Here is a 105,179-nt window from a genome sequence, read left to right on the forward strand (position 1 = left end):
GTGAAACCCAAATCAATGTCATTTCATGAGGAACAGCTCAATAAGTTTCCATTAAGTTACTCAGCATTCCATTCTAATTAATTGAAAGTGTGTTGAATGAATATCTCAGGGGATAATTTTTTTGGCTGACATGTTCTTATTTGGGGATTCTGGGATCAGCATGGTGTTTTTGTTTTTGAACCGAGCCTGATGCCTCCCACATCCCTCAGCAGAAATAAGATGCTTTTTATTTTTATTATTACTAAAGTGACAGATTAATCCAAACAGGAAGATGAAGATATTAGACATCGTTTAAATGGGAAACAGATTTAAAGAGTAATTCAGTTGGAGAGTTTCAGACAGTTTCAGATGTGTTTTGTTACTGTTTGCATATATTGGATCTGACATGCGCTTGCTGGTTTTGCAGATCTGGGAAAAATGAGCCTATTTCTATGTTGGCTTGCTGGGGATGTTGGCAACCTTTTTGGGCTACGGTCTTTTATTTATAGATGTTCTTTTAGGTCAAAGTCAGGAAGTTAGGAGTAGGTTATCGTGTGCCAAGAAGGCATGCCTGCTCCTAATAATTCTGATCATGGTTGCATTCCCTCATTCTTCTCTCCTCTTGTGCAAGCATTCCACACTTCCGTTTCAGTTTCCAAGCTAATTACCAGTACACCTAATGCTGCAGCTGCATTGCCTTTTTCTTTTAACTATTTAGCATGGAATAGCCACCTTCAGCAATGCCAGCAACTCATGCCTGTTTAGAAAATACTCTTACCTTTAACAGTCCTGGTTGGTGGGAAGGCACTTTTGGTTGGCAACCACATGCTTACAGAGTGCTGATGATTCAGGAATTCCTTGCCTCTGCTGTCATTTCTCAGTATTTATGGATAAGTGCAACTTCTCCACTCCATTGCCTTGAAAGCCAGCAGTTCCACCTAGTCAACCATCTCACCAGTGGCTGCTGATTTGCCAACACATTGGGGACGCGGGTGGCGCTGTGGTCTAAACCACAGAGCCTAGGGCTTGCCAATCAGAAGGTTGGCGGTTCGAATCCCCACAACGGGGTGAGCTCCTGTTGTTCGGTACCTACTCCTGCCAACCTAGCAGTTTGAAAGCACATCAAAGTGCAAGTAGATAAATAGGTACCACTCCGGGGGGAAGGTAAACGGCGTTTCCGTGTGCTGCTTTGGTTCGCCAGAAGCGGCTTAGTCATGCTGGCCACATGACCCGGAAGCTGTACGCCTGCTCCCTCGGCCAATAAAGCGAGATGAGCACCGCAACCCCAGAGTCGTCCGCGACTGGACCTAATGGTCAGGGGTCCCTTTACCTTTACCTAAATATGGAGCAGTACAACTTGAACTAGGAACTGTGAGAAATCCCTTAGTAACATAAAAGTGTTTGAATTTACATAACCCAGACCTATGAAAATACTGCAGCTCTACAGAAACATTTGCAATGTTGAGAAAGAAAGGGAGAATATTTTCAATTTGTTCCTGAAATCTCATTGGGAAATACTTCCAGGGAGGTGATGGATTTATTTTGTGTCGAGGTCATGTCTTGGCATTTCTTCCTCACCTTGAAGCTAGTAGGAGGTTTGGGGAGTAATCCCTATTGACAAAGAAACTTACTTCACAAGCTGTGACCCTGAAGTGAGACTACTTGTGGGTACTAAACTTGACATGCTAACACATTGGATTTACTGCTGGAACTAATGTGGAATGCACTCTAATGTTACAGGATCTGTGCTTGACCATTGGTAGTGTGTAAATAAAGGCAGCCTCTGTGTCCTCTCCTCTCCTGAGCTTTGAAGAAACACTGAAGATGGTGCTGAAGCAAAGGACACACAGGTCCCATTATCCAAACCCTCATTATACAAAAAAAATCACTTATCCAAACACAAGAAATTAGCACCCTATACATGCTGCAGTTTCAGATAGCCGCACAGTCTGACCTGCATTTAGTACTGTAAACAATTAAGCAGCCTTAAACAAGCCTTACTTTTTTGTGTTTTGCTGGTCCACAGCAGCTGTTTCACTAGAAACCATGATGGGATGGAGGAAGGGTGAGAGATCAGATGAATAAGAGAACATTATTCCCTCCTTCCTTGACTTTTGCAAGGTTTCAGGGGATTTTCATGGGCTTTTCTGGGTTTCTCCATCATTTTGAGGTCAAAATTCCGTGGTTGGGAATGTATTAGAAATCTTCCCATAGGAATCAACAGAAATCTTCAACTTGTTATGTGAACACTTGCCTAACAAACAATTTCCTGATGCCTTACTCCAAATACCTTACTCTCTGAAGCACCAAAGTAGCTCAGAGGTGCAACCCCTTGCACTTGGGCACCACCAGGCCAGTTGGCCAGAACTGGGTATTGTGACTCATTGAGTCAGTCCCTGTCAAGCAAAACAAGTGGTCAGTGGGGTTTTGTCTGACCCTTTAAAATAACATGTAGTTCCTCAGTTTTAGCAACCTGTCTCTTGAGTAAACACAAAGTTGGTTGGCTGGTTTCACCTTCCCCAGTCTGCACTCCCTGCAGTATTAATATCATTAGTTATGGAAAGGTTTTATTGTTATGATTTTAAATATTTGTTGAAAGCCACCTTAAGGACTCCAGTGTCTAGTCCAGTTCCCTACTTAACACAGGAAACCCACTACAACAGCATCCCTGGATATTCAGGCTCTGATTTAAAACTTTTGAAAAGGACAACTATATACAGGGCTCTGTACTGCTTGGAGGAATGTTTGCATAAAATGTCATAAAATAGTGGAAATTTGGGGTGGGTGTGTATATATAAAATATGAAACGTTCCACAATGGCTGCCCTCTTTTCATATGGTTGGCTGCAACCTGAAGATTCAGTGGATACTTTCCCCCATATTGCCCAAACTACTCTTTTTCCACTTAGGAATATTATTATTATTATTATTAATTGAATTTATATACCACCTTATACCCAGAGGTCTCAGGGCAGTTCACAGAACAAAATCAAAATATAAAGCCATAGGAAGCTGCCTTATAGTGAGTCCATCCAACTTACCACACTGACAGTGGCTGCCTCTTTTGCATGCAAAGCAGTTGCTCTACCACTGAGCAAATCTATCCTTCCCTTATTTGCTGGAGCAAGCATGGCTGCCATTTTGAACAGCAACAGGCAGGAGCCAAGGTTGGATGAAGGGAGTGGGGGAGAAACAGAACAGAAGTACCTTTTCCTTATTGATGTTCTAGAGCTGTGGAAGTATCTACCTGAACAGTAATAGCTAGAGCTGTACCTGAAGTCTCAAGTCTAGCCCTCCTCCGAGTCTAGCCAGTGTGGTGTAGTGGTTAAGAGCAGTAGTCTTGTAATCTGGGGAACCGGGTTCGCGTCTCCGCTCCTCCACATGCAGCTGCTGGGTGACCTTGGGCCAGTCACACTTCTTTGAAGTCTCTCAGCCCCACTCACCTCACAGAGTGTTTGTTGTGGGGGAGGAAGGGAAAGGAGAATGTTAGCCGCTTTGAGAATCCTTCGGGTAGTGATAAAGCGGGATATCAAATCCAAACTCCTCCTCCTCTTCTTCTTCCCCTTCTCAAAACACTAAAGAGTGGAGATGATGGGGACAGCAGCAAAGAGGTCCCACATCAGTACCTGAAGTACCACTTCAGCTGACATTGGTTGCTACAGTATCCTTTCTCCTATTTTTTTTAAAAAAATAAATTATATTCAAGGGGCAGCCAACCAGGCAAGTACATGGTCACCACTGCCCATTTTATTACTTTTACATAAAAATACACTATCCTTTTCTACAATAATTATTTTTTACTTTTAAAAACCCTAACAGGGCACTTTTATCCTTTTATTTCTGTAGCAGTAATAATAAATTATAAAACTATAATTTAAGTAAGTCAAACTGCACATGCTCATAATATTTCTGTTGTTGTTTTTTTAGCAGGATTGGCAAACTGTTGTCTGTTCATTTGCTCTAACATGTCGAGAATGTGGCAAGAGCTGTAAAGCACGGAATAGCAGTGGCAGGGGACACATGGTCTTCTTAAAGGGAGTACCATTAAGTGTAGTAAACAGGCACCTCTAGGTGCTGCAGCAGAAAGGTTCCAATGGCCGAGTGTCAGTGCCAACACATCTATAGGAAGTGTTTGTGTATGTGTATGTGTCTTTTTCGATTAGTAACACAGATATGCAAGGAGGAGGTAGAAGTTTTAAAATGCCCAACAAAAGCATAACATGGGAAGTTGCCTGAGGTCTCCATCTGCTTTTGTGCAATTGTGGCAGATAGAAAAATGGCTTGGCTATCTTGGAATACGGCTTTTCCTGTGGGGAACGTGAAGTGATAAGCAAAGGTTGTCAATTGAAATGTTTACATCTGTATGCAATTACTATAATGGAAGCTGCTAAAGAAAAATTGGGGTTTGGCTTTTACAGCCCAACTCCAATGTTTGGGGCTCCTTTGAGAGCAAGGAGTGGGATATAAATTTAACATAAAAAAATAAATTAACAGAGATGCTGCTGTGATGGACCAGGTTAAAAAGAGCTTAGTTTGCCCAGGCTTTCATCTCCCTTACAAACAAACCTGGAGCGTTTCTGCCTAGGCAGTTTCAGGGTGGGGTGGGAGTGCTCAGCTGACAAAATCAGCTCTTCCAGCTGAATGCTAATGTTTAAATAAATGGACACACAGATGTGTTAATAATTCATGCTGTTCTGCTTCTTGAATTTGCTGAAGGAGGTGAATGCACAGGGGGCGACGAAACCATGAGGGCTTTAGGACCCATGAGAGTCTCCCCTAGCAGGAGGTGGAATTCTTCTATAAGCCAGCAAGAGTCCAAGCATTAACATCAGAGCTCTTGCAGAGCCTTAGAGAGAAGGACTGGCACACAGGGAAGAGGGTCAGTGCTGGCAGAGAGTCATAGGGGACCCAGCAAAGTCATGGATTTCCTCCTGCAGCTGGTTCTCTGCCTTCAGCTAGTCCCCTGGACCACCACTCTAGGTAAGGCACTTGGTTGTTGGTGTATTTCCATCCCTTCCTGGCGCAGAGTGTCTGCCTTGGTGACTTGGACTTCTTTTTCTTCATCTTTTTGAAAGTTGATGGGTGGGAGTGTGGGTGTGGGGGGGAGAGTTAAATGGAAAAAGGAAATATATAGGAAACTCACCAAGTGGCTGTCACATTAGACTCTTTTATCCAGCTCTGATCATTGCCAAATAGATTTGAATCATATACATTTTGTAAATAAAAAAGGCAGACTGTCTTGCAGTGGGGTAATGCTGAGTTATGACAACTGAAAGTGGGTTTTCCTAGCACGTAGTGCTTGAGAAATACTGTATGGTATCTTATGCTGATGCTGAAAATGCTTGCCTCATGCTTTGGCTGAGGCTGTTTTAGAAGAGAAGCAAAAGATTGCCTCGTGCAAATCCCATGTTTTTGCTTGGGGATGCTTTTCAGGGTGAGGGATGCATAAAAGGGGGGACTTTGGGAAGGTGTACTGGAGAGGAAAGCGTACTTTCTGTGCAGGTAGTGTGGGTTGGCCGAGTGGGGGAGAGAAAATAGGTTTATTAGAGATCTTAGAAGGAAGGGGTGTGACAGCCTCCTAAGGAGTACTATGCAAGCTGAGTTTGGAATAGAGGCTCAGTAGTTTAGGTTTGTTTATCACTATCTGCTGTAATCCGGATCCCAGGGAGCAAAATGAAATAAGGGTGACTTGGGAACTCCAGAGGAAGGGCAGGAAAGTTGGAAGAATGGAAATAAAATTAAAATTGCTATCTGCTTGAAGGATGGCTTCTAGGAGGTGGGGTGGGGAATGCAATCTGTTGTATTTTTATTCCACTTTCTGACCAAAAAGGCTCCCCAAACTGTGTGTGACATTTTTTAAAAAGCCCATTTTAAAATCTACAGTAAAATGCAATTTAAGCAGGACACTGATAGGGTACACTTACTTGAACACTGCATGCAGCACATTGTATAGGAGTCCCATGCCATGACTGGATAACTAGCTGAGAACAGATTGCCAAAATACTTGGAAGCTTCAGCACTATTGTAGAAGATCGTGCTGTGGTTTAGTCGTGTCCGACTCTTCGTGACCCCATGGACCAGAGCACGCCAGGCACTCCTGTCTTCCACTGCCTCCCGCAGTGGAAGATCATAGACCTCCTCAAATCCTTACTCAGCCATGAAAGCTCATTGAGGGACCTTGGGCTAGTCACTGTCTCTTAGCCTAACCCACCTCCCATGGTTGTCGTGAGGGTAAACTGTGGAGGCTGGAAACCATGTAGGCAGCCTTGAGCTCCTTACAGGAAAGGTGGGGTATAAATCAAGTAAATAAATAACTTTGGCTACTTAAGAATAGCTGCTTCAGTGCCAAATAAGAAGGAAAAAAGTAGCAACTGTACAAAGCCGAGAACAAAACTAGTGCCATCTTCAAATTGGAAGTATTTATTCTTACCCTCCTTGTTTCTCCATTCCTGCTTAAGATGTTTGTTATTATGCACATTTGACGTTCTGACATTGTTTGCCACATCCGTCTGTCAGAAACAAAGGGAAAATAAACTATTTATTAGTTTGGCAGCCAGGAGTCCCTGACTTTTCTGTACAGTCCTGGCTGAGATCTATTTGTTCTTCTGAGTCATACCCCGTTTCAAGCGAGCCCCTGTTCATTTCAGCAGGGAGTTCCATTGAAAAACATTTGTCATGAGGTAGTAACTTAAAGAGATTTTGCATGTTGCTGGTTCTGAAGGGGTTTGTGAGGAGCTCGCCCATAAAAGCAGGACACAGCAGCTTCCTAATCAGTTTGTGGTTGCCTGGCATACGATGAAAACCCACCAAACACCACGCAGGAGGGACGCTGAATTTTAAATTTCTGCAATTTCCCCAAACTGCCTGTTGGCTTTTTAGTCTCTAAACTTATTGGTGGTCCAAACAGGGAAACCAGAGAGAAGTATGCATAACTATTAAATGTTATCTTCTGGCTGACCAAGAGTGCCAGATTAGACACATAAAAAGCATGGCACATACTACTTGTGCAAAATTTAACCTTCTGAGGACCACAGATTATATTGTTTGAATTTTAAAAAGCAGGTTTCTAGCCCATATGGTGTAGAAGCTAGGCTTGGAACTCAGGGGTCAAGGAATGTGTTCTGAAACGGTCAAAGAGAATTGGGGAGTCGGTAGAATCCCAGTGGTCAGGGAACAGTTCTCTAGTGTTTGGCTCACTTCCCCATTAGCAGAATTAGCAAAATATGAACAAGTTTAAAAGATACGCATAATTAATAAATATTTTCAAGTTGCTTTGTTTCAACCCTCCAATGTTGTGAAGATGAACTCATTTGTAACAGCCCTATTCTCATGCTATGAATAACTTCTGATGCCCCCCACCCATACACATGGGGGGGGGGGTCTCTTCCACCACCTGTATGCATTTGTGTATTCTGCAGTATTTAAATTTGGAGAAGATGATTATTCTTGAAGTTTACAATCTCCAAGAAAAATATACCGTATATACTTGAGTATAAGCTGACTTTTTCAGGACATTTTTTATGCTGAAAAAGCCCCCTTGGCATATACTTGAGTGAGGGTCCTTTCAGGCTGCTCCTTCGTCCTCCACCGCCTTTGCCACTGTCGGCGGCGGTGGAGGAGGAACGAGCAGACCGCAAGCAGCCCTTTCCGGCTGCTTGTTCTTCCTCTGCCGCTGCCGCCACCAGCCTCTGGTGTGGTGAACCAGCTTATACTCGAGTCAATAAGTTTTCCCAGTTTTTTTGTGGTAAAATTACCGGTAGGTGCCTTGGCTTATATTCGGGTCGGCTTATACTTGAGTATATACGGTAATCAACTTCCTCAGCAGTTGCGTTGTGTGTGAAATAACTGGCTGTGAGCTGCATTTTAGTGTTCCTGCACAAGCATTTGTATCATGAAAAATGCATCCTCCCACCTATTCAACTTCCAGAAACCCTGCAGAGAGAGATGAAACACGCTAGTGAGTCACAAAAATAACCTAAAAAGCAAAAAAGAACAAAGGATTCTGTAGCACCTTAAAAAAGCAAAGGCAAGCATGTTGGTCCAGTGTGTGTGTGTTCATTCTAAAATCCACAGTTGGGCAATGCCTTTATTAGGACCAACCAGAATGTTACAAAACAGTGAGCAAGCTTTTGAGTTCTCCAGAGCTCTTCCTCAAGTTGCAGGCTACAGTAAGCAGGTTATTCTGAAGAACTCAAAAATTTGTTTACTCTTGTGTGACATTTTGTTCGGTCCTAATAAAGGTATTGACAAAACTTGGGTTTTCATAGAATCATAGAACTGTAGAGTTGGAAAGTACCAATAAACAACAGGCTGACAATAATCCCCCCAAACAACTCCCCCTGCCCAGAAAATAACAAAATGGGATAGTGATTCTGCAGGGGTTTGGGGGTCAGAAAATGGGAATTGCCCCAATAAATATTGTCCTTTTGGAGCACTGTATGTGGTTTGCAGAATTTACTTACGGTAGGTTGCAGAATTTGGTGGAAGCTCAGCATGGCAAATTTGGGTTCTCTGCCTTTTTGTGGAACTGTGAGGCAAACCCTGAACTCCTGGTTCCTCATATAAGGCATGATTGATGATTGAACTGTTTTAGTGACGCTGAAATCACACTGAATTTAGTGACTGCTTTGTACTTGTTGTTGCTACAGACCTGTACTGAGTGAGTGGTGGGATTTAGGTCCATTTGTGAGGTAAATTAAACTCTTCCCATCAAAAACATCCCATTGAAATGGGAATAAACTTGAAGGGAACACGGTGTGTGTGGGGGGAGGGAAGCTAGGAATAACAATCCACAAATCACATGCTACAACTTCTATGAGAAAACTATGTGTACCATTTCTAAAGCAGAAAGTACTAGGCTGCTAAATACTAGAAAGGGGAAGGGCAGAAATAAAGCAGTGTTGCTGTCGGTAAATGAAACCTTACTGTTTTTCATTGGCAGCGTTCTGTCCTTTGAAATCAGCAAAACAAACCCTAGTAACATAAATTCCAATGGTGATTTGCTGCTGGGTCATTGTGTCCTCTTTGTAGGAGGAGTGAACTGTTTCTGATCCTCTGCACGGTGATAATGTTCATATTAGGAGAACCCACAGAAACCCGTTTGTAATTGACAGCAGTTTAGTAATTGAAGACAAGAGGATGGATTGTTACAGTTCAAGCATTCTCTTGGGAGACTATGTTTGCAACAAGAGCCATCCTGTTCAGCCTCTTGCTTTCAGACTTTCTTACTATGCGCAGTAAAAGCTATGGGACTCAAAAGGAATGAAAAATACTAAGAAGCAAAATATTAATGGCTGCTCTAACATAAGTGATTCCTTCCTGATGATTGCTGAATATATGGGAGTGTTATGCGGTTTGCAAAAGTCTGGGCATTTCTATATGCGTGTACAGTTACCAGAAGCTGCTGCGTTGTTGTTGTTTTTTGTGGTGTGTGTATGTGGGAGACACAGTTGGCCCACAAGGCCTTCTCTATGGAGAAGAATCTGTGAGCAAAGCTTAGGTGAGAATGCAGAAAATATGTTTAAAGCGCATGTGAACACTAAACATCAGAATCTAGGTTCCAATTCCTGGTGAATTTTTTCAAGTCTGCGTTGGAACAATGAGGTAGAATTTCTAGAGTTGGTCTTCAACCTCATGCATAATTCCTTGCCCAGATCTGACAGGCAGATTATGGAAAATATGCAAATATGTGTACAGTTACGGTACATACCTTTTTCAGGTTACATAATTTAACTTTCAATGCATCTGATTTTGGGTTACCTTGGCACAGAGATTTATTTGTGTGCATGAACATGAAAAATATTCAAAATCCTAGATATAAGTGTAGCTATTTTATATATCTTACTGGAACCAGTGTAGTAACCACTGTTGAAACCAAACATTTCCCTAAAATGATAACTTTTGTTTTATAACCCAGCACTGGATCTTTTCTTTTAAGTAGTCAGAAAAGTAATGATGAAAACTTGCATAACCATTTCATTATTGGACATTTAAAGGACCAAAAACTCGAGGTGGGGATGAGGCATGATTCATAGAAGATAGGATAGATTCTGCCTATATATGAGGAATTTCAATCTTAATGGGTCAGACAACCCATATTTGCATAGATAGATGAAGTAATGTGAACCAAATGGTCGCAGAGACCCATTATCATGGTGGGTGTCAGCTGTATCTGTGAATGCTTGTTCTTGCATGTCATTTGTCCACATGAGCTTGTGTTCTAGGGTGTCTGTGTGCACATGGCAATGCATTGTATGAATGAGGCGCCAAATATCTAGGAAAAGGGAATGAGTGGAGTAAAACAGATTCTGATCTGATGGAAATCTATATTGGGTTGGCATCCATCTGTCTCAAGACAATGGAGGACTTTGACTTTGGGGATGAATCAAATTGTTGGAAGGTTACAACACCTGCTGTGGCTGTAGAGACCGATATGGGAGAGACCTTCCTGATGTGGAAGGTGTTGTGGTGTCACACCTGGTGGTTGTAAGTTGCCCACGACTCACTTCCAGAAAGCAACATGCTCAACATGCAAGCCTGGCTGGTAGACCTTCATCTTGGTACTGGACATTAGAATCATGGGGGACATGTTGTATCCTTCTGGGTAGTTTCTCCACCCATTGGGGCCCACCCTGCACTTGGTTCTCACCTGCGGCTCCTAGAAGCTGTTAGCAATGTGACAGGGGCCAAACCCTGGATAACTGCTTCGACTAGTTGGTTAAACCAGGTGAGGGTAGCTGATGGGTCTTAAATCCTCAGTAAGATAGGGGCTTGCCTATTCCCTGCATGTGAAGACAGGTTCCCATGGTTTGAGTGGACAAGACCAATAGTGGGTCCAATGGTAATCAACCTGGGAAGGTAGCCCATCTAGGATAAGAAAAACTCTCATCACAAACCTCTAAATTAGTTTGGAGGTGGTATTTAACACCAGTCAGATTGAATCAAATAAACAAGGAATATCCGGTGTTATGTTGGAGAGGATGCCAGGAAACCAGAAATTATGTTCGCATGTGGTGGGGGTATAAATATGTACAATTTTTCTGGCAAAGGGTCTTTAAGGAGATAACAGAAATCACTAGGTTAAGGCTGACCGAAAGTCCAGAGGTATCAATTTACAATGGGGTGGAAGGTTTGCAGACTATGAAAGACTTGCTCACAAATTTATTGACAGCTGCGTAAATTATGATAGCTAGGAAGTGGAAAGGGCAAGCAGAATATAAAATGGAAGAATGGTATAAAGAGGTGTGGGATATAGCTATTAATGATAAATTAACATGTGCCATTAAGATAGGATGGGGAATACGTAGGAGAAATGATTTTGAAGAGATATGAAAGGTGTTTGAAGAATTTGTACTGTTAAAATGGAAAGGGGTCAAACCATTGCAAGAGGCGTTAAAATTTTGGATAGTTGGATAGTTGGATAGTTACAATGGAATGGTCTTGGTGGTGGGGTGCACATTTTTATTCTTATTTATTCATGATTATTACGTTGTCAAAATAAAAAAAAGAAAAAGAAACCCTCCACTACCTTGCGGCTATGCTTATTTGTGAGAAAAGCTTTGGGAAATCTATGTATGCAACCTTTTTATCGGTCACATTTCAAGGCCCTTGGGTGTCTTTATGGCAAGATCCATCTGTGAAATGCTTTTAACTTAAACAGAAAAAAAGAATCCAAATTATCCACATTTCCATACAGTGTATTTATTTGATTGGACCATATGCATAGCTGGAACTTTTGTGTTTCCACCCATCTCTTCAGTCCGATCTTGTTTTCTCCTACGGAGTTGAAATGGCAATAATGTTCAACTGTGCTTATCCCCTTCCAGTTGTGTTTGCATTTACAAAGTTCACTGTAGATTATAGCACTGAATTTCCTATCGGTTAACATGACATAAACTTGGTTCAGAGGAATGAAGAGGTCTTGGTGACAAGTGTGACCAAACTGGTGAGGAGCAGCCAAGTGCGTGAGAGCCTTAATGAAAGCTGGGTGATCAGTGTGTTTGTGTGTTTAATGGGACAGTTGGATAGCAGAGTCCCAGGGAACTTATCCAGTCTTTGTTAAGTACCTCTGATATAAAAATACAAGTGGCACTTTTGCAATATGGTAGCAATTTTCCACATAACCTATGCAGGTAGAGCACACTGAGCAGAGAGGGAACACTAGTGCAATACCTTGCTAATGGGTTCTGTTGAAGTCGTTCTGATGCGTCGAGTTTTCAGGAGCATTTAGTCCTTTAGAAAAAACAAGCCAGACTTCCAAGCTTTTGCACAGTCTCAATCACTACCACCATGCAATGCACCTGCTATGCCCAGAGAAGCTTGCTTGATTCCATCCTTGTTCTGCAATGGCAGTGGCTTTAGTGATGAATCTGATAGTGAAAAGGTTTGGCTTAATAGTGCTGGCAACAAGGGGAGAGAGGCATTGTGATTTGGGAGGATGTCATGAGAGACCACCTCTTCTTATGTGAACAATCCTTGATAAAAGGTCTGTTAACAACACAATATCTATATTGAATGGAGAAAAATGGCAGCATCATCTCTTTAGGGAAGAAGGATCTGGGGCACACAGAGGCACATCACTGTTGTGTGTCTTGCACCCAGTGAGTGGCAGGTACTGCCAGCTCAATTATGTCATTACAACACCAGGATAGATTCCCTACCTACACTGCCATAACTAGAGTCCCAACAGCACAAGGGGAGCTAGCCATGATTTCAGCCCTGCTCAAGTTATAAGTCAGAGATAGGATTTCACACTTAATACAGGTGGTTCTTGTTAGTTTAATAAACACTGGTATAAACCGATTTAACATATTTCTTTGTCTGAAAAAAGAGAGAGGGACTGGAACCTGCTGATATCATCAGCATTTCTTCAGACTTTACACCAAATTTATTATTATTGTTTGCAAGATAATGCGTTTTGAACATCATCTAACTATGGAATATAAATCAGCATGAAACACACGTGTGCAGAATGTTCTAGATTGTGACACCAAAAGCCAAAATTAAAACAATGCAAACTCCCCCAAACCCAAAGACTAGCCACAGAAGGAAGATGAGGAACAACTTTTCTGACTTTTCCATAACGTTAGACACCTATTGATTCAAGAAGAGTTCCAAAGACAAGAGCTATACCTTTGTAAGAGTATTTATAAAACTTCAGCTAAAAAGAAATATATGTTTGGTGGAATAAAATGAAATTATTAAAATGTGATAAAGTCACCAAACACCGAATCAAATTAATTCTCTAAAAATGTTTGGCGAAAGAAAGCAAAAATTCAGTTGCTGCCCTGTTTCATTTCAATAGCAGCAGTGTTCCAAAACACTAGTGCTACTACGCTAAAAACCTTGGTTCATGTAGAAACTAAACAAATACAACTTTAGGCTTCTCCAGGGAAGTGTACTGATATCGCTGCTGCCTAAGGAGCAAAGTAACCTGGTCCTAAGGCCATTTTAGGGCTTTATACAATAGTATCTTGAACTGGCAGCCAATGCAGAGCTTTCAGCAGCGGCGTAATATGCGGATGTGGAGCTGCTCCAGCCAAAAGCTGGGCTGCAGCATTCAGCACTACCTGCAAATTTGAATTTCCCATGTGGCACATATGGCAATGAGCCAGTCTTATATCTACCCTGCTTGTTTGTATATGCAACTTGATTTTGAGCATAGCGATTCCTTTGTGAGAATTCCCCTTTTTGTCCTTTAAGTATATGAAAAGGCATGCTTGTGACCTGTTAATGCTGTGTTTACATTTTAATATTGCATTAATGGAATGCACTCCAGAAAACATGCAAGCAATCTAACTGAAACATTTATGCATGTTTGCCATGAAACTCATCTCTCTTGACTCATTTGCTTAGGGTGTTTATATACCACTTTTCATCAGCAGGTGTCCTCACAGTAGTTTCCAGAACAATAAATAAAATATGATCATTAAAAAATAATAATCAAAGCATCAACAGCAAAACAGCAAAACTTGAAATGATACAATTACAAAGCAGACTCAAGGCTCAGAAAAGTCTTAAGCAAAGGCTAGAGAAGCAACAGAACATTATGGCCATTTGTGTCCCCAAGGTTCCACCGCTGGAGCACCACCACCAATAAGACCCTGCCCCAGATGCCTACAGAGCAAGCTCTGGCAAAACTGGATACTGAGCAGAGAATTTCATGGTTTACAGTGCACAGTGACACATCTTGGGAAGTAACAGAATTACCTCTAGTGCTGCATTATTTGCTGAAAACAGCAAATCCCTTTCAGTGTATCAGTCACCTATCAGCGCCATGGTACCTCGGGTTACATACGCTTCTGGTTACATACGCTTCAGGTTACAGACTCCGCTAACCCACAAATAGTGCTTCAGGTTAAGAACTTTGCTTCAGGAGGAGAACAGAAATCGTGCTCCGGCAGCGCAGCAGCAGCAGGAGGCCCCATTAGCTAAAGTGGTGTTTCAGGTTAAGAACAGTTTCAGGTTAAGTACAGACCTCCGGAACGAATTAAGTACTTAACCCGAGGTACGACTGTACAGCAATCCATTAAACTTTTACAAACATCCAGCACATTTCATTTGATGCAGATAATTTTGCCTGCCTAATTTTCAAACAGAGAGCATTCTCTCTCAGTACTCTCAAAAAAGTGTCTTGGCGAAGGCCAGTAGTGAGCATCCACAGAAAACAATGCCACTGAACCTCCTCCAAGGCTATGTGTGTTGGGAATAAAGGCTAATGATTTGGTGCTGTGGCACTGCTAGAGGAACACCTGTATCTTGCCCTTATTTCCCTCATGTATCTGTGGAATGTGTGGATTATCTGGAATACCGAAATACCGCTACACATGACCAAATAGCTCCCACATGTTTTTACAGCCATACTGCAGTATAATTCCGCATGTCTGATGCCTCCCCTCTTCACTGCTATATTCTTGTGCCAAGTGTCAAAAGAGGTGATGATAAAAATAAACAAAAAGTGCCCTTCTTTATTTGGCTTTGTTCAGCTGCCTGGAACAAAAGAACACCAGATTCTTAATGATTTTCTAGGTTTACGCAGGGTCTCTCTTTAATAAAGAAACAAAAGCATTATAGTCTGGAAATGACTTCAAGGCAGAGCACTATTCTAGCATGGGCTGCTAGTCAGCAAGAAAAGGGAGAGGTTAAAATTATCTCCCTGGCAGTTTGTTAAATTCCCAGCTGCAAATCTGTGCATTCCAGCTTTTTAGCTGTCTTTCAGTGCTGCGTTAAATTATTTTTCTGAGCTGGTAAAGGTAAAGGGACCGCTGACCATTAGGTCCAGTCATGGGGTTGCGGCGCTCATCTCGCTTTATTGGCCGAGGGAGCTGGCGTACAGCTTCCCGGTCATGTGGCCAGCATGACTAAGCCGCTTCTGGCGAACCAGAGCAGTGCACAGAAACGCCGTTTACCTTCCCGTCTGAGCGGTACCTATTTATCTACTTGCACTCTGACGCGCTTTCGAACTACTAGGTTGGCAGGAGCAGGGACTGAGCAACGGGAGCTCACCCCGTCGCAGGGATTTGAACCACCGACCTTCTGAATAGCAAGTCCTAGGTTCTGTGGTTTAACTCACAGTGCCACCCACTGGTTGTTGTTTAGTCGTTCAGTCGTGTCTGACTCTTCGTGACCCCATGGACCAGAGCACGCCAGGCGCTCCTGTCTTCCACTGCCACCCGCAGTATGGTCAGATTCATGTTTGTAGCTTCGAGAACACTGTCTAACCATCTCGTCCTCTGTCGTCCCCTTCTCCTTGTGCCCTCCATCTTTCCCAACATCAGGGTCTTTTCCAGTGAGTCTTCTCTTCTCATGAGGTGGCCAAAGTATTGGAGCCTCAGCTTCACGATCTGTCCTTCCAGTGAGCACTCAGGGCTGATTTCCTTAAGAATGGATGCGTTTGATCTTCTTGCAGTCCATGGGACTCTCAAGAGTCTCTTCCAGCACCATAATTCAAAAGCGTCAATTCTTTGGCGATCAGCCTTCTTTATGGTCCAGCTCTCACTTCCATACATCACTACTGGGAAAACCATAGCTTTTACTATACGGACCTTTGTTGGCAAGGTGATGTCTCTACTTTTTAAAATGCTGTCTAGGTTTTCCATTGCTTTCCTCCCAAGAAGCAGGCGTCTCTTAATTTCGTGGCTGCTGTCACCATCTGCAGTGATCATGGAGCCCAAGAAAGTAAAAACTCTCACTGCCTCCGTTTCCTTCCCTTCTATTTGCCAGGAGGTGATGGGACCAGTGGCCATGATCTTCGTTTTTTTGATGTTGAGCTTCAGACCACCCGCTGGTAGGCACAGCTATAAAGTGTTCCTTGGGAGTCTTGGACAGTAGATATTGTTACATGGCTACCCCAATCTCCACCAAGCGGCTGCCCGAGATTCCAGAGGGTTCCAGGCACTCACCCAGGGTTGTGTTTCCACTGGGAAATAAAGGCACAGCTTTTCTTAAAGACTAGTGTCTTTAAGAAATATGGTTTATGGTACACATATGATGTAGACACCTGGGTCTACATAAATTCATTGCCCTTTCATGACACTTCAAATCAGGGTGATTTGATTTCAGACGGCAGGTGAGGGATAGGGGGAAGCGGGGCACATTGATGCATGGGGCACATTGATACACCAACAATATTTCAATATCGAGAAATGTTATTTGTGTCTTGACATCACTAAAATGTGTCTATACATGTGAGTACAACAGTTGCGACCGCGCCGCCCGCCAGTTAGCCATTGGCGTTTGACGAGAGTAGATGTGTTTATAGCACGGCCAACTAAAAAATTATGTGAAATGCAAAAGTGTTCCAACACTGTTTTACATCGTTTAGTTAAGGTTTGGAAATACCAAAGGTAAGTTATTCCACTCAGTAATCAGGATTACACATGATTTTTAAACAAGTTTAGTGGTTTTATTAATAATTGTTAGTTTTTTTGAAAATGTCCGTTGGGGCACTTTGATACACTAAGACACATTGATACATATAAAAGGTATTGGGTACAATAGTGCCCCAATATACAAGTTTGCATGAAATCTCTAAACTCATTAAATTTGAGAAGAAAAAAATTGTTGTTTACTACGTGGCCAAAGTCATTTCTAAATATAATATGACCGATTATCAAGTGTCATATCTCAGGAAAAAACCAGGATCTTGTATGTTTGTCTTCCCCATTGTAGAAGATAAGGCAAGCGTTGATTTCAAGGATGTTGTTTTGCCGTTGCCAAAACCAAATTTCCCAGAGGGCACATCTCAAACATCATCTCTTTATACTCTTTCTATTGACTTAAGTGGATATAATGTGCAATAGAAGCTACACGTTAAGTAATTATCTTATTTTTTTATAAGCATTTTGTTTAAATTACTGTTTTTTGACCACCTAATGTGAGTTCTTATACTTTTTAAGTTTTTCCAATGTTTTTTTAAATGGATAGGTGTTTGAGGAAAGATTAATATAAGTTTTGATGTTTTGTTAAGAAAACCTGCCATAAAGTCTATGATATGTGTGAAACACTGTTAGTTTTGATACGTAATTTAGATTTTAAGTAACAAATTGTAAGGCTGATTATGATCTCTCACAATAAAAAATGTTTTTTCATTAAATTTTTGCAAATAATTACCATTCTCATACAATTTACGCTTTGTCTCAAAGAAGTGCCCTGTCCAATGTATCACAGTGCCCCGTAGGTGGGGCAGAATGATACAAAACCCATTATTTTTTTACTGAAATCATTATATTCTCATTATCTTCTAACTTTAATGGTTCTTTTGATTGCTATTATAATATTGATTAGTTATGCCACGCATCAAACCAAAAATTTTATTGACTCATTTTTGTTACATAGAATATGAGATTGAATTTTTCTGTATCAATCTGCCCCTAGATCTGTTACACGTTTTAATGGTTCCCCACGTAGGAAATTCCCTGTGGGCAGAAAGCTAATAAACCATCAAGGATGAGAAGAGCTTTCCCTGATAATACTTAGTTTTCTGTGGAAATGTTGCTATTGGTGACCAGAATTTGATCTGTAACCTAAAGTAATTATTTCTTATGTGTTATGGTCAGCGCCAAGGGCAACTAATCTCAGCCAACAGCAGAGTGGAACAACCGGCAGTGAGTGGGATCTCTTTTTTGGCTGGTGTAGCTAGACTTGGAACTTCCCACACTGATTCCTTCTGAAGATACAAGGACATTCTGAAGTAAAAATAGTTTCCAGAGTCCCTGTTGAGATTTCAAGTCTTTTCTTGCATGCACTAATCCACTAATTATAAACCTTTCAGAACATTTATGGTTGACAAAGTTAAAATCCAGGTGTTGGGTAAACAGACAAAAGTCAACCACAATCAAAAGGTACAGAGGAACTGCAGAAGTCTTACAAGAGATGTTAAAACGAGAATATCATTGCTGCTTTGTCTCCCGAGGGCTTTTTCAGACAGTCTTTCTAAGAAAACAATACGTATTTGGCCATTCTTCTTGCTCGGTTGTGACAAGGCTTTGTAAGGCACGGTAAGGTCTCAGGCAGCTGATTTGGGGGGTCAGAAAAGGGCAGCACATTGGTAGTAGTAGTACAGTGGTACCACGGGTTACATACGCTTCAGGTTACAGACTCCGCTAACCCAGAAATAGTGCTTCAGGTTAAGAACCTTGCTTCAGGATAAGAACAGAAATTGTGCTCCGGCGGCACAGCAGCAGCAGAAGGCCCCATTAGCTAAAGTGGTGCTTCAGGTTAAGAACAGTTTCAGGTTAAGAATGGACCTCCGGAATGAATTAAGTACTTAACCTGAGGTACCACTGTAGTAGTTATTTATTAAATTTGTATACCACCCTTTATCCAAAGATCTCAAAGCAGTTCACAGCATAAAAATGCAAGATAAAAACACAATATACATAACAAAAGCAAGAACAAACCAAACCATCTCCCTTGTTCTCTTAGAATAGCAATTGCACTCACCAGAAAGGTGACGGAACTCACCTGAGAGGTGCTGGAACTGGGTTCCTGTGCGTTCCCCCTGAAAAAACCCCTATGTGGAATGTAAATTAGCCAAAGGCCTAGTTGTAGATGAATATTTTCACCTGTCACCTTAATGATGTATAATGGAGTTGCCAGGTGAGCCTTGCTGGGATGAGCATTCCACAAGTGGGGAGCCACTGCCAAAAAGGCCCATTCTCATGTTGCTCTCCTCCAGACGTCTTGTGGTGGAGGCACACTAGGAAGAGCGTCAGATGATGGTTACAGGGTCCTAGTCGGTTCATATGCAGAGAGGAGGTCCTTGATTTATTATTTTTACTGCCAGGGAGGAAGAGAGATCCTTGTGGGATTTCCTACCTCAGGTCCCAAATAACTTGGCAAGATATATGCATCTTGACTTGCATGGGAGTGGGGGGATCTGCAAAATGTCCAGATATGTCCTCAGTGTCACTACCACTGCAGAGACATTGCACCCTGCCCCCATTTCCTATTTTGCTATAGGAAAAACACAAATGCAAAATGCCAGTATGTCATTTGTGTGTTGGGGTGGGGTGCAGAATGCAGTTATGTATCATCATGATGTCTGTGTAACTCGTTCTGAATAAAAAAACCCACAACACCCTGTTCTTCATTTTGGAGATTTGGTATGGGGGGAAAACCATCAATGGGACGTGTGCTTTCCTGGCTGAGCCACTGCAGCAGCGAAGTGTTGTGCTGCTTTTGGTTTTTCTCTTCCTGTCTCTGACTGAGCCTCCAGGTTTTTTCTTGCAAGGGGCTAAATCTGCTAATTATAGCCCTTTCGGATTATTTATGGTTGAAAAGTTAAAAACCCAGGTGTTGGGTAAATAGCCAACAGCCATACACGCTCAAAAGGCACAGGGAGGCTATGAAAGTGACAGACTCGCTAGATATACTGGAGATGGGGCAAGTGGGGGGCATGAAAATGAATCGTCTATCTCCCTAGAGTATCTAGTGACACATCTGTAGGATTAAGGAAAAATTCACCCCCTCCTCAGGCATTTTTAAGATGTTGTGCAGCTACATGCCCCTTGTCACCCATACTCTGTTTTGATTAAAGAGCATATCGGTTTGCAAGAACTGAATAGCAACTTCAGGTAGGGAATCCGTCACTGCTTCTCCTTTTCAGTTAAGTAGTTGTGCCACTTGATATCAGCTCAAGTTTATTTCCCCCCAGCTTGTCAATTACGCTGTGCCGGTCAACTGTAGTGGCAGGTTTAGGCAGCAGGGGCAAGATGCTACCTGCTACCCTGTGTGTGATGATGTGAATAGTAAATTCTGTGCCCTCCATTATTTTAGGGTTTGGTGAAACGTCTTAGGCTAAATGACCCCTTCCAGAAGTCTAATGAATGAGCATCACCGCCCTCATAGACATGCTTTATAGTCTTTCATGAACTGATATATTCCAGTATCTATCTGAGAAAATATAAGGTAAATTATCTTTAAATTATCCTGCTTTGTGTGACTTAACCTTGAATAGGTTAAGGAACAGGCCTTGAAAAAACTTGCTGAGAAGTTCCTCCTCTTTTGTCTCTCTCTAAGCAGCTAAAAACTAACCGGTAAATGAGTACATAACAAGCAGAAATTTATCAGGTGAGCCACCCTAAACACCACCCAAAATACATGTTGAGATTAATTTAAGCCTGCAATCCAATATATATTGCCTGAGAATGACACAGTGGGACTTGCATCTGAGTAAACAGGGAACACAGCGGGCCTTGTGTCTGAGTAAACATGTATTGGGTTGGGCAGTGATTGGGAACTTTCGCCAGATTTATTTTTACTGAAGTCACAAGAGCAGTGATTGGGGGCTAGGAAAGAAGAGAAAAAGCAAACAATAAGCAAATAAGGCGATTCATTACTGGGGACCGTGTGATATAAGCCAGAATTTGTTCTAGTTTGAGGGGGAAGGGAACTGCCAGAGACAGTTACCCTGCTTTGTGTATCTTAAGCTTGAATAGGTTAAGGAATAGGCCTTGGAAAAAGCTGCTGAGAAGTTCCTCCTCTTCTGTTTCTCGCTCAGCAGAAGTTTGTTTGATTTGATTCAAGCAAGAGATGCTACCAAAAATACTAAACAGATACATGTTTATTATAGAAGGAGACTCGCACTGTATCCACTATTCTGCTCTCTCTGTCTCACACACAAGGTTACAAAATAAATACTAAACAAAAAGGACAACACTCCTTAAAGCAGTAAAAACTCCCTGGTTACTAGAACATGCTAAAAGTTTTGAGGAGGTGTGGCCTTCAAGGAAACAACTCTGAGCATGTTGAAACACATATCCATGATTCAGATAGATATACCCTGAAGGAAACCTAATAATGTTGTTCTATGATGGTATGTGTAGCATAGCTGTCAACTTACAGATTTGAAAATAAGGGACCAGCAACCTTGAAAATAAGGACCAGCAGCCAAAATAAGGGACCTGCAGCCTCACCTGTTCCAGGCACTCCAGTCTTCCTGTCCTCCTGCAGTCTGGTCAAACTCATGCTGGTAGCTTCGAGAACACTGTCCAACCAACTTTGTAACCAGAGGTTCAACTGAATAGAATCTGAATCACATGCACCACAAGGCCTATGCAGCCTCAACTTAAGATGGCTCCCCGGCCTGGCTTTGCACTGCAAAGTTTGCAGCAGCACGCGCAACAAAATGGCGTCCAGCATTCAAAAACCCCCTCAGCTTGCATTAACTAGCCACACACAAGGCATGCAAGCTCCACCCCCCCAGTCGTTCTTAGACTTCTTATTGGGTGAGCAACACAGCCAAGCAACACAGTTGGAGCCTCCTTCCTCCCTGGCCGGCAGGGAGGGAGGGAGAGGAGCTGCTTCCTTTGAAATTTAAGGGACATCATTTAAGGGACATTTAAGGGACATCTATCAATAAGGGTCAGCAGTGGGACATGGCGCTGGAATAAGGGACTGTCCCTTCAAATAAGGGACACTTGACAGCTATGATGCGTAGGCAAAAGTTGCTGTAAATCTGGAACATGGCAGTTGTAAGCTTTGTTTGGGCTGAAATCACAGAAATGTTTGGGGAAATCTGGACATATGGCAACCCAAATCAGAAGTATAGATTTTGGCGAAGTTTCTTTAAAATAGCTCAAAATCTTTTTTCAAAATTTTTTGATTTTGCAACAACTTTGACAACAACAACAACTCACTTTTTGAAATATGGCAACCCAAGTGTAGGCTGTGACTGTATGCTATTTCCAGTGTCCTGATAAGTGGGATTGCCGAGATCACCTACCTTACACCCACTGGTCTCCCCATCAGATGCCCCCTCTTCCATATTAGTGTTATGAAGCAGACATTGGGTGGGAGCCCCCATTTTAGCTTCTGAAACGTGTGTTTCCAAATTTTCAGGATGTTTCTAAGGAAAGAGTTTTATTCAGGAGTTTCCCCCCCCTCTCCACTCCCAGCCCCCAGATTTAATATAATGACCCTGATATGCAGTAGTAGAATAAATAAATAAACTCCAACCCAATTGATGACATTAGCCAAAAATACACATGTGCTTCACAGGCCAAATCTGGATTTGAGGCTACTGGTTGGTCATCCTTGCTCTGACAGATGCATCTTCTTTCTGAAAAACCAGAGGCTGGGGACTGAATTTTCTTTTTCTGTTTGTTTCTGACATTGTTTTGTCACCCACTTCTCTGCCTGCCTATCACTGACCAATGATAATACACACAGAAAAGTCAGCAGTTGTGTCTGCAAAAGGACTCCAGTTATGAGGGGCTGTTTCCATTAGTGGGATGTGTTGGTACCATCTTGCTTAATCAATTCAGCCATGGTCAGAAATGAAGAGGGAGATTTCCCCAAGAGTCTTTGTTTCTTGTAGACACTCCTTCTGTGTTCCTCGCTCTTTGATGCCGTGGTGCTGATTTCATGCTGAGGTCAAGGGAGTTTGATGTGACACTCTGACGCTCGTCTAGCTTCATTTAACTAAGGCAGCCTGAAGCATCAGAAGGGTAAAAAAAGAAACTTGCAACAGAAAAGCCTATATATAGACAGAGATTTTCCAATGGATCAGGTTTGCACTGGTACTATCCTGTTTTCTGCTAAATTTTATCAGCATGCTATATCTCTGATCTATAGAATTAATGACTTGCTTATAGAAATCAGGAACATTTGCACTTCAGCCAGTGGTAACAATTCCACTAGAGGAGAGATGGAAGCTCATTCCTACTGATTGAAGAAGAAAAACGAACCTTAGCTGTCCAACTTTTGAATTTGGAAGTACAATTTGTCAGCCTCGTTCATTTTTTTAAAAAAATGATATCACCATCACCCATAAGTGTGCTAAGTTTTTTTATGTACAATAGTATATTTTAAAGACTGGGTCGTTTTCAGCTACCGTGTCCCATTAGTGCAAGGGATTTTGTTTGTGCTACAGGAGTTTCCCCTCCCCTTCCACTGCCTACACCCTCTCCAAATCTGCTCTAGAGGGTTCAGGAAACTCCTATAAAAGATTTAGGAGATGCATGGAGGGAGGGAACAGTTCCCTTGCGTGACGATTATCCGCTGGTGGCACCAGCATTGTGGAATGCCTCACTTGCTGAAATACCAGAGGCCCCATCTGCATTGGCTTTCTGACATCTCCTGAAGACACATGTTTTTAGGCAATGATTCTCCTGAAGTGAACCTATTTTTAACTGTTTTAATTGCTGTGCTCTTCAATTACTTGTCTTACGGTTTTTAATTAAGGATATTTTTAATGCTCAGTGGATTTGTTATTGCATATTTTAATTATGCATTTATTTTATAGTCATAAACCACTTACTTGGCAACCATTTTGGCACATAAGCAGCTAATTATTATAATTAATAACAGTAATAATAATTGCTTACAGAGAAATCCTTGTGTTGATGGAACAAGAGACTTAGCACTATGTTGATTCCACCCTATAATTGAAAAATTATTATTATTATTATTATTATTATTATTAATTTATTACATGCCCTTCATGCTCAGGCCCCAGAGCAGATTACAACAATTTCAAATGCAACATTAAAAGCAGTTTAAAACTTTTTTTCCTGACAAGGGACTGCATTCCCTGTTGGGGTTCACATGCCAGCAATGAGGAGAGCTCTGGAGTCAATTAGAGAAACAAAATACCTAATGAAGAATGAACAACACCCCACATCAGTTTTCAGTGGTTGCCTCAGATTAGAATTCCCAGTCCCGTGGGAAGTCCACTGGGGACTCAGCTACACTGGCAAAGAAAAAACGCCTTTTTTTCGCTGTTTCTGCAGTCTAACACTGTGACACCAGATGGCGCTGTGGAGTTCCGTTTTTGCTTACCCAGTTTCTCATACAAAGTTTGCAACGCGATTAACTGAAACGCTTCTTTGATGTGTCTAGATCCAGCCTGGGTTTGATGGGATACATCTCAAATAAGTACACAGAGGATTTGTTCAAGTACCTGAGCTCCAAAACAGCCACTTTTCTGAAAACTACAAATGAAAGAAAACCAGTTGATTGTCATGTGCTTTGGAAACACTTTGCAAGCTCTGTGCTTGGTACATTTAGGAAATGCTGAACTGGTAAAGGAAGCAAGCTGGTTGTTGGTAGCTTAGGAAGCTCTCTGTGTTTGGTGCTTGGGAACCCTGCCTGAACCCATTAGCTGTGCTAGAGCTGTAAGTGTAGGAAACATGATGACCCTATGGCACCTGATCTGAGTATTATTTATTCTGGTCTCCTGTGTCTGGTTGAAGAGGTTTCTCTGCCCCTTGCAGCACTTTACACTGGAAGCTGGGAAGTGTCTCTGTCTTCAACCCTTTCCCCTCTTTGGCGCTGGGGAAAATATACTCGGTTCAATTAACTTCTCTCCCTGCCAGGAGAAACCTCTTTCATTAATATGTACCTTGGCTCTTAAGAAATATTCCTACAGTGACCTGAAATCAATAAGAGGTTGCTCTTTTAAAGAGTACAGCTGGCAAGTTAAACAACTGCACAGCCCCTTTTTACTGACGAGCTTCTTTTTGGCATTCCCTCCAAGTGGAATTCCCACTTTGGCCTTATGGCTGCTTTTCAAGAGACGGCCACACCATCTTTTTAAAGTACATGGCTTCCTCCTGAAAAACCCTGGAAACTTTGATTTTGTTAAAAGTGCTGGGAATTGTAGCTCTGAAGGTATAAACGGCAGTTCTGAAGACAGTATGACCAAAATAAAATTAAAAATTAGAGTGTTGCAGAGGGAACAAGTTAGATTTCTCTAGAGCAGAACTTTCATATCTTCCTCATATAACATGAGGTAAGCATGTGTGGTTCGTAACTGTGGTTTTTTTTTAGTAATTTAGGCAAAATGTTTCCATTCTCCCCACTGTTTAACTACTGTATAAACACTGGTAGTTTAAAATATTGGCTAGCTTTCTGTTGCTTCTGCTGCTTCAAGTATTTGCTTTTGGTCTTATTTTATTTGTTTTGTGTTGTAATACATATTACAAGGGGTGGCATATGAAAGTCTTCATTAGACTTCTTATGCATCTCCTCGGCAAGGCAGTGAGGTGTGTGAGTTCCATTTTAGTCAGCCTTAACTGCTGGATGTGAAGGGGAGAATAGGAAGCTGTTTTAGACTGAGTGACCGTTAGTCCACCTGGCTCAGTATTCTCTGCACTGACGAGTTGCTGGGCCAAGACATCAGTGCATCCAAGAAACCACCAACTTTTGTCTCCTCCTTTCCTTGAGCTCTTTCCATTTCAGCTTGTCATCAGAAGGACTTGTAACTAGGAACGGGTAGGGTACCCTAGTTTGCTTATTTCATTTCCCCTCCCTTTTTTTTTTTTGGTGTCGTGTCCTGTTGGTTGTGGGGAAATGGGTGGCGCTGTGGCTTAAAGCCTCAGCACCTAGGGCTTGCCGATCGAAAGGTCGGCGGTTCGAATCCCCGCGGCGGGGTGCGCTCCCGCTGTTCGGTCCCAGCGCCTGCCAACCTAGCAGTTCGAAAGCACCCCCGGGTGCAAGTAGATAAATAGGGACCGCTTACTAGCGGGAAGGTAAACGGCGTTCCGTGTGCGGCTCTGGCTCGCCAGAGCAGCGATGTCACGCTGGCCACGTGACCCGGAAGTGTCTTCGGACAGCGCTGGCCCCCGGCCTCTTGAGTGAGATGGGCGCACAACCCTAGAGTCTGTCAAGACTGGCCCATACAGGCAGGGGTACCTTTACCTTTACCTTTACCTGTTGGTTGTAAGCCTTGGGGCAGCAACTGTTTTGTTATTATTGACCTGTAAGCCGCTATGAGACCCTTTTGTGGTTAAAAAAAATGATATTTAAAGAAATGTCTGAACCATCCTTCATACAACCAAAACAATTCATTCACCAGAATGCCTACTATTCCATTAATCAGGACCTTTAAATTAAAATTGGTAAACACTCATGAGTTCGCTATGTCAGGGAACATTTTTTTTGCCTTTGTAGCAAGAGACGAAATAATGAACTCGGTCACTACAGCAGTACTAGACCTGGAACGGGACTTTTTATTGTGAATGAATGAAATTGCTCCTTTTCCAGTAATGGCATTGGTCCGCCCTTTTACCATCCTAAACAATTGGCTTATAACCTGGATAGATTGTAGGCAGTGCTAGTACCCAGCTCCATATAATAGCTGAAAATGTTCAAATTACTTAGTAATCTTAGGTTCATTCTCCAAGGAGCAAACTAACCTTTTGGAACATCCGCCCCCCCCCCCCCCGCTTAATATGCTGCAGCAGTGATCACATCACATTGACTACAATTGAGTACTAGTTTGGTGTAGTGGTTAAGAGCAGTAGACTCGTAATCTGGTGAACCGGGTTCGATTCCCCGCTCCTCCACATGCAGCTGCTGGGTGACCTTGGGCTAGTCACACTACTCTGAAGTATCTCAGCCTCGCCCACCTCACAGAGTGTTTGTTGTGAGGAAGGGATAGGAGATTGTTAGCCGCTTTGAGACTCCTTAGGGTAGTGATGAAGCAGAATATCAAATCCAAACTCTTCTTCTGCACTCACATGCAACACTAAGCCTAAGCATTTGTTTTAACCACAGTTTAAACACACAGTTCAAACAATCCCATTTAGCTCCCCCCTTAGTCAAGCAGATAAACAACAGAGCAGCTCGTTTAGCATTGTGTCTGAAGCATTATTTGTTTCCTTGGGAGGTTGTGGCGTCTCCTTCCTTGGAGGTTTATAAGCAGAGGTTGGAAGGGCATCTGTCATGCATGCTTTAGCTGAGATTCCTGCATTGCAGGGGGTTGGACTAGATGACCCTCACGGTCCCTTCCAGCTCTACAGTTCTATGATTCTATGATTCTCTCCATGATCAGGAATTCAATAAGAACAGGGAAAACAGGTAGAGAAAAATGGGACTCCACATTGCCATCTGGTGGCACAATGTTATCTCTTCTCTTTGGTGATCACTCGTAGCTGAGTAAGATTATCTTCCACAAACATGGTTTTAACAATGAGTCTGTAAGTGACTGTGGAGGCCAGTTCTGGATCCACACGTCCTTCCAGTGGGGACATTGGTTTCCAGGCGGGAGTTGATCACGGTGAGGATTTGCCAAGCGTGCCTTCCTCTTAGCACGTTTCTCCCTTGCATCCTGAGTTTGAGTGTCTTCAAAGCCCATGACACCTTTGGTAAAGACTGTTCTCCAACTGGAGCGCCTGCAGGCCAGTGTTTCCCAGTTGTCAGTGTTTATACTACATTTTTTTAGATTTGCCTTGAGACAGTCTTTAAACCTCTTTTGTTGACCACCAGCAATACGCTTTCCATTTTTAAGTTCGGACTAGAGTAGTTGCTTTGGAAGACGATCATCAGGCATCTGCACAACATGACCAGTCCAATGAAGTTGATGTTGAAGAATCATTGCTTCAACACTGGTGATCTTTGCTTCTTCTGGTATGCTGATATTAGTTCGCCTGTCTTCCCAAATGATGTGTACAATTGTGCACAATGTTATATCGCACATGCAACACATATAAGTCACTTTTTTTTTTACCAGTCTAGCTGAGTCCTAAGTGACATGTGCATATTATGTTTAAAACAAACCACAAAGCTTTGTTTAGCACATGACTGGTGAACCTGTGACCCTCTAGATTTTGTTGGACTCCAGTGTTGGACTCCTGTGTACACACTTGCTTGAGAATGAATCCTGCTGTAGGGTTTATTTCTGAATAAACATGCACAGGATTGCACCGTCTTACGTCTCTTTTCTTCTGATTAGCATGCAGAGCACTGGATTTTTGGGAATGAGGCATGCGGCAGGATTTACACATGTGTGTAATTTGTGCAAAATACTATGCTGTATGAAGTTCCAAATCTCAGGTGTTTCAGACAGTATGAGAAAGAAGCCAAATTGCAAAGTTCTTACTATGTAACAAGATTTCTGCCGATGCTAAGCAAACAGATAAGCAAATCAGCGCCGACTTTGAAATGAATGCAAAAGCACAGTGAAAAGTCATGTTTGAACCCTCAACAGATTCCTCTTCTTAGTCTCAGATTGGTGCATGTTTGTTTGAATGAATTGTGAAAGGCCAGCTTTTGTGGAGCAGCTTGTCAGGCAACGGTAGAACAGTGCATTATAAACAACAGTTTGTACATCCTGATATTCCAAATGAGTTAATGAGAGATAATAGCCTGGAACGCAGATGACTAACGGCATATTACAGCAATTCTATCTTACACTTCAAACGTACCCTCCATGGGAAGACATTTTTGTGCATAATAAACTGCCTTGTCACATGAAAGCAAGATAGGTAAAAAAGGACAGAATATTGCAACCAAGATCCCAACTGCAGGAGAGAAAATTAGTTTTCAAAGTGAGTGAAGGAGCATATGGTGGTATCTAGAGAATGGTCTTTGGGCATCAGAGGTGATTCAGTGTGGATTACAGTGCCAATTCCCATGCATCTCTAATCGTGACAACAAAGCACCATGGTGACTGTTCCATCGGCACCAGCATTGCCAGATGGAATGATCCCTCCTCTCCTCCCCTTGCACACAATTCGGGGGGGGGGGTCCTACTGATCCCCTAGAGCCAATTTGTGGGGGCACTAGAGGTCATGGGGGATGAGGAGGGGAAGTCCCATTGCGAAAGCGGAAGCCCTCACATAGGGCATGTACTTGCGAGACTCTTTTGGTGAATCCCACCCATAGTCCACACTGTACCCCTATGCCAACACTATATATCATTGTGCTAGCATGGGTAGCTTTAAAAGAGGATTGGACAGATTAATGGAGGATAAGATTATCAATGGGTTCTAGCCAAGAGGACATATTGTATATCTTTCAGTTATCAGAGGCAGTATGAATGTCCCTCAAAGGAGCTTAGGTCTGGGTGATTTCTATGCACTCATGTCTTGCTTGCTTGCAGGCTTCTCATAAGCATCTGGTTGGTCACTATGAGAACAGAGATCTGGACCAGGTAGGCATTGGGTTTGATTCAGCAGGGCTCTTCTCAGTAGTGGATTGTGGTGTTGGGCAGGGCAGCAGTGCCCTCTTACCTTTGGTTGCCTACATCACTGCTGCATAGCTGCATAGCACAATGGAGAGAAGGCAGGTGGGAAAGCAGCACAGTTGGCTCAGCAGATGCATTTGCACTGCAATGAACTTGCTCCCGCCTCCATCCCAATATACAGCAGCAATGTAGTCAACTGGAGGTCATTATATAACCTGTGAGGCTGATTTTGCAAGCTTCTGAAATAGACTTTGGGCCATGTAAAGAGGCTGTACCAATGTCAAGGAAGCTCAGATCATCACAGGGGCAAACATAGCTCTTTTGAATTACTACGGTGATCTAATAAACAGAATATCTCATTAAGGACCTTTATCTCTCAGTTTGTCTGCTCAGATAGCATCATATATTTTGGATGTGGTTTGGTTTCACCTTCCACTGTATTTAGTATTTGACTGGAAGTTCAGGAACGTAACAATAGCCGGTTGAGACAATGGACTGGTGGTTCATATGACAAGGTAATTAATTTTTCATAATGCTGACCTGGGTCAGAAATAAAGGTTCAAAACACAGTGCGTTTAATACTGCACGAAGGGCCAAACTAGATGTTATAAGATACAAGGAATGACAGCAGTTCTGCTGTGTCCTTAGCCACTATGCCAACTTGTTGCTATTATGCCATGAAATAACCTCCTTCCTTGAAACAAAGCTGCTTTCCATTTACTGGGGAAGGGTGGCTGAAAATGAGCTTCAGTTTTCATTTCAAAAGCGCTTTTTAAATTGTCCCAAATGATTCACTTTGAACGCCAGAGCCACTGCTGAGGAAATGAGGCGCTCATTAGGCATGTGTGCCAGCTCTCTCCCAGCTAGTGGAGCAATGAGAAAATAGGAACCATCCCTTCTGTCCTTCCTTCCTTCCTTCTTCCTCAGTAACTGGATTACTAGAATGGTTTCTTTGAGGCAGATGAACTAGGCTTTCTTTCTGACACCATTAATGACATTCCCCTTAGATGCTACAGAAATTGAAATGGTCTAATGAGGTTAAAAGATCAGGATGTCCTCGGGACAGTTGCTGAGCCCTCTCCACTCAGCTCAGGGGGCGCAGAAAAGGGAGGGGGGCTCTGCATGACCCCTTTCTATCTGGAAATGCCACAAGGGATTTGACAGAAGCCACGGTGTTGTGCAGTAGCTCTGCTTGGTGTCAGCTTGCATGCTAAAGTTTGGACTTGATACGGCTTTGTCTCAATCCTCAGTTTCGCTCAGGAGCTGGAAGAAAGTAAAGAGCCCTCCTGCGTGAGGCTTGTGGCATCTTAAGAACTTCTCACTACAATTGTTCTTGGATGGTCTTGCTGGAGTAGAGCAGCCCAGCACCAGGCAAAGATAAAAAAAATGACTTCACGGAAACTTCTTTAGAGATAATATGGAGGCTTTGTGCATGAGCTTTAATTGCATAAAAGCAATGTGAGAGCTAGGGACGCAGGTGGCGCTGTGGGTTAAAGCCTCAGTGCCTAGGGCTTGCCGATCGAAAGGTCGGCGGTTCGAATCCCTGCGGCGGGGTGCGCTCCCGCTGTTCGGTCCCAGCGCCTGCCAACCTAGCAGTTCGAAAGCACCCCTGGGTGCAAGTAGATAAATAGGGACCGCTTACTAGCGGGAAGGTAAACGGCGTTTCCGTGTGCGGCTCTGGCTCGCCAGAGCAGCGATGTCATGCTGGCCACGTGACCCGGAAGTGTCTTCGGACAGCGCTGGCCCTTGGCCTCTTTGAGTGAGATGGGCGCACAACCCTAGAGTCTGTCAAGACTGGCCCGTACGGGCAGGGGTACCTTTACCTTTACCTTTAATGTGAGAGCTACAAGTTTATTCAGGCACTCTAGTTCATGCAGTGGAGCTGACTCACTTTGAGTGACCACGCTAAGGAGATCAGCCTAACCCTTGGGCTCTTTCACATAGCTGGAGGGTTGTTAGGCAGAATCAAAGGGACCCATTATTGTGCACCTCTTCCTAGTCCCTTCCAGCTCCAGCTTCTGACTGAATCCGAGCATCCCATCTCCACTGCCCTTTTTAATGGGTCATCTAATGGGTCATTAATCCAGCATGAGCCAGCTAGACTGGTGACTGGGAGTGGCCACCGAGACCATATAACACTGGTCCTGAAAGACCTACATTGGCTCCCAGTACATTTCCGAGCACAATTCAAAGTGTTGGTGCTGACCTTTAAAACCCTAAATGGCCTCGGTCCAGTATACCTGAAGGAGTGTCTCCACCCCCATTGTTCAGCCTGGACACTGAGGTCCAGCGCCGAGGGCCTTCTGGCGGTTCCCTCACTGTGAGAAGCCAAGTTACAGGGAACCAGGCAGAGGGCCTTCTCAGTAGTGGCGCCTGCCCTGTGGAACGCCCTCCCACCAGATGTCAAAGAGAACAACAACTACCAGACTTTTAGAAGACATCTGAAAGCAGCCCTGTTGAGGGAAGTTTTTGATGTTTTATTGTGTTTTTAATATTCTCTTGGGAGCCACCCAGAGTGGCTGGGGAAACTCAGCCAGATGGGCGGGCTATAAATAACAAATAATAATTATGATTATGATTATTAGCAGTGTTAGAATAAGACTTCAGGCATATCCTTAAGATATTCTCACCACACTATTATATGGGAGTGGGGCTCCTGGGGGCACTTAGGCTACATATATGTCACACATTCAAAGCACCTTGCCTCCCCCAAAGAATCCTGGGAACTGTAGTTTATGAAGGGTGCTGGGAGCTGTAGCTCTGCAAGGAGTGAACTACAGTTCCCAGGATTCTTTGGGGGAAGCAGTGTTTTTTAAATATATGGGTGCCCAATATATGCCAGTCTGTTGTGGGGACCTGAAGACAGCTAGGAGCTTCACAAATCCTGAAGCTGTCCCTGACTAAAGTCACTTCCAGGCAGTGAGCAATTTGCAGGAGAGATTCAAGAACACACTATAAATGTAAGTTTCCACAACTGAAGAGAATTACCAGGTCCTTTCACCCAAGAACTCAACAAATCCACTTTTTTAAAAAGGACTTTGGGGGATTAGGATTCTATGATTCTATGAAAGTGACAGGGAAATGCGCTAAGAACTATGGGGTGGGTGAATGTTAATGGAAAGACGTACAACTACTACACAAACAAATCAGGTTGAATGTTCATTGTCACTTAACTACTCTGCAAACAATCAGTATGAATACTGAATAAAGACTATGTCCAAACCTCATTGGGCAAACAAATCAGGATGAATGCTCAATAAACAGATCATTTGCTTGGAATAGTTGGTTAATAGGGAATTCTAGGGGCGTGCAGTTCCTTCAGATATACCCTGAACCAAATCTGGCTGATTTCAGGAGTTTGTCTGAAGTGATCCAGCTTCCTCTGGAGTGGCCTGAACAAAACTTGGGTCCCCCAAAAGTTTTGTTGTTATAATAATAATAATAATAATAATAATAATAATAATAATAATATTTTTAATTTATATCCTGCCCGCCCCAGCCAAAGCCGGGCTCAGAGCAGCTAACAACAGTAAAAATAGCACAATTTACATAAAATCACAGTCAATTAGTGGTTCATGAGTACCAGAGACACAGATAGTATGCCGCTAGAACTGCTTTTTTATGGATATGTAATTTTATTTATTTTAGTTTGTTCTGAGATTTTAAATTTTGTAATTGGTGATTTTATCCTGATACTGGTCATTGACTGTAATAAAACGACAGTATGCCTGAAAACATTGATATATCCCCATGTTCCCCACAAGCTTACTATGTAAGGAAAATGCCTGGGAGGGAGAGGAAGTGGGGGTAATTTTGTAAGTGACAGGGAATTATTCCTACCAATTATTCCTTCCTTACAAGGTTTGTCTTTTTTGTGTGATTTTGGTAAATATGTAGGAGGAACTTTTCAGAAACTGTTCCAGTGGGGGTTTTTTGTTTTTGTTTTACTTTGTGTGCATATGTATGGACCTGTCAGCAATGGAAGCAGAGGGCCATTATGGCTGCAAATTCCATTGAATTCTGCCAGAAAAGTTCACTGATTTCCCCATCCTCTTCAATGGGGAGGCGCAAAGTTCAGGAGTGCTTATGATTACTTAGCAACAAGAATATATATGCTATGATCACTCTGGAGGATTTCAACATGACTGTACTGCAGGGTCAAACAAATGACTCCAAGATCAGGGGAAAAGCTAGGTTTCAAGCCTTTGGATAAATGTAGCGGTAAGGAGGGCAGAAGGCAAGCCATTGGACCTGTCAGTCTTTTTCTTCACCCCACACTGCAAAAGGAACTTGCTAAACACCCTAAGGGGCAAGCATTCAACTGACATTCTGATTGATTGATTGTGTGTGTTTAGGAAAAGAGAAAACAAGTAGTTTTTGGATAAATTTAGAGTCTACCTCATATTGAAAAAATTCTTCCTGAAGGAAGAGAAATGTATTTTCAGTCATAAAATGCTCTGGCTCCAGGAAAGGCAGGAAGAACAAGGGCTTCCCTCATGAAGAAGATGGGGGGGAAATGGTCGACTCGTCTGTCAGGCATGTGATAGACATTATCAGTAACATCCACAGGCAGATCCCAAGATTTTAATTGTCTTTAGAGAATAGTTAAAGTGGGGCAGTGGAGAGACATTAAAGTGTGTGTGTGTGTGTGTGCAGACACATGACAGTTTTGCTTGAGGGTTTTTAAAAAGTTAAGCTTTTTTGGTTGTCTTTCTGTTTACAGACACAATATTAAATTTTACTAGCCAGTTGCAGACCAGCAACAGCTTTGTCCAAACTGGGCTCAGAAGGAATCCTCGGATATATGTATTTTCACTAATTTGGTCACCACAGTTGTCATGGTGATTGTCTAATCTGCTGGCAATTGGAAAGCTGAGCACAATAGAGACTCCCCCACCCACCACAATCAGGGAAGGGGGGAGGCTCAGAATCACAGCTGTACTGGACGTCCAGTGCCTCTAATGCTCAATGCTGACATCAGAAACTTGACCTTGCCCATAGTAGTGATTAGCGAGTGTACAGTGCTTGTGCACATATAATCAGTTTATTCCAGCAAGAGGAAACTTCAACTTCCACAGCTATTTAGAGCTATAATCATGCAGGATCAGGTTATATGAATTGTTAAGTTTTCTCCTCAATTTGGCAGGACGGGGATTGTTTGCATGTTTATTTTTATTTTATAGTATTAGATCCTAATCTAATGGGTGGGGAAGTATTGGCTCTGTGGTTTGGTATATATTACTAGAAGTGAATGTGGACAGATCCCTAGATGCAAACTCCGGCAGAATACTTTCCGGTAAGAGAGAGCAGAGGTTTTAAAACACAAAAACATACCTGCAAAAAAGTGAGGTGTTTAGGCTTTTGAATATCTCACGGTAAGTCGCTTACAGCAACTTCCCCTTTCTACCCTCTTTTGCAGCGAATAGATCAAACACTTTGGTAATTTTAAAAGAAGTTTACTTACAAACTCATCAAAGATCAAATTTTTGTGTATTTCCATACAGCAGCAAAAAAATAAAAACCCCGGGTAGATGAACTTAGTTTACAAAGTACGGTAAAACTTTCTGAACACATGGTCTGAGCTTGGAGCAGTCAAGCACAGATGTCCTCTCATGTTGGGTTCACATGGTGGAAGAAAGAAGGCAAACAAAAGAACTGCCCATCACTGGACATGAGGGACAGTGACCTAGTCAAGACTAGCAACAGCTTATTCTATGGTCTTAACCCCTTCACGCATTTAAATAGAGCCAAACACGCTTGTTATATGAGGTTGCATTTCTCACAGGCTCATGGACCAGCTGCAGCCTTCCAGGCCTCTCTGTCCAGCCCATGGGACTCACCCACACAGGCCATGCCTCTCTCCCCTGGTCCTGCTCTACACCCTCATTGAGTGCTCTTGCCTGACCGTGTCCTTGAATTGTGATAATGCCTCTTGCTTTGCCTGGATGGATATATTTCTGGTGGAATGTAGCTTTCTGTAGAAAGGTGAGATACAAATCCTCTGCTCTACTCACTTCGGCTTCTCACTGCACCCACCACTGCAGGTATCCTCCAGAAGTTTGCACATAAAGGATTGTGGGCCTTGGGCTTTAAAAGGTTGTCTATTCCTGGACCAGGGGACAACTGTGGTAGGCCATTACACAAAAAAGATAGCGGGGGAAGGAAGGAAGAAGAAAGGACAGGAGGAGAACATCGGGAGACATAAAACCCACAGGGTTATTCCATTTCGGGACAGCAAAAGCTCCAATGTTTGAGTCAAAAACTTGTATAACTCAGCACATGAGATATCAGCAGCTAGTGAAATAAACAGAAAACCAAAGTACAATGAGCTTACTAATGAAACAAACTCTTTCCCTCCCTTCTTTATCTCTTTACTGGAATACTAGGATATGTTTTCAAATGTGGTGTGGAAGGAAGCCAGTCAGCACAGCTAATTCTCTGGCTTCCTTGTAAACCTTTTCTTTCTTGTTGACCTCTTTCAGTTGTGTATTTGGAGAGCTACCATATTCTCTTTCAGAAATGTGTGGTGTACAAAGTCCATTCTCCTATATGTCTCTCTTTACAGGGTTATGTTAGGGTTGGTGTTTTTTCATGGGCCAAGACTCAATGTCTTTAATAGCTGCATGAAAGGCAAAAAGCAACACTAGAACATGACAGCATAAGAAGATTCCGTCTAGATCAGACCAAAGACCCACCTAGTCTGCCATTTTGTTCTCACAGTAGCCAGCCAGATGCCTATGGGTAACCTTCAAGTAAGACCCAAATGCAACAGCAGCCTCTCTAGTTGTGATTTTTGTTTCTGTTAAAAAACAACAATCCTGGGCGACCCTTCTTCCTCTTTGGCCCAAGATTCTAGGGCCTAGAACAAACCTTTCAGTACCTGAGGTGAAATGAATATGTCTTCGGTCTACTCCAGCAAGTAGATACATTTTATGGAAACAGGATAGGAAGGACTGATGAACACACAATCCCTGTTCAGCTGTCTGGTGATCTCTCTTGGGAGAAAGGTGCAGGAAGCAAGCTGTCAGTTAGCTGAATCATAGAAGGGCCGGTCAAAGAAAGCGTGATTTTGGATTATCTCTGTAAAAAACTAATGTATTGAAATCCTGCCTGACTTCACCTACTGCAAAGTAGGAGATGGGGTTTGCTGTGCTGCATTTAATTGTACAAGTTGATTTTTTAAAAAAACAAATACCAATATTGTAATGGAGGAAAGAGGAAGGCTGTAGAATTGAGGGACACTCTTCCTCTGTCTTCAGGAGTCCCTTTAAGGAGGGGGACCAGGGACTGCAGTGGATATGGGGGATTACCAACAACTGAAAGTTGTGTCTTGAGCAAGCACAGCTACTTTCAGATACAGTGGAATTGTTTCAGAGTTGCTGGTTGGTGTCTTATGTTGCTGCACCACAACCATCAAAATCAAATGTCTGTGTCTGCTCTAATGTCAGAGGCAGACATGTAGTCTCAGGGATTTCTTTCAGTTCCAAACTACTCCAGTTTCAAAAATCTTATTTGCATTAAATTTTCATTCCACTGACAAAGATATCAAACTACAAGCTCATAGCCACAATCTTTGTTCAGATTTAGTAGTGAAACAGGTTAAAATTTCCATTATAGTAGTAGTCAGTAAATGTGAACTTTCTAAACATGAAGAAACGTTTTCTCATTTATTAATTTTTTTCCTTTACTACAATGAGCTGGTAACCGCATCCATGTACTAAAAATGTTGTTTAGATCCCAATGATTGGGATATAATGGAGACTCCTAGTGCATTCCTTCCACTTTGGAAGGTGGACTAAGTAATTCAAAACTACAACATTTTAGGATAAATTTGTACTTGTTCTTAGACAAATTGCTTGCTTCGTTTAGGAAAAAGAGCTTGCATATGTAGTTGTAGTTAATGGTTTGTTGTTTGTTTGTTTGTTTGTGAATGACAAGCTGTGTATGCCTAGTATAGCTGTACTATGCTATTTTATGCTTTCTTTCATCTTTATTCTGTTGCTGAAAATGCACATGCCTCTTGTCTTGTATTAACTACCACTCTGTCTCCGCCTGTCCAAATCCACATGTGCAGATTTCTGGAATTTGCAAAGAGACATCTGAGGGCGTATAAATTGAGTTATCACTGAGATTTACTCATCACCGTGTATAAGCAAACTCCCTTTTACTATGAAAGTGAAAGAGATCTGTAATAAACAGCTAGCCTGAAGGGATGCAATGTTGATAGCTTAGCTGCTAAACATTTTTTAAAGTTCTTCTTACTTAATTCATTTTTTTAGAGGGAGAACTCAAGACAGTGTTTGGTGGAATAGTTCCATTAACTTTCCCTGAACTGTGTCTTGGGAGATGTCTGAGGTCATCTTTTCACAAAGAAGAACATGTAGGTATCTGTGAATAAATTGCTGTCACTTCAAATTCTGAAAACCAAGTTATGGCAATTAAGTGTTCTTTCCTCAAGTACAAAGAAGTCTTCCTCTAATCTAGTCTGTTCCAAAGGTTGTTCTCACTGTTGTAATTAATTCAATGGGCCACTCTGTGAGTCCTGAGACTTTGATGTGCTGCATAAGAACTACTAAAGTTCTACCTGGTCCAGTAGTCCATCTTCAACACCGGCCAGACAGATTTAGGTGTCTGGATTTCAACCTCCTAATCAACCTTGACAGACACATTCCAGGCCTTCTGTATTTTTTCCAGGGAACAGGCTTAGTAGTGCAGCAGCAGATTTGGTTGAGTCATGTTCAGGTGAGTCAGAAGCAAGTCAAGACCAGAACCCTGGACAAAGCAGTGGCTGAAGTGGAGCCCCTAAAAAGGTGTTGCCTTGTTTTACATCTCTTAGCTGTTACAATGAGGGGTGACAAGAGTTGCCCCAGGAGTTAATCTTCTGAATCTGTGTAGAATCTGTGAAAATCATGTCTTTTGCTCTGGAAGAAGGACCTGATAGTCCTTGTCACATTTTCCAATACCACTGGTCTCCACATTTACCACGATCACTGATTCTTCCTGTGCACTCTCTGGCAGATTGGATGATGTCTCATGTTGACTACAATGTTTGTCCTGGGCAGACAAGTTGCCATACAATCCACTTGCCTATCAGATGATGGAGATATGTTAGATCCTACAGCCTCTGAGAACCTCCCCCCCCCCTCAAGGAACCATAGAATTGGACCCTGTGACAGTTTTTTGGTGATAAAAGTTGATCAAACGTTTTCCAGACATCCCATCCCATTCTACCAAACCAGTCCTTTAACCTTAGGAACTTATGTGGGCAAAAGGGTTTCCCACAAGCTCATAAATTCCCCAATGCTGGAAAAGTAATAAACATTATTACATATAGCCAAAGGCTTTTGTAAACCTCACATTCATTTATACTACAATGAGTAGTTTACAAAATAAAATGTACATTGACAACCTATATAAAATCTTCTGTAACTAAAACCTATGCACCATATTTACTGCATGTAAAACTGAGTTTCTGCCTGTTTACACTTAATGTTGTTTTCCCCAGTGGTTATTATAGTCCTGGTATGTAAACCTTCACTTCTTGTTAATATTTATTGCCTGTCACAAACATTTCTTGAAGTTCAGTTTCCTTCATTTTGTCTGTTGCTTTATAATACCCACTTAAGCAAAGAAATCTGTCTACTATTTAATGATACAAGAAGAAAGTTAAGTTGATTAAATCCATTGTGTTTCATGAAAAATACACCTTCTTTCACCCAAAGAACTTGGTAGATAAATTGTCACATTTTAAGCATGATATCTTTTTCTGTAGTGGAGGAAGGGGGTCCTGCATTTATGCTTCTCAGGCTCTTCCCGGACATGGGGCATCTTGTTCTGCCCTCCAAATTGGGCTGTTCAGCCTGTGTATCTAATCATGTCCTGGTTCGTCCTCTATTAAAAGCTAAGATTGTTTGTTCTTATAGATTCCATTTAATAACTTGTTTAGTTTCCCCATTAATAGTGAAGCCTTTTCTGCAGTGGCTCCTAGTCTCTAGAATGTTCTCCCCAGGGAGTCTCACCTGGCACCTTCATAACATATATTTAGGTACCAAATGAAAACCTTTCTCTATAGCCAGGACTTTGGCTGATTAACATTCTATGGCCTTTTAAATGTGTTTGTGGGAGGGGAGTTACTGGTTTGTTTTTGCTTTATTATGTATTGTGTGTTCTCATTTTGTATTTTTATGTTGTGAACTGCACTGTGATCTTTGGATGAAGGCCAGTGTGCAAAATAAACAAACAGACAAATAATGAGGTTAAATATGGCCCAGAAGCAACATTTATTTATTGTATTTGAGAAGGTGGTTGATCAAACTGCAACTGTATACATTTTGTTTATTATAGGGGTGGAAAAGCTTCAGGTTCCTGCTGTATACTGCAAGAAGTGATGGTTCTGCTTGGGAATATGAAAAATGTATTTGAGCCTTAGATGTGGCTAGTACTCAGACAAAGGCTGATATTAGCAGGCACCTAGGACTTTAGAATATTTATGTAGCCGTAATTCATTATGACTTTGTTGTTGGTATGGTTTTAATCCTTTTCTAGGTATAAGAATTGCCAAAGATGCAAGATGTAAGCCATCTGGAATATCTCACATTTAACAGCATTCTTGAATTGAAGAGATGGGAAGCCTCAGCAAGACACCTTTGGGTTTTTTTGCAGAGAAGAATAGCAGTCTATATTGGCAGTTTAGGTGGAGCTAGGACAGTGCATGGAGGAATCTTAGGTCTGGGGGAGAGACAGGGAGGAACCAGAAGAGTAACAGGTAGAGTCAGAACTTAAACTTCTAGGCAAGGAGTTCTGGTGGGTTAAAGGTGGAGCATCTGGAGTTTGCTGGCTTCTGGAACTCAATATTGGTTAAATGGAAGACCTCAGTTGTTCACTGTTTTCACTAATGAGACCAGCGAAAACAGGGTATTCAAAATGTAGGAGCAATGTCTTGTTAATCTTTAGGGCTGGACTGGGGAACTGGATCTGGCTCATGGGCCAGATGTTCTTTTCCCTACCCCCTGTGGGCTGAATGCTTTGCCAGATACTTCTTCACAAGGGCATTCTCAGGACCCACAATCAGCTGATGTTCAGGTCTTGTAAAGCCCCTTTCAACATACTATGATGCAATGCACATTGGAAAAGACTTAGCAAGACCCAACAATCGGCAGATTGTCAGGTCTTGAGAACTGCCTTGCAAAGCACTACCTTGCAAGGCATTTTGCAAAGGGGCTCTGCAGGACCCTGAACATCAGGTCTTGAGAAGCCATGTTGAAAGCATTGGACAAGATACTGCTCTGAAAGGCACTTCTCAAAACCAGACAAGTTTAGGGACTTCAGAGACCTAGCCTACCTTGTCCTATCTCCTCCCACCATTGCAAAATTTCCTATAAAGTGCACCCTTCACCAATCTGGTGCCCTCCAGACGTTTTGGACTACAGTTTCTACAGTATTGGCCCAGCTAGCATAGCTGATGGGAATCCAAAAGATCTGGATGCAACCAGGTTGGGGAGGACTGCCCTGATTGCTGGCTTTCCTAAAGGGAGACTATTAGCAGCATTTCACTTGAGCATTCCAAATCTTTTTGCAAGCACAATGAATCAACGACCCAGGTGGTTTTGTATGACTCTGGAAGTGTTCACAGTGACTTCTGCTTAACCTCCGATCATCATCCACAGCGTGAGATATAGTGAAAACAGATGTGCTGCCTGCCCCAGAGGGCATATGCATTGTTGCTTTAGTAAGATTTCATATTTACAAGTAGTGAGAATCTTAGGTTCTTGACTCATGAAAGTTTCTTTGTTAGTGTACACGCAAGGGAAAAAACGTTGTTGGGTGGCAGAGATAAATAATGCAAATGGATTACGCATCAAGGATCCCAGTCTCTTACAAGTCCATTAGTTGAGAAGACATTACAGAAGCTTGCATCATTGTAAGCACTGCAGCATCCTTTTGCTGCCAAGGGTAGTAAAGAACTGCAGTAGGCCTGCCAGAGAATCTTTGCCTACTTCAAAACCTTAGGGCACTTCTACACAATATGTTTGTAGGTGCTGGCGCTCTAAATTAGCATCGTATGCAGGCCAAGTCATTATTCAAAATGATTGGATAATCCAATTAGCAAATCATGGGGACAATGAAGGACAATTGTTTTTGCCTGTGTAAATCATTGTCAGATGTTTACTGTATTTACATTTTAATCGGGCAGCATTATTTTATTTTAATTAGACAGCATTGAGAAGGGGTGGAGGTGGAGGTGGGCAAGAAAGCACATACTTTTTGTGTAGAAGCTCTCATGTTCAATCTCTCATAATACTGGGAAAGGACTCTTGTCTGAAACTCTGGAGAGCTAGTCAGTACTGATCTTGATGGACCACTGGACCAACCTAGTATAAAGGAGCTTTCTAGCCGCAACTCCAAGAGTTTATATTAGGGGGGGGGGGAATCATCTGTATAAACAATTACATCTTGGAGTATTTTCATTTTACTTATGCACTTTCCCCCCTCTCTTTTGTAGTTGTTTCTGCTTCTACGAGACCTGATGAGAAATTTCCCCCTTTCTTCTATACGCCTCCTAGGCTGTCTCCAAGTAGCGGTGGAATGGTTTATCCTGATCAGTCCTCCCACCCAGGTATTGTTCCCATCTTGGTCTTCAGAAGCTTCCCTGAGCCTGTTACCAGTGGTGGTAACAGATTCCCCCTGTTATTTCCTTCTCAGCAAATGATGGACGTCAAACACATATTCTCTGAATGTAGAGGACTTAGTATTTAGATACTTAATAGACCTGTTCTCCATTATTGTGTCCAGTATCCACTTCAAGCCACCTGCATCAGTTATTATTATTATTATTATTATTATTATTATTAATACCCCACCCTGCCACCATCAATTGTGGCATCAGACTCCATATGATAATTAAGGAAGACATCCTTGATACAAACCTGAAAGACTAGTAGAACAGCATGTTCTGTTTAATGTACTCAATTCCTCATCCTAGGTAGTGATGCATTTTCACTGCTTAGTCTTTTGTCCCAATGGCATTCATATAGTGTGAGCAGTAAATGAACCGGACATTGAGAGTGTAAAATACAACTGAATGAGAGTAATCTTGCAGTAATTTCCCTGTAGCTTATACTTTCTCTGTATTCTGCCTAAACCATTCCCTTACTCCTACAAATAATCAGATGAATTCAATCATGCGGCTTTAGAAAAGCCTTTCTTACTCACCCATTGGTCCTCCAGAAATCATTTACTTGAATGGAAGAAGCATGCTATGCATTAGCAGACTGTAGTCTTTTAATTAGGAATTAGTAAATTATGTTTGTTTCTTCAAGCCAGGGTCTGAATGGCATGCATTCCTCATCTAAGATACAATGTGAATTCATTAGACGGGATATGGCAGGCATGTCCAAAGTCTGTTTCGGGGGCCTAATCCGGTCTGCCAGTCGATTTAATCTGGCCCCCATGGCAGTATATGTCCTGGGGTAAAATTGTAAAAAAAAGCTCAATCCTAAAAACTTTGGTTGGCCCTCACGCATGTTCACTTCATCAAATCTGGCCCTCTTTGAAAAAAGTTTGGGCACCCCTGGTATGGTTTATTTAATGCCAGCATCTCACTGGGGCAAAATCACAGATATGAAGGGGAGGAGATGATTGATTTATTTGCAAATAAAAGTAACCTCCCCAAGCCCCTCTCCCCTCTCCAAAGTTTATAAGTTAGTAAATGCATTTCCCTTTCATGCCACAATCTGGGTATGATGGAAAATATGCAGAAATAATGGTAATTTGTGTGTTTTAAGCAACTGTGAGCTATCCAGTTATAAAAATAATGGGAACTGTGTAAGTTCTGATGTGGCTGAGTGGTTTTTGCCTGGGGCTAACTGTGCTTCAGATATGCTGTTTTCTTTCTGTGGATTATTTGTAGATCTGCTCCGAAAGTGACTAATAGTCTTATGCCATGTGTAATATAGTAAAACACACCATTGAGAGTACCCTTTGAACAACATTTTAAAAAACTTTCTCTTAGTAAAAAAACAAACAAAATAATAACCAGCCTCTGGACACTTGCGTCATAGCCCTAACTTCCAGATACGCAATTTTAAACTTTGCTGCATTTAGGATTACTGCTTTGCTATGCTTTGCAAAGCTACGTTTTAACTAGGAAATGTTTCTAGTGTAGATTGAAGTTTAAAAGACTTCTGATTTAAAACTTAAAGCTTTCTGAACTCCAGTGTAGCTGTTAGTTGTAACACAACCTAGTAGAGACTATTGCAGTTTTCAGTGTTCAGACTAATTTTTGTATTGGTGGGGGATATTTTTGTTATCCCATCAGCCCCTCCTTTGTGTAGCATGATGAAGAGTTATAGGGAACGCAGAAGTTTACACGCTGCTTTGTGACATTTTGATTTCTCCAGATAAAAATGTGGCCCAGTTGTGGATTTTTAAGAAGTGGTTTTTTTTCCCCTTACGGACTAACTCAGCTGTGTTTTGTTTGTTTTTTATTCAAATGTGGCCACAGATCTCATTTTGTATTTTTCTGTTGTGAACTGCCCTGGGATCTTCAGACGAAGGGTGGTATACAAACTTAATCTGGGCTGCAGAAGTCATGGAGTGTTAAGTTGATGCTCATCAACCTTTGCATTACAAAAGGCTTTAAGAATATGTATTATTTGTGTTCTGGTGCCAGGATCACCTGAATGCTCGACTTACAGTTTTAAAGGTGGAGAGAGATAAAATACAGTGGTGCCCCGCAAGACGAATGCCTCGCAAGACGGAAAACCCGCTAGATGAAAGGGTTTTCCGTTTTGGAGGTGCTTCGCAGGACGAATTTCTCTATGGGCTTGCTTCGCAAGATGAAAATGTCTTGCGATTCCTGGGGTTTTTTTCCGCTCCCCACCCCCTTTTTCTAAGGCACTAAGCTGCTAATAGCCTTTTAGCAGCTAATCCGCTAATCCCTTAAGCCTTTAATAGCCGCTAATAGCCGCTAAACTGCTAATAGCGCTAATCCGCTAATGGGCTTGCTTCGCAAGACAAAAAAACCGCTAGACGAAGAGGCTAACGGAACGGATTCTGTTCGTCTTGCGAGGCACCACTGTACAAAGTAGAATTTTTGATCTGCCTCTCTGCTGCAGTGTGAGCTTATTTTCCTCTCACCTTCACAAGCAAAATGACAGGGTGTGCATGCTAACCAACTGAATACAGTGGTACCTCGGGTTAAGAACTTAATTCGTTCCGGAGGTCCGTTCTTAACCTGAAACTGTTCTTAACCTGAAGCACCACTTTAGCTTAATGGGACCTCCCGCTGCCGCTGGAGCACGATTTCTGTTCTCATCCTGAAGCAAAGTTCTTAACCCGAGGTACTATTTCTGGGTTAGCAGAGTCTGTAACCTGAAGCGTCTGTAACCCGAGGTACCACTGTACTGGCTCAGCTGTCAATTCTGCCCTCCATTATGCTTTACGGAAATTGTACAAATTTTTTTAAATCAGAAGAAAAGAAATGCTAAGAGCGGCACATTCATGCAACTATCTGCCCATTTGCAGCATTGTTAGTTTCCTAAAAGGCGTTATTGGGATGACCAACTGCATTCTGTGGATTGGGAGGAATTTTTGAGGGGACGCAATGGAACGGGGGAAGCAGCTGGTCAGCACCATGGACAGGCAGCTGCTTCTCCAAACTTGCAAAACCAATTCTCACCCCTGAACTTGACAGCAGCGACAAAAGGCATGCTTAGGACTGAACACAGTGAGGATGCTTCCAGAGCAGTCCCACTGCCCTAAAAATGTTGTATCTATTGTTAGCTTTAGAATTAACAACTGAGGTGCATCCTTTCAGAAAGGATGAGTGCACAGAAATCCCTGTGTTTATATTTTAGCAATGCTGTTCTCTTCCCTTTCTCGACTAAATTGATTAACTGTTGACTGCAACTCCAAAACAACATTGCAGCTCCATCTCCTTGGTTGCTTTAATACTTCTTGAACATATAAACTGGGGGAAAGATTGTCTTCTGCTTTATGGTTAAAAAGTTTTATGGTTAAAAAGTACAGTGACTCGTTCATTTAAATCACTGTCATCACTGTTCGTTGTAATAATAATCTTGACTAATTGCGCTCTCATTTCTTGTAACAGAAACCACATGTAACTTTGGGTGGAACTGTTCCTGGGTTTCATCTACCAACGCCTCTGGAAAACCTGACTGGTTGCTGTCTTCAGTTGTTGTTCTGACTTCTCAGGAGCCCCAGCAGATTATAGAGAACAACTCATCAAACAGAAAACTAGAAGGTTGTCCATTTGTGCACAGCGCAAGCATTTGTCGTTAACTCTCCTTGCCTTCTTTGACAAGGTTCTTTCTTAACTGGAGTCACTGTGGTATCCAGCACTATTCTCCAGATCGCATACCATGGAGGTGGGGAGGGGAAAGTTATGGATTAAAACACAAATTGATTTTTCATATGTATCCGTCATTGGCTCACAAAGATTGCAGAGGCGTGTGAAATGTTTTCCAAATGAGAACCCTCCATTCATTGCACAGCATCATGTGCTTAATGCTGTTAATATATTTAAATCATTACAATGAATACAAAAGACATATTGTAGGTTTTATATAGAGCCTCGGTTGTAGAGAACTGGCTCTTCGTTAGTTTGTGGCAGAAGAGGCTGAAGCTAACGGTCAGATTATATGTTACTAGCAGTAGTACAGTGGTACCTCGTGTTAAGTACTTTATTCGTTCCAGAGGTCCGTTCTTAACCTGAAACTGTTCTTAACCTGAAGCACCACTTTAGCTAATGGGGCCTCCTGCTGCCGCCGCGCCGCCGGAGCACGATTTCTGTTCTCATCCTGAAGCAAAGTTCTTAACCCATAGGTACTATTTCTGGGTTAGCGGAGTCTGTAACCTGAAGCGTATGTAACCCGAGGTACCACTGTAGTGGGAATGACTTGGTTGCATGCCATTCCAATAACTAGATTCAGGAGCCTTACAGCCCAGTTCAAAGGTGTGGTTGTTGCTTAACACCCAGTTACCACTACCTCCTCCCTCCTGGACAATGATCTGATAAGTAAGGAACCATGCTATTGCTCCCATATACAGTGGTACCTTTGTTCATGAACCTAATGTGTTCCGGGAGTCCGTTTGACTCCTGAAACCGTTCGAAAACCAAGGCACGGCTTCTGATTGGCTGCAGGAGCTTCCTGCACTCAAGCAGAAGCCACGTCGGATATTTGGCTTCCGAAAAACGTTCACAAACCGGAACACTTACTTCCAAGTTTGCAGCGTTCGGGAGTAGATTTGTTCGACAACTAAGCCGTTCGAGAACCAAGGTACGACTGTGTGGTTTTTCCGTGGTCCAAAATACTTACTAGTCGGTTAGTTAGTTATTAAATATATATCCTACCCTTTTCATTATCCTTTCTCGGTATGTCGTCTTCTTTCTTCCCTCTAACTTTCATCCATTCTTTCATGCACTGTAATTTATAACTATGGTTGTTGTTACTCATAACCGTCCCTCCTCCTTTTTTTTGCTGCAGGGGAAATTCTTCTCCTGAACACTAGCAGGATCTCAGACAGGTGCAAGTTCAGCCTCCGCAGCCCACTCCTGCCTTGGAGCTCAAGTTCCTGTCTCTTGGAGTTGGCCGTGCATTCACAAGGTGTCCCTCTAGGAGCACTCTCTGCTGAAATGAGATATGTGGACACTAATCAGAGTGTAGCCATTCATCTGCAAGAAAGACGTGAGCAGGATGCCTGGTAAGACTTGGTCTTGAAATTTATTAGATTTCCCTCCCCCAGTAGCTATTATATTTCTCGTATTAGACACATTACTAATTATAATATACATGAATATGCATATTAGCAATGAGTTAGTAGGGGGGAAAACCTCTTACAAGCACAGACACTCACTTAGGTGCAATTGACTCATGTATATGCGCTGCACTGAGAAATAAATAAATAATTTGGTTCAAACCTGGAAATGGTGGGAGAAAGCTGGAGAATCCTTGTGGTTCACAAGGAGATCCTCCCCAGAGCCTGAAGAGGACGTCGGTGAGGACGTCGGAAGCCCCAAAGAGACCAGAGGTGCAGCGGGGCTTTGTTTAGGCTGCTCAGCCTCCCCGCCTAGCAGCTGATGTGTGGGGTAGTGCAGAAGCTGCAGCTTTCCCACACATCCTCCAGTCAGCTCCAGAGCTTCAATTCTAGTTGTGGATACTTTTGGATACAGTATTTTTGGTATGGATTGAAGAGAGGGCATTTAAAGGGTGTTTAGAGGATGCTCCCCACTTTACAAGATTTCACTTATGCACATGGGGTCCTGGAAAGTAACTCCCATGAAAGGGAGGGTGGACGCCTGTATATTAAATCTCAAATATCACATTCCATTAAATGAGTTATACACCCTCTTCATGTTAGAGCTTTAGTCCTAATTTAGGATGAGCAAGCTTTCTGAAGCCTGATGCATAACTAGACTGGAGAAATCAGATTAATTATGGAGCCAGTTGCTTAAGCTGAGGACCTTTATTTCCTGTCGGGTGTGTGAGAAGCACCAGCAGTCTCTGGGGATGGCCTGGGTTCTTTTCATTCTTGCCTTGTGCATCTGAAATGAGGCCAAAATGCCCAGATCCTTTGAAATCCAAACCCCCAATATAAAGTGCTACACAAGTTAGAAAAATAAAATAAGCTCTTTTCTGAACGTCAAACCTACTTAGATCTTCAGAAATATTAGATAATTTTCTCTATTATGCTTATTAGTCATGAAATAATATACTAAAAATAATGCAATTTCCCCCCCAGACGTCATGAGCAAATCTTCATCACTTGTATCAGATTTCTGAAGAAAGGGTTTAATAATCCTGGACCAGGCCTAGCAAAGTATTTTATATCCGAGGATGGCTCAGTAGTGATTCTTTTCAATATATGCATGTGTCAGGGGTTCAGGAGAAGAGTCACAGGAGAGGCAGGAAACGGAGAGCGAGGGGGAGGAGTCGGAAGGAAATGTCAGCGACAACAGTAGTCCGAGGTCTCTGAGTCTCTCCAGTGACTCGGAGGATTCACAGAAAGGGGCCCCCATGGTCAGGGCAAGGGGGACACCTCGGGAAGAAGGGGCCAGAGGGGACTCAGAGAGTAACAGCTGGAAATCCGGACCAGCTTCCCCCCCAGAGTGCAGTAGGGGGGAGGAGTCCAAGGCATCGGGATCAGGGAGCGCGCAGGCAGAGGGAGAGCGTGAGGCAGGAGTGGCCACACCCTCGTCAGGGAGCGAGGAAACGGTCATCAGGAAAGTTAAACGCGCGCGCGCGCCAAGTTCAAATGTACAGGAGGGCGGCAAGGTGGGCAGCCCGGGTAGGGAGCCAGGTCCTAAAGCACGCCGAAGAGAGGGGGAGGAGTCAGAGGGGTCCAGCTCTGCGTCAGAAGAGTCCAGGAGGGAAGAGACCCCGGGGGGTAGTAAGACCCAGAGGAAGAGAGAGAGAAGGAGGAGGTGGAGTAAGATTAGAGTTTTAAGCTGGTGCACAGGGGGCGGAGATCCAGATAGAGCTTCGCCGGTCTAAAGCTCAGACGTAGAGCTGGGACGCTGAGACTTGTAAATGGAGACTATTCTTCAATAAAGACTTTGATACTGTACTACCGGCTAGCGTTGGTCCTTGGTGAGCTGGGACCCGGAGCCAGCTCTGACAGCATGCAAATAGGTTTGGTTGGAATGATAGTCTGAATTTTGGTTCCCAGAAAAACAACAACTTCAGTTCATAAAACAGAATGTCAGGATGTTGACTGGATTGTGCATTCTGAGAAATGCATGGTTATGTTTATCCATGGTTATGATGTTTTATTGCGTTTTCATATTTTGCTGGAAGCTGTCCAGAATGGCTGGGACAACCCAGTCAGCTGGGGTACATATAAATATTATTATTATTATTATTATTATTATCATCATCATTATTAATTCAGGATAACTCTCCTTGGATACCTTTCTCATCTAGGGATTGGGGGCGGGGCTTACATAGGTTACCAGCTGCTTTTTACAGTCTGAATTTAGGGTATGGAAAGCAGCCCTCCTGCATGGCTTGGGGGAGACAGTGAAACTCCTAGCATTGCATTGAGCTGGCTGACTTTTGGACAGGCTCATTGGTTTGCAAAGTGGTAAGAATAACCCATGAAGGTATGACCCATCACCCCCAAACTCATTCAGACAGGAACCCAGCTCTGCTGCTTATACTCTTACTAAATGTTTTACTCAAACTCATAACCCCTTCGAGCTGAGTAGCTGTTGCTTTTGGAACATCCAGGATCCTGGATTTAGCTACTGCTGCACTTTTTGATAAACTGTAGGAGACATAGAGAGCATGTAGGATTCCTGATATTATGAAACAGCTCATGAAGGACAATAGAAAAACCAGCAGCAGTCTCACAATGCATCTCGAACTCAGTTGGACTGAGAAATATGTTCAGCTTTTGTGTGTGCAATATGTTCCTGCACAACAACACCTTTCATCTATCAGCCTTATCTCGCATTTTCTTGAACTTCGTCTACAGCTCCAAACTCTCTCTCTTCTTTTTTTTACAGGCACGTTGCCCAGAAACCTGTTGAGCCTTATATAGCTGCTTAAATGTCTTAATTTAGAAGTGGAGTCGTATTAGCCCATTTAACAAGATGTGTTCCCCTGACATAAAATCGATAGTAAATGTAATGCCAGGCTGGTTTATCTGAATTACTGCTGCAACAATCCTTCTACTACTATGTATACAAAGGGCTTTGTTCTGGGTTCCATTAAGGAAATTAAATTGGCTCAGAAAAGTTCCTGTTTGGACCAAGCCTAGAAGGAGCCTTATTTATGGCATAGGGGAAAAGCTGCTTTAGTTAGATCAAGCCATTTGGGACTTCCCAAAATTCGGCTACATAATTTAATACCTGATTAGAGCTCCATGATAGTGGTAGGCTCTCTCTCTCTCTCTCTCTCTGTGTGTGTGTGTGTGTGTGCGTACCTCTCTCTCCCTGTGTGTTTGTACATACACACTAGGGGCTGCTGCCCCTGCTCTGCTTGTCAACCCCCTCCTACCCCTTTGCCAACCAGCCTTCCCCCCACACCTGACGGATCTCCCCTCCCTCCACAGCTCACCCCAAGCCACAACCCCCTTTAAAGGATAATAATAATAATTTATTATTTGTACCCCGCCCATCTGGCTGGGTTTCCCCAGCCACTCTGCACGGCTTCCAGCAGGATATTAAAATACAATGATTCACCATTTTGTTAAACCACTGTGTGAAGCACCTTCCTCCTACTGCTGTAAGGAAGCAGTGTAAGAGTCAAGCACCCAGGTGAGCTGTTCAGTGGAGGGCAGGAGGGACAGCTGGCCTGCCCGTGAGTCAGGATGAAGCGGCTACCTCAGGCAGTGGATTTGCAGAAGGAAATGGCCCACCTGCCCCCACTGTTTCTGTCATTGGCAGAGCGCCCCCTCTCGCTGGGAACGTTCCAGCACACAGCATTGCCTCTCGTCTTCCCTGCCCCTGGAAAGGTGAAGATAAGCACCAAAGCCTTGTTGAACACTCCCCCCCTTCCTAAGTTCGGCAAGGATGAGGGCATTGCGGCACAAGTAGATGTGGGGCATGGCAGCAGGCTCCTGTTTCACCTCTAGCCCCAGACGGGGGGGGGGGGGCATATGGGCCACTTGGCCCGGTCCTCCAATTCCAAAGGGGGTCTCGGTCAGCATATTTATCTATATTTTCCATTTTGTCTTTATATGCAGATACAGTTTAAGCCTTGAAATAAAATTATTTGTCAGCATAACTTTTGTGAAAATTATTTATATGCTTACGTATTTATAAGACTTCAGTTATCCCCAGGGTAAAAAAAATGGGGGGAGGGCACATTATCTACCTGGCCCAGGCCTCTGCCTGGCTCTGCAAGGCCCTGTTCACCTCAGGTGGCGAAACTGGGTGGGCTGCCCCTGGTGTGAGGTACTTCAAACAATGGCTTAGCAAACAACTGTGTGAAGCACTTCCTTCCTCCATTAAACATGCCAACAGGGAGGTTTAATAGAGGGAGGAAATGCTTCACACAGCAGCTTGCCAAGCTGCTGTGTGAAACTCCTTTCCTCCCTCCATTATACCTTGCTGTAGGCACATTTAATGCTGGGGAGGAAACATTTAACACAGCAACTTGATAAACCGCTGTGTGAAGTACCTTCACCTTCTGTGAAACAGCTTGCCTGGGCCACCTAATACCCACCCTGCTTCCTTGCTCACCTGCCTCCCTGCCTGGTGTTCATCACACTGCAGTTGGGATGTCCACCTATTGGCAGCTGCACAAACTGCAGAGCCTGACGACAGGCTTACATTTTTATGTCTATGCAAAGCTGCCTCTCACAATTTCATATTCTGGGCAATATGCTATACATATTACATTGTGGAGAAAAAGATATTACTAGATGCTGCTAGGGCTGACTAGATGTAGTGTTGTGATTGCACATCAGACATAATGTACCCATGATTCAATTTTGAAGGCAGCTTGGATGCTTCGCTACAATTTGCAGTGTCGGTAATGAGGAATGACTCAGTGCTGCAGGTTTCTGGCTACACCATGACACAAGCGATACAATGATGAATCAGAACTGGTGGGCTGGGCAATGTGCAAAAGCAAAAAATGTGTTGGCATTTAAGTAATGAAAGATCAAGTATGCATATGTATATGTAACCGGTATAATTTGAAGTGTAAAAGGTTGGGCAAGATTTAAAGCTGAGAAAAATATCACAAATATGTCATGGGTCTTAGGCTGCATATATACTATTCCATCTATAGCACACAAAAAAGTATTTTTTCTCAATCTGGAATCATTCATGATGAAGCTCAACATGCTGCTTTCATTCTAGATTGAGTCTAGATCCTGCCATCAATAAATGTGGTTACTTGATAGGCATTTGAGAACCCTCGCCTTGCTTAGGTTATCCTTAAATTTGTAGCAGTTCTTTCTCCCACTGGGAAAAAATCTCAGCCATTGTTATTTTTATGAAATCTGCTAAGCTTAACTTGTTGGTGGCTTTGAGTTCTTCTTGCCTGATGGGTTCTGTTATATAGTTCGTCAAGCAAAATATTTTAAAGAGTGATAAACTTGGGTTGTTTCAGCAGCCTTGGATCTACCAGTACATCCCAATCTACCTTCTTCCCAACCCTGAAGTGTGTGAATTACTTTGACCACTCCAAAATGCCACATTAATGTGAAGCATTATTTAATCATGACAACTCCTTTGATTTTTGCAGGGTGAAGTGGAAAGTGCTCATCGGTTCAGTTGGAGAAATGGAAAGGCCCTTTGAGATCACTTTACTGTATTCAAGCTGTGAAGAAAAGAGTTCTGGGCTTTTGGCACTGGGCTCCTTGCATCTCAGAAATTGCTTTCATGGTATGTCTTATATTGCCATTCAGCCCTGGAAAGTCAGGGTATTTGCTTTGCATAATCACAAAAGCCCAGGACTAGCAATGTTTCCAGCATGAGACTCAACAGCAAGCAGTGGAGTAAATATCTTTGGAACATGAGGATCCCTTAAAAACAAACTTTTTTCTTAAATAAATGTTATGTAAAAAAATACACTTGGGTTCTCTCTTTAAAAGTTTTTAAATTGGACTAAAAATGTTCGTATGTCATAATGGTGCAGTCACTACATAAATATCTAAGCAGATACATATGCACTTCTTATATTAAATCACTCATAGGCAGCATTTTAGGGTCAAAGCAGTATTTAAATTTTAAACCACCACACTCAATAAATATAGGGCCACCAAATATGATTTTATTGTACTAACTTCAGAATATCATAAATGCATTTTTGTTCATTATATTTTGTAAATTGCCCTTCTCAAACTCTTTTCCTGCTTGTTTTTTATCAATAATGTAAGGGATTAATTCTTCTTGCATGTCAGGTGCTTTAACATACTTAGGCCAGAGAAATAATTAGTGAAAAATATACAAAGGGAAAAGAAACTTAAACGATTTAAGCCATACTGGATAATTTATCAACATGCCTTTGAATTGGAGTATAATGCAAATACAAAGATATATGGTGGCAGAATGACGGGAGACTTGAAAAAGAGGGCAATAAATTTTGCCTATTGATAACCAAACTGCCGCCCCCAAGAAAACCTAATCCTGGAAAGCAGCGGTAAATCCAGTGCCTGCAAAGGTCACATCTGTGCTTTCTGGACACCGGACTTCTAAGACTGACTTATTTTCTGAATCTTAAATAATTTGCTGTCTGTCCAAAAGAATGTCTTCCACGTGACTTACAATGGAGAAACAGAAAGTTGTGGTTCGAGGACCCGACCCCCGCGGAGGAGGAATGAATACACGAGGACACGTGATATATGGTTTATGGGCATGAAAAGGCCACAACTTTATTGGTTACAGCAGTGAAAAGGTATTGGCTTAGGCATTGGATATCCACCGCAGGGGTTGAATCACCAGTAGGCGGAGCCTGTTGATGCTAATTCAACTATAGGCTCTCCCCTGATGCCACCGGGGGTCGTGCCATGGCCTCCCGCCAAGCAGGCATCGGACAGAATACACGACCGCCGGATTCCTTTAACGGAATACCCAAAATTGAAGGCGTAGGCGATGGCCACACCTAGCCTTCCAACACACCACAACACCATAATCCAATGCCTAACCTACCCACCAATACCACGAAAGTTGTGACGATTGCTACGAGGCAGGCGAAAAAACCAAATGGCCTAATGCCATGTGGAAAAACTCCTACCAGGCCCCCCGCCTAACCAGGGCGACCAACCTAAGGTCCATAGCAAGGTCAAGACCCTAAGCTGAAGGGAGTGGAGGGTGGGTGACTCTCGGCGGACGAAGAGAAAATGAGGCCGGGGAGAGGGCTGGCGCGGTAACTTGAAGTTACCTGGGCACGCCCCCCGCCGGCTCCCGATTGGGTGCCGGTCAGTGGGCGGGGCGCCAGCCAGGTAACAGGGAAAGCAGGGGGCAGCTGCCCCCTGCTAGGGGCGGTGCTCGGGCTCCCGCCCACAACCACTCCCCTCCCTTCCAGGGAGGAGAGTCTCTACAGGACAGCCCTTAAGCAATGGGAAGAAAGTTCTGCAGCTTTCTGACACTTTGCAGCTTAAGGGAGATGTGCATGTCTCTCATTGTTTTGATACTATACTACACTACACTGAAATGTCTAAATGTTTCTTTGGTGGTCCTTGAATCTTTCTGCCACACTTGCTCTCCTCTCCTGCAACACCAGTGTGGTGCACCACACCCTTTGAGAACCACACCCTTGGAGATCTAGATGTAGTCAAAAGGTGGGATATCAGTATTTAAAACAAAATAAAGAATTCTTAACTGATCAGTTCATGTGGTTTCAAGAACTCACTCTTCTGTTTGTTGCTCACTGTATCTTCACCATCTTCGTCCATACTCTTGTGACCAAGGGGGGAAGGAGCTCATAATGGAGCTATTATGTTTTAAATCTAGGCATTGTTCTTTGATACTTGGATGTATGTTTTTTCCTTCCCTTCAGACAAAGGAGTTCCACATATTTCCCAATACGAGAAGGGTTCTGCCGCCCTGTGCCCACAAGAGGGCTGTGTCAGCAAACTTCAGGTCTGTGATTTCAGTACCAGTTGTCCCATCGAAGAAGAAGGTGGATCCATCTGTGGTGAATATCGATCTATTTCCCTTACACTTTTCTGTCCATGGCTTCCAACTTGCCAGCTTGGTTGCATAAATATTTTGAGGTCACTTGCTCACTCCTGTCTTATGGGGCCCATAAAGCAGTGGTTGCTTGACTTGGTCCCCTCAGATCATGCAACCACAAGTTCACAGAGTAGCTGAAATCATCCCTACCTCACAAAACAGCCCTTATATCCAGTGCCAGAGCATTTCTCCCCAGCAACATGCCATGAGGTTGCTCAGGTCCAATTGGTCCTAGCTTCCTCCTGCCAGGACCCTGGAGATTAGGCTATTGATTCCTGATCAGGTGATCTGATGCTGGCTTCCCCTACCACAGTGATAGTAATCAAGACCACTCAGCTATGGTTTTTTAAAAGTTATATTATTGTGGTCATGTAATGTATTTAATATTCTTGTTTGGTTGTAATCTGCCTGGGGGGGCTTGCCTAATGCAAGACAGTGGTATAAAATAAAAATTATTATTTATACAGTACCATTGCTGTTAAGGGGAGGTATCATGGCACTGTACATTGAATGAGATGACATGAAAGCTTACATAACTCTTGGTGGAATTGTTTCCCATGCTTGCTATTCTTTTCTAACCAGACTCGACAAGAGAAGGCATAGTTAATTAACTGGTACTCACCCTGTTTCTCTTCTTACTGAGATTTATGTTTTCCTTCCCACCACCAATCTTTTTCTTGCAGACCATCTACCGGAGGGGGCACATTGTTCTTTTGAGGAAGGTCCCTGTGGCTGGACTTTGGGTGGCAATGTGAATTTTTCATGGTCTGTTCATGGCTTTTCAAAGATGCAGGAAGACCTCTTTGGAGCGTCTGCCTTACACACTACCAGAGGTTTGTTCCATATCTGCCATTTTCCAGTTTAGCCCAGAGCACAAGGTTCTTCTAAAGAAGTGTCAATAGAGGGACACTTAGCCCCTGCCTTGAGAGAGCGCACATCAAACCATGAGAGACATGCACATCTCCCTTAAGCTGCGAAACCCCAAAGTGTCAGGAGAAGAAGTGTGAATTAATCACATTTTTTCTGTTGCCAGTTCTTCACAACATGTAAAGTAGCTCATTGCTTTCAGCAGAAATATTTCAAGACATTTGAGCAACTGTGTGTGTGTGTGTGTGTGTGTGTGTGTGTAAGTGTGTAAATGAAGGATCAAGAGCCGCATAAAAGACCATTAGTGTGCAACAAGTGGGGGACTGCAAGGATTTTGGGAGAAGCGCACTGAGCTTCCCACTCTTCCAAATAAATTGCTGTAGAGATGTGATGGTGCTAAAGAGGTATGGAGACTGCCCCAAATCTTTCTCTCTCTCTTTTTCTTCTTTTCTTTCTCTTTTCTTCATGCTGTCTAGAAAAGTTCCTTTCCTTTCTTTTTGAAGAGTTACATACTCTCCCCCCCCCCTTAAACACACCCTTCTCTGTTGGCTTCTCCAGTTTCCACCTTTCATTTTATCACTGATGCTTCCCCCCCCCCCCCAATGTTCTGTTCTTGTGGACACTGCAGCCCTCTTCATTCAGCAGGGTTACTGAGTAAGGGTTATCTCCCTGCACTCAATACTTTTCAAATTGCAAAGTAGCATTCTTTGCATGGGGTTGGACTAGATGGCCCTTTGAGTCCCTACAAACCCTACAATTCTGTGATTCTGCATACCTGAGACATTCCCTGACTATATAGCAACTTTTCTCTTGGGACTGTTTTACCGTCCTACTGGTTGATATGGGGCTACCAAGTTTGTTGTGAAATGATAGATGCACAATGGATTCCCTTTTAGAAGATGAAGTGGAATGTTAAGGTATAAAAAGCTCCAGAATACCATGAAATAAATCTCAATCTGTGATTAAAAAAAAAGAAAAAAGCTTGAATAATGCAGATTACTCGAGATAGATGAGATTATTCAATTTCTTATTGTATCAATCGAAAGATAATTTGAATTATTTTGGCATTTGCCATTTTTTTAAGAAGAAGAATGTATTTGAGTAATTTATTTATTTTAGTTATTTCTGTATTCTTTTGGCATCATAATATTTGTTTCTTTACGGATTTTGCCAAGAAACTTTAGGATTCTACCCTCCTTATCTTAGAATGTTTTAAACGAATCTCTTTGGGGTATGAACATAAGTACCTGTGGTGCCACCCACTGTCTCCAAAGTAGGGCATGCAATAAGGTGTGGATTACTCTAGCATCTTTTTGATCCTCCAACTGGATGCTGGACTGAGTGGTTGGCCAGGCTAAGTAAATGGCCATGCCCTGTCCCCCCAGGGCCACCGTGGATTGGCTCATTTGAAGGATGGATTAGGCTGGAACATGTGAGCCTCTGTGGTGACTGGAGGGGACAGGGAAACAATATAAAATGGTGCTGCGTGTCTGGGGGACAGAGGAGGTGCCGTGCTGGGCCGCAACCATTTTCCCCCCGCAAGATGGTAAGAGGCCATTTTGATCCTGCTGTCCCTATCATTGTGAAGCAGAATTCACCAAGCGATGACCCACTAAATAGTTCAGTCCATTATCTAGGTGACTGCCTAAATGACACCAGAACTTCCCTGAGCTGCTCTAGGCCTTGTGAACTTGTGCAGGGGCCTCCAGGGTGTCATACAGAGATTCAGATCAGACACATAATTTGCCTATGCAGTGCACTGTAGATCATGCATGGCTGAGACATTCCAGAACCTGTTGGCTCCACAAACAGATTAAACCCCGGTCTCATTTGCTGAGCATTCCACCACTGCAAATCTGCCACTGAAATCCAGTTGCAATTTATTTTCCAGGTCACTTTTTGTATCTGCGTGTAGACAGCGAGCACACAGATGGCGTTGCCTGGGAATATAGTCCTAGACTCCCAGTTAGTCTTGCAAATGGAGCCTCCCAGGTATGTTTCCCTTTATCCTTCTTCAATTAATCTGCAATTCGAGGGAACTTTTAATGACACAAACCCCTTTCTTTTTTTCTTTTTAAAAAATATTTGTTTTATTAAATTAAAACTGGGTGTGACGGTTCTATCTGGAGCCCATTTCATCCGTGATGGAAGCCATGATGTCCTAATTCTGCACAACCAGCTACACCTACTGACCTGATACATAAACATTGTTTTTGAGTGGTTTTCATACTTGGCTACACCTGGTAGGGAAAGTAAGCTAATCCCTGAGTAATTCCTGAGTAATTTGCATGTGGTAGGAAATTTTTAAAAATTATAATTTCAAACTCAGAAAGATAGATAGTCCTCTCAACGTATACTTTCCTTCACTTCCTCTGTGTGGCTGCAGCCAGGGTACACAGCATGAGTGTGGGATTCCATATTCTTCATGCTTCCTAACCCACAGCCAGGAATTTGAATAATCATGCCAGCTTATACATTACTTCCTCCATGCATCTGTGGCAATAGGACCACTGTGTATCAGGAATTTTAGTATATATGAACCTAGCCCATCATCTTCAAATATGTGTCAGAAAGAGCCTCCTTGACAGCTGCTCTCTGTCTCCTCATTTTGTCATCAAATTCCTCTTTAGCTCCAGTTCTCAGCCTACGTTTTTGGCAATTACAATGGCACCATCTCACTCATTGTCCAAGAAGAAGGAGACAGAATTGGTGACACGTTGCTGTTGTGGGAAAGAACAGGGAGCTGGAGTGATCACTGGTATCTTATAACCTTGGAAATGCCAAGACTTCAAAACTAGTAAGCACAACATCAGTGGTATTCTTCACTAATAGAGCATAAAATGATATATAGATAATATTGTACCATCAGTACGCATGACACTTGATAGTCATAACAAAAAGACAGGTTCCTGCCCTGTAAAGGTTGCAATCTGTTCGACTTCTGAGGTACGACTGTACTGGTGAAGTTATTCTGGACATACAAACTTTAGACTTGTAAAAGCCTGCTTCAGATTAAAGTTCCTGAATTCTTCTCCATCCCAGATCAAAATTCCTTGAGTATCCTTATGGAAGAAATCTACACAACCACCATTTCCTCCATCCCATAGTTCAAGCCTGAGTGTAGTTGCCTCTGTAGCCCAAATGGCACTACTTTTATGCACAGGAGGGGAGGTATCGGGGTGCTTGGAGAAGCATCCAATTTGGCAGAAGTAGAAAAATAATTGGGAGGTATCGTGTTGAGGGATGAATCCCAAACAGCCAAATGAGAACTGTGTGCATTCAGTGGTCACAGAATGTTGAGGATGAAAACCAGAGGAAGGAGAAATGGAATGGTGTTTCCTGGAGGAGGGCATGGCTGTGAAACACTCTTCACCTGAAGCTCCAAGATAAAACAAACCTAATCATTTCCTGGAAGCACTGTAAGGCCTGCATGTCTGAGTTGACATTAAATGGCCTGGACTAGGACAATATGGCATGTTACATAGTGTTTTATATAAGGGCTTTGCCAATTTTTCACCCCTAAAAGAATTGGAGCGCAGAGAGGGCATGTGGCCCAACAAGCCATATTGCTTTTTTCAGTTTCTCTGTGTCTGTGAGGTGTTCTTGTTTTCCCTATAGCTACTACTCTGCAGTGCCACTTTTGAAAAAGCATCTTAACCCCCACAGCATTATGCCAGCTATTTGGGGGACATGTTTAGCTTTGTTTTCTTTGGGGGGTGTAGCATGGCACCATGGATCCAGAAGGTGTAGCTATATGAAGGAAAGAAAGGCCCCTTAGATGTCCTCACTCTGAAGCAGAGAAGGAAGGAATGCACTCCCACTGCCATGGCAACCAGAGTCATGCTCTCTGTCAGCTGATTATTATCACTGGCTCTCATTGGTCTAATTCCCAATGAAGGGGTACATTCCAAGGCAGTAGCAACATGATACCTCTTCCTCTTGACTTCCAGCACCATACTTTTGTCCCCCTTTAATTCTACCTCATCACCCAAAGGTGAGAATGCTTTTTCTCTGGGAATTAAAATGTTGAGTGAAAATGTTTGGCCCCTGGTTTGGTTCAGCTGTTGTATAGTTCAGTGTTGCTCTTTTTCCTATTTTGGTATTTGTAATGTTGATAATTTTATAAGGAGCCCTGAACTGTAGAGATTGAAGAAAAGGGGGACGTCCCAATCCTAGTCTCCCCCAGCCCCCACAAAAAATCCTTTCCAATGCCTGCTGACCATTGAAGCGTGAGATTAAAGCCCCATCGTAAAGCACCTTTCATAAATATATTCAATCATATTAAGATATGCTTCTTGATCTTGCATTTTAATCTATTACTTGTTAGATGTTCTGGCTTGTCAGATTTTATTTATGGACTGCTTTTTCACAGATGAAGTCCTAGCATGTTGGCCTTGCTGAGCTTCACTCTAATTTGAATATTTTTAGATCTCCCCAATCTGTTTAGAACAAGACTGTTTCCTAGCTGAATAAGACATTAAGTAGCACTTGCTCTTCCCAAGATACAATTTTCTCTCAGAAATCACACTGGATTTCATCATCACCAGCAGATAATTTCCTGGTGTGACATGTACTTTTCATATTCTCCCAGAGTACTATATTCTTATGGATTTATGTTTAGTTACAATTCTTTAAAACAAAAACAAAAACTGCTCAGCTTTATCCTTTAGGAATGGAACCTATTTTTAGCCATCCTGAATTAGCAGATTGTGCAATGATGTTTTTATTCAATGCATTAGCAAGAGAATGTGTGGCTCATGTGCTAAGACTATGGTGGCTGCTCTTGTTACTCTTTAGCAGCTTTTGAATCCCAACTGTGTGTTAATTAGAATTACTTCAAATGTGAACATGTTAGAGTGTTAGTACGAAGACTTTTTTTTAGGAATGGCTCCTTGACTGATCTGATAACTGTTGACCATTAGTTTGGGGTAGGGAAATTCAGGGCTCTGTGAAGTTTTATAGCAATATTTTCAGTTAAATTTTCTGAGGCTTAGTTTACTTACTGCTTTATTGTTCTGCTTGGGACCTATGGAATGCAGCAATGTATGAAACATGCTTAATTTTTCAGTAATACTGATTATTTCTAGTTTGTGTTTCTGTTATTTCTGTTTGCAAGTTGCTTGTTGTCATACAATGTTTGATAGCCCTGCTTGTTTGCTAAATCAATTCAGGTGTTATATATATATATATATATATATATATATATATTCTCTTTGTCTTCATCTCCAAACATCTTCTTTGGTAAACAGCTTTCGGTTGCAGATCCGGGCCACTTGGGGTTGGAATTCGCAAGCTGACATTGCAGTCGACAACATTACATTTGGTCTAGACTGTTCCTCTAATGGTGAGTTATTTCTAATTAAGGTAGCTCCAAGCAGGCAGACAACATATTAAGCAATACGAGGACTGTGTGTTATGTTCTTATTGCAGAAGAGCAAGTTATTTGATTGTGTCTGTGTATCACTTCCTCCTGGTGACTCTTCCTTTATTGTAGCCTCTATGGAACATCCTTCAAGGCAGTAAATGTGTAAGTCTTTGCTGCTCAGGGACCAAATGCCTTCCCTTTGGATGGTACTCCTGACGCAAATATTAGCTCACGTTCACAGCCCTGAATCAAAGTATTGTGTTTTTGGGCTGGGGAAACGGGATTCTTCTCGCAGCTACCTCATCTGGTGTTGTCGCAACTGTTTTGTAGAATGTGGTAGCATGGGAAGCACAGTTCTTCCACACCTCCCTCCTTGTACCCTTTTCTGAAAGGGGTACAGAAAGGGACAATAAGTTTTGCTCTCATTCCAGACAAGCATAACAGCCTTTCAGTGGCAGAGCTTCATGCTCTGGCAAGGGGGGCAGAGAGCAGGCGGGGGCGGGGCTGGCATGCATCCCAGGGCGGGGTGCACGTCCTGGGGGCAGGGCGCCCAGCGCGGGTGGGGGAACAGCCACGATGAAACCCTACCAGGATTGTGCTGCACACCTCTTCCTCTGCCAGTGCAGCCTTTGCTGTCTATGAGGGAAGAGCGGCAGATTCTTTTTTCAATCAGTAATCAATAACATTAGCATGTTATCAGTTGACGTAGAGAGAGCAATCCTGTCTTTCAGCATTTCACTAATTAAAGTTGGTACACTTTTATCCACTTGCAACACATGGTGATTCTTAGGCTACATGCACACATTTCATTCTGGAATCAATGGAGAGTGAGTATTGGTTTCTTCTGTATAGTCCACACTCAGTCTGGATCTAGATTTTGCGCTGTAGAAACTGGTTTCATTCCAAAAATAAAAGCCCATTGTAGATTGTAGATTGATTCTGCATTGCCCTGTAGTGTGTCCATTTTGGGCATGTGGGGTATGTCCACAACTGCCCAATGAGATATACCAAGATCGCTATCACCACATCCTTCTTTATTCAGCTGGGGCATGTGCAGGGAGGAAAAGGCATGGATCACCTCATCAAGGGGAGGATTTCACATGTGTGTCAAATTACCACATCCACCCTTGTGGACAGCAGGTGTTAGGATATTTCCGTTCCACCTTAAAAGGGAGCAGGCTTTGTGTCACAGCTTGCGTATTTCCTGTTTCACAGGGTGTTTATGTTGTGTCTTTGCTTTCGTTTCTCTCTCTCTCTGCCGGAAACATTGAAGCAGGCAGTCATGTTTTTCTTTGTTCTGATCAACGCAGAAATAAACTTGTAAATAATGCTCTCCTGAGTTCATCTTTCGCTGTACATTATCTGCTGATAAGAGCGTGCATCAGTTCTGGAATGTGGCAAGCTATTTCTGGAGCTCCTGTCGCTAATTGCTGATACTGCGTGTCTACGGGAGATCAATGGACGTCCGGAGACGACGTGGAGTCATGATGGACTTTGTCTCCCTGGCAGTATCCCAACAGCAGGATCTAAAATCAAACTAGATTAAAAGCAGCATGTTGAAGACAAGCATGACTGATTATAGATTAAGAAAAACTTCATTTTTGTGCTATAATTAGGTTAGTGTGTACACAGCCTTACACTTTGGACGTGCCACACAGTCACTCTAGTAGACATGCTAGAGGTTCTTCTCTGCCTACCCTACATTGTATTCGGTTAGGATTTGCAGTTGCCAATCATCTTGCCCTATACTGTAACACCATTTTAACAGTGTGGTGTAGTGGTTAAGAGCGGTAGACTTGTAATCTGGGGAACCAGGTTCGCTTCCCTGCTCCTCCACATGCAGCTGCTGGGTGACCTTGGGCCAGCCACACTTCTCTGAATTCTCTCAGCCCCACTCACCTCACAGAGTGTTTGTTGTGAGGGAGGAAGGGAAAGGAGAATGTTAGCCGCTTTGAGACTTCTTCGGGTAGTGATAAAGCAGGATATCAAATCCAAACTCCTCTTCTTCTATAGCATGTTTGATATGATAATGTTGCAGAAGGAGGTGATGGAAAGGAAACAGTGCACCAGTATTTTGTGTCAATATGCATGCAGTGACATGCATGTGGACTGTTCATTTATTCAGTGAAGACATTTCCTTTGTTTATTTTTTCAAAAAAATTCTATGCTGCTTTAAATTTCTAAAAAAAGTCCCCTCTAACAACCCGCTTTAAACTATCAAACCCGTCTTAAAATGGAACAGAATGTCAGAATGAAACGCTGCTGTGCAAACAAAAATACAATGGGGATCCACATATAAAAAGAAGCTAAGGGTGGTTAACACTGGATTAAAACAAATAAACTCAACTCTGCAAAATTATTAAAAAATGAATAAGATCCATATGCAATCATTAAAACAATTAAGCATTCTGACAATAAAGCAATTAAAGGCAGCCATTTAAAATGCAAATTACATCCCATCAATTTTTATTACGCTCAAAGACCAGACAACAAAAGATTTGTAAAACTGTTTGCAAACAGTGAAGGGCGTTACACTATTCACAGCTAAGAGTTCTTTTGAACAAGAAGAATTTAACATCCTATGGAAGGCCATTAAAAATGTTATTAAATGAGGGGGCTCCGGGGCATTGGTCCCAGCTAAGTACATTTTTGAGGACGCTCGGAAGGGCCTATGATTAAGATCTTAGCAGTGGGCAGGCTTTTATGGAAGTAGATCAGGAGTAGGCAAACTAAGGCTCGGGGGCCAGATCCGGCCCAGTTGCCTTCTAAATCCAGCCCATGGACGGTCTGAGTAGAATATGTGCTTTTATTTAAAATGCATCTCTGGGTTATTTGTGGGGCATAGGAATTCATTCATTTGTCTTCTTCAAAATGTAGCCCAGCCCACCACATGGTCTGAGGGATGATGGACTGGTCCATGGCTGAAAAAGGTTGCTGACCCCTGAAATAGATGGTCCTTTAGCTATCCTGTTCCCAAACTGTGAGAGGCTTTATAACCTCATTGGACTAGGTCCAGAAAGAAATTTGGGACACTTGCTTTAATAAGCAAGTCACATACAGTTTCTGAGCATGCTTCATAGAGAGTTGTGGATGGAATGCATTGTAGTAACCCAGATGTGATGTTACTAAATCAAGTGATTTCCTTGGGAATGTATGGGCATGGCTAACGTAGTCCTCCAGAAGTTACTGGATTACAGCTCCCATGATCCTTGAGCACTGGCCAAGCTGACAGAGGCTGATGGGAGCCCAACAGCACCTGGGCGACAGGGTCACAGGTTAGCCAACCTCAGCAGAAATGTCGCCAGGTTCAACAGTCCATAGAGCAACTATGCTTGGTGATATGTTGCTTCGACCGAGGAACTGAACCTGAAGTTATATAAGGGCAGCTGGGCCTATATTGGCTTCCCCAAACACCTGACCTGGCTTGACTGACCAGCCACATTATCCATTCCAGTCATTGTCAATGTAGCAGTGTGCTTCAGCTGGGTTCGGACCAGCGGTTTCCTCCACCTGTGAGCTGGCCCAGTGCTGCAAAGTGTAAGGGGCCATGGCCAAACCCAAGACCAAAAGGGACCATAGTTCAGTGGCAGAGACCATGTTTTGTAAGCACAAGGCCCCAAGCTCAATCCCAGGCACCTCCAGTTTAGAAAAGGATGGATGGCAGGTGATGAGAAAGACCTCTGACTGAGGAGGTCTTAGAGATCTGCTGTCAGTCAGCAATGCCTAGGCAAGATGGGAAAACAGTCTGAACCAGTATAAGGGAGATGGTAGTTATAACCTGAAGAGCTGATGTGTGTGCAGGGCATGCTAAATCCACTCTCCTCTATATCGGAGGGCAGCGTTGCGCATGGGCAGCTGTGCCTCAAAGTCTTCTGGTGTGGAGAGGAGGTACACCACCTCACCCCTATGTCATAGCTGGCTGCGCCAGTGGTGTTGCAAGGCAGCCCCAGCCTAATAAATATATTATTATTATGTTTAAGAGGTTATTGTATTTTAGTGTTTTGTTGGAAGCCGCCCAGAGTGGCTGGGGAAACCCAGCCAGATGGGTGGGGTATAAATAATAAATTATTATTATTATTATTATTATTATTATTATTATTATTATTATTATCAGTCGGCAGAGCGGGTGTGGCCACGGGCCATTTAAACTCTGCACAGCCAGCCGGCTCCTTCTTACTTGCTTCACCCCAATGCCTAAGCCAAACCGCTCACATCTGTAACCAATAAAGTTGTGGCCTATTTGAACTCATAAACCAAATATTCCGTGTCAGTGTGACTTACTGTTCTCCTGGGAACCTTTGTGGCTCAGGTGCCTTGGGATGCAAGGAAAGTTTTAAAAAGCCACCCCCAGCATGGGTCAGAAGGCAAGCCAGAGAGGAGATTTTTCCAGGATATGTACCAGAAAACAGAGATTTCCCCTGGTAACTTCTAGAAGTTAGTGTGAATGTTGTTGCTTTTGACAACGCTGTGCAGTTGAGGGTACATGCTTCTGAAAAGACTCGAGTTCATACAGTTACATGAATTCCTGTAAGCTGCAATTGTTTTTCCTCTGAGTACAAGCTATTTCATTCATCATCTCATCCTTTTAATTCAATTAGATCCTGGAGAAGCCCAGCAGCTCTGCTTTGCTTTCAGTAATAAAATTACTTCTCCCCCTTGCCGGGAGAGGTTTCGGATGTCATTGACAGAGCCAGTTAACAGGCAGACAAGAGGTTATGTTGGGAGCTTGCAGATAGGCAGCAGGAAGGAAGGAAGGAAGCAAAAAGCAGGAAGGAAAGCCTAATTTTCTTCTTACTAGGATGGAAATGCTAATTTCCTCATATGTTCCGGCTATTCCGTTTGCCACTCTTCTCTTCAAAACGTGATATAGGAATAGTGTACAATATATGAAGTGTGTGTATGTGTGTGTGTGTATATATGTTGAATGGGGTGGTGGGCAGTTTTTTGTTGGTTTGTTTGTTTACTACACGTCTTTTCCTCTCAGTAACTGAAGTTCCCTGGGCAATTTACAGTGAAAGTTAAAACCATGAAGCAGAACAATACCTAAAATCTAGAACAAAATAAAAGCAGTACCATACAGTATCAGAATAAAGCTAGCGACAGAGGATAAAATGTCTAAGCAGCACATTCTTAAAAGTCTGGGATCATAAGAAGGTGTTTACCTGGCACTTGTGTCAATATGCAGTGACGTGCATATAGACCACACAGTATGAACACAAAGCAAGCTTCTCTGTGGAGGGCATTCCACAACTGGGGTGCCACCACTGAAAAGGCACTTCATTTGGGGGGGGCACCTGGAGAAGGACCTCCCAAGAGATTCACACTTAAAGCAGGGCCTGAAATGTAGTCCCTGGGATTGTGGGGCAGAGAATAACACTTCATAACCAGAGCACCATGCAACTAGCTTGTGAAAATGCCCTCTGATGTGCCCTCTATTGATAGGTTCCAAATCTCTGTTTACTTTTCTGGACCCAGAACCTGATCACTGGGAAATATGGAGGCTTTTCTGGCCTTTTCCTATTACCACATTCTACCCAGACCCTCCAAGGGGCCCTATTTTCCAGGGACAGTCCCAGATTTGACAGGTCCTGGTTTCTGATTTGATCCCAGAATGTCCCGCTTTTCCTTTGATGTCTCTATTTTCATTGGAGAAATGTTGGAGGGCATGAAGTTATCTGACGCTGAACCATCTGAAGGCAACCCTGTGTAGGGAAGATTTTTTAAATGTTCTATTATGTTGTATATATGTTGGAAGCAGCCCAGAGTGGCTGTGGCCACCCAGTCAGATGGGAAGGGGATGCATAATAAAATTGTTATTGTTGTTGTTATGGAATGGGACATCCCTATTTTCATCAGAGAAGTGTTGGAGGGTATGTCTACTTTGTCTTTACATCATCATTCACCAGCTTATCATTGCCTTATTTTCCAAGTTCTGCCTTCGCATCCTGCTGTTGAAAATGGTACATCTCCCCTGGAGGGATATTGTATGGCAGCAAAACAGCTGCTGCCATCTGGCTCTTTATTTACTATGATAACTGGTGCTCTAAGCACTTGGCAGGCACCATGTTTACTTTGTGAATAAGGCATATGATGCAAACTGTTGAGGCATGTAATGCTTCCCTCTGTGTAATGCCAACAAAGCAACCTTTGCTGCTGTGGTCATTTTTACAGTTATTAAAACTATTTTAATGATGGAATGGTGTAGGGACGCGGGTGACGCTGTGGGTAAAAGCCTCAGCGCCTAGGGCTTGCTGGTCGAAAGGTCGGCAGTTCGAATCCCCGTGGCGGGGTGCGCTCCCGTTGCTCGGTCCCAGCGCCTGCCAACCTAGCAGTTCGAAAGCATCCCCGGGTGCAAGTAGATAAATAGGGACCGCTTACCAGCGGGAAGGTAAACGGCATTTCTGTGTGCTGCGCTGGCTTGCCAGATGCGGCTTTGTCATGCTGGCCACATGACCTGGAAGTGTCTCCGGACAGCGCTGGCCCCTGGCCTCTTGAGTGAGATGGGCGCACAACCCTAGAGTCTGTCAAGACTGGCCCGTACGGGCAGGGGTACCTTTACATTTACTTATGGTGTAAATAAAATTGCATTTTAATGTGAAACTGCCCCATTACTACTTCCCTAATCAATATAAAACCAAAATGCAGCTGTCACATTTCTCCAAATTTTGCAATGCAGTTCTAACATTTAAAAATCTGTAGAAAAAGGTGTAGATTAGGTGAAAGGATGCAAGAAATGCTTTTGTTGGTGAAAGTAGTGTACAAAAATGCATGACATTAGGGGATAATTTGCACAAAAACACGCATATAAATTTTCATGTGGACTTTTTAAAAAAAAAATCTGCAAACTGATGTGTGGAAATCAGGAGAACCGAACTGAAGAATGGAAAAATTAGAAACTAAGGGGCACTAAAATTGACCGATTCCTTCATCCCTATTGATGAATACTATAATTAACCAAAGAAATAAAGAATACAGTCAGAACTCAAGACAGGGAGGCTTATCTCTCCATGTCAGCATGGAAACAGACCTCCCTTCATCACAGGTCTGGCTAAGCTTTAGCTTTCAGCTTGGTGGGGCATCCTGTTCAAACACAGTAGCTGCAGTGAAACTGCAGAGCTCCAGCAGTTTTAAGGCTTCAGCCCATGAACAAGCCTTGGAAATCATGGTGTGGTATGTTAACATGTGTGGGGAGGTGGCAGGAGCCACCCTGTGGGAGGCCTTCAACAGCTCCCTCTTATAAGAATTCCATCAGCTGCAGCATCTTGGCTTGCCAGATGGAACAATATTCCCTCTCTTCCCCCCATATGCTGCTCCCAGGGTTCTCCTGACCCCCTCAGAGCCCATTTTGGAAGCACTGGGGAATCTCATTGCACTAGCCTACATCCATGTACAGGGCTTATACCAACAGGACTCATTAGTTGAATCCTGCTTTGTATATTTGGATAGGGAAATCTCTCTTTGAGGCCGAGGCACAGTGTGTTTGCAGAGGTCTGAAGCTGCTTGCTACATGTTGAGAAAACTACCATAACCTTTCTTTCTTTTTTGCTGTTGCTTCTTCTCCCTTAATACGGTGGCTATTTGGCTTGTACCCAGGGTTGACTATGACTCTTGCTTAGTTCCAAGGATGGACTCTTGTTATTTATTTTAGGTAACAGAATTTGTGCACCATTTTAATTATGGGGGGGAAACCAAACCCCTCTGGTGCTGTTGTCCAGGGTCTGTATCACAGGATACAGAATAATTCTCATAAGATATATTAACTTTTTTTGTTATTGCAGCATCCCAGAATCTCAAGAATTCATCATTGATATATATGGGTAGCCCAACACTTCCTGCATGCCAGGAATGTGGTTGTCTGTTTGGTAAGCGAGACAGAGACATAGCCTGCAAAGATTTGAGACTGTTTAGGAAAAGGAGGGAAAGCTGTTTGTTTGGAGATGACGAACTGCCTGAGGGCAGCCGGGAGGGATGCTGCTGCGTTACAGATTGAACCAGAAATACAGACTAAAGCAGTGTTCTGGAGAATGATTTACATCCTGTGAAAGTGACTGAGTTTATTGTGCATCTCTGGATGACAGCAGCTGAGCTGGAAGGGAGTTCACGACCTTCAGCTTCCTAAGAAATTCAACTGAATTCCAAGAAGACCAAGAGCCTCTTTGTGCTCAATGTAAAGTAACTGTTTGGTTTTCCTTTTACCCAGCTAGTTTATTTTACGTTAATTTCAGCTTTTGTCATAGTTATTGGCCTGGTGGCCCTATTGGAAAAGCCCACGCTATCTGGGCACAGATTGGACACAGCAAGGGAACTGTTTGGGCTCAATGTAGCCTTTGCTGTGACCAGCCTACGAGTTCACACTGGGCAGCCTTGAATTGGAGATTTTGTGGGGGTTGGGTGCACATATAGTCTCTGCAGTACACAAGAGCCAGATGTTTAGTCTGTTACTGGTCTCTTTTGAGCCTGCAAAGCAGTAGGCAGTTTTAGAGTCTCTTGGTACAGGCGGTCTCTCACAAGCCATCAAAGCCACTTCTTGCCATTCTGTGGAATGTTATGTTCTGTTTCAGTTGCCGCACCTCAAAAAGTCTATTGTAGAGCTTTTAATGGCACAAAAAACAGCAACCAAAATGATCAAGGGGCTGGAGCAACTCCTATATGAGGAAAAGGTTGCAGTGTTGGCAGCTTTTCAGTTTAAAAAGAAAGTAAGGGAGAACATGATAGCGGTATACAGAATTAAGTGTGGTGTGGACCAAGTGAAGTTTTTGTCCCTCTCATAATTCTAGAACCCAAATGAAGCTTCACATTGGCAGATTCAGAACAGACAAAGGGGATGCAGCGCAAACTGTGAAACTTACTACCACCACTTGTGTGGCATTAGAAATAGATGAAGCAAATTCACGAAGAGTAAGACTTGGCTACTAGTAATGACAGCTCTATATGCCCTCCTGTATCAGAGGCAGTATGCCTCTCAATACCAGTTGTTGTGGATCAGGAGCAGAGGCAGATTTAGGGCAGTTTTGAGCAGCACAGCTACACTGGGCGCGTAGCCAATGAAGGCACCTTCTCAAAGCCCAGTAAGCGCTTTCCTGGCTTCGGGAAGGAGGCGGGAGGGCTCTGGCAGTGTCCTAGAGCCCTTCTTCCCAAAGCCAGTCAAGTGCTTACTGGGATTTGGGATGGAGAAAGGAAGGCTCTAGGACCCTGCCAGAGCTTTCGTGCCTCCTTCCCAAAGCCCAGCCTAAGCCAGCACCGCAAAGGCTGGGAGGAGAGCATCAAATGTTGGCCTTGCACAGGGTGGCAAATTACAAATGTCCACTCCTGTTTAGGAGCAGGGAAGTGCTAATCCCTCCTGCTTGTGGGCTTCCCATAGGCATCTGCTTGGCCACTATGGGAACAGAGTGCTGGACCTTTGGTCTCATCCAGCAGAACTCTTCTTAGGTTCTTATCAGAGCCCCCATGGCTGGCTATTTATTTTGAAAATTCACACAGTTGCTAATGACATGTATGGTTTTGTCATCAGACAGATTAACCCACTGCAGTATCCTGACATTTTGAGGTGGGGCTTTGTGTCCAGCTCAGATGTGGAGTTGGGACCTCCACTCGTGTGTGCAACCTGCCACGTAGGTGGCTGCTTGAAATGGAGCCGCATAGAGGCAGCTCTGCAGAACTCTGGTTATGAGGTTCCATGTGGTTACAGTTATTCTGTTTGCAAAAACAATGATTCAACCCTTATTTTATTTTGTTTTTCATGGTTTGTATTAGCCTGATTGAAGTGGCTGAAACTATGCAGGGATCCCTTTTTTAAAAAAGGGATTTGCCAAGTGGAGCTGCCTCCACAAGAATTGCCTTTTCAGCTCATTTTGGGTCTATGGATCGCAATAGAGCTTTGTGTGTGTGCTTTTCAGCTGGCAATTTTTGTAGTAGCTTGCACATGTGAATCAGACCATAGAAACCTGGATTGCCAAATAATAAATGTATAGTTTTACTGTTTTGATTTCTCTGTCAGCCTGAATGCAGAAATGTGGAAGCAGTACAGCAGGCTTCCTCAGCCTCGGCCCTCCAGATGTTTTGAGACTACAATTCCCATCATCCCTGTCCATTGGTCCTGCTAGCTCGGGATCATGGAGCCAAGGTTGAGGAAGCCTGCAGTACAGAATGCTGTGCATTATCACCTGTGTAAAGCAATATCCTACTGCACTCATTATTTCATTGGCAGACTATGGGCAGTACCATTTTGCAAAGTAAGGACCAAACTGGACCATACGTTTGCTCTGTATGTGTCTCCTTAAGCACAGTTTTTCTTTTTAAACATCAACTGCCTGCGTGGGGTTCCAATTCAGATTGGGACCCTCATGGGGTGGATAGAGAGGTTTTAACTCACTAAGGTTCTCATTCAGCTTGGGGAGCCCACACCAATGATTTACATAGGGGGGAACACCCTTAAGAATGAAGCTTCGGTAGCAATTTTGATGTATATTGTGGACAACAGATAAAATTATTAAGCTGGAAGAATTCTACAAATGACCAGGGGTTTGGTCAGAAGTGTTTTGACTTAGTTCTCAGCAATTCAAGAACATGACCTCCTTGCTAAGGATGACTGTCAATCAGAACCTTGACTCTATAGGCAGAAGTTGATGTTTCAGCAGTTCTGAACACTCATGCTAATACCTGCCCGCCCTTTGTCTCCAGTTGGCTTCTAGCCCAATTCACTGGCTTGCCAATCTGTCCTGTATATACTTCCATTGCGAAGAGGCTGATATAAACATCTCTGCAATGTTTTAAAAGCCCCGAAGATAGTTGATGCTACAAACTGCCTTGTTGTTAACAACATGTCATTTCTGGCTAGAGAGTGAAGTTTGTAGTTAAGGCTTGTTACTACAAGCGTATGAGGATCTGGAAGGAATAACTTCCCTGAAAATAATGGGTTTCCTGGTTATGATGGGCAGGTGATGCAAATATGGCATTTGCCTTGGGAATAAAAGGAAACTGACATATTGGTCACATCTCTGGGTGGTTTTGTGGTTGTAGGGGAAGCGCCTGCTCCAGGCTGGTTGTTTACATCCTGCGGGGCCAGTGGGCCTCGAGGGCCAACTCAAGCACAGTGTGACAGTGCCTACCGCAACACCAACATTTCCGTGACTGTGGAGAAAGAGGGACAGCTGCGAGGGGTGCAAGTGTGGAGAGTGCCAGCATCAAACCGCTATACGTGAGTGTCATTGTGCTGTAGCGATTGCAATTATTTTAAGGGTTTTGAATGCATTAACTCAGTAATCTTTTCAGCAACCTCATAAGATGGGTGGGCTTGTTGTTGTAACCATTAACAGTAGTGCTAATAATAATACATCTCCGTTCTGCTATTCCTATATTCAATGTGGGTGGGTGATTTGGGAGATGCTGCAGCTACATAGCTGACATCTCTTTGAAGTCTTTGATCTAAGCATGGTCTCCTTGGTGTCCCTATGAAGAGTTGGCAGCTGGAGCTGCTTTGGGACCTGGCTGTGGTTGTGTAGATTTCTTCCTAATTGCTTCTTCCCCCTCCCCCAGGATTTCTGCATACGGAGCAGCTGGAGGAAATGGAGCCAAGAACCACTACAAGCGATCCTATGGGGTCTTTATTTCAGCCATCTTCAAAATGGAGAAAGATGAGCTCCTCTACATCTTGGTGGGGCAACAAGGGGAAGATGCCTGTCCGGGGGTGAGGAACGGAGGTTTTCCACACTGGATGCAAGATAAAGTGTCAGATTGTTACAGTGGGTTAAGGGTTAGCATATTTCCAGGATACACCTTCTCCAGTGATGGTAACTGGGAAATGGGAAGGTAGGACAGGAAGTACCTCAAATAACTGGTTCACACTAACATGGAGGTTTGCTGCTACTTTTTGCACCAAGTGCTACCTGTATTGACTCTGTTAGCCTCTTTGGACTAACAACAGCAGCAGCTTAGGGAATACAGGTAACTCACATCTTATATGGGGGTTACGTTCCTGGCCATTGCACATATAAGCAAAATCCCATAAACCCAGAATGACTCCTAGAAGACTATTTAAAAACCATTTAAAATTGGTGGACTTACTGTTGAGGGACAAATGCAGCTCTTGGTCTTCCTCCTTCTCTCCCTCTCTGGATGATGCTTCAGATGATATGAGGACCAGGTGGGTTGACTAGTAGCCAGAAGAAGTGCTTGACTGTGGTTTAGATGTAGAGGTGGGTTGCATGGGCACACCTGGTGGTTTCTTTGTGAGGAACACAGTGACTGACAGCTGCTCTTGAGCTCATCAAAAGTTTCCTTGTACAGCCTCAGAGTGTCTGCAATCCCACAGATTATCTTCAGGCTGCATTGCATAGAGGGGTCAAACTCTGCCATCTGATCATTCGGGTGGTTGGACGAGTTGAGAAACTTTCTGCAGCTTCCAGCTTGTTGGCTTACGCTTGACAACCTCATCTTCACCCTTGCATTCTGAACATCATCTGACCAGTTCCTCCAACCCTTCAGCCATCAATGCCTGTCGGTCCTCAATTGGCTCATCCACATTTTTGCTTGTCTCATGCTTTCTAGGGACAGATCTGAGCAGTTTTGCCTTTGCCCTGCTGCTTTCCCCCAGAAAACCCACTGTTTAGCCCTAAATAGTAACAAACATCAATCACCATGACATGGCCGTTTGTGCCATTTCAGTGCTAAAGCTTGGGTTTAGCAGGGAAAAGCAGTGTGGATGAGCCTATATTCTCTGGATCATTCCCAGGTACCAAAAGACTTGAAGGAGCTGGTAAGTCATACTAAAATAAGTCATTACAGGAGGTAGCTTTATACATGCAGCGGAGTCAAGTGGTAAAGCTTTTCCCAGACTGTTAACACTTTCAAGCTGCATGTTCTCCCTGACCCCTGGATCTAAATGACACTTTGCGTTCCTGATGTTCTGCCTGACATTCTGCCTGCTAGGCTGTTTTTCTGGTGCTGGGAGAGTTGTATTTTTCATTGACGAGTGGGCAGTGACAAAGGATCCACCCACTGCAGCTTGAAATGGTATAGTCCAGGTAAAGGTTTACCACTTGTAAAGGTACGAGGGGGACGTGGGTGTCACTGAGATCTAAACCACTAAGCCTCTTGGGCTTGCTGATCTTAAAGTCGGCAGTTTGAATCCGTGCAACGGGGTGAGCTCCCGTTGCTCTGTCCCAGCTCCTGCCAACCTAGCAGTTCAGAAGCATACCAATGCGAGTAGATAAATAGGTACCACTGTGATGGGAAGGTAGACGCCATTTCTGTGTGCTATGGCTTCCATCACAGTGTTCTGTAGTGCCAGAAGCGGTTTTGTCATGCTGGCCACATGACCTGGAAAAGCTGTCTGCAGACAAATGCCAGCTCCCTCGGCCTGAAGCAAGATGAGCACTGCACCTCATATTTGAATTTGGCTGGACTTAACCATCAAGGGGTCCTTACCACTTGTTTCTGCTAAATGTATAAACTGGTTCTAAGAGAGGCTGAAACAACAACAAAACACACATAAAAATAATAACCGCAGCATGTCTATTTTAAAATATTGATTCTGGAATTCAAAATTGATGTGTCAGCTTGGCTCCTTTCTTCCATTTGCTTTAATGAAGCTACCACATGTTGTCCTTCAAATAAATTACATTGTTCTCCAGATTGAATTTAATTGCATTTTCTACTAAGAACATGTAGGTTTTTACACACTGGTGTTGAAAGATCAAGTCCTCGTTGCGTTCAAAGGCAGCATTCCTCCCTTGCCTTAAATGGAACAACCACACTGGAAGTGCTGTGATCTTCACACTAGAATTCATGCAAAACATATTTCTGCACAGATTGCATTTTGCTGGCTTTTGGCCTTCACTATTATTTATACAGTAGTGTCATTGCCTCATTGTCTTTGGCTCTGTATAAAGGGAAAGTAAAAATGAATTCTCCCTGCAGAGAACATGTAGTCTATAGATCAAATCTGAGCCTCATAAAACAGGCTTTTTGAATGTGCTAATGAGGATTTGTATAATCTCTACAAAGGCACACTAAAAAGATGAGTTAAGAATTGTCTGTCTCAAGTAAACCCAAATTTAGTCAGACATTTATTACTCTCATGTGCTTTCCCCAACGATGACATTGGGCCCATAAAAAAAGCAAAGGCATATTAAGAGCCCGTTCACAGTTTATGTGGCAGACCAGGTTGCCACTTCTGTGCTATGCATGTCCTGGTTAATGTTGTAATGCCTGAATGAGAAATTGTTGCTGTAAATACACAGGGACATGCAGTGAGGACATGCTGGCTCATCAGCTTAAGAGAGAGAGAATGGAAAAGACAGGAGATTGGTTGTTTGGTTGCATTGCCTCACCAACAAACTCTTTCTAAATTAGCCATTACTGGCTTGAACTGGGCTGGTTACTACTTTTCCACACTTGAAGAAAAAACAAAGTATATAAAATTACCTTTTCTTCTCACAAGTGGCGCTGCCAGTTTGTTTGTAATCTCCCATTTAAAATAAACAACTCCTGTCCTGTTTCAGGATCCTCAAAATGGCAAGCTCACAGATGTCGTACTGCAGTGGTTCTCAAACTCCACCACCCCAAAGACCATGTGAAAGTTGCTGATGTTTCTTGGTGGTAGCAATTGTAATTCCATATAATTCAAATTGCAATTTGATAGAATAAAGGAAGCAATAACAATACAATAAAAAATCAATATGAATAGCCAATGTGATGAATGTGCCATCACCCACCTTCAACCACATATTCATAGAAATGTCACAGGCCACCTCAGTGAAATTTACAGGCCACTGGTGGTCCACAGACCTCAGTTTGAGAATCCCTGCTGTACAATGTATAAGCTTATTTAAATGTGATTTACCAATTAGTTGAAATTTGCTTTAACCGAGGATTAAAAAAGAAGACCCCTTAATTATTGGGCAGTAAACCTGCCCCAAAGCACCTTGCTGGTCTTTAGCCAATCCCTCTTTTTCTCTCTCTTTCAGAGCAATTCTCAGACTGAGCAGATCTGCCTGGGGGAATCATCAGAAATTGAAGATGAGTACAAGAAAGAAAGAGGACTGACTGAATGGGCAGGCGGAGGGGGTGGAGGAGGAGGAGCAACGTACATCTTTAGAGTAAGTTCTCATGTTGCGTTTTTTCTCCAGCCTCTTTCTGAAAAGCACCTAGGAAAAGGAAAAGCCAATAGAGCAAAAGCCCATCAACACACAGCAGCACCCATGCAGAGCCTGCTGTTTTGAGCTTTTGATTCTATACCTGTTGGTGCTGAATGTTCACCGGAGGTTGCTCAAATCTCTCTGCATTGCCATTCGTGCCTGTTAGAGGGAAGCTTTTTTCAGTCGTTTATATCCAAGTCTCCTTTTAAAACCTGGTGTCTGCTTTTGAACCGCCTGTGTTCTCTCTGTTCATTTATTGTGTTTCATGTGGTTGTGTGTATGTGTGTGCTTTCTTCAGCAGCAGAAGAATGGTGCATTCGAACCTTTGCTTGTAGCGGCAGGAGGCGGAGGGAAGGCTTACATGAAATATCAGGATGGCTCCCTAGATGATATGTTCTTGGAACAGTATGTGAACAGCACAGCAGTCCCTGGAGTCAGTGGGAGGACTGGGGCAGCAGGTGAGGATCTATAGCTTAGAATATATGTTGGATTTCACATCCAAACAAACCACATCTGCAGTTTTTGGAGACCCCACCAACCTCAGCCTGCTCTTAACCATCCACCACCTGCCCGCTTTCCTGTGGCAGGAGGCCCCTAGAATTGATGTTGGAGGCATAGACATTCTTTACTGTACTTATGTTTCACTACCTTTGCTAGTGTAAACCAGTGGATCCATCATTCCAGGGAATCACTGAAAACTTCCATTTTAAACAACAGAAATTTTAACTACTCAGGTATTTAAATCTACTCCATGCATACAACATTAGGTAAAGATACAGTGGTACCTCGGTTTAAGTACTTAACTTGTTCCGGAGGTCCGTTCTTAACCTGAAGCACCACTTTAGCTAATGGGGCCTCCCGCTGCCACCGCGTGATTTCTGTTCTCATCCTGAAGCAAAGTTCTTAACCCGAGGTACTATTTCTGAGTCTGTAACCTGAAGCATATGTAACCTGAAGCATATGTAACCCGAGGTACCACTGTAAAGGTAAAGGACCCCTGGATGGTTAAGTCCAGTCAAAGGCAACTATGGGGTTTTGGCGCTCACCTCAGTTCAGGTTGAGGGAGCCAGCATTTGTCCACAGACAGCCTTCCAGGTCTTGTGGCCAGCATGACTAAATGGCTTCTGGTGCAACAGAACACCATGATGGAAAGCAGAGCGCATGGAAATGCTGTTTCCCTTCCCACTGCAGTGATACCCATTTATCTACTTGCACTGGCGTGCTTTCAAACTGCTAGGTTGGCAGGAGCTGGGACAGAGCAACAGGAGCTCACCCCATCACGGGGATTTGAACCACCGACCTTCCAATCGGCCACAGCGCCACCCGTGTCCCTCAACTTTTGTATCATGGTTCCAAAGCAGTGGTTTTCTTAGGTTGGGAGAATGTCCCCATACAGGCATACCCATGTATCCCTGAAATACATCCCTGGTCCAGTCATGTATAAGAACAACAGAACTGCTGTTAGAATTTTCTTTTGTGACCTTTGGGGATGCGGCATAGCTCAGTAGCTATTGAATGCAGAAGACCCTGGGTTAAGTTCCCTGCATCCCAGGTAGGCCTGGGACAGACTCTGTGTCTAAATGCCCAGAAAACCACTTCCAGCCAGCATAGATAGTTCTGAGCTTGATTGACCTGTTGTCTGACTCAGTATAAGGAGATTCGAACCGCCAACCTTCCAACTGGCAAGCCCAAGAGGCTCAGTGGTTTAGACCACCCACCTCACATTATTGTATCACAAAGTGATGTGTGTTATCAGCATGTAATGACAAAGTATTTGAAAGCTGCTTGTGGAATGGAATTCCATTTGCATTTATAAAAGATTTAATTTTGATGCCAGTGTCTGCCTGTGAAAGTTGTGTTCTTACTTTTAATGCACTCTCCTCTGTGTGTTTGTTATAGGTGGAGGTGGTGGCTGGGAAGATATCACCAAGTTTCCTTGGGCTGGAAAATCACTTCTGGAGGGTGGAGAAGGTGGTGAGGCCTGCCAGCAAGCTTTAGAGAAACTTCAGTGGGCCACCTCAGGTGGTTTTGGCGGAGGAGGAGGAGCTTGTACATCTGGTGGAGGAGGTGGAGGCTACAAAGGTATGCTAGACTATTTGAACTTTCCTCTATCTGGTGCTGCCCAGATGATTTGGATTACAACTCCCATCAACCCTAGTCAGCATGGCCAATGGTCAGAGATGATGGGAGTTGTAGTCCAACAACATATGGCTGGGGAAGGCTGGGCTATACCTTAATTTCAGTGTGTGCCAGACTGAATAATCATTTCATTCAATGAAAGTTTGAAGTAGCCAAAGATTAGGAAAATCAGTGAACACACAAAATGGTGCATCAAGAAGGTGTGATGCAGATATTATCACACCTTTCCATTTCTGACAAGCAGGCATTGTGTACAAATGAAACCCCACACCATGGAAACGGAGGGTATTGCAATGAATTTGGTAATCATTTGTAGCCTTTGCCATAAAAACAAGGATTTGGGAGGTTATAGCACGATATTGAGTGAAGTGCCGAACAACAGTGATGTACCTGTTTCCTGGTTGCAGAACTGCAGATTGCAGAACTGTCGTTCCTCAGCAGCACTAAAAGGCCTTGTGTGGAAAGCATCAGTAACATGTCAATACTAAAAACGTATTGGTATAAGCTGGCAACCCACCAATCCTCCTATTTGCAAATGTGGTTTTTCTTTACCTAGGTGGCCACGCCTCTGAAGCTGATGACATCACAGCTGATGGACGGCATGGTGTTTCCTTTGTGAATCCAGCTGGGGAAGTCTTCCTGGGTCCCTTGGCAGGTAAGATGCAATCCACTTCTTTTAGCGCCCTCCTGCCCGTTGTTGTGTGCTCTTTCTCGATTCTCTTGTTTCTGCAGTGTACATTCCTCGTCCACATACCCAGTTAGTATCTTTTGTTTTGGGGCACAGAGGACTTTTTTAAGGAGGCTTAGTTTGGTCAGAATGGAGTATACACTTTCATAGTTACCATTAAATATGTTACTTTCTGATAAATGAGCCACCATAGCTGCTAGAAGGCTGTGATAATTTATGTCCCGGGCTTTTTAGAATCATCTAAGGGGGCGCTGTGGTCTAAACTACTGAACCTCTTGGGCTTGCCAATCAGAAGGTCGGTGGTTCAAATCCCCGTGATGGAGTGAGCTCCTGTTGCTCTGTCCCAGCTTTTGCCAACCTAGCAGTTTGAAAGCATGCCAGTGCAAGTAGATAAATAGGTATCGCTGTGGCGGGAAGGTAAACGGCATTTCCATGCGCTCTGGTTTCCACCATGGTGTTCCATTGCTCCAGAAGCAGTTTAGTCATGCTGGCCACATGACCCAGAAAGCTGTCTGTGGACAAATGTCTGCTCCCTTGGCCTGAAAGCCAGATGAGCGCTAAACCCCATAGTTGCCTTTGACTGGACTTAACCATCCAGGGGTTCTTTACCTTTATCTTTACCCATGCACTATCCAAAACTAAAGGGGGACATTAGTTGCCAGATGTGAAATATATTGACATTATTTTTAGCTCTCCTACCCCACTAGGGAGGAGGTACAGAATAGATAAGGGGGTATAACAAGGAAGTTCTCACTAGTCACTATCTGCCCTTCCTTGGGGAATGACAGCTGCATCATCTAGTCTGAGATGTGAGCTTAGGAAAAATCTAAACTCTAGTGTGTATCCGTTTCCTTCTCATTTAGTTATGGAGAGTCATGGAGAGGTGGAGATTGATATCTACGTGAATTGCAGCCACTGCCAGTCAGGTATCTGCAAGCAGGCTCCTGACGCCCACCTGCCCATCTGTATTTGTGCAGTTGGAGCCATCTTGGCCAGTGACAATGTATCATGCACAGGTAAAACGTGGAACATCCTCCCAATATATAAAATAATAATCCTTTCTTTGCTTTTTCCTAGCCTTATACCATGAACCAGGGGAAGGGCCATAGCTCAGCGGTAGGACTGGGAGAGAGCCCTGTCTGAAATCCTAGACAGCCACAGCCATTCAGTGTAGACAGTACTGAGGTAGATTTTCTAGGGATGCAGGTGGTGCTGTGGTCTAAACCACTGAGCCTCTTGGGCTTGCCAATTAGAAGGTTTGAATTCCCATTGCTCTGTCCCAGCTTCTGCCAACCTAGCTGTTTGAAAGCATACCAGTGCAAGTAGATAAATAGGTACTGCTTTTGCAGGAAGGTAAATGGCATTTCCGTGTGCTCTGGCTTCCATCACAGTGTTCTCTTGCACCAGAAGCAGTTTAATCATGCTGGTCACATGACCTGGAAAGCTGTCTGTGGACAAATTCTGGCTCCCTCAGCCTGAAAGCAAGATGAGTGCCACAATCCCCTAGTCACCTTTGACTGGATTTAACCTAGATTGTTTTCTGAAGTGCATCTTATAATTTGGGGTACATTGTTTCCATAAAGACTCCCTTCTTGTGCATGATTAGCGATCATATGGACTTAAAAATGATGCAGCCATTTAATTTTGTTTCATTACCATGTTTGTTTCACGGTCATTTATGACTATTGATTGCTGTTAGATTTTGCTAGGATATCTATTGGTCACCAGTGTGGCCATCCAGTCATAACTACTTCTGTGGGATAGGTATACCAATGGCTGTTTGTCAGAATATCTAAATGAAACCCATCACGTTCAAAGGCTCTAGACCTCTGGTTACAAGTCTCAGGGATGGCCATCTCTGTTTTGCTCTGCTGATGGAAGAGCTGGAAAACCTATAACCCTCCATGACTATGTTCTCCTCTTCTCTTCTCCAATGCCCATCAGTCCCAGCCAGCAGGATCAGCAGTCAGGGATGATCAGAAATGTAGTCCGGCAACATCAACCTAGCTGCACATTCTCCAGCCCTAATTTATGAGATCCACAGGGTCCTGTGATTGACCACAGTTAGAAAACAGAGCACTGGATTAGATGGGACTCTTGGTCTAATGTGGTTGACAGTTCTCTTTGCCAGAAACATTGCATAGGAGCTGTGGGCGTATGATGATGTAGAATTATAGTTTTGTTTTGACCAGTTCTCCGTGAGCCTATCCCAGAAGGACAACTGCCTCTCTCACTCCTCCTGGCTGTGATTGCTGTGATTGTGGTGCTTGGAATGGCTCTCACTTGCGGCAGCCTGTCGTTTGGTAAGAAGCATCAATTATACTTCTTTTGGTGCATTTGCTCACCTTGGCCATTCACATTTCCGACCTTTTCCTACCCTTTATCCTGTGAAGGCTGCCGAGTGTTTGGAAGACAATGTAAAAAGGTGGACTCCTCAAAGGACCAAGAGCTGCTCAGCATCACACAGAACCTAAGCATTATTGGACTCTTTAATAAAAATAGTCACGATAGTAGTCATAAATATATTGTGTACTTATAAAAATGCAACACACTGTCCAGATAAATGCATAAACAGTCCCTATACACAGGGTCACATTCTAAAACTCAAGGTACGAAAGGGAAAGGAGAAGGGAGGGAACAGAATAACTGAAAGTAGGCTAAGTTTGCTGATACATGTACAACATGTACAACTTTTACCTCCATTGCTAGCCTTATTGGTTAGTTGAACATTGCAATGTTTTTGTCATCCTGGGGGAAAAGGGAAAAGTGGGGTGCCACAGGGTTCTGTCCTGGGCCCATTGTTGTGCAATGTCTTTATAAATGACTTGGATGACGGAATTGAGGGGGTGCTCATCAAATGCACAGGTGACACCAAACTGGGAAGGGCAGCTAAGGCTGTAGAAGACAGAATCAGAATTCAAAATGACCTTAACAGATTGGAGAACTGGGCCCAAGCTAACAAAATGAATTTCAATAGGGTCAAATGTAAGGTTCTGCACTTAGACAGGAAGAACCAGGACACCTGGGGGACACCTGGCTTACTAGCAGTACATGTGAAAAGGATCTAGGGGTCTTGGTGGACCACAAGCTTAACATGAGTCAACAGTGTGAGGTTGTGGAGGTTTAGCTGAGATTCCTGCATTGCAGGAGGTTGAACTAGCTGGCCCTTGGGTCCCTTCCAACTCTATGATTTCAAGTGAATGAGGTCAGCCTGTCATTGCTGCCTCTGGGGAGCAAGCCACTTACAAAGATGTGGGAATAGATTCAAAGTATGGCACTGTTTTGGCAGCAAGGGTCAACACTGCTGGGACAATAAATCCCATCTCTTACTTGACAGGTGTGGTATACAGAAAAGATGAACTAGAAAATCTTTGTTATAAATCGGCACTATTTGATCAAGCTTTTTTAAAAAAGGCTTGTCTCAGCAAAATATTCCTGACAATGTTTTGACCTAAGGACCCTTTTCTAAAGTGAAAATAATTCAGCAAGCTGTGTTTGCATTTACATTCAAAGCCCTAGCCCACCTTTCAGGTCTACCTAAATGTTTTGTGGGAGCTGTATAATTAGATCTCCTGACCAAATTCCTTACACAAAATACCCGTGTATATGGCCGGGGGGGGGGGGTGCTTATCAGAGCTTTGTATGCATATGTGTCACATTGTTGCAATCCAAATTACCTCTCAGATCTGTTATTAGCCACAAGCAGCACATAATCAGTGTGTTTTGATGTTTCTGAATTCTTTTTTTCACCTTTGAAAAAGGGTCACAAGTTGCCTTTCTCATCAGGGATTTTACAGAAGCATAAAGACGGTGTTTTTGAGCTTGATTGAACAGTGTAGCTTTTCTATTTTGTCATTTTTATGTTCTGCAGATTCACAGGTGGCTGATTTTTTTTGCAACAGAACCTCACAGTCACAAATATTTCAGGAACTAAAGTTATTTCTGCTTGAAACATTTTTGCTTAGGCAAGCCTATCCATGCATGTAGAAGTTTCATGTATTTTATCTCTTTTTAGCTTCTTTTTAGTCATTTTTTAGTGTTTTCAGATCCCTGTCTTTAAATAATTTTATTGAGAATTTTAATATTACTGTAATGTTTTGTTTTATATTTTTGGAATCTGCTTAGAGGTTTTCTTGTGGCTCTCTACCAGGAATGTTTGGGAAATATTTTATAGATTGACCTCTGGGGCATTGATGACCTAGACAGGCTTGCTTATCTATGATTCAACAAAAATGATCACAATAAATGAGAAAATCCTGCCTAAAAAAAACAGGGTTTAAATAGTCAAAAGAACGTCCAGGTGAAACATTGGAAAATTATTATGGGCATTACTTTGCTCTTTCCAGAGGTTGGTTATTTCAGTCTTTATCTCTGTGAACTTTTCTCTTCAGTTTATCATCATAAGAAGAAGCAGCTTGAAGGGGCCAGGGCCCGTCTCCAAAGCCCAGAATATAATCTGAGCAAAATCCGCACTTCCACTATCATGACGGATTACAACCCCAACTACAGCTTTGCAGGAAAGGCAGCCAGTCTCAGCGAACTCAAGGAGATCCCACGGAAGAACATCTCCCTTCTCCGGTAATGCAGCGCGTTCTTGCTAACGTAGGAAGAGGAATCCTAGCAGAGGTTGGGGTGATATTTTAATGCAGTGGTACCTCTGGTTACGTACTTAATTTGTTCTGGAGGTCCGTTCCTAATCTGAAACTGTTCTTAACCTGAAACACCACTTTAGCTAATGGGGCCTCCCGCTGCCGCCGCGTGATTTCTGTTCTCATCCTGAAGCAAAGTTCTTAACCCGAGGTATTATTTCTGGGTTAGTGGAGTCTGTATCCTGAAACGTATGTAACCTGAAGCATAAGTAACCCGAGGTACCACTGTACTAGTGGCTCTGATGTCAACAGCCTAACCAGCAGGCTTAGGATGTTACCCTAATCCTGTACCAAATGCTTTGATTATACAAATAGACCTGCACAGCACTCAGTTATACCTGAAATGAAGATCATTTGTATCCACTAAGTTAGTGCAGAATGTGTTGCACACATTGCTTAAGGTTTCTTTGCATACTTTAGATTTGGATATCCTTCCCCACCTCCCAGGTGTCAGGCTGAAACAGATGTTCAAAGGAATGAAACAGTCTTTGCATGACACTGCGAGAAAGTAGACTCCAGGCAATCCTCTCTATTCTAAGGAGTGAATTTCATAAACAGGATGCCACCACCAAGAAGGCTCTCTCTCTTCAGTTGCCACCTGCTTCATATTTGATGGCAGGGCTTTGGTTGAGATGATGATCTCATCACCAGATGATCTCATCACCAGAGCGGGCTGGTGTGTAACGGTCCTCTCTCCATTTACCATTTGCCTCACTCTTTATGAGGGAGCTCATGGAGGAACCTCAGCTGCTGATCTCAGCACATGGGCAGGTTGGGGTGGAGGAGGCATGAGTTCTTCAGATGCATGAGCAGAGGCAGAGAAATGGGAACATAGGCAGGAACTGGAATTAGGAATCATGGAGTGGTAGAATTATGAGGATCATTTAGTCCAACTCCCTGCAATGCAGGAAACTTTTGCCTACCATGGGGTTCAAACCCAAGACCCTTAGATTAAGAGTCTCATGCTCTACCAACTGTTGTTTCAGGTTTTGCCCAAATCTCATCTCATTTCTGACTAGAAACCTCAATGGGATTTAAGTAGCCTATTAATGCAGGATTGTTGTTGTTTAGCAGCAACAGTACCCTGTTTTTTCTCGGCAGCAGTCTTGCTCTTTTTTGAATTGCAAAGCCACAGGGTTCCAATGGAAAGTAACAAGATTTGATTATGGCTTCCCAGTTTTATTTCCTACAAATGTGTCCCATCTTGATATTTTGAAAGGCTGGCTTTGTAAGATAATGGCTTTAAGTACATTCTTTTGACAGCCCAAACTGACTTTTTAAAAATCTCATGTAAAGTGGTTTCTGAGATACTTGCCTAATAGCATTTAATACCTGGTGGCCACTGCCTTGAGGAATTTGTCAAACAAATACACACACACACACACACACACACACACCAGGGCTGCTTGGCTACTTGACTGATACTCAGTGCTTAAGTTGTATATTTGTAAATAAACATCCCCAAACAGAGTAAGAATTGAGCACTCTCTCCTCACAAGGAAAGTTACCCTGTAGCAGACAGCACTGGATTTTCCTTCTTTTCGGAATACAGCAGTGTTTGCTTAACACACCCATGGGTTCTGCACGAGGTAATGTATGTTTTATTCCCCCACCCCCTGCTTTCAGGGCACTTGGACACGGGGCATTTGGTGAAGTTTACAAAGGAACAGTGGTCGGAATCACCGGGGATCCCAGCCCACTACAAGTGGCTATCAAGGTTGGTGTATACATTAATAAGCAGAAATAAGATTTTTGTTTGCTATTGTATTCCTTTGTGAGATCCTTATCCCACTTTTCTGCCACAGTGGTAGCGAGTATGACTTACAGATCAATTAAAAACAATATAAAATACCGGTAACTCATTGAAAAAGAAACCCAGACTTAGTGTCGCAAAATAACTGTAGAAAGCATAAAGAAGCAAATTTATGTTGATGCCACCACAGAAAAGTTCCTCTCTCTGTAGAAGTGATTCAGCTAATGTCCAAAAGTGGTGGAGGGAGCACTAGGACAAGGGCCTCCAATTAAGATAATAATTGATTGATGTGTTTGGATTATTGTTTGAAGCATGGGTCTTCAAAAATGTGATCACACCTGCTTGTGAAATCAGTTTGGAAGAGGAACAGCCTTCTCAAGCAAGTCCACCTCAAATTAGGCCTTGCAACTCACCTTTGCCCTTCCTGCCAGTACTCCTACTTCCCTGACGTAAATGCATACCTTGGAGAAGAGGGAAGGGTTATCAGGCTGAGGAGGGCAGCAAATGATACAAAGAACCACCTTTGCTACCGAGGATTGTGAAACTTGACTACAAGGCACACTTTCCAGCAAGAAATAATGTACTATACATTTACTGCTGTGCAGGATTTTTTTTTCTCCATGGGACTTAGTGGAGGGTAGAGAGGAGGAAGGGCTAGCAGTGTGACCTGTGGGGGGTGGCAGAAGGAAGGGGGCTGGGTTGGGCTCTCTCCTGCCACCAGTCCCTCCATTTCCTTGCAGTGGGAAACTGGCAGGGGAGTTGTCTAGATTCATCTGGGTTTTGTGAGTAGTCCTCGCAAAGAAAGTGAGTTCACCCTTGAAATACAGAACTAACAGAAGAAATGGAGCAAAATCATTTTCTTTCATCCATTTTTTATAATACAGAGACAGATTGTAGCCAGCCTTTGTGTGGGTGAGCATAAAAATTCTCCCAAAGCCCACTTGAATATAAATATTCCACCCTTATTCCCCTCCTCCTTCCCTCACCATTATTCCTGTTCAGAAACTCCACAGAATAGTTCCCTAAAATTCACGCTATTGTGAATCATAATATACTTTGTTATAGATAATGAGGCTTAAGTATCAGATGCGTGCAAAGGGTATCTAAGTTATAATACTGTGTTTTAAGATTTGTTTTCAGGGTTGTTAGATTTTTTTTATTGTATTTTAATTGTGTTAGGTTCCTTGGGGGTGTTTGCAGGATAAAACACAGGACAAAATGAAGACAAGAAATGCTCTGATTAAAGACTTCAGCTCTCCCAGCTCCTTGTTTTCTCCTGCCAGGAATTTATTTTCTTTGTAATGGGTTCAGCTTTTTCTTCTCCTTCTCGATAGACGTTGCCAGAAATCTGTTCTGAACAAGACGAGATGGATTTCCTAATGGAAGCACTGATAATCAGGTGTGTTTAAAAAAATTCTGCCTTGAAGTTAACAAAAACATAGCTAAGAAAATAAAATACGTCTCAGGAGACTCTATTTTCGGCTTGCTTTGTTTTCAGCAGCAGAAACCTTTAAAAGGCGCATATCGTGCTGAATGTTTAATTATTATTATTATTTACATTTATGAGGCATTTTTGCCCATGAGGCGATTTGCAGTATAATACCACATATAAAAACAGTTAAAACAATTGCATCTATAAAAACGCTAACACAAAACAATTGCATATATATAAAAAAATGATAAATATAAAAACAGTTTAAAACAACAGCACTTACATAAAATCAATTCAGGGCCAAGATACATAGATAGTGAACCAGGATAAATATTTTAGAAGGGTTGCTGAAATTGAGTTTCCCAGGTCTCTGTTCCCTCCCCGCCCCCGGAACCGGGAATAATGCACATTGCAAATGATTGTGGACCTTGAAGAAGGGTCCTGTTGAATTTCTAAGCTCACACTGCTCAGACTGCTCCTGCTGAGAAAGCGTTGTGTAAAAACCATTGCTGTTCAGTTTCACATGCCTCCAATTCATCAATAACATTCAGTGGCTGAATGTGCTCTGTAGCATCAGTCTTCCGCATATGGAGCAATAGGAAGATGCAGGTGGGCCAGTCTTCCTGGTATGCCGTCCATCACAGCACAGTGATGGAATACATGATGTTTTGCCTAAAGACGATCTCAGGTTCAGTCCCATTGAAATGGATCAGGTGTAAGATGGCAGGAAAATCCTGTCTCTGCCGGAGGCCCTGGATAATTGTTCCCCCCTCAAGAGTTGAGTATACTATACTTGACTGACAAATAGCCTGACTCTGTTTATGGCAGCAGGCAGCATTGTATATTCTGCACAAATAGATATCTAGCCTATCCCTCAAAAACCCATGTCTTAAAAACAAGCTTAATTATTCCATATAGAATTTCTAAAATAACTTGCAGTATAATGAATGTTCTTTGATACCCTTTTTGAGACTCACAAGTGTGTCTAATGTCCCACCCTAGTGGCATGCCTATCTCTGAGCTTCTAATGGATGTAAAAAAAAAACAACCAACCTGATAGACTGTATGTGCACAAAGAACCTAGCAGCATACAAATAATATTTGTATTGTATTTGGCAGTTCAGGATTAAAGGTTTGGCTTATTCTTGGAGTTCGAAGTAGCCTTCTTGCCTAGGGTTCTTTGGTTGCCTTACAAAAAGTTAAAATTACAATAAAACAAATGAAAATGAAAATGTTGTTAAACAAGAACATTGAAGCGCCATAATACAAAAGAGGAAGCAGCACTAAAGCACCATACAGGAAAATAACAGGGTCCTTTCTTGGAGCCAAAATTACATTGAGGTATGAAGCAAAGTCATTATTTCACCAGGAAAGAATTTCTAAACCCATACCACAGAAATTATTGCTGGATGTGGAACAACAACTTGCTAAAATTACTGAAAACACAGAGACCGTCAGGCTCACTAGAGCATAAGCAACACATACGGAGTGGTGATTGATCAAGGAGGCAGATTTAGACAGGACCAGAAAAATGCAAGGCAGACAAGCAAAGGAGCCAGGCAAACAAGCAGGATTGGACAGGATTCGCAGGCGACAGAGGCCTAGGAACTGACTGGCATTACATTCCCCCCCAATCTTTACCTCAGAGTAAGCGCCAGTGAACAGAGTAGGATTTAATTCTGAGTAAACATGCTTGGGATTGCAGTGTAGAAACAGGAACAACAAAAGAAGACAGGGAGGTTAGGAGTATACCAAGGTTCAGCTAAGAAGTTCTAAAGCATGGGTAGGCAAACTAAGGCCTGGGGCCCAGATCCAGCCCAATCACCTTCTAAATCGGGCCTACGGACGGTCTGGGAATCAGCGTGTTTTTACATGAGTAGAATGTGTCCTTTTATTTAAAATGCATCGCTGTGTAATTTGTGGGGCATAGGAATTCGTTCATTTCCCCCCCGAACATATAGTCCAGCCCCCCACAAGGTCTGAGGGACAGTGGACCGGCCCCCTGCTGAATAACTTTGCTGACTCCTGTTCTAAACACAAGCTGTTGAGTCGCTAATCTGTCAGCAGCTTCTTTTTTCAGGAGACATGGGATAGTGGGCCACAAGACAGAGGAAAACGAAACCCTGTTATCTTACTCACATGCAGGGATATCACATGAAGGAGCAGTGGGACCTCAGCACATGTGCCACTCACATCCCCATTGGCCTTGCCCCCTTAATATCTGTGTTTAGCATGGGTGCCTGTCTGGGAGTTACTGAATGTGCATGGGTGCTCCTCACAACATTGTCCGTGCATTGCCACAGGGTAATGCCAGTGCTTTTTGCTGGGGGACGCAGGGGGACGCATACTCCTTAAAATTTTGTGAATCTTAACAGGAGAAGAAACAAAAATATATATATATATATTAGTTTCTTCTCTTGCATGGTGAATCGTCAGTTCCGTTGCTACCCCCAATGGCGGCCTCATTTCCTGTCACAGTGTTTCCCGAGTCTCAGACGGAAGCAAGCGTTTAATGTGTGAAGTAGGAGTTGGAATCTAGCACTGTGATTGATCAGTTTCATTGTTACCACCTCCAATGGCGGCTTCATTTCCTTTCCGGGTGATACTCTTGAGTCAAAATGAGAGTACCCCCTAAACATTTTTTTTTGGGGGGGGAGTACTAGGTAATGCATTACCAATGTAGTCCCCTTCAGGTGTTGCTGGACTGCAACTCCCATCAACCCTCACCACTGGCCATACTGGCTGGGGGGGGGGGTGATGGGCCTTGGAGTTTGGCAACATCTAGAGTGCCCCAGATGGGCAACCCTTGCAGTACAGGGCTCACTTTAGAGCTTATGTAGGAACTTGTCTTTCCCATGGCATGAGGTGTTTGTGTTCTAGGTGAGCCCAAAGATGGGCCTGAGGTGATTCTTCCTGATAGATATTCCCGAAGTTTGTTCCCCTTGACTACAGCTTGTTTTGTTCCACTTGACTAGAAGAGAGAGACACACCTTAGTCAATAGCCTTGCAGGTTTTTACACGTCCCGAGTGCCAAGTGAGTGTGAGGGATTGCGTTATTTATGGCTAGGCGGATCAACCGTAATTGCTGTGTTTGGAATAAAAACTCTCCTGGAGGCAGTTGAGGGAGGGTGCCTTTGACCCACCCACCGCACCCTCCAGCTCCAACAAGCCACAAGGATCAAACAGATGCCAACTGTCTGCCTCTCTCACAAACTGACACATGGAGTGACAAGGCTGGGCAAAGGAGAGCTCATGCATTTTGTTTGTGTGGTTTTTTTTAAAAAAATCTGCCTGGAGATAATTTCACATTTGTTTGATTTGTTAGCTGCTCCCACTCACGGGGAAACCATAAGTTCACATCTCACCCCGCCTTACCTCTTAAGGAAGTTTTGCTGTGAGTGCTTGTCTTGGGGGTGCCAGAAAAACACAGATGGTATTGAAAGAAATTTCATTTTATTGCTTGAATAACATAATGCATTCCTCTAAGACAGAGGTAGTGCTAACCTTTTTGGCAGAGATACCACAAGTCAAGTCCAAAACAGGATTGTGGCAATCTGTTCCATCTCCCTTCCTCGGGTACCTCCTCTTAATAATAATAATAATAATAATAATAATAATAATTTATACCCTGCCCATCTGGCTGGGTTTCCCCAGCCACTCTGGGCGGCTTCCAACAAAAGATTAAAAATACATTAAAACATCAGTCATTAAAAACTTCCCTAAACATCTCTCACTGCCCTCTGGTGTGTTTCTTTCTTACCTCATCCTCTTAATTCTCCCTGCAAACATCACTGATTTCTGACAGGAGCTGATTTATATAAAGAAGCCCAGTGCTCAGATTATGGAAGAAAACGTAGCAGAGGCTTCCAAGACAATCTGTTTATTGAGTGTGCATTCTGATTTGTTTTCAGTTTTGCAGGGAGGTTATATCACATCATGTCAATCGATTGTCATCCCATGCCTTCCACTTAATTTCCCATCACTTTCCTTACTGCAAGCAAGCAAACAAACAACCCAAGTTTTTGGAAGCAGGCTTGTTGCACAAGAGACCCAAATCAATTTTAATTGCATAACCTGAATTTGCCAGCATGCGGCTGAATCACAATGCTCTGGAAGCTGCCAGAGGGTCTGGGGAAGGGTCATAGCTTAGTGGTAGAACACCTGTTTTGCATGCTGAAGGTCAAGGGCTCCAATCCCCAGCATCACCAGGTAGGGCCAGGAATATTTCCTGCCTGCAAACCTGGAGTGTCACTGCTGTCTACTGAGTGAGATGGACTAATGTGTGTTTTCAAGCTGCATGTACATTTCTAACAGGGAACACTCAAATATAGAGGCAGTAAGTTTTAAAGCAGTTCACTTACCTCGCAACTCCAATTAATTTATTTCTTGTGCTATATTTGTGCTTAATCGTGCCTGCTGAGCGTAAGCAATTCCCTCAAACTTCCTTCTATTTATTCTTTAATGGCTTTGATCAGCAACTGGCCACCTGTAGGCCAAACCCTGCTCTTGATTGATAGCAACGGGTACCCGTACAGAGAGGTCTATGGAAACAGCATTGGCCCTTAAGATTTGCCAGCAGACTGCTTTGGACAGTAGCACTGAGAGCCTGGCCCACTGCCCTCCCCCATCCCTTTCTCGAAGTACTGGTAGCTCTCCGGTAAAACTAGTGGCTTAAGGCCTTAGTTCCATTAAAGGAGATCCCTCGTATACATAACTGGGATACAGAAGGTCCCAGGTTCTAAGCCCCACATCTCCTGCCTGAAATCTTGGCGGACTGTTGCTGGTTGGTGTTGACCACCCTTCCATATGTTTTGGACTACAACTCCCATCATCCCTGACCCTTGGCCATGCTGGCTGGGGCTCATGGGAGTTGTAGGCCAAAACACCGGGAGAAGGCAGGCTGGTGTAGAGATCACTGATCTAGAAAAATCAACTGTCTGGCTCAGTGCAAGGTAGCTTCCTATATAACCTGTGGGTTGCAGCAACTCAGGTCTAAAATCCAAAAACTTCCTAGAGTTGTGAGACTGATAACATTCAGTTTACCAGAGTTTAGGAAGGTATTAAGTGAAGGATCTTAGTGACTGCCTAACACTGAAATCATTCCCCCCCCCCTCCTCTCTTCCATGCTTCCATGGTGGCTGATGGTTCAGCAAGTTCAATCACCAGAATATTGTGCAGTGCATTGGGGTGAGCCTGCAGACCTTGCCTCGCTTCATCCTGTTGGAGCTTATGGCTGGTGGAGATATGAAGAGCTTCCTTCGGCAGAACCGGCCTCGGGTGGTGAGTAAACCATCGCTTCTCCCCTTGCCCTGCTCTGGAGATCTTGCTGGTGATGCCCAGCTCCAGCCACCCAGTGACTATTTCCAGGTCACGAGGGAGCATGAATGAAACAGTTGTTCACTACAGACTTCCTGGAGTTCATTCTGTTAGGAAGTAGAGATGTATTGGGGCGGGTAGGAGGATAAGCTTCATCATGTGAGTGGACCAAAGCCTTGTTGTGTAACTGACATGAAGCAGAAACGTTCAGTGTAAAAAAACTACACTCAAACTGGTGCCTTCCAGACTCCCATGTCTCACACTCCATGTCTCACCCATATTGAATCTTTGTTTTCCCTCTCTCTCTCATGGGCAGAATCAGCCATCCACTTTGGCAATGCAGGACCTGCTGAATATAGCCAGGGACATTGCTTGTGGTTGCAAGTATCTGGAGGAGAACCACTTCATCCATAGGTAAGAGAGGCTTACCTGTATAATGATTCCCCATGTGCTGTATTTCTTGGCTTGTTTTCCAAAGAGTCATAGATGTGTTATTCAGAGGGAAGCCAGTGTGGTGTAGTGGTTAAGATTGTCAGACTAGGGAGTAAGCCACCCGCGTCCGCATACTACGGGTTCAAATCCCCACTGGGCTATGAAACCCACTCCCTGCCTCTCAGTCTAACCTACCTCACAGGGTTGGTGAGTGGAATAAATGAGAAAGGAGAAGAACCATGTACACCACCTTGAGCTTGAGGCTCTTTGGAGAAAAGGGTGGGGAATAAATACACTAAACAATAATAAAATAGGCTTAACAGCTCCAAAGGCAAATTGGAGTTGTGCCATCTGAAACAGAAACTTTGTTTTTCGAATTTGACATTGATTTTGACGCAATGACATAGTGTGGTCTTTGAGATAATACCTTAAAACAGGTTGAAACTCATTCCATACCAAGTAGAAAGAGGAATGAATTCCCGAAAACCATGTAGACAGAGGCAGAGATGGTCACAGAGCATAGCTGTCAACTTCTCCCTTTTCTTGCGAGGAATCCTATTCGGAATAAGGGATTTTCCCTTTTTTAAAAAGGAAAAAGTTTGCAGCTATGTCACAGAGGCTGACACCAGGCAAGCCTCATTTTGCATAGTTCCATCCAGCTCATTATCAGCATCTTTATCAAATGGTTAATTCCCCCTAAGTGCATCGTTAGCAACCTAGATCATTCCATGCTGATGAGCTAAGGCTGCTAGTTATGGTTATGTCGTGAGATAGTCCTGTTCATTCCACTGAAGGATCAGGTGTTAGCCGTGGGTATGTCTCACTTCCTTGTGAAAACAAAGGAAATTGTGCGAATTTGCATGTCGTTAAACAATGGAACCACCTTTTATTTTCAAAGACAAAACGTATAACAGGCGAGTGGGATTTCTACTGAAGTTCAGTGGGAAACAGATAAATGTATAAAGTTTCCTTTATACTTCTGAAAACTTTTTAAAGGTGAACCACATCTCAGTGATAAAGTATACTTTTACGTATGCTGGAAGTCACAGGTTCAACCCTTTTCATCTCCATTTAAAAGGTTCAGGTGGTAGTTGGTAAGAAAAGATCCCTGTCAGAGACCAGGAAGAGCCACAGTCAGTCAGAGTAAACAGTTCTGGGCTAGGAATAACAGTGGTCTGACTCAGTATAAGCCGCCTGCTTACGTTGGTATCAAACGTTCATCTTGAGAAGCCTTCTTCCTGTACTAGCGGTGTATCTTATCTTTGCCCACTAGATGGCAGTGTTGCAACATATGTTCCTGGTTTCCTTTTATCCTTGAAATTACATGGGTAGGCAAACTAAGGCCTGGGGCCCGGATCTGGACCAATCGCCTTCTAAATCCAGCCCACGGGTGGTCCAGGAATCAGTGTGTTTTTACATGAGTAGAATGCATTTTATTTAAAATGCATCTCTGGGTTATTTGTGGGGCATAGGAATTCGTTCATTCCCCCCCCCCCAAAAAAAAATATAGTCCGGCCCCCCACAAGGTCTGGGGGACAGTGGACCGGACCCCTGCTGAAAAAGTTTGCTGACCCCTGATTTAGAGTTTGTAGACATTTGTAGATGTGAATATCTAGGCCTATCTATAACAAGCTTTGCCCTTAAATGAAGTATAGGAGACTATTGCTGTATTAAAACAGTACAAGTAGCACTCCTGTATTTAGAGATGCCAACTTCAGTAGCTTAAAAAAAAAGGATAGATAAATGTGGTGATCACACAGGGTCCCCGGACGTTTCACCGTCTATTGGTCCCTCTGCCACCACTTTTTTTCTCGCTGCCACCACCCATGCCCTACCTGGTAAAATACTGAGTCCAGTCAGGGTTAGATTGGAACATAAACTTCTGTTTATTTATTGCAGTTTAACAAGCGTGTGGTTTCATAAACAGTCTCAGTCAATTACAATCATGGGGTGCCTATCCAGTCCTATAACTTCCGCTACCTGCTCTCACTCACTAAACCACCTCTCAAGATATTTACTTGTCTTCCTAGCTCCTAACTGTTCCTGACTCAGTTTATTTCGCTACACTAACTCAACCTACCCACAGATTCTATCCCAATTCACTCCCACTCCAACCAACCACCCAACTCCCAACGAACTCCCCCTCTTCACCCCTCCCAGAGCTGGTTTTATAGTCCCTCTGACTCCAACCTCCTGGGTTCTGATTCGGTAACCTGTTTAACTATTTCATCTCCAGCACTCTCATATGTTAACGTCACAATAACAAGTGTGATAAAAGAGATGCGCTTACTAGACTGTAGCGTGTGAAGAGGCCTATGCTGATTTAACTGTGGGTGGGGAAGGAGTATCCAGATTCAGTCCAGGAAACCCTCCTCTCCTAACAAATCTGTCATAAACCAGAACTAGCCTTAGGGTGAAGTGGCAAAACAGCCACTTCAAATGGCAGATCTCAGAGGTTTCCCTGCTTACAAGCTCCATCTCTGCGTCTGCCATTAAAAATAATAAGAGAGTTGCTCAGTTTCTTGTTCCATTTTTCTTCAAGTGAGAAAAGGCGTAAGAGGAGAGGGAGTGCTTGGAGAGATAAGTGACCCTTTTTGATCTGCAACCAGAAGTCCCACCAGTCATGGTCCTCCTGCAGCTTTCTAAAAGCTTTTATTTCAAATGGGATCAAGACTTGCTCCCTTGCCCCTGTCATTCAAGTAGTAGTCATTCATGGTAAACGGCATTTGAATAAGAAAATGTAAACAACTTGCCAGCAGTACAGGAGGGCCCGTCCTTGCAGAAGTGAGTGCTTTGTGTAATGGCTTCCTTAAGTGCCCACTTGAACTTCAAAATCCCCGGCTTCCACCTCAGCTTGTGTGTCCTTTCACAGGGATATCGCTGCAAGAAACTGCCTTCTGACCTGCACTGGGCCAGGGCGAGTAGCTAAAATTGGCGACTTCGGAATGGCCCGGGATATCTACAGGTAAGATATAAAAGCAATAGGGGGGCAGGGAAGCCAAAGCTACCACATCCCTTCAGTGCCATGTACAGTGGTACCTCAGGTTAAGAACCTAATTCATTCTGGAGGTCTGTTCTTAACCTGAAACTGTTCTTAATCTGAGGTACCACTTTAGCTAATGGGCCTCCTGCTGCCGCTGCGCCGCATTCTGAAGTAAAGTTCTTAACCCGAGGTACTGTTTCTGGGTTAGCGGAGTCTGTAACCTGAAGCGTCTGTAACCCGAGGTACCACTGTATGCATGTCTGACATCAAGCATGGTCCGTATGTTTCTGAATACTACCTGCTGGAAACTGCAGGACGAGAGCCATTCGCCAGATCCAGCAGAGCTGTTCTTGTGTTCTTAACTGCAACCATGCACAGTTTTCTTGTTCTTTTTCTCAACACATCTTGCCTAAGCCACAACTGTCACGGCAGTGCTTGAAGCAACCCTCCTCCTGTAGCTTGATCTCAGACACACTTCATTGTAGGAGAAAGAGCAAGAATATGTCCCCGAGTGACAGAAGGCAAAAAAAAGCATGCAAGGCTGTAGCTCAGGGGGTAGAGCATCGGCCTTGCATGTAGAAGTTCTGAGGTTCAAGCCTCGGTGTCCCCAGGTAGGGCTGTGAAACACTCCCTGCCTGAAATCCCACTGCCAGTCAGTGCAGGCAATACTGAGATTGACCAATGGGTCTGACTCGGTATAAAGCAGCGATCGCCCTGTGTTCTATGCAGTTAGAAGAAATGTGTGTGTTCCTGCCTTTCCAAAGAAACTCAAATTTGTTTGTGTTAACTGCATTTCCTGTGTATACGCTGGAATGTGGGGAAGACCAGGCCTTTAAATAATAATAATAATAATAATAATAATAATAATAATAATAATAATAATAATTTATTTGTTTACACCCCGCCCATCTGGCTGGGCTTCCCCAGCCACTCTGGGCGGCTTCCAACAACATATTAAAATACCGTAATGCATCAAACATTAAAAGCTTCCCTAAACAGGGCTGCCTTCAGATGTCTTCTAAAAGTCTGGTAGTTGTTGTTCTCTTTGACATCTGGTGGGAGGGCGTTCCACAGGGCGGGTGCCACTACCAAGAAGGCCCTCTGCCTGGTTGCCTGTAGCTTGGCTTCTGGCAGTGAGGGAACCGCTAGAAGGCCCTCGGTGCTGGACCTCAGTGTCCAGGTTGAAGGATGGGGGTGGAGACGCAACTTCAGGTATACTGGGCCGAGGCCGTTTAGGGCTTTAAAGGTCAACACCAGCACTTTGAATTGTGCTCAGAAACGTACTGGGAGCCAATGTAGGTCTTTCAAGACCGGTGTTATGTGGTCTCGGCGGCTGCCCCCAGTCACCAGTCTAGCTGCTGAATTCTGGATTAGTTGTAGTTTCCGGGTCACCTTCAAAGGTAGCCCCACACAGAGCGCATTGCAGTAGTCCAAGTGAGAGATAACCGGAGCATTTCTTACTCAGCTACTTCTGTGGGCTTTAATTTCCCCTTCCCCATTTCTTTTTCTCTGGCCTGCCAGGGCAAGCTACTACCGCAAAGGAGGGAGAGCCATGCTCCCAGTCAAGTGGATGCCTCCAGAGGCTTTCCTGGAAGGAATATTCACCTCCAAGACTGACACCTGGTAAGAAATACCTTCGCATTGCCACTGGTTTTGGGGAAACAAACCACAAGCCCAGGCTCAGACATCAGGCTAAGCCTAGGCTTAGCTTCTGACAATAGCAGGAACAGGGGAGAAGTAAAAGCACTGAGATTTCACCTTGAATACTAGCATGCTGTTCATTCATCCTTAATCCACACTGAAGCTTAAATGAGGTTTCAAGTGATGTGTGAATGAGGCCTCTATTGAGTTAGGTAGACCAATGGTCTTTGGAGAAGATCCTTGGTATGCATTTTGAAACTGATCCTATGAATTCATGAGGCCAGCGTTATTTGGAAGTGCTGGGCTATTGCTGCGGAAACAGTATTTAACTAGTTGCCTTTGCATAAACCCTGGCTTGGGAGAAGTGCGGATGAGCATTTCAGCAGCAATAGGCTTGCAGTGATTGATCTGAGGACTGAGAAGCAGGGAGGAGTTTTAGTGTGGGACCACCAGGCAGATAGCACCCCACCCTAAGAAGGTCCTGCCAACACATTTCTGATTCTCCAATCTCCTTTGAGAGGAAGGAGGCCACAGAAGCAAAGGAAAGGGCAGCATTGTGCCATGTGCTTTGCAACTCTAAAACTATTAAGCTGCTGGCTGGAGGATAATGGATTGCATTCACTGGTTCTCTGCTAGGTCCTTTGGAGTTCTGCTTTGGGAGATCTTCTCCCTGGGCTATATGCCTTACCCTTGCAAAACCAACCAGGAAGTGCTGGAGTTTGTCACCAGTGGGGGAAGAATGGATCCACCCAAGAACTGCCCAGGGCCGGTGTGAGTATGCCTTCATTTTTACAAAATAAGGCCAGTGAGAACTGTCTGCTTCACGACTGGGAAGCCTTTGTCCTGGAACAAAAATATCCAGCACTTGCAGACCTGATTTTTAAAGCCCAAGGGATGCCTTTGAAAGGGCTGGTTGGATCAGCAGCCTGCCTGTCCAACCCACATCCGAAGGTTCTCTCCCCAACCTCTATCTCCTTCTGCCACCACCTGCCTCTCTCTGACTTCTTCAGAGGGTACCAGGAAGAGAAAACAAGGAACATTCCTTACTGTATTTGCTGTGAAAGTTGCTTGCATCTCTTACTTTTTAAATAACTTTTTTTTAATGGTCTATTATATTATATGGTTTGTTGTCAGATGTTTTTCCACCAGCTGGGAACTTGCCCATTGTAGGACAGAGTCCACCGCCCCCTCCCCCCCCCCCCATTTTTGGCTTTTTGTAGATGGGTCACCTCAAAGACATAGAACTGCTTGTGACCTGAATCATTAATTCTGAAGGGCCCACAAAAGTCAAGTCATGGTTTTAAAGTGCAAAAGGGACTAGGTAATTTTTACCCTCTTCATCTTCCTGATGTTGATTTTGTTTTGCCATTCTTCTCCAAGTTACCGGATCATGACGCAGTGCTGGCAGCATAGTCCCGAGTACCGACCCAACTTCTCCACCATTCTGGAAAGGATCAAGTACTGCACACAGGTCAGGAATATTCTCGTGAAATTCCATGGTGGTGGTGGTGGTATCCAGAGTACTTTCTATAACCTTTCAGGTCTCCCCTGCCTGCCCACCCATCCCCTGAACAGATGGAAACGCCTTATACTGGATCAGTCTGTTGTTCCCTCAGGCCCACTGAGCTCCACCCGTGAGTAATAATAGGCCCCTTCCTACTGCAGCCCCTTGTGCTACTGAACATTTAGGGGCCTTTCAAAGCAGCATCCAGGGACGCAGGTGGCGCTGTGGGCTAAAGCCTCAGTGCCTAGGGCTTGCCGATCGAAAGGTCGGCGGTTCGAATCCCCGCGGCGGGGTGCGCTCCCGCTGTTCGGTCCCAGCGCCTGCCAACCTAGCAGTTCGAAAGCACCCCTGGGTGCAAGTAGATAAATAGGGACCGCTTACTAGCGAGAAGGTAAACGCCAGAGCAGCGATGTCACGCTGGCCACGTGACCCGGAAGTGTCTTCGGACAGCGCTGGCCCGCGGCCTCTTTGAGTGAGATGGGCGCACAACCCTAGAGTCTGTCAAGACTGGCCCGTACGGGCAGGGGTACCTTTACCTTTACAAAGCAGCATCCAGTGCCACAAGTGGCTGCAGCCAAAAGGGAAGGATCACTTCTCTCCACCACTGAGGAAGCAGCAGGCAACAAAGGGGTCAACCACCCACACTACCATTTCTCTAGTCTCTGGCTTTTCCAGATTTAATATACAGCTCCATGGGCAGAGCATCTTCCTTTCAAGCAGGTGGTACCATAAGGTTCAATCCCCACATCTCTAAGTAGGACTGGGAGGCACCCTGGACAGCTCCTGCTAGTCAGTGTACTAGGTTGACAGAGTGTTGATGTCCCGAGTGCCTGATGGTTCTATCCAGCATGGTGCTATGTGATCATCCCACTGCAAAAACAAAACAAAACAAACCCAGTGCAAGGATTTCTGCTTGTGTAACAATATGTTCTCCCTCTTTCCTCCATGTGCTTCCCAAATCTGTTCTAGGAGTTTCCCCAACCATCTGGGGCAGATTTGGGGAAGGGAGCAGGGCATGCACAGCGGGAGGAGAATGTGGAAGTTTCACTGCAGAAGCAAAGATTGTTGCATTCACTGGACGCAAATCCTACCCTCTGTATCTGTTGGTGATGTCTGGTTTGGTCTTGTAAGCATGTTAGCGTATGTATAGGTCAAAGTGACAGTATTTAGGAAGTTCACTATCCTTGCTTGTCTTTCAGGACCCTGATGTGATCAATACAGAGCTGCCCATTGAATGCAGCCCAACACCAGAGGATGAAGGAAGCACTATGTTGCATCCAAACAGTTCCACAGGGAAGGTTCCTTTGCTGGGGAATCCTCCCCTTACCCCGCAGATGAACTTCATAACATTGGAAGACCATGATTCAGGGAACAAATATGGGCAGTGTCCACAGGAGCTGCTGGTGGAGAACCTTGGTAACTGGATAGCCAGAGGAGCTGGCACGCCTTCCTCCAGTGATTCCAGCAATGGGACCCAGATGCAGAAACTGGAGTCTGCCAGCCAGCCAGCGTACAAGCTGAAGAATAAAACCAAAAACCTTTGGAACCCAACTTACGGATCCTGGGTCCTGGAGGGTGTTTGCCAACCCAGCTCCAAACTCAACACAACGCAAGAGCGGGAAGATTCGGGGTTTGATGGGAACTGCAGTTCCTCCCCTAGTTCTCGGGCATCGCCTTCATGTCCAAGCCAGAATCACTCTCCTCACATCGATATTGGAGGGATTGAACTGGTGAAGCTGCAGAATTTCCCATGTGGCAATGTGAACTACGCTTACGATGATCTCTGCTGCGAAACAGGCAGGTCTTTGCCTCTGGCAGTGGAGCCAACCACAGTTTTGAGGAGTGCCAGCCTGCACAGAGACGGCAAGCTTTCCTTTAAGCCAGAAAAAACCTCAAGAGAGAGAGACTCTGGTCTCTCCTTATCTGATGACCTGAGTGTTACGCCTGTGTAACATGGAACACTTTTTCAAAGAGTTGGGCCTCCACCCTGGGGCCGTGTCTGCAAGAACAATAAAAAAGTCCTCCCCTCCCCAGTCTTCTTCCCTCCCTGTTCTAGGAACAGATGAATTAATGTTGTCTTGCTTGCTCTGGCCTCCAGCACATGCCCAATGAGTACTTGAGGCTGGTTGGCTCCAACCTACTGGTGTCAATGGTGGTGGCTGCAGGATGCAATGAAGCTACTGTTGCAATGAATGGTTCAGGGTCCAGTGGTCCATGGAGGTGTTCACATTCACCCAATCGCCTCCCTGAAAAATGGTCTCTTCCCTCATATGAACTAGGTGGGTTCATATGGCAGAACCGTGAGCAACCTATGTAGGGCGGTGGTCTGCAAAATGTGGTTTCCAGCTGACTCACCACTCACAACCAAGCAGGAAATAAAACCAGCTGGGTTTGCCTTGGACTCAGTAGCTGAAAACATGTAGTAAGAATAACAAAGACAGAGAGGAGTCTACGCAAGGAAACAGAGCCAAAGTTAAGAAGGGAGCAGATCACAATTGCATTCTTCGGGAAGAGCATTAGAAACTGAGAAAACTAAAGAAACAAGTGGTTGAGACCATATTTTTTTCATTACTGAAAGAAGTTGCTTCGCACCACAGAAACTAACTAGTTCAGTTATTGATGCCTGACTGTGGAGTCTCAGGAGTTAGCCTGTTTTGTCTGCAATGAACTGGACATTTCCTTTTAATGGACTTTGTTTACGCAGAACTCTGATCAACGGTAGTAATTCACTCTCCAGTAGGAATACTTTTTTGTAAGCTGGAAATTTAGGGTTCGATTTTTATAGATGTATATAATATTCAAAGTTCTTCTATGGTGAAATGTGACAAAGGCTGTTAACTTGAAGTAAGGCCAACTAGAAGTATTTTAATTCTGAAGGGGAATCCTGACTTAATAGGTAAAAAGCTGGTGTTTGTTCAGGTCATATATACAAAATAGCTTCTAGAGGTAGGTATACAGACTCAGCATTGGTGAGGTAAACTGAGGAGAGGTGAGTTGGAAACCAAGTTGGTCTATCGCAGGATATAATGAGAGCTGCTGAATTAGAAAGGCCCACTATTGCACAAGTTAATTCAGGGACACATAACCCCTTTTACACAAGAAAGCACCCCACATAAGTGTCATTCAGAGCTCTCATTGAGTGTCGTGAATGCTTGTGCGTCTCACACATTTGAAATGCAGGTAGTGTTTTGCCCAATGTAAAATATCCTTCAGAGAGAGATGTTTGAGACATGTTTAGGGAACTACGTCCTCTGAAAGGAAGTTGCCCATGTCCTCTCATTGACTTAATCTATACTACCTTCAGGTCTTTCATAGAGATCAACTCACCCAAAACATGTACACAAAACTGGCCACAGAATGCATGAGAAGACCCGTTTTCAGTGCATGTGCTCAATTTCTGCTGCGACAGATGACTAGGCCAACTGGCAGGGAAGTGGGGAAGTAGAGAGCTGAAAAAGTTTTCCATGTCACACCAGCAAAAAAATAATGATAATGATAATAAGTTGTTTGGTACAGGCTTTTTCTGTAGATAAAAATAGTCTTATCATTCACTTGTTTATTTAGTGTCAGCAGGTGGTATATAGAATGATCGCTTTCTTCAATCCCTTTCTGCTACCTGTTCCAAACATCATTTAGTGTAGACCATTTGAAAAACGAACTTGTATTGACAGAAATCACATTCATGAAGAAAATATGCATTTCCACACTATAATTACCAAATGAAAACTGTGTACAGCAGAATTTCCAATCTTTTCATGTTGGTGACACACCTTTTTAGACATGCATCAATTTGTAATCGTGACACAGTAATTCAGTTTTCCTAACAAACAGGAGGTTAAACTAACTGCTTTACAGTCCCTGGAGGAGCACAGGGAGCAGTTGTGTGACACACCTACACACTGCAGCTAACAGTTTGGAAAGCTCTAGGAGATGGGAAGTCATTAATTACTTCACAAGTACAGGTCACAGAAAGACAAAATCCTTGCTACTACACAATGCCTTTTCTCCTGACCTTAAACTAACCTGCAGCAAAAAGCCATGACATTTCTGCAAATCAGCCCAGGGAACTGGGTCCACAAAAGGGCCCCTAATCACTTTGTCTGTTATCCTGCTTATCAGAACTGACTGTGTGCCTCTTTGACCTTTTCCCTCACAGAAATAGCAGCCCTGTTAATCCAAACTCTGTGAACATTTTGTTTATAATTTTAAGCACACTTAGAGGAAACAAGGGCCACTGAAATCAATAGGACTGAACTTCAGAACTTTTAGTCTCTTATTACGATGATGTGATAGTTTTTCAGACCAAGGGGCGGGGGAACAGCTTTGCTGTACCTATTTTGTGCGAAGCTTTCCAAAACTACAAAAGGCAGATTCTTCATGTTTGGCTCAGCTTTTTTTTCCTTTGGGTGGTTCTCAAACATCGCATTACGCTAAGGTCGTTTCACCTATTTACTTCCTTATAATTTGATAGGTAATATAAATCATATGTATATTTGCATGCCATTTTAATCATAGATGTCATGATCTTGCACCATCCTCGTTGACACGAATGGGCACATTTCCATGGGACTCTTAGAATTGAATCAGACCCAAATGCATCCGTCAACAAAAAAGATTTCAGTCACATGATAGCAGGTGGCACGTGTGATTGAGTGAGCGAGAGAACAAACTGATGGTACAAAAGTAGAGAGCACTCTCAAAGCCTAGCTTTACAGTTCTTTTCTCCTTAGTTTAACTCAATTGTTTTCCAAGAATTCCTTTAGTACTGTTCTTTTGGGAAAATAGCTCACGTGGTTTCCATGTTATATCTGTGTGATACAAGTATATAGACTTTGTATTGGCACCGTTTGCTAGAGGAGGGACTTTGTAACAAAGATACCAACAACAAAATGAATTAAAATTGTTAGTGCCTCCCCAGGTAAAGGTAAAGGGACCCCTGACCATTAGGTCCAGTCGTGGCTGACTCTGGGGTTGCGGCGCTGATCTTGCTTTAATGGCCAAGGGAGCCGGCGTACAGCTTCCGGGTCATGTGGCCAGCATAACTGAGCCGTTTCTGGCAAGAGCGGCGCACAGAAACGCCGTTTACCTTCTCGCTGGAGCGGTACCTATTTATCTACTTGGACTTTGACGTGCTTTCAAACTGCTAGGTTGGCAGGAGCAGGGACCGAGCAACGGGAGCTCACCCCGTCAAACTGCCGCCCTTCTGACTGGCAAGTCCTATGCTCTGTGGTTTAACCCACAGTGCCACCCGCGTCCCCAACCCAACCCCAAAATGCAATTCTTGTGAGGTATGCCTGGTTGCATCTTGATTCATCCCAAGCAGGTCACTTCCTTTTCTACTAATTTCCCCTCGACTTGTGCTATTCTCTCTCACTCTGTTCTGCCTCTTGCTAGGCTGAAAAACCCAGCTTTCCTTTAAATTGGGCAGTGATCGATCCCATTTCCTCCCTTGCCTTTTCCACACTGGCACAAACAATCCAAACAAAGAGTTTTCTATGATGGCGCTAAGAGAGCTTTGACACTCTTCACGCTTTTATACTTACACAAATTGCTTTTGATCTGCGATTACCTCAAAGAATGGCAGCACACACAGCTTGCCATCTTGCCCTTTGGGGGTCACTGTAAATATGTAAACCACATGCCTGCTTCTATGCAATTTGAAATCAGATAAAAGCGTATACTTCTATATTTGCAACACATAAATAAAGACATCCTAACACAGCTGTTTGGTCTTCTGTTGTCCACTACTCAATGGTTAGAAGGAAAATAGAATATCTCTGTTAAATAAACAGTCAGCTTGTTTGTGCCCCTCATTGGGGGGAAATAGGTAATACAGAGCTTTTTTGGTTAAGAGAGAGAAAGAGAGATCCCAGTACTAATGTACTACAAGTGCTGTGTATGCCAACTCAAAATGGCTGTCACGTGCACTGTCCACTGAGCTTTAAGATGTGCAATAGCTTTGTTTGTCTGAACAAAAGAGATGAAAATGATCCTATAGAAGCATTACTTGTCACCTCTAGCAAACAGGCTTTGAGTGTTCTTGAAACAAATTGGACTCTACACGCACAGAGCAGCAATTCTGCTTTCAAAGCACCTTCCGCTCCCCAAATAGTAATTAATTAATTAATTAAGTAATTAATTAAGTAATTAATTAATTAATAATCCCCACACTATAACAATTTTCAGTCATATCACAATGGTTTAAATAGTGGTACCAATTCTACAGGAACAGGG

The 105,179-nt window shown here is 43.4% G+C and overlaps 1 protein-coding gene across 3 annotated transcripts; it reads left to right on the plus strand.

Moving 5' to 3' along the window:
• The first annotated feature begins 4,787 nt into the window (after positions 1–4,787).
• On the plus strand, positions 4,788–104,666 carry LTK (leukocyte receptor tyrosine kinase). 3 transcript variants are annotated; one of them, XM_083449748.1, is made up of 28 exons: positions 4,789–4,958; positions 41,891–42,004; positions 45,500–45,652; positions 46,896–47,112; positions 52,608–52,747; positions 54,864–55,001; positions 55,723–55,872; positions 57,798–57,898; positions 58,537–58,703; positions 61,156–61,250; positions 72,291–72,468; positions 72,807–72,957; positions 76,238–76,369; positions 76,710–76,866; positions 78,308–78,490; positions 79,104–79,202; positions 80,099–80,251; positions 81,428–81,538; positions 83,627–83,813; positions 85,511–85,601; positions 86,972–87,036; positions 92,220–92,349; positions 92,702–92,799; positions 95,690–95,782; positions 97,322–97,423; positions 98,078–98,212; positions 98,822–98,912; positions 100,145–104,666. In XM_083449748.1, the coding sequence occupies exons 1-28, from the start codon at positions 4,898–4,900 to the stop codon at positions 100,895–100,897; spliced, it is 4,245 nt and encodes a 1,414-aa protein (XP_083305874.1). In that variant the 5' UTR covers positions 4,789–4,897; the 3' UTR covers positions 100,898–104,666. The 3 variants fall into 3 exon arrangements, with proteins under 3 accessions (XP_083305875.1, XP_083305874.1, XP_083305873.1); XM_083449747.1 differs by having other exon boundaries at positions 4,790–4,958; positions 76,707–76,866; XM_083449749.1 differs by lacking the exon at positions 41,891–42,004 and having other exon boundaries at positions 4,788–4,958; positions 76,707–76,866.
• Positions 104,667–105,179: the final 513 nt, after the last annotated feature.

This window comes from Podarcis tiliguerta (assembly GCF_965153285.1).
Source record: "Podarcis tiliguerta genome assembly, chromosome: 1".
Classification (NCBI taxonomy): Eukaryota; Metazoa; Chordata; class Lepidosauria; order Squamata; family Lacertidae; genus Podarcis; species Podarcis tiliguerta.

Bases quoted from the DNA above. Each gene is read 5' to 3' on its own strand.
- LTK (XM_083449747.1), top strand. From the start codon at position 4,898: ATGGATTTCCTCCTGCAGCTGGTTCTCTGCCTTCAGCTAGTCCCCTGG. The intron at 55,873-57,797 runs GTTTGTTCCATA...TTTATTTTCCAG, and splicing joins TGCCTTACACACTACCAGAG to GTCACTTTTTGTATCTGCGT. The intron at 72,469-72,806 runs GTGAGTGTCATT...CCCCTCCCCCAG, and splicing joins CCAGCATCAAACCGCTATAC to GATTTCTGCATACGGAGCAG.